Source organism: Amblyomma americanum, chromosome 4 (genome assembly GCF_052857255.1).
Source record: "Amblyomma americanum isolate KBUSLIRL-KWMA chromosome 4, ASM5285725v1, whole genome shotgun sequence".
Classification (NCBI taxonomy): domain Eukaryota; kingdom Metazoa; phylum Arthropoda; class Arachnida; order Ixodida; family Ixodidae; genus Amblyomma; species Amblyomma americanum.
In genome coordinates, this window is record NC_135500.1 from 184,409,953 (window position 1) to 184,511,119 (window position 101,167).

The 101,167-nt window shown below is 46.8% G+C and overlaps 1 long non-coding RNA gene and 1 pseudogene across 3 annotated transcripts; one reads left to right on the plus strand and one right to left on the minus strand.

Moving 5' to 3' along the window:
* Positions 1–28,072: 28,072 nt before the first annotated feature.
* On the minus strand, positions 28,073–33,465 carry LOC144130482 (protein Dr1 pseudogene; annotated as a pseudogene). Its single transcript, XR_013314108.1, has 2 exons — positions 33,265–33,465; positions 28,073–28,808 (listed from the first exon to the last, which is right to left on the minus strand). The product of XR_013314108.1 is annotated as a protein Dr1 pseudogene (transcript).
* A 29,739-nt stretch (positions 33,466–63,204) lies between these two features.
* Positions 63,205–99,624, plus strand: LOC144128826 (uncharacterized). 2 transcript variants are annotated; one of them, XR_013313832.1, is made up of 8 exons: positions 63,205–63,326; positions 63,923–64,146; positions 65,819–65,917; positions 71,507–71,749; positions 73,588–73,619; positions 78,025–78,200; positions 81,975–82,277; positions 99,425–99,624. It is a non-coding gene; the product is annotated as an uncharacterized LOC144128826 (long non-coding RNA). The 2 variants fall into 2 exon arrangements; XR_013313831.1 differs by lacking the exon at positions 71,507–71,749 and having other exon boundaries at positions 63,206–63,326.
* The last annotated feature ends 1,543 nt before the right edge of the window (positions 99,625–101,167 follow it).

Here is a 101,167-nt window from a genome sequence, read left to right on the forward strand (position 1 = left end):
TTCCCTCATAATTGGAAAATTGTCCATTAAGTGACTTTTGTGATGGAAAACAGAGCGTTGCGGTCGATGCTGCTTGCTACTCTTGATATTGACTATTGGCGGGTATTTTAGACGCTCTTCATATACTCCATATTCCTCCTAATGTGAGGGGTTCTGATATCACAGCAAGAGTATCAGGTTTAATATCCCCAGCCATTTAATTTCTACAGTTTTTTAAATCTACTTTCTGTTCTTTTCATTTTTTGAATCATTCCTTCACATACCAAACTTGGTTCAAAATTTCTCTCTCTCTCTCTCTCTCTCTCTCTCTGTGTGTGTGTGTGTGTGTGTGTGTGTGTGTGTGTGTGTGTGTGTGTGTGTGTGTGTGTGTGTGTGTGTGTGTGTGTGTGTGTGTGTGTGTGTGTGTGTGTGTGTGTGTGTGTGTGTGTGTGTGTGTGTGTGTGTGTGTGTGTGTGCGTGCGTGCGTGCGTGCGTGTGTGTGTGTGTGTGTGTGTGTGTGTGTGTGTGTGTGTGTGTGTGTGTGTGTGTGTGTGTGTGTGTGTGTGTGTGTGTGTGTGTGTGTGTGTGTGTGTGTGTGTGTGCGTGCGTGTGTGTGTGTGTGTGTGTGTGTGTGTGTGTGTGTGTGTGTGTGTGTGTGTGTGTGTGTGTGTGTGTGTGTGTGTGTGTGTGTGTGTGTGTGTGTGTGTGTGTGTGTGTGTGTGTGTGTGTGTGTGTGTGTGAGAGAGAGAGAGATATAGAAGACGATAGCAGGCTGCTCTGTTCTCTATATCACATGTCTGAAAATAGACTACCCGGACAGAAAACGCCCTTAAGCATATGGCCCTACGATGATCAGATGAACACTTTTCACAATCATAAAAAATGATGTGGCGGCAAGCTGTATACTGTCCTGCACTTAGATTCGCACAGATACTATGGCGAAACGATGAATAATAGGCTGTGTTCATGCATTCTTCTTATCGGTGCGGCGAGGTAGCGCTAAAAAGCTGCTGTGGTTAATATAGCGTGTAATATTTATGCCCAGCATTTATGCTCAATAAAAAACTCAATAGCCTGAGTACAAAAGAAAGCCAGAGCACTTCAATAGGCATGCAAGCCAGATCTACACTCAAGTAAAGTTTTTTTCCCCTCATGAACAAGGGCTGAAACTACGCACTGTCTAAAACATGTTAGCCAGCCGTGCAAGCGAAGTTTTTGTCATAATCATGTGCTAACACCATTTCACTGCCTAACAAAAGCTAGAAAGCCATGCCCATAACAAATGACATTTTGCCATAATAAGATGGCAAACGGGAGCTTCCACATAGGCTGACCGTTTCGCCGCTGCTTTCCGCAGAAATGCCTTAATTCGATGGTAATAATGCTGTTTGACACATCAGCCTGCTGCCTCGAGAATCGAAAAGTTCTGCAGGCACCTTAGGACACAGAGTAAAGGCATATATTTAAGAGCACCGACGATTCGCGACTATTTAATGAAGATAGCGCTGAAAGGTTCCGAAAAAAGCGGAAGATTTGCTACGGTTGCGACCAAGCTTTCTGCACGTAGCTGAGAAAACACCCGTCAGCTAGAAGATTACGAGCGCCTTCTCAGTGGAGTTCCCGTGCGCCTAAACAAACGAGCCATAGCCCGACAACTTTGTAAGGCGTGTTGCTTGGGGAATTGCTAAGCGGATTATGCCATCACCTTCTATGCCCGTATAGTTCTTTTTATTAGTTCTCCTGACGAAGAGTGCGCATCTCTATGGGGGGATTAAAAGGATTAGCACGAGTGGCATCCGCCTAACGGTGCGCCTACAGAATGGCTGGAATTCCCGAAATTATCGCCAGCTGAGCGGTTTAACTGAGGCGGCTGCGGAGTTCAACTCGGGTATCGGCATCGAACTCGAGAATAAGTCTTCATTATTCCCGTCATTCCCACTGAGTGGTTCTGTACGGACATTTTTAATGAGCAAGTGTGAGCTCAGTCTTCATTGGAAATGAAATAAAAGAAGGAAGCGTTCCTGCACTATTGCCTGCGGCACTGCAACGTGATGTGGTTTTTTGTTGCTTTCACGCTGAAACGTGGCTATATTGCTTCCGGGATAACTGTGTCTCCTGCGCCCCAAGCCTGTCGAACTGTGTTCACAGAAAAAAAAGACAAGAAATAAGACAAACGTCAGATGTTTCCTTTTTCTGCCCGTCAAACTATATTCTGTGAAAATAAATCTGCCGACAATACATAAGCAGTTGCACTGAACATCCGCTTAACGGCGTTTTTTGTATTTGTTCACTTGGTATGGTTTATCACATGGGATATGTCGTTACAATCGAAAACACAAAGGGTGCCGAGGTTATTAATAGAGCAGCTTTTATCCCAACGCATTTCTTTTGGTAAACAACCTGCATCTCACCCCTATTTCTTGCTGCGAATTTCAGATGCGGCTGGTATGGGACGACTGAAGTAGATTTCGAACATGCCTTATCAGCTGCCTTTTCAAATGCACACTTGCTCTGAGCCTCTGTGCAGGCGTGCGCAGCTCCACCGTTGTCGCCTTCTAGCCTAGGCAACGACTGGTTTGTCGATAGTCGACTGCAATATAGCACCATGCCCGGTACTTTGTACACGGACTATCGGTTTTTCGCCCGGACCGAAGCCAGTCAATCGCACTGCTTTGCGTAAACGGAAGCACTTGTCACAAGATTGTCCAGATGGTTCTTGCTAGAGAACTGCACGAGCTTCGTTCTGCGAAGCTGTCGAAACGTTTGCCCTAGCAGCTTGATAAGGTTACGGACCTCAGGCAGAACGACAGCGTTTAGGTTGTCTCGGAACAATTTTTCCTCCTTGACCGATGACATAACAACGTTCGTGCATGTCAGTGGTTCTTCTGTTATCGGCAGAAGAGGGTGTGCCAACTTGTTATGGCGCTCCTCCCTTAACTGGTGCATGAGCCGAAAGGCACTGAGAAGTCGAGTGGTGAGGTATATATATGAAAAGCAGGGGCCGGAAGGAATAGTACAGGCGCCCGCAGAGATCTGAAAGGCGTGCAGCGCAGATACCGCCGTCCCGTTGGCCAAGCATCGCCGTGCGCTCATTGGGGCAAATAGCGACGTGGATGCTGAGCTCCAATTGAAGGCTCGAGTATGCGGTGGGCATATCGCCTATTAATATTGAGAAGATTCAGTGGCTACCTCTTCTTCGTATTCCCATTACGGACATGTACGCACTTGCCAAAAGGTGTACTTTTCTGCGTCATCTGTCGAAGCAGCGTTCTGAAGTGCCTAGCGGGCAGCTGCGGAGCGCCTAGAGCTGCGCCTTCGCAAGAGTGAACTTTTCTCTGTTTGAGCCTAACCACGGCGCGTCGATCCGAGCAGAAGGTAAAAAATGCTTCAGAACTCTGTTCCTGCCATTGCAGTTGCTGCTGCCATGCTATAGTGTTGATGGCCTAGTGGGCAAGAGACAATTCAAGTTAGACACCACAGTCGCCCGTCTTGCCAAAATGCTTACACCACTCCTAGTTGCCTCGTCATAGCCCCAAGTTTCTTCTTGCTGGCTTGCCATTTATTAGCACTACTGGGGGGGGAGGCTGCGACGAGCCTGAGTGCTCACTTGATGAATGAACTTCAGTGCCCAAAGAAAACCGAATTTGATCGGAGGGAGGCGGAAATTGACGCGCAGTATTTGGCCCTCCAATGGAGTAGTTTACCAAGGTCAGAAAACATCGGCAATAGATTAATGGCAGGGCACCCGTACCGGTCTTGTGCTTTGGCAGGTAAACGAAGTTGCGGTTTGTACCAGGATAGCGGAAACGACTGCGTACAGGCATGTGGCAGGTTGATATGTATCCAAGGCACTAAGAGTAGACCTAACGTGCCTTAATGTCAGCAAATATTTAGTATTCTGCTTTCCTCTCTTGCTTTTTCTTGTTTATTTGCCTCTCGTCAGATCTCCTTCACAGGTTTCATTTTAGACCACCGAAGCTGCGCCTCCCAGAGCAATCTTTGCATGAAAGGCTGGTAGACAGGAAGTAAGCAAAGCAAGAATATCAAGCAAGTATAAGGATGCAACTTCTTAAAGCAGGCAAGAAACAAACAGCAAACAGTTCTAATCCAGTAAGTTCATATATAGCTCTTGGCGGTTCTCAGCTCTTAGATCATCTGTTTCGATGTTGTTTACAGGCCCATGTAGGATATCTGAAGTGAAGCTCTAATTTAGAGTATCAACTAAAAATGTTCTTCAAGAACTTTGCTTCAGCAAAAACAAATGTTAAGTGAGGAGGCTAGACTGTTTTGTGCACAGGAACGAAGGCTTACGCAGTCTGAGCATTCAACTGCGCGGGTGAATAAGATACTAAAGCTTGCTGTACCGTATTGTTTCTTTTTCGCTCGGACACGGACGTACAGGTTTTTCTTACATTTAAAGGGACATTGCCATCTAGAGTCTTGATTGTAGCTTCAAGTCATATAAGCGATAAAGTTATATAAAACGCCGGGTCCGCATGTCGAATTGGAAACAAAAAATCGAAGGTGTCAGGTCCATGGGTATTGTAGTGGCAAGCCTTATTAGCATACAGTCCAAGAATGCAAGCTTTAAATCAAACCGTTTTTGCAGAGCAGAATAAAACATATTCACAGTAATAGCTGGCGCTTCGAAAAATACGCGGTTGTCCAAAAAGGCTCACATCCTGTAGGCAGAATAGAGAAGAGCGCTTCATGAAATGCAAATTCGCCCTGACAGGTCCGTAAACTGAATATGCTGAAATGTCTAATAGTAGAATATACAGCAGTCAATTTGGCGTCGCTCGTATCTTATTAAATCAGTACGTGACGCAGGAGAAGAGAAAACCTTGCGTGTGAAGCAGGCACCAAAAGCCGCAATGCTCTTTGCCGCCCTGTTTTTGCCCACGGGTTCATTATTTCTTGTTCTCAGGGAGGTGTTCTAAAATAGTATTTTTGCGAACGTTCCTCAGCGCCTCCGAACAAAACGATTCAGTGCGTTGTAGTCAGGCGAAACCTCGATTTCAACTCGGAGAGCAACTTTCAAGAGGCAAACGATAGAAAGGAAATAAAAATGGCCTTAATTCAGTTAAAATTCGAGATACGGCAATTTGTATTCTTTAAACAGTCTTCGCTCGTAAGTGTGCTTCCATACTTCCTTTCGCGCTTCTCTTTACAGGGAGAAACTAGCTGAGGTCGCCGGTCATGAATAACTTTCCAGCTTGTAGCATAATATAGTGGCCCGTACTGCTGAATGAATGAAAGAAAACACGTCGAAAGAATGCTTCTTGATTTTTTTTTTAACAGCACGCTTGAAAGTATAAATTATTCATGAGTCAGGTACAAGGTTTTAGTTCATGTTAGAGGCAATATTAACTTTTAGTTCTCAAGAAGGACACGAAATTTCATTAAAATTCAATTTGTTTTATTTTTTGCCTTTTGAATATTGCGTTAGAGGAGGGACCAAAAAAATGCCATGAAGTTCTTGACGTATCCGCACCCTCCTTTCGCTTGGCAGCGGCTTGACAGCAACGATTTTAAAACGGAGACAATTGCACGGTGTAATAACAGATATACAACAATATAAAGACTCAAGTTTTAAGAATGCAGTAGTACAGGGAATGATAATAACAATAAAAATTATGCAATCTTGAGAGACTATTCACGTTGAGTAAATACAGGTAGCAAGGAGTGCTAAAACCGGAAACAGTTGGTTCTGCTTCGTGGTTAGCGAACAGTAGCACGCAGTTACCAAGATACTATTACCTACATAAAAAGAATACACATATTTACGTACATAGCATGCAAATAAATTGTTTGACGAACACAAGAGGTCAAAGTTATTGCACACGTATGCATTTAAGGAAGAAGGAATTGCAAAATTCTGTATCTGAATGTGTATGATGTTTTGGCACAACCAAATTTCTGCATTGCTTTCCATATATCCTGATTTTCGGGCTTCTAAGAAAGGATAGGTTCATAATTTATGCTATTATATATTTGAAGTTTAAACCGGACACTCAAGCGGATACTCAGGTTGCCTCAAACCACAAAGCGACTGAGGGCCTACTCAATGTCACCCTGAGCTGGTGGCGACTTCTGTAGGCCTGTTCTAGTACAACTGTTCTAAGTAGTTTGGAACGTGGAAGATCACCTCCGCCGTTGGTAATAGAGCCGCGGAGATCGGTATTGATCGCTTTCAGGGCTGGCGTCAAAGGTTGGAGGTTCCGATGACAAAGAGGCAAAATAGCAGTGGAAACAATCGTTACAAAATTGGTTCCTCGAAATGTGCAGACGATACGCTTTTTATTTTATTAATAGCGTTATTAAGTGAGTGAAGATCTTTTTCGCAGGCGCTTTTCAATGCATACAGTGTATAGGGTTCTGCTAAGCAGATTAAAGGAAAGGTGGTCGCCTCAGAAGTGGAAAATTTGTTGCCACTGAGAGAGGAAAAACTTTATTGGCGCCAAAAATTGGTCTATTCAGCGGGACCCGGGTGTCTTCATGTTGAAGTTCCGAGTCTTCCAGGGGTGGTGCCCTTATTCCAGGGCCCCACTGAGAAAAGGTTGTCTGAACACACTTAACAGCAGCTCCTCATTGGCTGAATATTTTTGCAGCTGTGCTACTGGTAATGGGAAGCACTCGGGTTCTTAATCTGCATCGCCGTAACAACTTCTTGGGCAATTGTTTTCTCGCTTCACGTGGATTTGGGCAGTCGGGGGTCAGAGGGTACGAAGACAAAGAGAGGAATGCAGCATTACTGCGGGGCAGAGTGGAATGCGTCCGTGAATTTAATTGTTTTTTTATTTAATTGGTTTTTTGGGGAAAGGAAATGGCGCAGTATCTGTCTCATACATCGTTGGGCGCCTGAACCGCGCCGTAAGGGAAGGAATAAAAAAGGGAGTGAAAGAAGAAAGGAAGAAAGAAGAGGTGCCGTAGTGGAGGACTCCGGAATAATTTCGACCACCTGGGGATCTTTAACGTGCACTGACATCGCAAAGCACACGGGCGCCTTAGCGTTTTTCCTTCATAAAAACGCAGCCGCCGCGGTCGGGTTCGAACCCAGGAACTCCAGATCAGTAGTCGAACGCCCTAACCACTGAGCCACCGCGGCGTGATCGTTCGTTAAACCAGAAAACAGCGCTTTGTCTACACTCTCCGTGGAGAGCGTTCTTGATGACATTTGACGAAGAGGAGCAGGAAACGTGTACTTCCGCTATCTCCTCTTAATTAGTCAGGAAAGTAATTCTAATCTGTGAGTTACCATTGGATCTTTAGATACTGTTAAAATGGGTCTTTACGAAGGTAGCAATTTACAACCATCTTGTGCAGCATTCAAATTTGTTTTGTGGGATTAAAGTGCCAACGTTTTCGAAACTTTTTCTTCAGTATTCGAGTGATATTACCTTGTCTACATTAGCCTGCCGCAATCAACAAATTTCAATTCGCAGTTTTGAAGTTTCATTACTAAATGGTCGTAGAACACAACTTTAGAGATATATTAACGACCGCCTAGGCGCATTTGTTTTCTATTTAATACAAACGCTCGAAATTCAGGTACTTTTGTGTCCGAAAGCTGCGGAAAAGAAACCTCAACGAGCAGCCCTTAAATGCGTTGCCTTAATATACAGGAAGTGCTAAAAGAGGAAGAAAACGGACGAGACAACTTCACCATGCTTACTAAGTGTCATGATTACTAAGGAGAAGAAGAAGAAGAAGAAGAATTTCACCACAAGCGCGTTTCGAGCCAGCTCTCAAGCTCAAGGAGCACTTGTACCGGACAAAGCGCTTCGGGGGTGGCAACCACGGCACACGAATCAGTTGAGGGATAGAGAGAGAACGATAGGAATGAAACCACTGTTCCGCAGTTTTTGGCTGTTGCCGGGACGCGGCTGTCAGGGCGATAGTTGCCGAGCTACAAATGAGCGCGCCCACGTCGAAGTCCAACAAGGCCTTTGGCGAGCCCCCTCATGGTGGAATTTTAAATTATTTGTGCAATAAATATTATTATCATTGCCATCATTATTATTGTTATCAACAGGTAGCCTCGCGGGGCACGTTGTTGGGAGCGCCAAGCACTCGACCTAGCTGGTTATCGTTCCCAACGGTGAGCAGATGACCGCGGCAAGTTTCAACCAAGACGCACCGCGATTTGGCGGCGCTGGAGCGGCTCACTGCGTTTCCAGCGTACAAAGTCCCTGCTATTTTGTAGCAACAAAAATAAAACAAGGTTCGGTACGGAGACAATGACCCAGTCATATGAGTAGTTGCGATAAATTCACAATGCTTGCCGTGTTTTCTGAACTAATTAGTGCCACAATAATAAAGTCCTTCGGTGACTGTAAACCGGGGACTACGCTGGTTTAATTATTAGCCGCCGACCATCTCAACAGTGTAAATGCGTGCGGCATGAACGGAGATCAATTTATTTCTTGCACCTCGGCGGTGCGTTTCACTGCTGCAGTACACATTGCGAGCACATACGGGAGTTGGCGCTGAACAAGACATTCGATAGAGATAGAGGGTGTGAGAAATTGACCCCAGAGCGGAAGAAAAACAATAGCTCACTTTCGAGGAATTCCCCGGGAAGATCGGATTTTGCAACACAAAGGAATAAAAAAGGCAGAAAGGAAAGAGCGACGTAAGAAGCGCAGTAGTAAGAGGAGCGCACTGTCAAGTAGCGGGCTGTAGGTGTACTGTCGAAGGGGAGAGGAAAGACAAAGCGAGGCCAGAGATGAGACGGCGGCAACGCTCAGAAGCGGCGCATTGGTTCCTCCTCCCTCACGAAGGCCTTGCCCGGCCTGATGCGAGCTGACATCAAATTCGGCGTATAAAGCGAAGGCTGCCAGGACGGATAAAGCAGTTCAATCCGACCGGAAGAGGGAGAGCGCTTTCAGGCCGCCGGAGGTTGGAAGCCCCGCCAAATCCAGGGAGAGGGAGAGAGAAAGAGTGAGGAGGATGTTTGAACGAGGGGGAGAATGCGCATCAGCCGAAGGAAGCGAGACAAACAAGCACAGAAGCGCGAAGGCAAAAGGAGGAGAAGGAGAGGGGAGAAGAAGCCCCTCGGATGCGTCGTCCGCCGGAAGCAGGGGTGATACGACGGCGCTGGCGGAGAGAGCCCGCTAAGCAAGCGGGCTCAGGCGCAGCCTGGATCGGTCGTCCACCCAGCTACTCTGCGGACGATGCTACCGCCGCCGGCAGCCGTGAATGTGCCACCGAGGGCGTCTGAGTACTCTCTTTTCGTCGGGTTCCTCTGGACTGAAAGCTCGGGGCCTGTTATGGACGTCTCTGTACATTGCAAGGGGCTCCAGTCTTTGGGCCTTCCAGGCGCGATGCCAGCACTCGTTTTGCGGCAGGGACTAATCAGCCAGTCACATTGCTGCTGTTGCCACGGTGCATGCACAGAGGGCTGAAGTAACAGCGCGAAACACATGGGCAGCGCTGTTCGCGGCAGCGGTGATACGTCGTCGATTATAGCCAGAATGACGATGAAAACTAGTACTGTAACGGTTGTGCCGTGCTTTCTATACATATATAAACAAAATAAACATGAGAATGAATAAACATACGAGCTAAAAGGACATAAAAATGGTAAAAGCGATATACTGATGGCAGATATGGCATGAAGTCTGCGACATCACAGAAATTGAAAGGGGGTGATCACAGAATTTCTGATTATTAACTAGAGGTAAGGCTGGCGTCTCTGCATTTCATCCACCACGGGCGACCAAGGGAAACTGGGAATACGTGGCTTCGGATTGACACTTGCTGGCTTGTCTGTTCTGCGGATTTGGTTTTTCGGTTGTTCAGGTTCCTTTTAATAGATGTTTTGTGCCTTTTTTGGTGGTCTAGCTATTTAGCTCCGCACGCGGTTCATTTGCGATCCAAAGCATCCGAAGGCACCGTAAAGAATGTGCAGGTACAGCAACTGCTTTTGAGTGATAAAATTCGTAGGTGTAATCGGCTTTCGTTTTCAAGAGCTTCGATCATGTCACGTGAAGTCGTGCATGAGCTTTCCCGCTGGTGTTTTGTTTCTGGCTGTATGATCGAGAAATAGAAGTATTCTTTTGTTTTTCTTTCGTGCGCGCCACGGGATTTGGGAGGATAGAACACGCGAAATTGCGTTGGACGCCATGGGCAGATAAAGTACCAATGATGCATCTTCAAACAGGCTGGGCCGAGGCCAGCCTGCCAGCAGGCTTCGTGGCCAACGATGCAAAACATTGTATGGCGCACTACGGCTGTGAACCGGTTTCGAACCCGCTACGATCCGAACAGATCTGCTTCTCTGGCCAGTGCATTACACCACTACGTCATCACCGCAGCCTAGCATCCTGCATGTTTAACTTCCAGTCTCTCGCACTGTGCTGCCGTGCGTTACGCACCCGTACATGCCACGAAACTTGCACCATCACAGGAACAAGAAGCAGACGCGATAAACGTTTATGTTAGTGCAAGTTTGACGGCAGTGGCATGTGCGTTGCACATGCGACCCATTTTTGCGCTCGAAAAACTTTCATTCTCCTTCGCTATACTGTTCGGTCATCAAGGCGCCGGCCCTTATCAGTGTAACAAGTGCAAGTTGCGCGCGAAATCAGGCCGCTGAGCGAAGAGTCGTCTCGTAGCGCCTAGGGGAAATGGCGGACTTTATTTGCCTGCGGCGCGAGCCACTGTGCCCCCAAACCCCTATCTTACACTGGGGCACCCGCTTCCGTCAGAGGTACCCGTTTCTTCGAGTTGTCTCATTTTAAATAACAGGGCACACGTTCCGTATATTGAAGAAGGAAACGAAAACTAAAGAACGCCTTAATAATAATAATAATTGGTTTTGGGGGAAAGGAAATGGCGCAGTATGTGTCTCATATATCGTTGGACACCTGAACCGCGCCGTAAGGGAAGGGATAAAGGAGGGAGTGAAAGAAGAAAGGAAGAAAGAGGTGCCGTAGTGGAGGACTCCGGGATAATTTCGACCACCTAGGGATCTTTAACGTGCACTGACATCGCACAGCACACGGGCGCCTTAGCGTTTTTCCTCCATAAAAACGCAGCCGCCGCGATCGGGTTCGAACCCGGGAACTCCGGATCAGTAGTCGAGCGCCCTAACCACTGAGCCACCGCGGCGGGTAGAACGCCTTCGCCAATTCACTTTTTCTTCCAGCTTATGTGCACCTACACGCCGTTTAAGTTTGAGCAGTTTTATGAGATGCTCTGGCTGATAAGCGCAAATCCGCGGTTTCTTTGTGAACTGCTATTAGCGCGGCTCGTTTAATCATGGGCCAGAAAAAGTTAAAAAGTGCTTCGGCGAGGCAAACAAGGACAAAACGAGCGAAGAAAACGCGTCACAGGGCATGTTTCTTTAAATCCGCTTGTCCCTGTTTGCTGCGACAAAGCACTTTTTCAATATGGTTCACCAACTGGCCTATTATAACACAACCTTGCTTAGCAAAGAGGTTGCATGCGTCACCATGAACACGGCCGTCGGCGGTAGAAAAGGTCTTCGCTGGCTAACTTATCTTCTTCGCAAAATTCACAAGCGCAGTGCTAGGACATTGGGAGAGCCGGAACATATAGAAAGGTGAGGGCTCGGGCCAGCTTGTGTGCTGTTGTGCTTGCAGCATAGACCGAAGTGAAGTAGCGACTGCGCGAGATTACTGAAATAAGTTGAAGACAATTTTCTTGATTACTTCGGCGCAGTTAGGTGATGCACTGGGAAAAAAACCGCTGGCAGTAGTAAAAAGCAAGGGCTCACTTTTATGTTTCTGTTACCAGCCGCCAAAATAGTCATTGCAGCGTTTCCGTACAAATTGATTCCTTAAATCAAAGCAACATTAATACCACTGAAACAATTGTATTACCGATGCGCAGTTCCGGTTCAAGCCGCAATTGTTGTCTTACTTTGCTGACAGTCAGCCAAGGGAAAGAGCGCCTGCATCCTTCGGTACCCGGCAGAAAGATTTCCCGCCACAATCTCTTTGCGTGAAATCGCATACAAATACCGCTTCCGAAGGGGCTTCCACGGGCGAGGGTCCCCCCAATAGGTGCCACAATGGACATCATTAGTGGCGGCTCGATGTCGAACAGCGGCGCCTCCTTTCGTCGCTAATGAGAAGGACAGGCCCGCTTTTCCCTCCCTTCATCCCTCAGGTGCGCCCTCTACCACCGTGCAAGCACTGCTGTCCAGGTCGATTGGGAAATCCGTGCCGAGTTGCAACCGCCCAACAGATGGTCACACTGCGGGCACCGGTTATTCGTCCGACGCTGTGCCTGTCACCTTCGTGAGAGAGAGCCCTTGTGCGCCGGCTGCATAAAAGCACTCCGCGTCTCGTGCAGCTTGGTATGCATGGGCCCACGTCTCGTCTCCAATTTTCACTCGAGCTGCAACGTGCTTTAACGGATAGCCGCTTGCTAGGAGACAGATTGAACCCGATGCGTGGCAGAGTGCGAAGAAGCAAAGCCGCGTACTCCCATTTTGAAGCGGTCGCTTCACTACTAGAGGTAACGGGCTGAAATCGCCGTGTTCTTCTCATGACCTTCAAGGTTCGACCAAGGTCAAGCCTTCAGTTTATAAGTTTGGAGAACCAGGCAATGGTCAGTAGTCAGACCGACGGTCAAAGGTCGAGGTCAAAGTCAAATGTCACGGTTATTTCAAGGTCACGGCGAAGTCAAATCAAGGCCATTACGGCCATCAATGTCAAGTGAAGGTCAGCCAAAATCGGATCACGTGATCGACTCTTGGTACGCCAGGAGCCGAAACGCGGCGTTTGCTTAATAGCGCGGCGTCGCGCCCGTCTTAACCGAGTACATAACGGGAGGAACGCCGGCGTGCCTAGGAACGAAGTCGACATGCAGGGTTCACGTGCTAGGCCGTTACGTCACAACCTTCTATACCGAGACTTTTCCAGGCTAAACTATCGTGAAGCTAGCGCTTCTCCCCCCTGTTTAACCAAGGTTAAACCACCGTTAATTTTTTTTTACTCTAGAGAAATGGAGCGGAAGCTTCTTGGTGACAATGGTAGCAATAGCATCTGCACTCCAAGATTCACAACGATATATAAAATCTTTGATCCTCAACTAAGATTGACAACGATATGTAAAACATCATCTATTCTCAAGTACTGCTGTTATTGTGGGTCTTGTGTGCTAAACTTAGACAACAGGAACTTCTACTCTGTATTTTAATAAAGAAGAGTGAATATGTTTAGATATAACGTTAAAACTGGCACTTGAAATTGTATGAGAACGGAATTGAATGGGTTCTGAAACTCCGTTGGACGTCCAATGGACATCCTTAGCGTCCACAGGACGTCCAAGGGAGTTTCGGTGCCCGTTTGGAAGCTTCCAAGTGATAAATAATTTTAGTCTATGCAAAATTGGAAGCATAAAAAAAGCATAAGAAAAATACCAGTTTCCATCAAGTGAACCGATGGTGAGTTTCAGAATGCCGTGAATAATTGTCGGCTTCTAGCAACACTGGGCAACCGATACGTAGGTATTTTATTCTTACTGAGAAACAGCGCAAGGGCGTAAATACCAGAGAGAGGAGAGGGGGAGGCTGGGTGGTTAGCGGGTTCCGTTCGGTTACCCTGATTGAGGGAAGGGAAGAAAAGACATGAAATGTAAAGGGGAGAGAGAGGAGCTGAGGGAGGAGCAAGGCTGATAGATAAGGTCATTCCCGCTACAAAGTCGCAATCTGTCGCACAAATATCCTAAGGAATTGAAAGAGTGCTTTCTTCCCTACGTCCATTCCCCATTACTTTTCAATGGGTCATGGCGTTAGACCGAAGGGCTCGAGAGAAATCGCACATAACCTGAAAAGAAGCTAACCTGAAAATGCGTGCTGCTTCATACATTGCCTGTACGCAGGGACCATACCATCGTTCTCTACTGGACTTCATCAAATCATGTAGCCTTTTTCCATTCATTTAATCACTGATACATATTTCATCACACCTTCACCCATTATTGATGCCCTGCGGCAAAAAATTTCGCTTTCAAAAAATCGCGCATAGAGCTGACATGATTACTGCCTACCTACAAAGCCTTCTAGTTCAACGAGCTTTAAAACTGTATTTGCTCCAATTCATACAATTCATTTGGCGCCCAGCATACTAATGGTGATAGTGAATGCTAGCAGGCGCCCTTTCCTGAATACCTAAAAAACTACGCCATCTGGTAGACGTCAACACTGCTGTGCATTACGCCATGGGACGAAAAACCAATGCGAATGTTACGCGAGGACTCTGAGAACCAACACTAATCACGCCGGGGCGCGGGGGGTTTCTCTCCGGTTTGTCATATTAAGAAATGTAGAAACTTTTTGCGGTTAAAGTTCACGCTGAAAGCTGGCGTGGAGCGTGGTGTGGTGCTAGAGCGAGTTTAAACTCAGCTCTCTTTGAACTGCATTATCGACCACCACGTGAGTTCAACGTGCGGGTTTAAGATCAAATTTGACTGCTCTCGAATAGCAAAGACTGTGTTTAGCTTTATTTGAGAGGTAAGTCGCACCGGATGAAATGTTTAATTTGTCGAACTAGTATTTGCCCTTTTTATTATTTCAATGTTTTTTTTTTAATATTACATCCAGTGTGATGAGCGTAAGCTCTGAATATAGAAAGATTGTTTGGAGACAAAGTGCGTTGATTATGTAGTAAATACGGCAATAACAAAGAAGGGGAAGTTGAAGCACTAAATGGCATGTAGCAAGTGCTACGTAAAAGGATTTTACACGCATTAATTCTTCAAGATACACCGCAGGAATTCGTTGGTGCTTCGGATCATAGTGTACCGCCGTTGACAATAGTAGTGAAGAGTGACAGTGGACGACTGTTCGGACGGAAGGGGCCTTTCTTAAGCTGACAGACGAAAAGAAGCTAGCCTGAAGTTTGTTCAGCGCTGGCAGGCAGGTTTCGCATAAGTTAAGGGTGCACAATTTCAAGGAATTTTTCACGTGGCCTTCATTAGGCGCACGTGACACCGGCAACTGAAGCTTAGAGGCCTGACCGACCTGATTCATTAATAGTGATTCACTGGAAGATAGCTAGCATCTTCCTATTTTTTTCTCCACATCCACAGCTGCGTACTGTGGCATCAATTGGTGGGGCTCCTTGTTTAAAAGATTACGTTTTAAACGTGTGGTAAGAACACTCACAGCGGGAGTTAAGGCACCGCGCTTCTCCTTCCGAGAAGTGAAATCGTATCAAACGATAGATAAGGTTAATTCAACTTGACAACAGGAAAGGGAAATTGTTGTAAGAGTCAGTGACATCACTGTTGCTTCTTCCATTCTCTACAGCCACCCCTATACTGATCATTATTAGTGGTGTCTAACCACAGGCCGGACACATCGTTCAAGTTTGTATTGGAAGGGCTCACAGCCTCAGCTCCGGAACTTTCGCGACGCTTAGTAAGAAAACCCCGCCGCGGTGGCTCAGTGGTTAGGGCGCTCGACTACTGATCCGGAGTTCCCGGGTTCGAACCCGACCGCGGCGGCTGCGTTTTTATGGAGGAAAAACGCTAAGGCGCCCGTGTGCTGTGCGATGTCAGTGCACGTTAAAGATCCCCAGGTGGTCGAAATTATTCCGGAGCCCTCCACTACGGACCTATTTGTTCCTCTCTTCTTTCACTCCCTCCTTTATCCCTTCCCTTACGGCGCGGTTCAGGTATCCAACAATATATGAGGCAGATACTGCGCCATTTCCTTTCCACGAAAAACCAATTATTATTATTAGTAAGAAAACGAAGCCCCCGGTGCTCGAAAAGAGCCGCCAGAGCGCTTCGGAAGCACGAAAACATGCGCAGCAGGGCGTACAAATATCCGCTAGATGGTTGGCATTCTATGGTTGGCCAACCAATACGGCGACGCGCAAACCGCGCAGTATACGCTGGCGCACCGTAAACATTGCGCGCGCAAAAATAACTGATCCCCGGGCCGGCGCCCCCATCGCCGCGCTTATTCGCAGCACCCCGCGAAAAGGGCCGCAGGGAAGTGAGGTGGGAGACATTTGCTGGGCGGCCGCGAGCTTGTTTTCGTAGGGATGCTTTCCCGCATGCGTCTACGCCGGGCCCAACGGCAGCTAGTGGGCTGGGCTTTGGAAGTCGCTGAGAAGCATCACCTTCCGGCCACGACACGCATCCAAGAGCAATCCCATCACTAGGATGTAACAATTAAGGCTTGCTCTACTTTATAAAGTTTTTCACCACCACCATAGCGCCCAACGACGCTGCACACTCGTTAAGTCGCCGGCACGTATTTTTGGGCGTAACTGGCGGGGCCTTCGCAAACCGAAGTGTACGGGCTTGATGAAATGCGCACACGTAGAACGCGTGACGCGCGTAGTGCCTGCGCCGAAAGTGGGGCGCCAGGCCAGCGGGTCGAATGCAGACGGAATTGTGGCCTCGCATCGTTGGCGGCGGAATCTCGCTGATGGGGCGGTCGTGCAAGCCGGCGCCCTTCCCTTTAGTTCGGAAACACTATTGGCCTTCTATCCCGCAAAGTCAACAGGAGTTCGAACCCGGCCGCGCCAATGTGCTGTGCGGTCAGTGCACGTTACTGATGCCCAGGTAGTCGAAATTACTGAACCGAGCGCTTCACTACGATAGGTAAAGCATTTCGCCGTGCGTCGCCGGTTGACCTTCAAGTCAGCCAGAGATCAAGTGTGGCTATAGGCCCTACCATATGTGGTCCACCATGGTGTCGCACCATTTGACCTTTGACCTGCGATTGGCCGGTCGAGGGCGGTAGAATAGTCACGTGACAATTGTTTGATGTTGCGTGATGGAAACTGCCATTGTAACGTCAGTCTGAAGGGAAGATATAGTTCTCAGCGTTCAGTGGGTTCATCTGAACTAGCGTCTGGTTGCCTGTAACCAGGTTCAGCTAAACAGCAGCTAATATTTTTTTCGATCTTCCATTACAGCACCTCTTTTTCTATTTATTCTTTCAATCCCACCGTCCGCGGTGGCTCAGTGGTTAGAGCGCTCGGCTAATAATAATAATAACTGGTTTTCTGGGAAAGTAAATGGCGCAATATCTGTCTCATATATCGTTGGACACCTGCACCGCGCCGTAAGGGAAGGGATAAAGGAATGAGTGAAAGAAGAAAGGAAGAAATAGGTGCCGTAGTGGAGGGCTCCGGAATAATTTCGACCACCTGGGGATCTAACGTGCACTGACATCGTACAGCACACGGGCGTCTTACCGTTTTTCCTCCATAAAAACGCAGCCGCCGTGGTCGGGTTCGAAACCGGGAACTCCGGATCAGTAGTCGAGCGCTCTAACCACTGAGCCACCGCGGCGGGTGCGCTCGGCTACTGTTTCGGAGTTCCCGGGTTCGAACCCGACCGCGGCGGCTGCGTTTTTATGGAGGAAAAACGCTAAGGCGCCCGTGTGCTGTGGGATGTCAGTGCAAGTTAAAGATCCCCAGGTTAAAGTGTACTAGAAGGGGCAGTGGGCTTACTCTCCAGCCAAGCTCCCACTGGCGGGCGCGCCGGAAATGTCAACGATTTTTGCTTCACGCACGTGCTCCAACACGGTCGACACGGCCCGCTACAGTGAAGTTGACATCAGCGCCGCGCCGCGGCCTTTCGGGCATAAAAACGCTAACTAATGAATTCCTTTGCAGATCATGTACGGAGCGTCCGTCAGCCGTTTCCCCCATAAAAGTAGGTTCAGGAATTAAAGCAGCGCGTACATAAATGTGAGCGACCGAGCAGCGCCGACCAGCACGAAGCTACAGTGAAGTTGCTGGTGGCGCCACCTTTCGTGCTTGACATGAACGGCATCAGGGAACGACGGGCAGTGAGCCCACTGCCCTCTTCTAGTACAGTTTACCCAGGTGGTCGAAATTACTCTGGAGCCCTCCACTACGGGCACCACTTCCTTCCCTTATTCTTTCACTCTCTCCTTTATCCCTTCCCTTACGGCGAGGTTCAGGTGTCCAACGATATATGAGACAGATACTGTGCCATTTCCTTTCCCCCACAACCAATTATTAATCCCACAGTCCTCCCTTCCCTTACGGCATGGCCAGGGTGTCCACCAAGATAAGGCAATTACTGCGCTATTTGTTTTACGAAAAAAAAATGAAAATCGGTTTTTGGGGAAAGGAAATGGCGCAGTATCTGTCTCACATCTCAGCGGACACCTGAACCGCGCCGTAAGTAAAGGGATAAAGGAGGGACTGAGATGAGAAAGGAAGAAAGAGGTGCCGTAGTGGAGGGCTGCGGAATAATTTCGAGCACCCGGGGATCTTTAACGTGCACTGACATCGCACAGCACACGGGCGCATTTTCGTTGTTCTTCCCAATTTCCATTTTTTTTCTTGAAGCAATAAAATATTTTAAAAAATGTTTTCCTCTATAAAAACGCAGCTGCCGTGGTCGGGATCGAACTCGGGAACTCCGGATCAATAGCCGAACGCCCTCACCACTGATACACCGCGGCGGGTGTTGCTTTAAGTGTGCTGTGCGATGTCAATGCACGATGAAGATCCCCAGATGGTCGAAATTATTTTGGAGCCCTCCACTAGGACACCTCTTTCTTCCTCTCTTCTTTCACTCTCTCCTTTATTCCTTCCCTTACGCAACGGTTCAGGTGTGCAACGATATATGAGACAGATACTGCGCCTTTTCCTTTGCTCAAAAACCAATTATTATTATTATTATTATTATTATTATTATTATTATTATTATTATTATTATTATTATTATTATTATTATTATTATTATTACTTCAAGCAATTAAAAACACGCGCGCACCGCCTGGACTAATGATGCGCACAACGTCGACACATTTCTTATTGTGTAAATAGTTTGTGTATATTACGCCTCCCCCTATCCTCTCTTCCTGTCCCCTCACCTCTTTCATTTCATTTCTCCATTCCGCCTGCTATCCTTTATTTCCTCTGCCGCAGATCAGGTGCTTCAGTATCGATGGCAGATGCCGGGGCTAGCAAAAAACTTTTCCGTCCTTTTTATTATTACTTTAATAAAAACCACTTACTACTTATTTGAAGCATCTGAGAGTCACGAAAGGAAAAGAAATTAAAGGAAATGCGCATAATTGTCTCCATAGGTCACTGAAAACCTCAATTGCGCTACGTGGTGATGGTGAATAATAATTGGTTTTTATGGAAAGGAAATGGCGCAGTATCTGTCTCATATATCGGCAGACACCTGAACCGCGCCGTAAGGGAAGGGATAAAGGAGGGAGTGAAAGAAGAAAGGAAGAAAGAGGTGCCGTGGAGGAGGGCTCCGGTATAATTTCGACCACCTTGAGATCTTTAACGTGCACTGGCATCGCACAGCACACGGGCGCCTTAGCGTTTTGCCTCCATAAAAACGCAGCCGCCGCGGTTGGGTTCGAGCCCGGGAACTCCGGATCAGTAGCCGGCACCTTAACCACTGAGCCACCGCGGCGAATAGGCGCTCATGCATTTATTTGCATATATATACAGAGAGATGCTGGGGAGAGACCCCAAGTGGCTCTCGCCCCTTACAATACTAGGCGGAGTCCCTCAATCGGAAAGAAACCTGGGCTGCACCCCAACCCAATCATCCAAATTCCCATCGGTGGCAGCGCCTGCCGTAGAAAAGCAGGGGTGCATCTTAACTTGACCGCTACACTACTGCGCCAGGAATGGCAGGAAGACACCAAGGGATCTATGAATGCACTGAGTGACCAATTCTGCATGTATGGACGTTAATGCATTATCGCTATTCGAACAGCCGCCATCTGGGAACACTGGATCTGAACACGAGAACCGAAAGGAAAACCGAACTGCTAGCGCACCTGATTTGCATTTGGCCTAACAACTCAAATCGACAATCATTTTTTGTTGTTGTTTTTCTGTGGGCTGCTGCGCTGTAATTAGACACCGAGCATGAAACTTTCCGGAGCCTGTATTACATCATGTCAAGCATTTGATGGTAGGTATTATGCTTTTTCCCTTCAGCTGATCATCTTTGATTAGCTTTTCGCAAATATTCCTCAATGGAATGTGAATTGCAGTTTGAATGCAGTTTAATTCGCTCATCCTAGATATTCCAGGTTTCAATGTGCAGCTTTTACAAAAACTTAACATTCAAGTAGACTGACCCGCCGCGGTGGCTCAGTGGTTAGGGCGCTCGACTACTGATCCGGAGTTCCCGGGTTCGAACCCGACCGCGGCGGCTGCGTTTTTATGGAGGCAAAACGCTAAGGCGCCCGTGTGCTGTGCGATGTCAGTGCACGTTAAAGATCCCCAGGTGGTGGAAATTATACCGGAGCCCTCCACTACGGTACCTCATTCTTCCTTTCTTCTTTCACTCCCTCCTTTATCCCTTCCCTTACGGCGCGGTTCAGATGTCCAACGATACATGAGACAGATACTGCGCCATTTCCTTTCCCCAAAAAGACAATTATTATTACAGTAGACTGACTTCCATGAATTTACGGATACGTAAAATTTGAGGTGAGACCCGTTTAACCGCACTCAGAGGAATAACAGCGCACCGACTGCGGAGCTCACTTCAATGTACAGTGCTGCCGACAAGAAGTGTATCCAAGCTGTATCCAAGTTACATTATGAGCTGAGACATTGTGAGAATTTCTGTCTTACCAGTAATTGCCCAGGTCTTGGAAAATTTTCTTTTTTGCATTGTGTCTTCTTAACAAATTTTCTGTCCTGAGTGATCGCCAGTTTGGCTTTGTCTGCGTGGTACTGTTGCCCTTCTTGAGGAGTTTTCGCATGAACTGTTTTCAGCGTTTGATCAATCTTTTCACGTGTGCTCTCTTCTTAGATGTAGCGAAAGCATTTGACAACCCTGAACCATTAAATATTGTTAAGCAAGCTGTATTTGTCGGGACTCCGTGGGCCTTTTAACCACATTGTCGAAAACTATCGCAGCAATCGTTATCGAGTGGTCGCTACCGATGTTAAGGGCGTTTTCAGTTGTAAGTTGCCGCAGAATGCTGGTGTACCTCAGTGGTCAATTTGTTTAATATTTTTGTCATTGACTTCTCTTTGGCCATTTCCAAGAGTCTGGTATTTCAATATGCTGATGACACAGCGTTGCTGGCAAAACATCTTTCCTATAAAATGGCCTCTGGTTTGTTGCAAAATGACATTTAAAATGCAATACGCTGGTTTGCTGACAGTGGAATTGCTGTCAATGCCCCAAAGCCACAGCTCGTCTGTTTTCATTCTCTATTAAAGACAACTGTTAGTAAAAAGACATTCCTATTTACTTGCACATTTCAAACTGCGTTTCTTGTAACTGTTCACCTATTAAATATGTGGAATGTTTTAAATATCTGGAGTGTCTTTCGACAGTAGCTTAACATGGCATCACCACTTACTTGATGTTTGTTCTTAATTAAGTGAGGTCAATGGCAAGGTTGTTGTTTAATATCAAAAGCTTTGTGCCTATATCTGTAAAAAAAAACGATTTGTACATGCTTTGGCGTACAATGTGTCAAGATATGGTATTACTATCTTTGCCTTTTGCTCGGATCGTTGGATATGCAGGATTGACAGCATTTTTAAGAATATTCTAAAAAACTGCTTATAACTCACCCATTTTGTCAGCTGCAAATATCTTCCGTATACTAGGGCTCCCAAGCTTCAAATCGTTGTTCATTGATACAGTCGCGCTTAAGCATTGTTGGTACAGTGAATTTAAACAGTAAACTTCCCCGACTAGACAACTTAGAAAACATAACCTTTACATTGTTCCTCGTTCAAACACGAGGTATGCTGCGGCCAGGCGTTGCGCTTATGTTCCGGTTATTCTTAACAAACTGTCGGACGAGATCTTTCCTGGGAGTCTATGAACCAAGACTGCCGCGGATCCGGAAGGGGTCTCAAATGGAATTCTCAGAAACTTGGATGACGCGTCGATCCGACATCTCGCGGCCTTCATGCAGGAGTGTTGGGAGGCCGGTCGGCAGCCGGCTGCATGGAAGCAAGCGATCTTCGTGCTCCTCATGCAGGCAAGAAACAGCCGGGTTTCGAGCGCTTGCGTCCCATCTCGCTCACGTCCTGCGTGGGCAAACTGATGGAGCATGTAATTCATGCCCGGCTCAACCGGTTTTTGGAGGATAAGAGTATCTGTCCGAGTACCATGATCGGATTCAGACCGCATTTGTCTGCATGTGATATCATGTTGTAGCTAAAAGAACAGATCACATACAATTCAACAGTAGGCACCAGGGTGATTGTTGGTCTCGGCGTGGCAAAACCTCTCGGTAACGTGAAGCACTCGGACATTCTGGAGAACCTGGGTGCGCTAGACGTAAGAGTTCACACCTACATATAACTCATTTTTAACAAACAGAACCTTCAGTCCACGTGTCCATGGGAAGCCTTCTGGTCACATTACCTCCAACCGCGGTGCACCCAAGGGCTTCGTCCTCGCCCCCACATTATTAAACGTAACTTTTATACTTATTGTCCGAGCCCTAGAGAAAATGCCTTCTGTACGCGTCCTTACGTATGACGACGACATAATCTTGTGGTCCTGTCATACAGATGCGTCTGTGCAACAGTCGGTGCTCCAGCAAGCGCTGGATGCCTTAACATCACGACTACCCCCTTTGCGTCTAACCCTGTAATCAATCTTGCTTCATTCTCATTGGACACAGCTTACTGAAAGCAGCCTCTCTTACCTTCACGATAGATAATTCTCAAATTCCTCAAGTAGAAAGCGTACGTGTTCTACGTCTTCTACTTCATACATCTGGGACCCCGTGGCTAAACGCGACCCGTAAATCGGCTCACGCTGCTCTCTGTCTGATCCGACGCATAGCTATGCGTTCTGGCTGAGCACGTTCTGATACTGCCCGTCAGCTTGTGCGCTCCATCCTCCAGACGCGTATAGTGTATCAGACCCAATTTCATCGCCTCACCCGTTCACAGTGGGACTCCCTTGAAGCAATCAATCGGGAGGCTATTCGCGCCATATCTCCCTCGTATTACCCCCCTACCGATTCTGAAAGAGTACGCTCAGCTTAATACATTCACTGAACTCATCGATCAGCGCGAGGCAAACAGCGCACGCAAGATGTCGCTGCAGCTTCACCATTTACAGACTCTTCCTCCATGGTCATACTGTCCACTCACAAACAATCGCTCCACAGCACTGCAGGAAGTTACAGCAGTTTGCAGTCCCTCCCATCCTCATTTTAACTGCCGCGATACAAATAGCGCGGACACTTGCACCCCGCTTTCCTTGGAGCTTCAAGCGATACACAGTGCGACTGCTTCCCTTCCACTCGTGTACCCACCAAACCACATTCGGTATTGTTCATATTTACACTGACTCCCTTGCCGCCTCTAAGCGGCTTAAGGCTGTCTGGCGCGCATTCCAAATTACAATCCAATCACCAACTCTGGAAAAAGAAAGAGGCCGCCGCCGTCTGGAAGACGTTGAAGTAACGACCGTTAGCAGTTTGGTTTACTAGATGAATAAAGCGAAGAAGAACGCGGCGCTCGTCTCGAGAAACGGAATGTAAACCCTTTGAAACGAGGCGGATTGTTACCATGCTCGGCACGCGCGCACACACGCCGACTAGCGGAACGATCGCCGCCTAGCCCCATCAGGGAAATTACGATGCACGTCTACCCGATGTAGAGTTGCACCCCCTCAAGATGCATCCCAAACGGAATTTCCTTCGTTTGGGGGGTCAAGGTGGGCCTAGAATTCGGCTTGCGGTGCGATATGGTATCGCTTCAATAAGTAATTGCATGTGCACAACGTTTACATATTACGTAATTGCGGTTTCATTTCGATAACACAACCCATAGGGTTTTATTTGCCTACCAAATTCGGTATACAACTGTCACCGGATGGGTGCGTGTTGTTGTCGGTATATATTTAGCGGAACGAATGAATGCAAGTATAACGGTCCCTTACAAGGACAGTTTTCCTGGCCGTTTAAGGATATTTTTTGATGAGTGGGGGAAGAGATGAGAGGGTACAATCAATTTTAATGGTCGCCATCTTGGATTCTTTCTACAATGGTATTGTAGATGGCGAAACATGTCTCAATGCGAGATGCGCTGTTTTTTATTTGCAGCCACAGATGGCGCGGTGATCTCGGGGTGGTAGGAGACCTCACGAAATATCGAAACGTGATAAGTAGCTACTGCCACAGATGGCGCTGTGATCTAGGGTGGTAGCAGACCCTACGAAATCTCGAAACGTGATGAGCAAGAGCCAATGCTCTAAAAAATACCCCTGTCCTGTGCGTATGCACTCGATTCGCGGCCATGCTCACAATCCTCATAATATTCATGTGGATACATTGACATACGTTGACGCATCAGACATCCCGCCACCTTCCCTTCTTCCCCAGATCCATTCCTGTCCCATGTTTCCGAGAATGCGCCAGCGAACACGCGCTCTGATTCCCTCGTGTTCGCAACCTTTACCTAGCAGTCTCTCTCGGGAGGAGGAGGTATCTATACGCCGTATTCGGAGAAGAGCGGCTCTGACTCCCTCTGCGTCATCGATGGCGTGACAAACGTCTGCAACGGACTGAAAAGTGTCCCCATTGTGCGGCTGCGCCTGAACTGTGTGATGCAAAACACTTGTGGGCTTACCCGGCTCCACCCTCCGTGAGACGACACTTCCTAATAAGGTAGGCCTGCGATGGGACGTTGAACGCGACTATAACAAGTGGACACTTGATAACCGCTTTATCGAGAACTTTTGCCACTTTCTAAGCGAGGCTTGTCTCCACTCCTTTTTGTAACTTTCTTCTATATCCCCTCTTCCTTTCTCATCATGCTTAATGGCAAACATCTAGAAAATCAAAAATTGGCTGTGATTTAGCTCTGGTTAACCCTAGTTTAATTGCGTGAGCTTCGTTTCCTCAGCACGTCGTCTGCGCAGCGTCTCATTACGAAGCACTCAAGAACTCAAAGCGGCCTCTTCCGCCACGTCACTCCGGGAGGTGGCACGACTTCTTTTAGCCGCATCTTCGTTACCACGCTTCTCGAGTCGTGCGGCGCGTTCTTCTGGCGTCTCTTGAGCGCGTTCTCTCTTCCTCGCTTCGTTCTGCCTTTGTTGCGTCTCTTTCGCGCACTCCATAACGACTAAAATGCACTGAGACGAAGCGCATATATATATATATATATATATATATATATATATATATATATATATATATATATATATATATATATATATATATATATATATATATATATATATATATATATATATATATATATATATATATATATATCACCGCGATGCGACACCTCCTCTCCCTCTACCCCAGCGGAGCACATCTGGTGGAGCGAGCGGAGACGGCAGCGGTGTAGAGTGCCTGGATGCGCGCCCTCGCCCTCGCTGGGGGCGTGGGCGCGCATCCAGGCACCCTAGCAGCGGTGTGGACGGCGGCGCCATCTGTTGGAGCGCGCCTGCGGCGTTGCTAGGCAACGGCGGCTCAAGGTCATTCGTCGGCCATGGCACACGGCATACGGCTGAAGTGCGCGACGAGCCGAAATGGCTCGCTAGCTGGCATAGTAAAGCTTTCGCTTTAAAAACTATACATACGAGATTTTTTGACAGACAGAACAGCAACTGTCAGTATAGTGGGGCACACAGAGGATGGTATTCGACTCGGCAACAAGGCCACATCGCAGGGATCTGTGTTGTCCCCGTCCTTGTTTAATATTGACATGCTTGGCCTGCCCGCACAACTGGCCGAAATCGCGGGGCTGCACCACACGTTGTAGCGCAGGTGACCTGACCTTGTGGATGTGGAGTGACACTGACGCTGAAATTTAACAGACGCTCCAGTGAGCAATCGATGTTATAGGACGAGGCTTAGAACCCATCAGGCTCAGGTTCTCAGCCGAGAAAACAGAAGCGCTCTTTCTTGCGTGAACACGATCAGCCCAGCATCGGAGTATAAACCACGACGTACCGAATAACCGGGAAATCACACACAGGGTGAACGGTAACGTTATACCGACAGTGGCAAGCACTAGAGTTCTGGAATTACGATTCCAAGCAGACGGCAAGAACTCGCAAACTATTCAGAGGCTAGAGGCTAGCACCGGTAAAACTTGTAGACTCCTGAAACGGATCGCAAACATGCGGGCATGAAAGAAGCTAATCGCCTCAGGCTGGTCCAGTCTTTCATAATCAGCAGAATAGTCTACGTAGCACATTTGCAGCTTCATAAGGCGGAAAAGGGCAAACTGGACTGAACATTCTCCTTCGTAAAGGGATCAAAACGGCCCTAGGTTTACCACCTAATACATCGACGAACAGGATTTTAAGACTAGGGGTTTCCAATACCCTCGAAGAGCTGATTGAGGCTGTAACGACCTCGCAATATCAGGTTTTTTCGCAGTCGTACAGAACGCAGCATTCCGGAGAGGCTGGGACATGAGCCTCGAGCATGCTCCAGACCCACTGACCCGGTTCCTAGACAGATTAGAGACAAATCAAAGATAACTCTACTCCCCAAAAAAATGCACCCCATCTACCATGAGAGACAGAAGAGGGATAAAGCAGCAGCGTTGCAAGCCCCTTTTGACGGCAGACAGGACGCCTTGTATACAGATGCCACAGAATGCGCGGACATAATGGGGCGCGTTTCGGTAACAACTACAGAAAACGGGGATCCGGCAGTGTGCTGCAGCACCCGACACTCGACCGCAATGGTGGCAAAAGAATTGGCCATTTCACCGGCTATAACTCAACAACAGGTCAAAATTATTGACAGTGACTCAAAATCAGCGATTCGAAACTTGAATGCGTGCCGAATTTCAGCCGTAGCAGCACGACTGTTAGCCGGTAGCCCACCACTGTAACAACAGGACGCGCTCACTTGGACACGGCGTATCCACCAGGGGTTGAGAGGGAACGAGAAATCACACATACTGTCCCGAGGATCAGCTACCTTCCGGGATCCCAGTGGCGTCTCATACGCAACCCCGTCCCTCTCGCGCGATGAGGAGCCCCTACAGATCGATGACGATCTTAGTAGGTATGGAGAAATCCTGAATCATTACAAATTAGGCAGAGCGGTACTCCCAAAAGCGTGTAAGCCGCTCGCCAAAAGGGAAGAGGTTGTGTGGCGGAAGCTACAAACCGGTGTATTTCCAAACCCCAAGCATTATAGCAAGTGGCACCCAGAGATTTTTATCCCCAGGTGCAAGCGTTGCGAGGGTATAGCGGACATGATCGATATATGGACGTGTCCTATAGCTTTGGAGAAGAATCTGACAGAGTCCTGGGAGGCACCGCTTCTAGATCAGGGACAACGTAGAGTCATCCGTCTCGCCCTGGCCGCTGCTGCGATCCAGGAGGTACCGGTCGATGGCTGAGGAGGAGGGCATGGCTGGGACCGAGCTGCGTCTCGGATCCCCGTCAACCTTCTGACGGGCGCTAATAAATGTTATTTCTCTCTCCTCTCTCTGAGAGTCTATACTTGACATTCACATAAACCTGTAGAAATTGCACTTACGAGTAATTATGTCGCATACTTTAATTTCTGTGCCGTCGCGGTGGCTGAGTGGTTATGGCGCTCGGCTGCTGGCCCGAGAAACGCAGGTTCGATCTTGGCCGCGGCGGCCGAATTTCGATGGCGGCGAAATTCTAGAGGCCCGTGTACCCTGTGATATCAGTGCTCGTTCAAGGACCCCAGGCGGTCGAAATTTCCGCAGCCCTTCACTACGGCGTCTCTCATTGCCCGAGTCGTTTCGGGGCGTTAAACTCCAACAAACCATAAACCAAACCATAATTTCTGTGCCATTGTGAAATTTCTTGGTATATACGTTTTTTTTATTGCCTTGTATTGTACTGTTCGCAGTCTGGCTTTTTTGGCGTTTTCTTTTCTCTCCCTACAAATAGTCAATTTTACGGTAAAGTGTTGCTGTTGGCTGACAGGCTTCGCGTGACAAGCCACATTCATGGCTTAGGCGAGCCTGACTTCTGTAAGTGTAGTTGTAGATTTGTGAATAAATTATTACCGTTATCATTATTTTTATTATTGTTGTTGCTTAATTCTGCATGTTATGCACAGGAACAGATTGTGTAAAAAAGGCAGCTGTTCGACTGCATAAGGAAATGAAAGCGCAGGATTCAAGCTTAAGGGTGCCTTTAATCAACGACTCCCTCTGCGTCAGAGTGGCCCTGAATGGAGAACGCCAGAGATGGCCGCCTAGCACGGGCACGGGGAGAAACAGCTTCCGCCACGGTGCTTTGAGGTAGGCAGGTCATCAGTGCCCCTCCTCGTTTTACCCGCCGAGGCTACGCATAATGTGCTGCTGCTGCTGCACCTCCTCCGCCAGTGCCCACTCCTGCTCCGCCAGCCGCTGACGCGCCTCGGCGAACCTCTCCTCCTGAAGCCGCACCAGCTGCTCGTGGAGAATTCCGCGGTTCTTGAGGCGCATTCTCTTGCGCCTACGCTTGGCCGCCACCTCCTTGCAATCCTGGTGCACCGCCTCAAGATCCTGGCGGTAGGCGCCGAAGCCCATGCTGTCCAGCGCGCCGAGCACGTGACCCGGGAAGATGACCTTCTTGCCCTGCCGCCTGCAGACCCCCTTGGCATCGGCCGAAAGGCGATGGATGAACTCCGTGCAGCAGACCCTGATGAGCTCGCGCGCTTCGGTGGCTATGCGCAGCTGGGGAAAGGACTCCTTAATTTTCTTGTTCAGGGTCGCGCGGGGGAGGCTCAACTCCCAGATGTAGAAGCTGTAGGGTTCTTTGGCATGGGCCATCTCTTGAATCTGTCGAGGCCTAGCAGTTCCAGGGGTACGCCTTCACCGCTACTCCTTTAAGAACCCGCGCTGTGCCTCCGAAGCAGGAAATACTCGACAATCAACTAGAGGAAACTGAAAAAAATAAAACATTACCCGACAGAGATGATGAGTCCTGAGGAAATTTGTTCAAGAAAATGAACGTTATCACACTTCCTGGTATTTTTAAACAATGGTCATTAAGCGATATGCTAACGAAATTAAACAGAATAAAAATATTTTAGGTGACCATAGCAAGCCTGACTCGTAAACGACACGCACTTAATACTCGCAGTACTGAACTCAAGAAATTACCTCGAGCACGCGCGAACTATAGTTGCCAGATGCCACACAATATGTTCCATCGCTTCTAAACAGTTTCATAGCCACAATACTGTTTTTGCAAAATGTATTGTAGCTTCAGCACCTGCACTTTTATGCCTTTTTCTGCATTCCACCATAGCCTGTATGCTTCATCGAACTCTTTGGTTATCTTGTAATTATCCTTGCTCATCTCTTGATTTTGTACCAGATCCTTCCGTGGTTGATACGTTGTTTTTGTGTCCTCGTTTGCTGGCAATGCCGTGTTTAGGGGCCGTGCACCACGTCAAGCCCGTTTGAAGGCTTTTTCTTCACGCTCCATAGCATCTGTAATGTTGAGGTTAGAATAAAAAAATTCGCAGTGGCTTAGCTCAGCTATGCCAAGATATACGTAGCGAGAGCTGCAGTTCCCCCCTGATTACGCATGTTGCCGAGCTTGTTGTGACTAAAATGGTGAGACATATTATTTATTCAATTGTTTTGACAGAGATAAACAGTGCCCGGTGATCGGCAAAGTAACACGCAGTTGTCTCAATGCTGCCTACACAGTATTGATACCCACCCAGTGGAGACTGACGCCCGAACCGCGGCCGTGAGAGAAGGAAAATGAAATGTAAATTGGCTTTAAGGAAAGGAAATTACACATGTCTCGCAGACGTCACGGTGGCATCGCATGCGCAGGTCGTGAAAGTGGGTTCTGCCGCGGTGGCTCAGTGGTTAGCGCGCTCGGCTACTGATCCGGAGTTCCCGGGTTCGAACCCGACCGCGGCGGCTGCGTTTCGATGGAGGCAAAATGCTAAGGCGCCCATGTGCTGTGCGATGTCACTGACGTTAAAGATCCCCAGGCGGTTGAAATTATTCCAGAGCCCTCCACTACGGCACCTCTTTCTTCTTTCAGTCCCTCCTTTATCGCTTACCTCATGGCGCGGTTCAGGTGTCGGCCGAGATGTGAGGGAGTTACTGCGCCATTTTCTTTCCACAAAACAATTTCACCAAACCCTTTAAGCTGACAGCTACAAATACATCTAGGCCGGGATTATTCGCCTTGTGACCTAACGCTCTAATATACACAGGAATGTGCCGGGGACATTGCCCCAGTCCCGTTCTGGCATTAGATCCTCGTGCGTGCCACAAGTGCTAGATGAACACCAAAATGCAAACGCATATTTTAATCTCTTTAAATGTGAACATTAGGGCTATAAATATTAGTAAAAAAACTGAGTGCCATGCCACTACACCAATTCGACTTCCTTTCAACTCTATTTTGCTTCTTTTTCCTTTCGTGTTTCGATTAACTGACTCAGCGGACCCACTACCACTCGCCTCTGCCAGTAGACGCGGCTGATTTAAAGTTAGGGAAGAGAACGTACCAAATAAGAGAAAATAGTGGATTTGAGCTCACCGGGCTACCCCATTAATCATCGAAAGCTGGCTGGCACTAACGGCCTGGAGGCCTGAAGCTGCGGACCCGTTTTCACATTTCACAGGCCACTGTGCGGTTGGGCATCTCTACGCTCATGTGCCTATTCGGCCTTCTTCCTGTGGCGAGCAAGCCTCCAACATAAGAAGCGTATGGTATATACAACTAGAAACCGTATGACATTACCGGCAGCGGTGTACGACGGACGGTCGCGTCACATTTCTACTACGAAAATTGGGTTTGAAGAAAGGAAACTGCGCACTAAGTCTCTCGCCTCGCGGTGGACACCTCAAACACGCCTTAAGAGGTAAAGCATTCCAGAGTTTTCGTCAGCGTCCATCACTGGACACAGATTGCGCACTGAGCAGTGAAATGGAGACGCGCCTCCAAACGCTGCATCCACAAAGGTCCGAGTGGTTCGAATACCTGTCGCGGGCTAGCCTCCAACTTAAGAGGCGTACGCTATATGGAACGGAAAACATATGACCCCACCTGCAACGGTGCAGCGCAATACGAACGGCTGAGCCACAATTTTAATACCAAAATTAGTTTTGAGGAAGGGAAATGGCGCATTGACTCTCTCGCCTCTCAATGGACACCTCAAACACGCCTTAAGAGGTAAAGCATTACAGAGTTTTCGTCAGCGTCCATCACTGGACACAGATTGCGCACTGAGCAGTGAAATGGAGACGCGCCTCCAAACACTGCATCCACAAAGGTCCGAGTGGTTCGAATACCTGTCGCGGGCTAGCCTCCAACCTAAGAGGCGTACGCTATATGGAACGGAAAACATGTGTCCCCACCTGCAACGGTGCAGCACAATACGAACGGCTGAGACACAATTTTAATACCAAAATTGGTTTTGAAGAAAGGAAACTGCGCACTAACTCTCTCGCCTCTCGGTGGACACCTCATCCGCGCCTTTTAGAAACAGGTAAAAACTGGGAATACACACAATTGAAGGCACATATGTCGTCGGTTCGAATTACTCTCGCAAGCTGGCCTCCTACTTGACTGGAACATGTAAGCTATATTCAAAGAGAAATAATAGGACACAACGCTCTAAGACAAACGATTGCTCACATTTTTGGTATGAATGTTGTCTGCCATACCGGCACAGCATTGGGGGTCAGCCGGTGGGGGATATATATTAAAGACGGATATGATCGTCTAAAATTGCGGCGCGCGGCTTTGTGTGCGTCCTATGGCCGCTTGATGTCGTCACCCTCTTTCCATCGCTGGCATTTTCTGTACCGTGTGCGAGTACACACAAATACGCTACCCCACACAAGACACGCCACCGGTTTTTGTCTTAAAAGACGGGAAGGTTGACACGCGGCTGCCGCAGCCCGGTCTGCAATAACGTTGTTTGAGGCTGGGGTGCAGGACGGGACTTTAAAGCGCTGGCACGACCAGGGACTCATGCCTGACTCAGAGCGTTCTGCATTTGGACTGCCCCTTTCAGTCCTCCGCGGCGCAGTCCAGGGCAAGATTGCTTGAAGGAATTAGTCTGCTTTCCAGCCAAGCCTTACTTGCAGTTTTTACCACGTTGCTTGAATTGGTCTAGACCCTCCACTCGATTTGAGGACGAGAGAGGCGCATAACTGGTTAACTTTCCCGGCGGGCACCTGAACCGCGCCATGCGAAAAAAAAAATTGCAGCGCTTAAATTACTGCTGAACCTGGCCAGGTAGCGAAAGTTGTGTATCTGGCAAGTAGACCCGGCTCTGCGTCGGTAACGTTGAGCGCGTCCCGCACACTGGATAGGCAGCGCGCCCACATTGCCACCCTGGCAACTGGCAGTATGGTTGATAGCGAGAGGTTAGTCATCCAGTGAACGCTGCGGCCTGTTGCTGCAATGCCCATGTCTGCCACAACGTTGTCAGCGTTAATGCATGCAAACAAAATTTTGCAGCTTTCGCTGTGGAAATGGGGCATAAGTATCGGCCCAAGGATCGCTTCTCTATTCATGTCTCTTTCCGGCACTACGTTATTAAATGTTACGACTCGCTCGCTCGGTTAGTGTAGTGCTGAAGTAAATACAAAGCAATGACCAGCCTGCACTTTTTTTAACGTCCCGACCCGACACAGTGACTCAGTGGTTAAGGCGGCTCGACTGCTGACCCGAAAGACGCGGGTTCGATCCCGGCCGCCGCGGTAGCATTTCGGTGGATGAGAAATACATACTAGAGACCCGTGTATACAGTGCGATATCAGTGCACGTTAAAGAACCCCAGGAGGTCGAAATTATCTGGAGCCATCCACTACGGCGTTATAGAGCAAACCACATAAGGTACGACGGACGCCGTAGTCGAGAGGGATATAGACCACCCGAGCTCAGTAGATGGACGCCTTTTGCATTTCGCTTTCGAAACACGGTCGCCAGAGTCGAGATAGAAGCCGAGACCTTCAACCCAGTCACTGCCCATTCTAACCGCTGAGCCTCTAAGGCGCGTCAACGCTTCGTCGCCATCGGTATTGTTACAGGTCTACCCAGGCGGTGCACCACTAACTTGAATAAATAGCTGGTAGCGACAAAACCAGAGACAGAATGAACGCAAGGAACTCAGTATTTCTCATTCACAGCGTTCAGTAACCCCGTGTGCCCGGCGTGGCACAAACGGGAGGAGCTCGCTGCGTTTGGCTCCGGTAGATAACAGCCGAGGAAGGCTCGAAAAAGAGCATAAATACCAACACAGCGCGCTAAAATACCAACACAAACAGTACGAACGCGTGCGTCTCGCAGGCGTTTTCTTCAATGAAAATTCAAAAACGTCTGCAGTCTGTCGACAACTAAAGGCATCCCACTCACCGTGGAACGTGATCTAAATCCGCCAGAAATCTCGGATCCTATGGTGAAGGAAGTCCAAGACCCCTTTTTCCTTCCGGAGGCTTTCGGAGACCAGGGACGCCAAAGGTCCGCTTCACTCCAGATGGTTACGTGGCGTCCGCCAGCGGCGATAGACGAAAATCGCTTGCGCTGGCTGAGGACAAAATACTGGATGATGTTCGGTGACACCAAAATCACAAGAGGAGTCCAGTCAAAATAGCAATAAGAAGCTGCGTCCAAGGCGGCAAGGCGCGTGCGAGCACTGCCGCTCCCACCCAGCGTCCCCACAGCAGCGACAAGACGGCAGCGGAATAGCGTTCTACGCACACACTGGATCAATTACTTTTCTCTTCCCGCTGCGAATGTTCCAAAACGTTTCAGTAGACCGTCACCCATGGCTAAGCTCCGAAATCTCGCAAATGCCATTGAGCGCTGGACAATGCAAACCTGGCGTAGACCTCTCTGAGCACTCACCGGACGCGGAGTTTACTCGTGGTGGACGGCGCCTGCTACCTGGGACTGCTTGATGAGAACGGACGGGGTGCTGCCGTAGAGACCTCGGATCACCTCCGGAAACCAAGATCCGCTGCTGAATAAATTCCGCCGTACCCAGGGGCGAAGGCTCCGGAGACTTCGAACGCTTCCTACTGCGAGGCGCGGCGATGGTTGCGGCGCTCATCAACTTTCCTTGCAGTCAGCACACTCATATTCGCTTCCTTTTTATAACCACTGTGCACGTGATCGCTAGTCTGACCATCACGTGATGACCTGCTGGTTACAGTGCATGAGGGCTCGGTGTTGCGTCCCATGTACCCGACGCAGCGAACGCGGTGGCCGCGTTTCGATGGGGGTGAAACGCATGTGTGCTGTGCGGTGTGCAGTGCTGTGCGATGGAGGTGTGCTGTGTGATGTAGAGAGAGATAGAGAGAGAGAATGAAAAGGAAACGATGTGAGTTTCCGGTTGGCTACCCTACACTGGAGATGGGGGATAGGGGTTAGAAAGATGACAGAGAGGAAAACGCAAAAAAAAAGGAACGTGCACACATGGAGAGACACACACACAAGGCGTTCCAGTTAGTCTTTCACACAGGCCGGTAGATTGTAAGAAGCACAAAAGCGCTTGCACGGCCTTCTTCTGCGACGGTAGGACCTTTCGATGTTGTAGAATACTTTTTTCGGATAGCGGTTGGTCGTCCAGTTGGTCAAGTTCGTGGCTAAGGCATGCCCTCTGTGGACTGTACTGCGGGCAGGAGCACAATATATGGCCAATTGATTCTTCATGGCCGCAGTGGTCACAGGTTGGGGTGTCGGCCATCCCTATGCGGAAGGCATAAGCTTTAGTAAAGGCAACACCCAACCAAAGTCGATATAAAAGCGTGGCGTCTCTACGGCGAAGCTGTGATGGTGCTCGAAGACTTAATGTTGGATCAAGTGAGTACAGTCGCGTATTTCTTAAATGTGGCTCATTCCATTGCGACTGGGTGCACTGCCGAGCAAGTAGGCGGAGCTTCCGTGCCGCGTCAGTTCTAGAAAGAGGAATTGGGACGTGGCACTCCTCAGTATGGGCTGAGCGGGCAGCGTGATCCGCCCGTTCATTGCCGATAATCCCGCAGTGACTGGGAAGCCACTGGAACGTTATTTCATGGCCGACATCACTTATAAGGTGTAACGTCTCTGTAATATGGAAGATTAGTTGTTCGTGCGGTCCGCGTCGTAGAGGTCACAGTAGAGACTGCAGTGCCGGCTTCGAATCGCAGAATATTGTCCATTTGTGTGGCGGTTCATCACCAATGTGATGAAGGGCAGTTAAGAGCGCTGCGAGCTCTGCTACCGTCGATGTTGTCGCGTGGGTCGTCTTAAATTTGATTGTTGTAGCTTTCGCTGGAATGACGATTGCCGCCGCGGAGCTGCTTGGAAGGACAGATCCATCAGTGTAAATATGCGTTGAGTCACGGTAGTTCTCGTACTGTAAATGCACGTTAACGTTACCCGGGTGGTCTAAATTATTCCGGTGCTCTCCATAGACTGCGGTACCTCCTTCTCTCAATGGACGCGTAAAGAACGCTACGATTCCAGTGCCGAAACATGAGCATATCTGATTTCGTGGTCAGGTAACATCAATTTCATTGCGACCGGGACATATTTTTCGAGCACGCACGGTGCCACTTGCGTTCGGACGCGCACCGAACGCACGGTAATTTGCTCTTATATTTCCTAATTTCTTAACCATCTTTACTGCCATGCAACTTCGACGATAGGGACAGTATGCCATAATTATCATTTTCCATGTTGCTCATTCAAAGCAAGAAACGAATGATGGTTTATTGGTTTATTGTTTAACTTCCCGAAGCGACTCAGGCTATGAGACACGCCGTAGTGGACAGCTCCGGAAATTTCGACCACCTGGTGCTCTTTAACGTACATTGGCATCGCACAGTACATGGGCCTCTAGAATTTCAACTCAACCGAAATTCGACCGCCGCGGCCAGGATCTAACCTGCGTCTTTCGGGTCAGGAACTGAGTGTCATAACCACTGAGCCACCACGGTGGCAACAGAGGAGTGAGGCTATTCAATCTAGAATTCTTCGAAGGAATTAACTTCTCACGAGGTATACGCTTTAAACGTGAATGTAGTGGCATGCAGAGCAGCTTGTCAAAGCACGCCCGTTTGTCTTTGTCGACTTAACTCTCTTGCGCGGAGAAGATTGCTCCAAATCGATGGTCGCAGCATAGCTGTCCTACAAATGAAAGCAGCGAAACACACACATTTCAGGGACTCATTTTTCACACACCATCACACCGCGTTCATCACCCGAACCACGCGTCGCATGCGCAGCATTGCGTATAAAAAGCGGAGATGTAATCGGCGGCTGTATCGCAACGCTTGAAATGGATGTAGAGAAGGAGAGTCCAGCCGCTGCTAAACGGCGGTGTAGACGAGAGAACATCGACTCTTCCGATCCTGAGGTTGTCGCCTGGCAGTTGGCTACTCAACAAAGAGATAATGAGCGTCAGAAGGCGAAGAGAGCAGCGGAGACGCCCGAACAGAGGGAGGAACGCCTTGCCAAATGGAGACGCCAAGCTGCCGAGCGTAATAGACGCCGCATAGCCGCCGAGATGGAGCCTATGGAAGGCGTCAGCCAACAGCAACCAACCGAAGAGGATGTGAAGGCTCGTCGTGTGACTTATCACACCATTCGAGTTTCCGAAAGTGCATCTGCGACCCGGAAATTTCAAGCGGACATATCTCTCATTGCTAAACATACAGTGCCAACAACAAGCTCAGCCAGAGAAACGTACCTCCCGCTACGTATATCGTGGCATAGCGGAGCTAAGCCACTGCCAATTTTAATAAAACAACAATGGAAGGAAAAGATGTTGCTATAGCCACGGTATCTGCCATCGAAACTTGAGGCACCTGAGCTGCGACTAGAGGGAATAAAAGGACAGGGAGAGGTAAGAAAGAGGAGCGATCTAATCCCCTTCCTTACGGCGCGGTTCAGATGTCCGCCAAGATGCGAGACAGGTACTGCGCCCTTTCCTTTCCTCAATAATAATAATAATAATAATAATAATTGGTTTTGGGGGGAAAGGAAAAAATGGCGCAGTATCTGTCTCATATATCGTTGGACACCTGAACCGCGCCGTAAGGGAAGGGATAAAGGAGTGAGTGAAAGAAGAAAGGAAGAAGAGGTGCCGTAGTGGAGGGCTCCGGAATAATTTCGACCACCTGGGGATCTTTAACGTGCACTGACATCGCACAGCACACGGGCGCCTCAGCGTTTTTCCTCCATAAAAACGCAGCCGCCGCGGTCGGGTTCGAACCCGGGAACTCCGGATCAGTAGTCGAGCGCCCTAACCACTGAGCCACCGCGGCGGGGCTTTCCTCAACAAACAGTTTTCAATTTTAAGAGCGTTAGCTCTTACTAATCACATTTCAAGATTTCTTGGGCTCTGCTACCAGCTTCCTTCCAAGGAATTTCAGAGGAATTTAATATAGCGGCCCACATAGTAAATCGATATAGCAACCCAATTGGTGACTGATTGGTCACGTCACTTATAAATCCAAAATGTCGGGCAATAAAGGTAATTAATTGATGACATGTTTAATTAATCCCAGATGCAGGCACCTAAGGCTCCTTACTTCAACGTCTTCCAGACGGTGGCATCATCTTTTTTCGTCCTCTCCTCTCATTCATCAACTTTTAAGCGATAGTGTATACGGCTCGTTCAGTCGAAAAGCCGTCGGCGTAGTAGTAGTCAGCACCCCGTGTCGGAAATAATGGGGGGCTGCGTAAAAAAAGGTTCATGGTAATGTGTGCTTCTAGAGATTGATAATTTATTGGTGTGTGATAGGATATATCGAGGTAACGAAATCATTGTAATTGAATAATTAACGAAATGAAACATGAAAATTTTGAAAAATTTGCATTCAAAGGTGTCGAATATTCAGAATCAAAAGCAAATGCTTCATGATGCTAATTAAGAAAGTTTACAGCGTGTAATTGAGAAAGTTTTAGAGGCCTCCTACAGACTTCGAGCGATTTGTCCAACGGGCAAGGCGTCGCGCGGAACAGGCGATGGCGTTCCGTGGACTCCCTGGCACCGCTGCAACACGCCGCGCGTTCCACTTAAACGCGAAGCTTAAGCGCCCTCCAATTTTTTTCAAACCATCGTTCGTTTCCTCCCAGAAGAGAGCTCCACTTCGGCCACTCTGGTCTTATATTAACATTGGGAACCGTCCATCGTTTTCGTGACGGCGCGCTCCGTGAATGCGCATTTTTTCACTACGCTGCGGAGGAGCTTGCTTTTGTTGCGAAAGCAACACTACGCCAGCCAGCCAGCCAGCCAGCCAGCTCCGCTCGTCGCATCGTCGCACTTGAGCCGTATGCCGTGGCCGACGAACGACCTTGAGCCGCCATTGCCTAGCAATACCGCAGCCGCGCTCCAACAGATGGCGCCGCCATCAACGCCACTGCCGTCGCCGCTCGCTCCACCAGATGTGCTCCGCTGGGGTAGAGGGAGAGGAGGGGTCGCCTCGCGGGGAATATATATATATATATATATATATATATATATATATATATATTGTATATATAGTATTGTAGTCGTTATGGAAGCGCAAAATAGACGAAACGACGACAGAACGAAACGAGGAAGAGACAACGTGCTGAAGAGACGCCAAAAGAACGCGCCGCACGACTCGAGAAGCGTCGTAACGAAGATGCGGCTAGAAGAAGTCGTGCCACGTCCCGGAGTAGCTCTTTAACTGCGGAAGAGACCGCTTTGAGTTCTTGACAGCGTCGAAATGGGACGCTGCGCAGACGAAGTGCCGTGGAAACGAAGCTTTCGAAATTCAACTAGGGTTAACCAGAGCTAAACCACACAGCCATTTTTTTTATTCTAAATGTTTGCCATTAGGCATAATCAGGAAGGGAGAGAGGGTATGGAAGAAAGTGTATTTAATATCTTAGGTCCAAGGACCCGCTGCAGATATTAAATCGGGTATCCGCTATGGTTCATACCTGATACCCGATTTAATATCTTCAGCGGGTCTTTGGACCTAAGATATTAAACTGCGAATGTCCGGACCCCGTAGAGTATCTGTTACGGGTCCAATTGGACTTATTTTTGGAAATGTGGCGGAAAGTTTGAAGGTTGCTTCACTTCCGCCACCGGCTGGCCCGGTATTGCACTGCCTCCGCGGCCTTGTCTTTAGCGCGTCTTTACTATCCTGTCTTTCTATCCCATCTTTCAACTCTCCTACTATCTGCACGTGGTAGCGATTGTGGCTCGGCTTGAGCCAGTGAGCAGGCCTGTGCATTTTCCTTTTCTTTCTTCCTGGCAACAACAGACAGAAGACATTAAACTTATTTTTGGAATATGGCGGAGTGCTTGGCTTGAAGCACTCTGGCACGGGTCGTCCCGGTATTGCGCTTCCTCCGGGATCGGCACGGGGCATATTAGCGTGGCGCGTCTTTTCTTTCACTCTTTGACCTAACCTTTACCCATACTACTTTCAGCACGCGGCAGCAAGCGTGGCTCGGCTGGAGCCAGTAGGCAGTCCCATGCTCTTTCCTTTTCCTTCTTCCTCTCAGAAACATCAGTCAGTCAGTGTATGGTAATCGTTACGGAGAGCACGAAAGAGACGCAACATTGACAGTACGAAGCGAGGAAGAGAGAACGCGCTCAAGAGACGCCAGAAGAAAGCACCGCACGACTCGAGAAGCGTCGCAGTGAAGATGCCGCTAGAAGAAGTGCAACGTCCCGGAGTGACTCTTCAACTGCGGAAGAGACCGGTTTGAGTTCTCGACAGCGTCGGAATGAGGCGCTGCGTCGACGACATGCCGAGGAAACGAAGCTTTCGCAATTCAACTAGGGTTAACCAGAGCTAAACCGCAGCCAATTTCTTCGTCACTTGATGACGCAGCCTACGTCACTCCGGCGAGACCTCCGGCCTTGTATCTTTGTGGTGTTGATCATTGACACCGGAGATACGAAGTACCTGGGTTCGAACCCGACCACGAAAGCTGCGTTTCCAAGGAGGCGAAGCGCAAAACGCGCCCGTGGGCTGTACGATGTCAGTGCACGTTAAAGATACTGTGAGGTGCAGAAAACATTTTCCGGGGATTCGTGTACGCGGTGCGTCGAAACCGCGGCCAAACGCGGCAAGCCGCATCCCACTCCCTGCAAAGGCAATGCGAAAGCAGCGATTTCCCGGCGGTGTCGCCTTCGGTGGACGTCAAAATTTTTTCTCTGCGTCGTTTTCTTCGTGATCCCCATGCCCCCGTCATGCGAGAAAACCCTCTTCTAAGGCCTGCGCTCTTCAGTCTTCAGTCTATTCTACCTCTCTCTCTTTCTCCCCTCTTCTCTGTCTCAAGTTTCTTTTTCGGTGGGCATTCACCGCTTCTGCAAAAGGAAGCCAGCAGGGTCGAGCTATAGGCGGTAGGCCTAGAAGGGGGGAAAAGCAGGGAAGCCTTTGGGATAATGTTAAAGGATTGTAATTACCCAAAACATATCTCGTTTTCTAATGAGAGTGTCACCGGGACCGGCATGCAGACAATGGTTGAGGGCCGCTCGTATCTGGCGGCTCCCACGACTCTCTTCATTTGTGTAATGCATCAAAGCTACGTGGCCACCTCTCGCCTACTGTTCTAGAAAACGACCGCCTCCCCTGGTTATTAAATTTGAGAAGAGGCTGTCTCCTAATTGTCAGTGTTAATGGTGATATAGTTGAGGCAGGTGACGGCGCAGTTTTCCTTTAACGTCGCTCTCCTTTTGTGTTCCTCTGTTTGCATCCTTGTTTCTTGTTCGCGCTGAAGTCTTTACGAATGGAGATTAAACAGCTTGGCCAATCAAGTCGTGCGATCAGAAAATTTATTATACAGTGTGCTATTTTGTTGCTCCTCAATTGAAGCAGAACTGCTCAGTTACCTGAATCAACTCATCGCCATGCAGGCATGCCAGTCCCGAGTCATGTGTTTTTGTCTTAAGATTAAGATATTCCCGCTTGTAGACCAAGCCTTCCTTGTTTAGACTGATAGAATCTTCATGAGGCCACACACGAAGGATATGGCCCGAAGTCTGAGTTCGTCTATACCATTCTTTGCGCCTTTTTTTTTCTTTTTCGCATTGCATCCTTCACTGACAGAGTTGCTTCGCAATCGCTTGGGAGCGCGCCCAATGGAAAACCCGTTTGGACAGCGATGGGCGCAGACGTAACGCCCTTGAGGACGCCCACATATCGACCTGATCCCTGGTACGACTCGGGCCCACTTTTTTGACACCTTCATCAGCCAGCGGGTGAAATCGCTAGTTTTGAGCAGCGACACATGGCAGCGACGCAGTTCACCGAGCAGAAAGTGCAGATTCAGCTGCAGAAAGAGCGGGAAAACACGTAAGCCTTTACTTCTTAGATGCGCTGCAGCTTACAGTCTACAGTAACACTGCTTCTGCAATGAATCTGGAACAACTGCACTATTTTACCAGTTTTAGAGCCACTTGCTATTGTGATCCACTTAAGCCTCAAAGTTCAGTTTCATCCGCTCCACAACGCGTTTTAAATTGTCCGCATTTGTGTGTTGACTCTAGTCGATAAGGAGGCTATTAGGCAGAAGAAAGCTGCTCTTTCACCTAGGCATTACTACCAGGGACCGAGATCCTGCTACAGTTTCTATATTTGTTAAATATTAGACGCGTATACTCTCGACAGTGCTTATGAGCTGATGCGAAACGCAAATGCTGGGTACCCTACGCTCTATATAGGGAGGCAGCATCTAAGCTTGAATTAATATTGTTTTTTTTGTGCAAGGGCAGCAGTGAATAAACTAAGGCATGATATTAATAGAAACCACATGTCTGAGCCAATTCTTTAGCGCGCGCTTGGATACTTGCAAACATTTGCGTAAGGAAAGGCATCTACGTGTAGTTCAGGCGATTACGTTCTCATCTTTGATTATAATAGTGCTTGTGCCTTTATTTGTTTCCTGCTTTAGTCTTTGTAGTGACCCGCCACGGGGGCTTAGCACCTATGGCTTGTGGCTGCTGAGCCGGTAGGGACGAGATCGAACCCCACCTTCGGCGGCCGCACTTCGTTGACGCCGAAATGCGAAAATACCTATGTGTTGTCGACCACTAATCCTGACCCTTCACAGCGGCGTCTTTCATAGCCATTTGCAGCTAGGGGACGCTGTAGTATGCATACCGTACCTATTTTAATGGTTCGGTATGGGGCCACCTATGAGCATCGATCGTCAAAAGCCAGCCTTCGGCGTGTGCGCCGTGCCATACAAGCGAGTGTGGTAGAGTGCAATGAACAGCCTTAATGGCACTCATCCTTTCGAACACACGGCCGAACCTCCTGCCGGCTCAGCTTCTGCCGCAGCTCGGCCGGCGTCCGCCTTCAAGGAATGTATAAATAAATGTGCAGGCGGAAACCAAGATCGTACAAAGGCGCTCATGGTTTACTTTCGTCGCCTACTGCTTGTTTTCGCTCAGATTTGTCTGGATGTGTTGCCATTTTCTTTGCTTATTTGTGCCATTCTTATATCCCCCTTCACACGCACGCAAGCGCACACAGGGGAACAAACATCGCTTTTGTGTTCCCAGGAAGCCGCTCTGTTTCTTCGGTTTCTGTGTCCGAAACTGTCACGTCTGGGCGCCATCTGGCACGATTTTTTGTTGACCAGGATTGATTCGACATCGATCCCCTTCGGCTGTAGAGTGCTAGCACCAGTTCCCCTTTTTGCTGGCTCCCCAGACCTTCGTATGCCTGGCCGCGTCGTGTCTCCTTCGCTTCCCTTCTACCCCCTCATTTCCCGCGTACTCGTCAGCCGTCAGCCGCTGCTGCCACAGCTCGCGGGGGACAAATGAGAGGAGGCCGGATCGGTGTAATTCCTGCTTCGATAGCTCAATAAATGAGTTCGCATACTTGTAGTAGCCAGGGCGCTCCATCAAAATTCTCTCCCCGGCCGAACATTCGCTGCTTTCCGGCCTTTTTTCTTTCTCCTTCTTGTGTCTTCGCGGCCATTCCTCTGCGAGCATAGAATGGATTTTATGTGAAGCCGCCTGAGAACGCGTGAAAAGGGATGCGCAAATAAAAAGCTGTTGCACAGATTATTACTGCCTACCGCAACTAGTTGATGCCTCACAAGAGAAGTTGCTTTCTTGACCTTAATTTTAAGATGCACAGACGAATGCTGAAAAATAAAAAGAAACAGAACAAGAAGAAGAAGAAGAAAAAGATTTTATTACCGCAGATTAGGAGTACATGGCGCTAGAAAAGTTTAAATTTTTGGTGGATAGATATGCTGAGGTAGCCGAGGCAAAATGCGGCTGCATGACGCCTGACATGGCCTCGTGACTCGCACATGCAGCGCGGGAAAAAAAAAGTTTGATTTTTTCTTGGACAGAAATCTTCAAGCGTGATTACATAACAGTGTCGGGACGCAAACATGGAACGACATGTTTCTTTGAACAAAGAAATAAAAGAAACGAAATAATACAAATGAAGCAGAAAACCTACAAGAAACAGCCGACAAGCTACAGTAAAATTCCACATATTTTTCGACAGCGGCGGCAGCCCCCACCAAATAAGCACAAGTGTTTAGGGTATTGCACTGCATCAAAACTACAATTGAAAGCAAGACTTAGCGCTAAGTTGAAGCTTGCAACACCAGCCAAGTCGTTTTGTTGTTGTTTTTTTTTAATCCTTATTTCAAGTTTACTTTCACATCTCAATAATATAACGCCGCCACAATATACTTTGGCGAATACCTTCGATCTTAATATGCATCATTGAGGAGTATTGCTTACTTCACTCGCCTTATGAAATAATACTATGTTTTGAATTGTCTTGCGACCACTATTTCTGGTAAGGTGTTTGGTAATAGTTGTACCTGATAATCAATTTACTACTCCCCGTACGTTGTTCTATCCACTTGTTTAACATCTTTTTCTTCTCTTAACGCTAACCGCAGTCTGGTGGCATGTATGTGGTAACGAAGCTTGTGCGTTGTGTTTTAATGCTGAGCTACCGGTAATTGGACAAGCTCTGCTGAAATACGCTTGCAATAGGCAACGTTTTATAAGTTAAAAAGAGTGGTAATTTATGTTCATATCCTGATTTGTTTCCTATGATTCAAATACATTTCCTATGCAGAACATGCCCTTTTTTCTAGATAACCCGTACGTAGGGTGCCCACACTAAAATACAGTAGTATAAGCGGGGAAGAAAATCGCGTAGTATAGTTTTTGTTTAAACCAAGCAGTAAAGATAAAACTTAACTTTCTTAGGAGACCAAGGGTTCTTGAAAAATTTATCGCCAATTGTGATACATGTTGTGTCCAGTCCAAATGTTTATGAAAATACAATTCCAAAAACTTGTGCCTTTCCACTGTACTGATCTGATGATGGAAAAGGTAACTTTGAATTTTCATCAGTTTCTTCATTCCTCGCTCGAATATTACAAAGTTGTTTTTTTTCTACGTTTAGGTTTAATTTGATTGAAGATAGTCATGTAGACAGCACTTGAAGCCACTCATTTGTAGTATTCGTTACTTGGTTTCGTCTGGATTAATGTCCAAAAGTGATTCAGGTTATGAGGGCAGGCTGCAGTGCAGGGCTTCGGATAATTTCCATCCCCTGGGGTTCTTTAACGTGCACTGACATCGCACAGTAAATGGGCCTCTAGCATTTAGCCTCCATCTAAATGCGACTGTCGCAGCCGGGATCGAATCAGCTTTTTTGTGATATGCATCATGTATGCTAAATGCTGTGTGTATGCTATGGAAATAGTATAGATCAGTTTCATTTGTGAACTTATCGGGTGAATGTTTATTTATCTCTTTTTTGTAAACACCCGCTACTACCATGTATTTGGTCTCCTGGGCCTAGTCAAGCTCATAGCTTTTAGCTCAGGAGACCTTTCCAATTTCTGGAAAAAATAAAATATGTATATATGTATGTCTTTAGGATCATCACCATAACGACTAAACCACCGCGGCTAGCCTTGCATTCATTGCTCCTATATACGCCAAATACTTTCCATAGAATTCATATGCGGCACGGAAGAAATACCAAGCAGATGCGCACACCATTTTACATTTTTTTATTCTTTGACTCACGACAATCAGACGAACGTTTGACCAGAATAAAATATTGAAGGGTATCGGCTCTCTGGCGTTCAATGCCCTTGCCGTCCAAAACCCTACGACCGCCGATGCCATCATCGACTCCTTCCAGTGAAGTCTTCCCTTACAATATCCCTATTCTCTATTATCAGATAGAGGACGACAATGGTCACTGATCTCTCCGTTTTCTCAACTTTCAATAAAAAAATGTTTATTATGAAAAGAAAAAAGGTTATAACATAAAATAATACAAAATAAGAAAAACCTTGGTAAATGGTTTTTCATTCGGAGAATGCACCGCCTGGGATGTGCACCACGAATCTAAGTGCCGTGTATCGTTTTGATGGGCACAGGTCGCTATTTTCGACATCATTTTTCTTTGGGTTGCAATTTCTGGTTTTGCCAATTAATTTGTATCCTGGACGCATCTAGTTATCGGATGCTCATTATGCTATGTAGGAAGGAGGGAGATGTCAATTTATTATCAGATAAGTTATACGTCCCGGATCATGTTCTCGAGCGTCTAATGAATAAGGCAGAGTTTACCCTCCTGACAACTAACCAAATCTAAGCGCTTCACGAGAGGGATGGAGGATGAAAGGAGACTGAAGCGCGATAGTGAAATCATACATTGTTACGGGGTATAGAGTTAAGAAGTTGGGTCTAGAGGGATGCGATCGAAGTCAGAAAAAATAACCTCTATAGAGATGTTAGGATTTTGGCACGTAGGCATTCGAATGTCGGTTTGTATCCTGCAGGAGAAGAGAACCTGCCTGACGTTGTTTTTATTCTTTAAAACGACCAGAACTGCATGGGCTTAGGTGTGGACGCGCAAAAGCATTACATATGCAGGCATGTTTGAGGAAACTGGCATGATCAGAAAGTTTCACATGTAAATTTCATGCGCATTTCGCGCCAAGCTGACGCAGTTAGGACACCGTCAAATAATCGAAGAGTCAAACTGCAGGGGTGCTTTTTGTGCGAATAACTCGTGAATAACCGACCGTTTTTCTTTTCTTGCTGCTTTTCAGTTTGCAGAAAGACTTTCAGTAGACCGTTCAACGCGAGACCTTCATCCCAAAGTTAGCATAGCGCGCGTACAGCACAAAGGGAAACGGCTGAGCTGCTAAGTTTGATACTGCATCCTGCGCACCCTTCGTGTGCAGTACGTGTACGGAGAGTGCACACCCTCTCCCAATTCTGTTTCCATACTGCGCTCTCTTCGTGTGCTGTACGCGTATGTAGAATGCACACGCTTCCCACTTTGCAGGTTTCCCTTCGCAAGCAAGGAAAATCTGTTTCCAACTTCTATTAAGGGTCAGCTGGAGAACAAACGCTGCTACATAGCTGCCACTTGAGCAGCATAGCTTTTGAATGTCCTCATCCCGCACATTTACTTACTGGGCACGACAGCATCGTTTTCCTGCATGTTAAGAATTTGAAGGGTTGCTTGTTCGCTGTTCAGCAATTTTATCATATTCATGTCTCGAGTGCAAAAAAAAAAATTCCCCTATAACAAGGAAAATCGGCAAAGCTGAAATTTGGGCGAGGTGGTTAGCATTCATGGTGGGTGAACAGCGCAACAAATGCGGGACAAAGGCAAGACAAGCGCTAGGCTGCCGCGGTGGCTGAGTGGTTATGGCGCTCGTCTGCTGGCCCGATAGACACGGGTTCGATCCCGGCCGCGGCGGTCGAATTTCGATGGAGGCGAAAATCTAGAGGCCCGTGTACTGTGCGGTGTCAGTGCACGTTAAAGAACCCCAGGTGGTCGAAATTTCCGGAGCCCTCCACTACGGCGTCTCTCATAGCCTGAGTCGCTTTGAGACGTTAAAAAAAAACCATAAACGCAAGACAAGCGCTAGCGCTTGTCCTGCCTTTTTCCCGCCTTTGTTGCTGTGTTCACCCACCAAGGAAAAGCTGTGTAATGCGTACAAGGAACGGCAAACAGCAGATACAGTCTATGTTATTTTTCTGTTCACGTTGATTCCTTCGAATATAGCTCTCTTTTTGTCTCCTCAGCTATAACGCCATTCGCGGTTCTGGCAGCGTTCGACCACCTCCAGCCCCATTCATATATACAATGCTCAGTCGAGGAGGGAAAACTAAGAATAAGGGCAACTCGAAGGAGGTGCGATGATTCCTAATCTCAAGGAGCGAAAAAAGCCAAGGGAAGAATGAGGCAAGTGAGAAGATGGTTTGGGTATCCAGAAGGACGAAGCAGATAAAACGATCAAAGAGCGTGCTAGGTGCACAAAGGCGCTCCGAGAACAACCACAGAGGCATGCGCGGAGAATGAACAGGGTTAAAACGGGGCCTCGTACGCAGCTCTAGAGCTTGAGGCCGTCCTGCTAGCGAGCGGCAGAAGTTTCATTGCGTGCCACTCTTGCTGAGAAGGAAGCGATAAATGAAGTGATAAATACAGCCGCGTAGCAAAGCACACGAACAGGCCACCCGGCGGCCGCTTCATAAAGGTCTAACCGAGCGTTGCCAGGACGTTGCGTCTTCGCACGCCACTTCCGACGGGATTCCCACGCTGGCAGCCGCGCCGATTTGAGCAACGGAAAGGAAAATGTGCTCTCCGGCGCTGCCCATTCGATTGCCCGGCCACGCCAGGCCATCGCTTTCAGAGGGACCGGCTGCCCACCCTCTCGCTCGTCGGCTCCACGAACGGTAGAGTAGAGCGCCTCTCGAGCCGTAGCATTGGAGGTGCCATAGTCTTGCTTTTAATTTCCTTGCAGAAAATATTTCCAAAAGAGCGTGAGGTGCATGCCTAGGCATACGCGATAGTTGAAGGTTTTTCCGAAGCAAGTCAGAAGCTCGGGAAAGTTGGTACAACATTCGTATGAAAGGTACCGGCGCCTTAAAATACTGCGCTAAAGACGGCAGTTTGGATGTTCTAGAAACAAGAAAGATTTATGAGTTGTTGAGACACTGCTAATTATACGTATTTAGCTTGAAATAAACACAATAACAACTCAGGATTCCTGCGTTCCGCAAAACATCTTCCGCAGTAAACGGCATTTCGGACAGACGGCATCTCGAGTTATGAAACACTCAGGGCTGGCCACCGATATTCGCGGAAACAGCGGTGGGTGCTGAGGTGTACCCGCCGCGGTGGCTCAGTGGGTAGGGCGCTCGGCTGCTGATCCGGAGTTCCCGGGTTCGAACCCGACTGCGGCGGCTGCGATTTTATGGAGGCAAAACGCTAAGGCGCCCGTGTGCTGTGCGATGTCAGTGCACGTTAAAGATCCCCAGGTGGTGGAAATTATTCCGGAGCCCTCCACTACGGCACCTCTTTCTTCCTTTCTTCTTTCACTCCCTCCTTTATCCCCTCCCTTACGGCGCAGTTCAGGTGTCCAACGATATATGAGACAGATACTGCGCCATTTCCTCCCCCCCCCCCAAAAAAAAAAACGAACCAATGCTGAGGTGTTGCTTACGCTAAGCCACCGGCAAGAAATCCGAAGTCGAGGGAATTTGTATTCATCTCGAAAGTCAGATCTATACGGCACGGGAAAAGGGCTTCGACCAGTCCACTTTCTTCTCATTTCTCGCAGCCAAGACGAACAGGTTCTGGCACAGCCAGCGCAGCACGCACCCTGCGGCTAGAGAAAACAAATCACCAAGGGGCCGACAACGCGTGCATGCGAGGCTGTCAGCAGCTTCGGCCGGTCCGGTGGCGAGCGAAGTACGGGAAGCAGGGCGCTGCAGTCGGAAGCCATGCTTGGCTGTGCTTCTGCCGGGTCCCGCCATGCAAGAATTATCACGAGTAAATAGGATCGAGAGCGAGCGCTCGCAAAGATCTAGCTGCGTCGTGAATATCTCATGAATCAAAGCCAGAGCGAGCTGCGGCCCACCATCACGCCGGGAACCCCGGCAAACCAAGCGGGTCACAAAGGATCGGCGTCCTCCGTCGGTACGAGGCGCATTCACGGCTGCGGCTGACTAAGCGGGCTGTGTACTTACCTGCGCACGGTAATTAACAGTCCATGGCAGTCATCTTTTAGCGCTGAAAATGCTTGTCGAGGTTACCGTTACGAGCGAGGCTGACATCTGTAGGTGGCTGATGATACAGGCGCAATCTGCAGTGCTCGAACTGAAGCAAAGACGCAATTCCTGTTTCGGAGCCTAAAGACAGTCCATGCGTGTAGTTTTCGTCATTTAATATTGTCACCGACAAACGTAGCAGGAAGCACAGCCGTTTACTGGGGCGAGGCTTGCCGAACCGCCGCGCTCATTCAAGACAAAGAAGACGTTCGGCCACGCGCTGGGAGACAAGGTTCGGCCACCAGGTGGCGACTCGATGTCGCACGCGAGGGGGAAAAAACATACGTAAGGCGGAAAGTTAACGACGCGAGTGTCTTCGTGGAAAGGGGCCAACGGGAGTAATACGGCTTCATTCGCGCCACGTGGACTATTTCGGATGTCGGTTGTCGAGAGGACCGGACATTTCCATGAGAGAGCACCTAGTAGGTCCCCGCACTGAGGCGGCGTAACACCTGGTATGAACCAAAGTAACGACGAAGAAGCTTCTCGGAGCGCCCTCGCAAACAGATCGGGCTCCACACCCAGACTTGGTCACCGGGTGTGTAAATCACCTTCCTGCGGCGGAGGTTGTAACGCTCGGCGTCGCGTTGTTGTTGGCACCGGACTCGCAGTCGAGCAACGTGGCGAGCGGCTTCGGCGTCACGAACAAATTGGTCAGCGTCCACGACAGAAGAGGGAGTATGATCCGGAAGAAGTATGGCGTCCAGCATGGTCAAGGCTTCGCGACCCTGCACAAAATGGAACGGAGTGAAGCGCGTCGTTTCATGGAACGCAGTGTTGTACGCGAACGTGATGTAAGACAGTATCCGGTCCCAGTTCGCATGGTCGTCGTTGACATACATCGAAATCATAACGGCAATTGTCTTATTAAGTCGCTCAGTCAGTCCGTTGGTTTGCGATGGTAAGCTGTAGCCTTTCGATGGCTGGTGCCACTGAGTCGAAGTACCTCGCTCGTAAGTGCCGACGTAAACGCGGTTCCCCTGTCAATTAATACGACTGTTGGGGCACTGTGACGAAGCACAATGTTGTGAATGGAAAAATGTTTAATTTCGGGAGTGGTACCCTGGGGAATGGCCTTGGTCTCACAGTAGCGGCTAAGATAGCCAGTGGCAACAACAATGTACCGATTACCCATGGAAGACACCGGAAATGGGCCTAGTAAATCCATGCCAACCTGTTGAAATGGGAGGCGAGGGGATCTAGAGGCTCCAGGAGCCCGGCTGGTTTAGTCGGCGGCGTCTTCCGGCGCTGACACTCACGACAGGTTCGTACATAGCGGTGGACAACCGCAGCAAGCTTGGGCCAGTAGTGCCTGTGGCGTATGCGATGCGCACCAACGTGCGGGAAAACCCGAGGTGGCCCGAAGAAAGGTCGTCGTGGCACGCACGCAGAACTTCCTCACGAAGCGCTGTGGGCACTGCAAGAAGATAGACAGTGTCCGCTGGGCCGTAGTTCTTTTTGTAGAGGACACCATCGCGCAAGCAAAACGATGACAGTCCGCGCTTGAAGAGTCGAGGTGGAGATGGAGCGGTTCCCTCGAGGTACTCGATGAGGAGCAGCAGTTCGGAGTCGGCCCTCTGTTGGCGGGCAAGGGTGGACGTGGTGACAGCACCGACGAAAGCGGAATCGTTGTCGGACTCGTCCGTAGAGCAGGGAATAGGAGCGCGGGATAGACAGTCAGCATCGATCGCTGTGTTTCTGGCCGGACTTGTGCACGATGGTGACATCAAATTCTTGTAACCGAAGGCTCCATCGAGCAATCCGCCCCGAGGGATCTTTCAGGTTCGCCAGCCAACACAGTGAATGATGGTCGCTCACGACCTGAAACGGGCGGCCATACGAGTACGGACAAAATTTCGTAACTGCCCACAGCACAGCCATACATTCCTTCTCCGTGGTGGAATAATTGACTCCGGAACGGGATAAAGTGCGACTGGCGTAAGCAATCACGCGTTCTAGACCATCCTGCCGCTGAACAAGGACCGCACCGAGACCAACGTTAGTGGCATCAGTGTGCAGTTCCGTGTCGGCCTCTTCGTCAAAGTGGCCAAGTACAGGCGTACATTGGAGACGGGACTTGAGTTCCGTGAAGGCTCTTTCCTGGTCTTGGCCCCAGATGAAGAGTTCTGCATCTTTCGTCAGGCGGGTCAGAGGCTCAGTGAGCTTGGAGAAATTGTGAACAAACCGGCGATAGTACGCGCAGAGGCCCAAGAAGCAACGCAGGCTCCGTTTGTCTGTTGGCTTGGGGAAAGCAGCTACGGCGGCCGTCTTTTCGGGGTCTGAACTAACATCCCGAGCGCTGACAATGTGACCAAGAAAATTCAGCTCATGAAACGCACAGTGACATTTTTCTGGCTTGAGGGAGAGACCAGCGGAACGTATGGCCTTGAAAACAGCACGCAAACGTTTCAGGTGCTCATCGAACGTGTCAGAGAAGATCACGACAACGTCGAGATATACGAGGCACGACTGCCACCTCAGGCCAGATAGCACGGTGTCCATCATTCGTTGGAATGTGGCAGGGGCCGAACACAAGCCAAAAGGGAGCAGCTTAAATTCGTATAAACCGTCAGGAGTAATAAAGGCGGTCTTCTCTCGGTCGCGTTCGTTGACCTCTATTTGCCAATACCCACTGCGATGTCAAGGGACGAAAAGTAAGTGGCATGGCGCATGTGGTCTAGGGAATCATAATGCGTGGCAGAGGGTACACATACTTTTTTGTGACGTTATTTAGGCGCCCGTAATCCATGCAGAACCTGAGGGTGCCATCTTTCTTCATGACGAGAACAGGCGATGCCCAGGTGCACGTGGACGGTTGTATGACGTCGTACTGGACCATTTGTGTAAATTGGCAGCGGATGGCGTCACGTTCTTTTGAAGACACCCGATAGGAGCGCTGCCATAGCGGTCTTTGGTCGTCAGCAACGATAATTCGATGTTTGGTAAGGGTCGTCTTCCGCGCCTTGCAAGTTGATGCAAAACAGTCGCGGAAAGAATAGATTAGGCTTTCCACGCAGCGTTTCTGACTGGCCAAGAGGTGCGGGTCTACGTCGGTCGGAATGGCTGTAGCTGTTGTCTCGTCGAGGTCTGACGTGGTGGACAAAGAGAACTGCCTGCTGGTACACTGTCCAAGCTCGTCAAAATAAGCGACGACCTCTTTCTTCGCTAAATGTTGCGGTTCACGGGTAAAGTTGGTGACTAAGATTTCGGTGCGACCGTTGGCAAGTACTACTAGGCCTCGAGATAAACAAACTTGCCGAGAGAATAGCAACGACATGTTCGCTTCAGCAATGCCAAGAGCGCCAATGCAGTCATTACACTCGACTGTGACGAACCTGCTGGCTCGCGGAGGGATTGTTATGTGGTAGTCATATACGCGCAACATTACTCTGCTGGTCTCGGTGTTGGTGTCAACGGCTGGCTGGGCAGAAAAAGATACAATGAGCTCCCGAAGGTCGATGAGCGCACCATACTCTTCAAGGAAATCCATGCCCAGAATAAGTCTTTTGAACAGTGGCGTAATACGGCAAAGGAGCCAGTGAAAGTAAGACCGCGGATCTGGATGCGTCATGTGCAGACGCCGATCGGCGTCACTACATGGCCACCGGCGGTGCGGATCACAGGTCCACACCAAGGCGTCAGAACCTTACGGAGAGTCGTGGCGAGCTGCCTGCTCATCACAGAAAAATCAGCGCCGGTATCGACGAGTGCGGTCACTTCATGACTGTCGGCGGTTACCAAAATTTCAGAAGAAACTAATCGTTAGGCGGCACATCGGTGACGTCGTCGAATCGGGTCATCGCCGCTCGGGCCGTCGCGTCAAGTCGTCGGGTGGAGGCTGATGACTCTGTGCAGTGGCGGCGGCCCTACCCCCGGAGCACGCCGTCTTCAGTTTTCCCGGCGAGGGGACGTGCCTCTGAACTGGCCGTTGGAGTAGGGCCGACTGGGCGCAACAAAGCGCCTGGGGGATGGCGATCGCGACTGTCACCACTGCGAGGTCAGGGGCATCACCTGAGCGGCCAGGTACTCCTCTATGTCCTGCGGTCTTTCACCATAGCGCGGTCGAGGCGCGTCCGGTGGGAATCCTCTCAAACCCATCCGCCGGTACGGGCATTTCCGCAGAATATGGCCGCGCTCCCCGCAGTGGTAGCAGAGCGGGCGATTGTTCAATGTTCGCCATACGTGCGCTTTGCTGAAATGAGGGCACAGGTCCTGCTGCTGCTCGACGGGATGCAGGCAACGATGGGGTGGTCGTGGTTGGGCAACGGGCGAAACGCTTGCGCGCGGGGGCAGGTCGGCGCAGGGCATCACTGTAAGAAATGGCGTGCGGCTCCGATAGTGGTGCTGGTGGTGGCTGCACCGCTCGCCGGATTTCGTCACGGAGGACATCGCCTGTAGAAGGTATGCTTGACGACGGAGCATCCATGTGGAGGTGTCGCAGTTCTTCGCGGACAATGCTCCACACAAGCTCTCGCAGCGCTTCATCCTCGGGGGCTGGCAAGGACGCGCAGTAGTGAGCGGCCGCTACATTTGCCTGACGGCCGTATTGGGCACTCCGTTCCTGCTGTGAACGTTCCATGTTCGTAGCTTCTTTAGCGAAGCCGGCGACGGTTCTCGGAGGGTCGCGCATGAGGCCAGCAAACAGCTGCTCCTTTACCCCACGCATAAGGTGCCGCACTTTGGTACCTTCGGGAATGGCCTGGTCGGCCTGACTGAAGAGGCGGGCCATGTCCTCTATAAACATGGCCACGCTCTCGTAGGACTGCTGTGACCTGGAGCGAAGGGCAATTTCGGTATCTTCCTTTCGCTCGCTCGAACTGAATGTGGCGCGCAACTCACGGCGAAAAGCTGCCCAGTTGGAGAAGGACGCCTCATGGTTCTCGAACCACATTTTCGCCGAGTCTTGCAGTGCGAAATGCACGTTCATCAGCTTCCGCTCGTCGTCCCATTGATTGAATGCGGCTACACGGTCAAAACTGGCCAACCAATCTTCTACATCCTCGAACCGGTCACCGCTGAAGGATGGTGGCGACCGAGGTGAGAGAAGGACGACCGGCGGGGCACTGCCGTAGTACTGACCTGTCTGCAGCTGCCAGTGGTGGAAGTCATAGCTCGCACAGGCCTTGTCAGTGGCTCAAACTCGGGTTGCAGGCCTCGCAGGCGACGGCTCACTTTGTTGGCAGGTGTGGCGTCCGCGCGTCGGGGAGAAGCGTCAAGGATATCGTCGGGGTCAGCGTACATGGGATGATACCCAGCACCTTCACCAAATATCACCGACAAACGTACCAGGAAGCACAGCCGTTAACTGGGGTGAGGCTTGGCGAACCGTCGCGCTCATTCAAGACAAAGAAGGCGTTCGGCCATGCGCTGGGAGACAAGGTTCGGCCACCGGGTGGCGCCGGCAGAGAGACAGCAGTGTGGCAATATTATCTATAGTATTTATATTTCATTATTAATTTGAATTTGTTTCACTGAAGTGTTAAGACGCATCGGGGATGTAACTACTTTTAAACCGTTGAGGGAAAGAAAATTGGAGTCAGCAAAAATATCTCGCTCTAGACCGTGATGACCCCAAGAAAAATGAACGAAGAAATAAAACATAAGTGGGGAGAGTTGGTCCAAAGAAGCAAAAAAGACAGAAAAATCCTTCACCCTTGAAATAAAACTTCTTCCCTGACAATAAACGAGAATAAACATCCTTTCACCGTAAGAGAATTGATTCGATGGCAGAACTGCAGCACGTAAGCAAAAATTATTCGTTGCATTTATGCTATCTCTTAAGGCAAGCGACCATGAAAGGGAACTTATTTCTTTTCAAAACATAGATTCTCAAAGATTAGGCTGCGATTGGAAAGAGGGAGGAAAAGAGACCCTACCACGCAACACCGCGCATCTTTATGAAATCAACAGGAAGCGTCAATCCTATATGAGCCCTCTTTCATGATTCTCATTTGTTCCGCATCCCAGATTTTCCGATCATTTTTGCCGACTTCTTCAATCGTTTATGGAGCTGCATTTAAAAAAAAATGTGAAATCAAAATCACAAAAGAACTGCGCACATCACAGCTCTAAAAGCAGGTCTGCATAGAGTATTAAAATAAAAGGAATCGGGAAATACAGCACTGAGCTCAATGTGATGAAAGGCAAGTGCAAGATTGACTCGCAGAAGTATCTGGAGAGAATAGCAGAGCATTTGATCGCATGACTGGCTCTTCTTCGCATTTCGCAGCCAGTAACAGAGAGGCGTCCACGTCACATATCCGGAATAAAGCTCCTCTACTCGCTGCAAGTTTGGCCCAGACGGCATTCATGCCCGGCCGCTTTCTTGTTGACGCCGACTGAAGACGCTCCCTTCGAAACAGAGGAGGGGGCACCGGGCCGGATGCGCCTTCTCGCGACGCGAGGAGCGCTAGTTGAGAGCTCCGAAACGCAGCAGCATCCGGGAGACCAGTGGTTATGCAGGGCGCTCCTCACATTTAGTTTTTTTTTTTTGTCTACTTCAGCACACCCAGCACAGTGATCGCTGAAAGATTAAAATGAGGTCTAAACGCACATGAATTTTCCGGCGCACGTGATAATGCCCAAAAAGACAGAAAATAAGTATTGTAAAGGAATATTTTTAATGCGCATAAGGACAGAAGGCCGGAAAGGCAGGGAGGTTAACCAGGCGATGCCCAGTTGGCTGTCCTTCTCGACAGGACGGGGGATAAAGAGGATGAAAAGAGGCAAAGTTTGCAAAAGTTCTGAATATATGGGCTGTAACCCACGAACGGTATCGCGTCATAGCCTTAAGGCGGAGCTTAAGTGTCCGCAAAACATGAGGGCATGTAACCCTACAGATAGAATAGAACTAACGGAGCTATCAAAGTTAATAAATAAGCGCAAGGTAGCCGACATAAGGAAGCTTAATATGGAGAAAATCGAGCATGCTATAAAGAACGGAGGTAGCCTAAAAACAGTGAAGAGGAAACTAGGCATAGGTAAAAACCAGATGTATGCATTAAGAGACAAGCAGGGCAATGTCATTAGCAATATGGATAAGATAGTTAACGTAGCCGAAGAGTTCTACACAGATCTGTGCAGTAGCCAATGTAATCAGAGCGTTAATGAGAAAGACAGCAGTGCACAGCAATGCGTCATCCCGCCAGTAACGAAAGATGAAGTAAAGAAAGCCTTAGAAGCAATGAAAAGGGGAAAAGCAGCTGGGGAGGATCAGGTAACAGCAGATCTGTTGAAGGATGGAGGGGACATCGTGCTAGAAAAACTAGCCACCCTGTATACGCAATGCCTTATGACCTCGACTGTACCAGAAGCTTGGAAGAATGCAAACATTATCTTAATTCATAAGAAGGGAGACGCCAAGGACTTGAAAAATTACAGGCCGATCAGCTTACTATCCGTTGCCTACAAAGTATTTACTAAGGTAATCGCTAATAGAGTGAGGGCAACGTTAGACTTTAATCAACCAATTGATCAGGCAGGCTTTCGTAAAGGATATTCCACAATAGATCATATTCACACTATCAATCAGGTGATAGAGAAATGCGCAGAATATAATCAACCTCTATATATAGCTTTCATTGATTACGAGAAAGCATTCGACTCAGTGGAAACCTCAGCAGTCATACAGGCATTGCGTAATCAGGGGGTAGAAGAGCCTTATGTCAAAATACTGGAAGATATATATAGCAACTGCACAGCTACTATAGTCCTCCATAAAGTCAGCAATAAAATTCCAATAAGGAAGGGCGTCAGGCAAGGAGACACGATCTCGCCAATGCTGTTCACCGCATGTTTACAGGGGGTATTTCGAGGCCTGAATTGGGAACAGTTGGGAATAAGAATAAATGGAGAATACCTAAATAATCTGCGATTTGCTGATGACATTGCCTTGCTGAGTCACTCAGGAGGTGAACTGCAAATCATGATCAATGAGTTAGACAGGTAGAGCAGATCGATGGGTCTAAAAATTAACATGCAGAAAACCAAGGTAATGTTCAACAGCCTAGCAAGGGAACAACAGTTCACAATCGGCAGCGAGAGCCTAGAAATTGTGACGGAATACGTCTACTTAGGGCAGGTAGTGACAGCTGATCCGGATCATGAGAGGGAGATAACTAGAAGGATAAGAATGGGGTGGAGCGCATATGGCAAATTCTCGCAGATCATGAGTGGCAGTTTACCAATTTCCCTCAAGAGGAAAGTGTACAACAGCATAATCTTACCTGTACTCACCTACGGGGCAGAAACGTGGGGGCTAACGAAAAGAGTTCAGCTTAAGTTAAGGACAACGCAGCGAGCCATGGAAAGAAAAATGATAGGTGTAACGTTAAGAGACCGGAAGCGGGCAGAGTGGGTGAGGGAACAAACACGGGTTAATGACATCCTAGTCGAAAGCAAGAGAAAGAAATGGGCTTGGGCAGGGCATGTAATGCGAAGGCAAGATAACCGCTGGTCCTTAAGGGTAACGGAGTGGATTCCAAGGGAAAGTAAGCGGAGCAGGGGGCGGCAGAAGGTTAGGTGGGCGGGTGAGATTAAGAAGTTTGCAGGCAAAGGGTGGATGCAGCTGGCAAAGGATAGGGTTAATTGGAGAGACATGGGAGAGGCCTTTGCCCTGCAGTGGGTGTAGTAAGGCTGCTGCTGCTGCTGATGATGATGATGAGGATGATGATGATGATGATGATGATGATGATGATGATGATGATGATGATGAAGTGTCCGCATTTTTTTATAGCTTTATTCTCTTGAAACTCAAAAAGTTCTTCAGAGATCCAATATTATGGCTGTATGGACAAGTGCCGCATCTCTCCCACAGAGGAGGCACTTGGGCATTTCTTCAAAGCCCAAGTGATTTTTCAAAGGCAGTAAACGGAGGCCAAAATGGTGCGTTCCTTCCGCAGAGAGACCTGAATTGTTCAAGCATGCGGCGTCAGCTCAAAGTTTTGCGGTGGAGAAACGAAACGATTTCTCCTCTTTCAGGCCGCTCACATGGCTCGGACTCTTCTTGTTCGAGGACATGGAGGTGGCCACGACGTTTCGTATCAGCACCGTGAAAATCCCGAGATGTCCAGGAATCCTTCTACTTCTTGAAAAAAAGAATTCATTAGCGCTCGGCTGCTGACTCGAAAGACGCGGGTTCGATCCCGGCCGCAGCGGTCAAATTTCGATGGAGGCGAAATTCTAGAGTCCCGTGTACTGCGCGATGCCAGTGCACTTTAAAGAACCCCAGGTGGTCGAAATTTCCGGAGCCCTTCACTACGGCGTCCCACAGAGCCTGAGTCACTTTGGGACGTTAAACGTCATAAACCAAATCATCACTGCACGCAAGCCGATATACTTGCTTAGGTACAACATAGTGCCCCAACTTTTCATGTAAACTGAGTGGTTTGCTTGTTTCTGCAACTCCACATGCAACTCCAAAAGTGGACTTGCAGCGTGGTGGTGGCCAGCGTCGGCCATTGTGTGGAAAGAATCCTCTCACGCGATTCATGAAAGCAGCACACACGGGGAATGTTTGCCTGCGCTCAATTCTTTCTCATTTCTGTGTGCAGCGGTCACAACCGTAATAACCAGTGTGTCTCGGTACATTTTACATACGAACGGGCTTGTGCATCACAGATTACTGCAGCAAGAGAAACACTGTGACATGCACCTTTGATGATGACGCCAGAAGCTTCCATACTCTTCATTTCCTCTAGAGGTGGTCGCAAAATCTGTTCAATATTTGTCGGCTTCTTTTTTGCACAATAGAGACAAAAAATGGTCAGCTGTCACCTTCATTCGCCACTGAACACAGCAAAATCCATAAGCCCAGCGAAGAGCTCTTTAATATCGGTAATCCGTCGATGTTCACGTGGAGCTCAACCTTAGTACCTGCAACATCGCGAAGACCGTTTTTCACTCTTTCAATCATCTGACTTCGTAGGCCAAAATGCACGGAGTCGGTAAGACCATCAGCTTTTCGCTCAGTCTTCAGTAACGTGCGAGCGTCACGAGGTATAGTGGATGGCCAAGGCGACGCAAAAGCAGACACAGGTCATTAATTGCCGAATGGGTGAGTGAATGCTTCCGAGCTATGTCCGCTAGCTCTCGTGCAGCATCTGTCGTTGTGGGGCTGGCTTCTGTGCTTTCTTGCGCGGTAGACGGATCCTCGTCGGACGACCACAAATATTCGGCACTGTCATCAGAATCGCCTGGCAAGTGAGAACATTCAGGTACGCCGATTCGCCCTGCGGATGCTTCAGAGCATTCTTCGGGCCTTTTGCGTGTGTCCTCATTGTCGGCATCGATTTCACTGTCTTCGCGTGCCGTCGTGGAAGACCCAAGGTCGCCCTCGGCGGGGGAAGAAATCTCGCGGAAAAATTCGCTGACCTCCCGGTTCAGCCGCCGATATATCTGCCACTTACTGGTCATTCCAAATGATAACGAGTGCGATCGAGAAGTCTCAAGCGGAGCGCGCAACGAGCTGGAGCTCTTCGAGGGTAGGTGAGTCGATCGGTTCTTCTGCTCAGCGGTCAGTGTGGCTTGAGAGAAAAAAGAGAAGGGGTGGAAGCGGAAGTGGCGGAGGTACGTCTGAGTGGACTGAGGTGCCTGGGAAGCGAAGTTAAAGCGGCAAACTTAAGTTCAGCTTTAGTAATGTTTTCGTCAATCATGATGACCTCTAATAAGAGGCCTTGAGTGATCATTTTCATTAAGTTAATGGAGCTACTACTACTATATGATTTTATTCCACCATGACTGAAACTGAGTTACTAGACGAGCAAGCTGGCAAATATCCGCAGTGCTGAGATCCAGACGAAACGTGCATAGTTTATGCGCGCAATTGAGCAAAATTCAGATCACGCTTAATAAGCAAATCGCAAATAGTAGGCTGCTTAAAGTTATTCGGTGATACATGTGCTTAAAGCCCCTCCATGACGTTTTCTGGCGACCAGGAACTGACCGACGATTACGGTATTCGGCAATGCTAAGTTTGAGCGCAGCTCTTCAGGTATTTAAGTTTTACGATATATTGAGGTCATGGTGGCCGGGTTGCCGGAGGCCGAGCAGAATTGTTACGCAGGTTTTCAAGACGTGATAGCGTCAAGATTCCGTCAGGACCCGAACTGTACAATTCAGCAGAAAGTTGGAGACGTCTGTGTTCCCGATGACCATGGGAAGCTAGTTGCGGGAGGCCGTGCCGAATCTTTCTCCCCAGGTTTGGCAGTTCCAGCTGTGACGGGATGGCATACGGGTAGCAGTCAAAACGAATGTGAGGCTTGTTAGGCGTCGCATCACAGTCGGATACAGATACAGACAAAACATAAAAAGAATCGTGGTGCTATTTTAGATGCACGAGCAATAGCGCTATTTTAGATGCACGAGCAATAGCGCAGCTTCACAGGAGGTTAAATGACAAGAAGCACATACAAGACCAAAAAAAATTACAAGTCAGTATGAGAGAAAAACAATCTGAGTCGCCATATCAGGATTTAAAAACCGCGAGTGTTTAAAGGGACACTGAGGAGAACTCTATCATTTTTTTTTTGTTAGCAAAATCTGATAGTTCGGCATTTCATGGCTTTGTTGCCGCTTGTCCGGGCGCGAAAGATGCATTTATTTCAAAGAAATTTGGATTCGAAGATGAAAAAGTTTTTCCCGCCGCTCTGATTCAAACTCAGGGAACTCTTATGACGCCACGGCAACTCTTATGACGTCTCAGAACGGAGTGGCGTGATACGTGACGTAAACGCAGACTCCGTGATTTCTGACGGCTAGCGGTGCGGTGCGCAACCTTCCTTTGCCAGCCTCAGAGATTCGTGGCTTCCATGAAGTAAGAAAAATTCCGCCACGCCTCTTGTCATAGGAAGTCATCACGCTTGTACTTGCGAGATTGGCCTGTGGCGGCGACACCTATATTTTGGTTCTTGCTATTTTCTAATTTACAAGAGCTTTGTTTTCAGTAAGAGTGGCGTTTTTGTGATCAGGAGCTGCTATTCTATCGATACAAGCCAACTTCAATTTCTCCTCAGTGTCCCTTTTAAGCTTTTAACGATATGTTTGAGCTTTGACTCGATCAGCATCGACTTGGATGTAGTCGTCAAGAATTCGAGATGAAAACAGTCGGGATATCATCCGAGTCCCTTTAGCCAAATGAGTAGTCACTATATGTACAGTATTGTGCGTTTTTATCGCGAAGACTTACAAAAGTTTTCCCGCCTCAACCGCTGCCTCATTTGTGAGGAAACTGCACACAGAGCTTGCGTATTACGGTAACTTTTGTATCGTAGCAGGTTTGACAACGGCACTTAGTTGAGCCGTGCATGATGCAAAAACGTAATCGTCTACGTAGAGATCGGTGAACCAAAGCCCGCAGACGACGTTTTTTCGCTGTATGGCGGTAGTGGCGTCATCTGTTTTCGGCAGTCGAAAGAGTCGCGACAAGGCCGCCGAGGCGAGCGTTGCAAGAAGCGCGGACCCCTTGAATGTGCCGTTCTGGCCGTTTCGTCTGCTTTAACTGAAGCGCTTACAACATTTTTGGCTAATTAAGCGGAAAAAAAATATCAGAGCAACTGATTTAACGAGGCTTTACCTTTCAAATAATATTGTTTCTCGGCGGCCTTGTTGTGACGCTTTGCACTTCCGAAAACAGAGGGCGCCACTGCCGCCTTTCAGCGAAAAAATAATAATTGGTTTTTTTTTTGGGGGGGGGGGGGAGGAAATGGCGCAGTATCTGTCTCATGTATCGTTGGACACCTGAACCGCGCCGTAAGGAAAGGGATGAAGGAGGGAGTGAAAGAAGAAAGAGAAGAGAAATAGGTGCCGTAGTGGAGGGCTCCGGAATAATTTCGACCACCTGGGGATCTTTAACGTGCAAACGTCGTCTGCGGGTTTTGTGTCGCCGATCTCTACGTAGACGATTACGTTTTCGCATCATGCACGGCTCAACTCAGTAAGTACCGTTGTCAAACTTGCTACGATACAAAAGTTACCATACTACGCGAGCTACGTGTGCAGTTTCACCGCAAATGAGCCAACGGTTGAGGCGGGGAAATTTTTGAAAGTCTTCACGATAAAAACGCACAATACTGTTCTCCTTTTCCCATTGGCATCTGGAGAGCACAACCATGTTTTATGACTGATCGTCTGGGAGCCACACTTTCCTGACAAAGTCAACGAAGCTGCTATCAAAGCTGAGGTTGGTTCAGGCCCGTTACATAGCGTTGTACGTTTTTATCGTGGTCTTTAAAAAAATTTCCCCGCCTCAACCGATGGCTCATTTGCCGTGAAACTGCACACAGAGCTTGCGTATTATGGTAACCTGTGTATCGTAGCAAGTTTGACAACGTTACTTACTTAGTTGAGCCGTGCATTATGCGAAAACATAATCGTCTGCGTAGAGATCGGCAACCAAAACCCGCAAACGACGCTTTTTCGCTGAAGAGCGGCAGTGGCGCCATCTGTTTTTGGCAGTGGAAAGCGTCACGAGAAGGCCGCCGAGATGAGCGCTGCAAACAATATTCTTTGAAAAGAAAAGCCTCGTTAAATCACTACTTGTTCTGACATTTTCTTCCCGCTCAATGAGCCGAAAACGTTGTAAGCGCTTCAGTTGAAGCAGGCGAAACGGCCGGAACGGCATATTCAAAGGGCCCGCGCTTTTTGCAACGCTCGCCTCGGCGGCCTTCTCGTGTCGTTTTCCACCGCAAAAACAGATGGCACCGCTGTCACCCTTCAGCGAAAAAACGTCGTTTGCGGGTTTTGGTTCGCCGATCTCTACGTAGACGATTACGTTTTCGCATCATGCACGGCTCAACTAAGTAAGTACCGTTGTCAACCTTGCTACGATACAAAAGTTACCACAATACGCAAGCTTTGTGTGCAGTTTCACCGCAAATGAGCCAACGGTTGAGGCGGGGAGATTTTTGAAAGTCTTCATGATAAAAACGCACAATACCAAATCTCGCAAACGATGTTTTTTCGCCGAATGGCGGCAGTGGCGCCATCTGTTTTTGCAGTGGAAAACGTCACGACAAGGCCGCCGAAGCTAGGGTTGCAAACAATATTCTTTGAAAGGTAAAGCCTCGTTAAACCAGTTATTCTGATATTCGCACAATTAGCCGAAAATGTAAGCGCTTCAATAGAAGCCACGGTGAAGGAGATAGCACTCTTGCGTCGTGGTAGAAGCAGACGAAACGACCGGAACGGCATATTCAAAGGGCCCGCGCCTCTTGCTACGCACGCCTCGGCTGCCTTGCCGAGACGTTTTCCACAGCAAAAACAGATGGCTCCATTGGCGCCCTGCATCGAAAAAGCGTCGTTTGCGGGTTTTGGTTCGCCGATCTCTACTTAGAAGATTACATTTTCGCATCGTGCACGGCTCAACGTAGTAAGTACCAAAAGTTACCAGAATACGCAAGCTCTTTGTGCAGTTTCACCGCAAATGAGCCAGCGGTTGAGGCGGGAAATTTTTCGAAAGACTTCACCATACAAAGGCTGCATTGAAGCTGCACTGCTGCGCTGCGAGTGCCCGGCTCACGTGGTTAAACTATCAGCTTGTGTGCAATTTTGTAGATGCATAAATCTCTCTTGCACTTCTCGGGTGCATTATGACTAGCGTTGTTTGCATGCTGATAATCTTAACATGTGTCCACCGCCTTGCTGTCAACCGCGGCCTCTTACAACGCGGGATGTTTCCACCGTAGTGCCGCGTTTTGCTTTGAAGCGGTTGGCCGTTTTCTACATTTTTCGACAGCAACGATAAATGACGCCTTAGGAGTTGGTCCACGTAAAATGTTAAGCGGATGATTAGGCGTTTTACATGGTTTGCTAGCAATGCAAGCAATGTTTGCATGTTTTTAGCGAGTGTGAATACGCCTGACGCGTGTAAAAGTTTCGCGGGTGCCGACAAGAGCAGTATGGAGCGAGTCAAGCATAACCTTGCTCTACATATTTATGGCTTTACCTTGCATAATTGTGTTTCAGAAAAAGAAAGAGGCCAAAGCCACAGTACATTTTCTGCGTGGTAGCGTTCACGCAAAAGGATTTAGTCGGTGCAGTGCCGACTGACTGGCTGACGAAGTTAAGACAAAGGTGCTTGTGCCCACCTCAAGGCACTACACAGTCTGCCATTGAGCAGATGGCGAGGAAGAGGGTAGAGGCACCACTGGACTGGCAGCGATGCCCTTGTAGGGTTTTGGGATATGCAGGTAAGAAAAGGGATGTGGTCGAGAAACTCAGAACATTCTTTTTCAGTTTTTATTTTCTTCCCTTGTCATAGAGTTTAAGAAAAAATTTGAGTTATGGACTTCAATGAGAGTTGGAGACATCGCAAAGCAGTAGTCACCTGCTTGAAGTGTAAACACGGGCACACACATGCACATCATGATTACATGGGGGTAACCAGGAGTGGTTCTGCATTTATCCCACTGCAACTAACAACGAACGGCAAGCTTTACAACAGGCTTCCAGGTGTTGGTTGTGCAAGTGCAACAGGACACGTAGCATACACTCGAAGCTTGCATACTCAACACCAGTAGCTTCATTTCGGGTAGCAGGTAAATATTCTCGAGATATAACTGCCGCAATGAAAGGAGCAGCGAGAAGGTCACTTAGGGTAAAATCGAGCAGGTGTGCCAGAATTAAATGCCCCAGGGCATATCTCAGAAGTGGTGTCACCACTCGCGCTACCAAAGCGTATCAACCTCATTTCTTTGCTGCAGCTCATACTGGGTTAGGGATGCTAATAGTCACATAGTCAAAATTGCTAGGAAAATATTGTGGGATCAATTTGAGAAAACACGGATAGGATCGAATCAGTCTCGCTGTGTCCTGAAGAAAAAAAAATATACTCAGTTTCTTCTTACATCCGGCATGACTTTAGCCTGAGCCTTCAGATCGCTGAGACGTGTCTTAAATATGAATGTGCTGGATCTGTACAATGGATGTTTAGCCACAGTCAAAACTAAAATCTAAAAAACAAGACGTCTAGGTGTTAGACTTCAAGTAACCAAGATTATTGTGTTTGAGCCTTGGCAATTCAACCCATTCAATAATGTTAAGCTGGAACTTGAATTGCTTGCTTTTTCGTAATGAATTTGTAGCTGTTTGTTCATGACAATAAAAAAATGCCACAAAAATTGGACTGGATTAAGTTTATATCCACATTGGGATGTCTTGTATGTGACAAAAATTATGCCTCAAAAATTGAACTAGAACAACCTGATATCCAGATCATGATGTCTTGGGTATGTAATTGGGAAGCAAAAACGAAGTGAAGTTCAGATGCATTTCAAACACGGAACTGTAACCCCTGAGTTCATAGTGTAAGCTAGCTGGTTATTAATTCATTTATAGGGGTTTTTCACTCTCAGAAAAAGAGAGTAGTCGAGGTATCAAAGCTGTCTGTGTTCATTTGCACTATTCCCTTTGCATGTACCCATTGTGGATTGCCTGCTACCAAACTTTCTGCCTAGGTTAAAATCCAGGAAACCGCCTTTTTAAACTGCAGGCTAGTTGCTCAGAAGGATCGCTCACTGTGCCATATACCCAAATGTTATTTCTTTCGTCCCTTTTGAATGAAATGTTGATAATGCAACTAGTCACCTACTGGGAAGGTATTCTCAATGGAGTTGTAGGCATGGAGAATACTTTACAGAGAGAGTGTGCAGTTTTCAAAAATTTTTGTTTCTTGCCTGAATCGTGAACTCAAATTACTGACAAGTTCCGGTTTCTTTAAGTCACGAGTTTCTGCGAGGCAAGCTGTGTTGGAAACCGGCAGTGTTGGTATTTATAGGTTTAGTGTGGCACAAGTGTTACTTAAGTACACCCCTTGTTGCTTGCCATGCCTAATTTTGTTGCCTTGTATCTCCTACAACCTAGTCTCCTACGCGAAAGCCTGCGAAAAAATGGCACTAGCCGAACAGACCTCACACTTGGAGTCTGCAGACTAATGGCGAGGATTGTGTTTCGCCAAGAATGGTAAGTCTTTTTTTCCTTTATAAGTTTTGTGTATTTATCAAAATTTGCTTCAGTGCAGACTGTAGGCACATATAGATAATGCAATGTAGTTGTATACAACTCAAGATAAAAGCAGCAGATGCCCTTTAAAGGAGGCCCTTCAGCCATTGGTGTCTTGCGACTTTCGTGATGTCACAATTAATCCGAGTAAGCAATGGTGAATGCCTTTTCAGTGGAGTATACCTGAGGAACCAATGATTTTCTAATGTAACGTTAATGTTCAACAGCCTCTGAAGGGAATAGCAGTTTACGATAGGTAGCGAGGTGCTGGAAGTGGTAAGGGAATACGTCTACTTAGGGCAGGTAATGACCGCAGAAGGGCAGGTAGTGACCGCAGAGCCGGATCACGAAATGGAAATAACTAGAAGGATCAAATTGGGATGGAGTGCATTTGGCACATACTCTGAGATCATGAATGGCAAGTTATCAGTATCACTTAAGAGGAAAGCGCACGACAACTCTATCTTACCGGTATTCGTGTGTGGGGCATAAAGTGGAGTGCAACGAAAAGGGTGCAGCTTGAATTGAGATCAACGCGAGAGCTATGGAACAGGAAATGATGGGTGTAACGTTAAGAGACATGAAAGGTACAGAGTGGGTCAGCGAATAAACGTGCATTTCTGATAATGTAGTTGAACTCAAGGAGAAATGGGCAGGGCATCTAATGTGAAGGCAAGGGTAACGGACTGAATTCCAAGGGAAGGGAAGTGTAGGGGCATGCAGCAGAAATACAGGTGGCTGGATGAGATTAGAAATTTTGCGGGGATTATGTGGATGCAGCTGGCACAAGGCCGGGTTAATTGGAGGGATACGGGAAAAGACTTTTTCGCTGAAGTGGTTGTAGTCGGGTTGATGTTGATGAACCCTCTTTCATCTGCCATACCCTGTGGTGTCAAGCTAGCAGGCCTAAGGGGATTATCTACGACAAAATAAGAATCTGCTAACACCACTGGTTGCAGGGAAGTCCTTTGAGGGGGAAAAAGCTGCTTTGTTGCTTGAGTTGTATCCAACTGTAGTATCATATTGCGTTTCCTGTGTGCAACCTCTTAGTCTGTATGTTACTGTTTTAACGCAGTGGCATCACAGCAGAGGAGTGAGGGGTGTATGGCTCAAGGAGATAAAGCTGCACCACATGAGTGGGGAGGGCAGTGACCGTGGTGGTGACACTGCACTTGTCGAATGGCCTTATTGGACTCTGTACGAGCTCATTGTTTCAAATCCGAAACTCTCATTCTTCTATTTCATTTGGTATGGAGACACCACAGAGCAGCAAGTAATAGCATTGAACTGACCAAGCCCGTACATAAATCATGCGGATTTTTTTTCACGTACATCTTTTTCACTACACATGCAAATGCTCTTTAGGATAATTCCTGTCTCTGGCATGAGGAGATGGGGCAGTGGGTTCTAGTTGGAAACTGAAAAACTATTTGAAATCTACTATGGTTACATGTCTAGGTTCTCAGGCCTTGCAGTATTATCTGTTAACAGACAAAAAGTTTCTACGTTTAAAGGACTATAGACACCTAATTTTTGGTTGCTTGTTTTATTGTTTTTAATGATGCACAAGACTTTACTATGCACAGATCACCATGTGGTATTTGCCTACAGCTGCTGTATAACTTCATATTCATATAATTTCAACTCACCTGTTTCGGTTTTGGTTTCAACAGCCGAGCGATGGCTTTTACGTCTAGGGCACGTGACAGATGAAAAAACTGCAATATTTTCACAAAGCGGTGACTGCAATCCGGGGAGCAGACGACAGCGAAAATGGAGTCTAAACAAAACTCTTTATTTGGGCTGACTTGCACCCACATGCACTAGATCACTTAGCAGTGGTGTAGCAACAAGCATGCTCGGCGGTCGTGGCACAGAACACCCGCCGCTGTTGGCCGTGCTTAATATAAAGCTTTCGAGAATAACTTTCGAGATAAAGTGTGCAAAGTTACTAGAACATTCTGGAACAACGTAGAATCAGCTCTGCCTGGATGCGTTCAACCGGATAAATCTGGTCACATCTTGCAAAACTCTTTATTTGGGCTGACTTGTGCCCACAATGAACTGGATCACTTGGCGGCGGCGTAGCAACACGCGTGCTCAGCGGTCGTTGGACAGATTGCAATTTAAAGCTGATAGCGAACTTTCGAGATAAAGTGTGCAAAGTTACTTTAACATCCTGAAGCAATCAATCGAGATAAATCTGGTCGCGTTTTGCATCGCAAACAAAGCAATAAAGCGGCATGCCGGCAGATTTGAAGAATGAACAAACACTGCAAAGATTCGCCGCAATAGAATCACTGCTTCGCCATTCTGATTGACTAAAACGCTAAAGCCAGCCTGCTTCAAAAATGGGAATCGCAAGAAGTGAAGAAGCAGTGATTATATCGCAGTTTTCTATCCGACAGATGACCTAGACTTGACTTGGACATCATAGCCATCGCTGAACTGTTCACATCGAAGCCTATACAGACGAGAAAAAAAATTTAGGTTATAAACTATTAAGCGGTCGTAGGCAAATACGACATGGGGATCCGTGTATAGTAACAGCTTGTGCGTCATTAAAAACACTGAAATGTGCAACCAAAATTTGGTGTCTACAGTTCTTTAAGAAACCATCATCAGCTGGAAAGCCATGACAGAAGGAGAAAAGTTTTCTTTTTTTTTTTCTTCCTCCATACACAATCTGCGCTAGTGGGGGCATTCACTGAGTACATCCACGGTTATTTCCTGACCAGGCTAATACAGAGGGTACTCGGTTAGTTGTCTGCCCAAATATATAAAAAATATTTAGGAGAAAATTAAATTCTCTAACCTTCGCGACATTAGCGTGCTAATTTCAATTCACTTCATATGGTTTCCTTTGCAACAGAAAGAGGTGTGTTGCTGCTGCAGGAGGAAACCTGTTACTGCTTCCTTGACTACATTATCATCAGGCAATTGTAGCCTGTGCAGAGATTTCTTCATGTTACGGAAGAAAAAGTAACCATTGGGACAAAGGCCTGCACAGCAGGTTCAGTGGTTGAGCTTCATAGTCGTATTCCCAGCTAGTGCAATTTGAAAGACTTGTGAGTTAGCAGCAAGTTTTCCGACAACTTCCCGCAATTTCGCTTTGACTGCCCACACAATGCCTAGGTTTATTTATGAAGCATAGGTGTATCCTGTATTTGCTTGTGTGGTGTAAACTTTAGTAAAAAAGATTCCTCCTATTTTCTGAATTGCTGTTTGCATAGTATTTGCAGCTGACAATGCGTCATGAAATTTCTTGGAGTTGATGGCCCTTTTTTCGTAGCCTGAACTCTTGTTTGGACTATAGATCATGGTGGTTGACTCATGATCCATCTCCCATAACAATGCGAGATTGGACGTCTCCTGGATATTTTTTTTGTAAGGTCTGCTGAACCCAAAACTTTACTTGGTTGTAGGAAGGTGCATTATGAACATTCAGGAGTGTTCCTTTCATAGATTTCATTTGTATTCTTTTCTTTGAAAACAATTTACTTGCAAAATGGGGTTTCCTTTCCACCTAGCCCACACTTCACTGCACTTGCTGTCCCGTCACTTCCAGTATTTTAATTAGAGTGAGCCGCTAATCTCTTTATTTTTATACTTGTTTCAATCTGCACAAAAAAGCTGAAGTTTGTAATGCTGGCAGAAGGTACTTCAGTAGATGCTTACTGAGCACCCTTTGTATATGTAACAAGCGACATTCTGAAAGTGTTTGTTTTAATAACTAAATATTTGCACCTTGTAATTATAGATGTAATTTAGCTGCTTTCCGCTAGCTGTGTAAATTGCCTCGATTGGTTTATTATGCTTTGGTCATTCCTGCCCATATAATACCCCTGTCACACGGGCATCGCAAAGGCCTATGAGAATCAGGTCCTTATATCCAAAGGCGTAAGGAATGCAGCTACATGGCACAAATGTCACACCTTTGTCGCTAAGGACCTTGGAGGGGAAGGCGCCTGTCCGAGACCTTTGGAGCCCAATGGTGCTCCCTTCGAGAACCTGCAATCGCAGTGCTATCCAGCATCAAAAAGTAAAAGCAATAAAAAAAGATAGGTGCAGCCAACAGTGTTTGAAAACTTATTTAAAAAATACGAATGGTGTCTCTGGGTTTGTTTTTTGTATGCGTGTTTGTATTTATACCCAGCTTTCAAAACAGTAAAAGGCTTAAGGTGTTGCAGCAACACCAAGAGCCTTTGGTGGCCATGGCAATAGACAAAACCTGATGCTGCTGATGAGAGTAGCTGCTGCAGTTCTTTTAAGGAAGCAATTAGAATAAAAAAGTGTCTGAGCTCGACGAATAAACAGAATTCCCCTCTTCAATTTTAAAACACTCACTTCAGCTGCCTCGAGCACAACAGCGGGTGCTAAGCCTCAACAACTGTTTCACCTTTGGGCTGCACCGTGTAGCTGTGTCACTGTCCCTTTGAACTTTCAGTCCTTTGTTGAAAAGAGGTGCCTTTGCTGGAAAGGCCTTCGAGGAATGCCGTGTGGCAGAGGTATAAGTTCAGTTTTCTGTATTTCCAAGTGGCCTGTACACTTATCACGACTTTAGTTAGCCTTGATTGTTCATGTCAACCAGTACATGCATTTACACATGCTTGGGCATTGTTCGCATCAGTTGGTTGTTGGTTTCTTTCTAGTAATGCGTGCTGATGTGAATTCAGTTTTTCAGCACAACTTCGAATAGTCCTTAGCAGGTTGCCATTTTAACTCTATTCCTACTCGCCTATTCCTACTCGCCTATTCCTACTCGCATTGCGGCAACTTTTTTAAATACTAAACAATATTTCCAATTCTTAATCTTTAATTTACTAACTCTTGGCTCTGCTAATTCTCACTGTCAGTTGCCTCATTCAGCCATGTCACAAACAGATGTTTAATTATTAGTGCTCCTTTGTTCCAAAGCACATTTCACATGCTGGCTTTCCTGCTTCTTGTGATATCTCCATGCAGATATTATGGTATTCATAAGATAGGCTTTCCATGTGATTGTTTACAAAATGATCTTCCCTATGCTATATAGCGAGCTTCACACTAATGCGATGCATGAGTTGGGTAGGAGCGGCCGGGGTGGGGCACAAGCTAGTTGCTACAGTGGGTGCTGCTGGTTCTAATGACACCGCTGTTTGCATATAGGTGATATGCACTAGCGTGCAGCCGCAGCGCTGCAGTATGACATCACTGCCTGCCATTTTTGCAGTGAACATAGCAGACAGGAACTTCTTGCTCCGCAAGCATGCATTCTTCATGTTCTAAGAGCACTTGCTGCTGTGCTAGTTGGTTTTGGTTCATAATTAAATAGTTTTAGGCGCAAGAAAGGACAAGACACATAGGGTAGGAGACAGGACGTGGCGCTTCGTCCTTTCTCCTACCCTGTGTGTCTTGTCCTTTCTTGCGCTTAAAACTATTTAATTATGAATCATTCTTCATGTGTTGCATTCCAATTACTGCTTGGAATCCATGATCACTGGAGATTTGGCCGTAGTTGCCGCACACGACAGCCGCCAGAAACTATGTCATAAATTAATTCCACTTCAGATGGGCAGCTGCACTGGTTAGCGCTGCTCTAGCGGAGGTCAAGAAACAGGCCCAGTAGCGTCGTGGGCTGAGTTCCATCTCTATTCCAAAATTGAAGTGGTTAGTGAGAGCAGTGCCCCTGTGAAACTGGAGAGCTGGACTTCGGAAGCCTTATTATCACCCCATTGGAGAAGTTTTTTTTTACACAAAGGGGGTCATAGGTTGTTATAGTGGCTGCTCATAATAAGAACGCACAAAACTGAGGTAAGTGTTCTTTTTGCTCTGTGCACCGTGAGTATGTGGCAGCTGACGCCTGGTAGTCCTGCTGTGCTTTATCCATGTTGTCTCTTTTTCATGTTGTCTTCTGTCACAGATATTAGTGGCCGAGCTTAAGTAGGGAGATTGCTTTGCCACATGGTGATCTTCCATTATTGCCCTGATGCAAGCACAAATTTCCGATCATCCGTGATGAAAAGATAGCAATGCCTGGGTGACCACGACTCCACCTAAAAACAAAGTGCATGCTCCAAGAACTTGTTTCAAGGTCCAACACGGAATGAGGTCACATGTCTTTTTATATAAGCTTTAAGGAAACTGATGGCCATCAGGCACTTATCCGGATGTGCCTTGTCCAGGAAGCTTGCATCTAACCCTAAGATTAAAATCTATTAAAGAAGCACCTTATCTAGGTCACGTGTAGTAGAGCTGAGAATTGAGGGTTCTGTGTTGATAAACTATCCACAGTTATGCAACACACACTGTCAACTCTCCAAAGCCATCTTGCCGGGTCGTCATCCCTGTGAATGTGCCTGAACTACATGTTGCTCTCCAGTTTTACGGAAGCACCTTTGTCACTGACCGCTGTGTGAGCTTTGACTCCGGAACAGAGACGAACCATTTCTCGACCTTGGCTGTGGCAGTGCTAACCAGCTCAGGTGCCCACTATAGATGATGTTTGTGTATAGTGCATTTTCATGCCGCTGTAACGCATGGAGAATACCTGTCACTGAGTTTCTCATACACGCGGATTCCAAGCGGCAACACGAAGCTTACATGTGGCCCATAAAACATCTTATTTCTGTAGACCTTAGCATACGTACTTTCAAGCTTCTCATTATTGAATGAGAGTTGAAAGAGCCATCACTGAAATTGGCACTTATTCCATGGTGCCCAGTATGCATGGCCATCTTGGGACAGGTAATGTGCGTGTGGTACTTAGTTTTGGATTAGCATAGGCACAAAATGGAAAACAAATTTAGGTTATTGTATGAATGGTGAGCACAGCCCCACCTCCCCATGGAAGCACTCTTCATCAGTGCGAGAACACTGCAGTGACCTTGCAGCATACATTGTTCACTTATGTGGTTCAACTATCGGTAGGCTTATTAGATCACAACAGCATAACCTTTTTTCTTCTAATATTTGCACTAGAATTGAATCTCTGGATGCATAATATAACATTATTACTGAGGCACTATTTGGCATAGTTGTGAGTATACTAAGAACATTATTGACATTTACATATTTTTTTGGCTTTTACTCATTTTATTATTTTCTCATTTTACTTTAAAATCAAAGTGATTTGTCTTTCGTATGTGCCTTGGCAGTTGCAGTTTGCTGCATTATTTTATAGCATCTTTCATTTTACTACATTCAGATATTTTGCCGGTAGTTCGTTCAGAAACAGCGTCAAGTGCGCAGTGCAATCAGACTCTATCAAGTAAGGACGAATGAAGCATTGCAGGTTGCTAAAGCCATGAAGAATGTATTCTCATGGCTTACTATGTGTTTTTGACCATGCTGTATGGTTCAGTATTATATCTGCATGCTTAAATCAGGATTTATCCCACTGCAGTGGGTGACTACTGACCGGACGACCTGGGTGTGATACAAGCCCTGGCGGCCGTGTTTCAATAGTGTGTACTGTGGGATGTCATTGCTCATTAAAGAATCACAGATAGTCGAAATTATCAAGAGCCCTTCTCCACTATGGCGTCCTTTATAGCCTGAGCTGCTTCAGGACATTAAACCGAGCCAAGTCGGCATTTGAGTATAGTAGGTCGTGGCAATAATCTGATTGGCATTTCATATTTATATTCCAGATGCACAGCTCCAGATGCCCACATTTTTAATGGTGAGTACTATGGAAGACAGAACTGCCCAGGACGCGGCTCCAATGGCCGGAGCAGGGAAAACTGCATCGCTGCGCTATCTGGTGATGATTCACCTGGTTCAAGATCAAAAATAAGTGCATGTGCGTCCTAACTTGCCTACAAGCGTGTATTGGCTGTCACCTTGACGCAAGTTGCTTTTTGCCCATGAATCTTCTGCGAGATGCCGCCACGAAGGCATCGTTTGAAAGCATCTGCTGCGGTGGTGACAAGACAGTTGCCGTGGCTTTCGCTGAGTGGGAGCGGTTTCCTCTTAATCAAGCGTACATTGAATGGCAACATTTTTTTTTTTTTTTTCTGGCTGCGTCTCTTTTTGCAGTCTTTTCCCAGACAGTCCAACAGAGACTATGTGGAAAGGAAAATTGGTGCACCTTGGCCTGGGAAGCGTTATCTGCATTTGACAGCGCATCACATAGCAGCATCTCACGGAAGGTTCCTGGGCGAAAAATAACTCGCGCGAACGAGCCAGCAAGTACAGGCTTGCACCCAAGCTAGGGCGCAGCGATGCAGTCTGACTTGCTTCGCCCGTCGGAGCCACGTCCTGGGCACTTCTGTCTGCGATGCTATGTTTATTGCTCTCAAGTTATTTTGCCTTTTGTATTTTGTTCATTATTTCTAGCCACCTTTGGAGATGCAGGCTTAAAGGGGCCATGATACTGTCATTCTTCATATTGCAGCTTTGCAATTCAATAACTAATACAAAAGCCTATTATTCAATTTCCAAAATTTTAGTGCCTTGGACGTACTCTATATTCCAAAAATGCGATCAAAATTGAGACCGGGGAAACGCCTCCCACCGGCAGCGACTGCCATATTGAATGCTTTTGTGACATCATTAGGGCACACACGGACCAACATCGTCTGCCATTATCGCGGCAATCGATGTAGTGGTCATCCCTCATATATGAGCGACAGTTTCCGCAAAATCGAAAACAGTAAAATTAGTTTTTCTTCAATATAGGTAGGGTCCAGTCACACTTGGCCGATGCGGCGCCGATTGACAGTCGGCGGACTGGTTGGCATACAGGTGCCGTCACTGATGTGACGGTCTGTCATGCTATACTGACGACGATGCCAGCACGACCAGGGACCACTTATCGTAGTAGTGTAAAGAATGAGCTTAGTGGGAACCAGAAGAGAGCTAGTCATCAATGCTAATTGGTATGACATTCCTTGAACTTAAAAATTTAAAACCTTATTGGACCTCATTCTAGCCACGGTGACGTGTGTGCGCCAGCGAAGATGTGCTTTCAGTTGGTGCCTTTACACAAAACCCAGCGGCGAGGCAAGTGACATGGGCAAAACACCGCGTGACAGTGCCGCTGGTCGCTTGCCGCCTATGCTTGGGCTTGTGAAGCAGAGTGAAAGCTTCGTGCCCGGTGAGGCAACGGTCTGAAAAACTGCGCTTGTGTCTACCTTACGCACATAGCAAAAAACGAAAGGAGAAGCTGCGTTTCATATCTTCACACTTTGATAGTAATCAGCAGTGAACATTAGCCAGATTCTTAAATTTCTGTCGGCGGCGGACACCCGGCCCCTTTTGTTACAAGGCCTAGCAAGTCCGCAGGACTCGTGTGTGCAATTTCGGTAATTGCGGACAGCGAACTGATAAGCTTTAGTGCATGCAAATAGCCATCGAGCAAAGCTTTGTCTACATTTGCCTTTTTTTATGTATTCTGTAAAAATGTTTGATGCAATAAACTTTGACTTTGAAAAAAGCCACGACTGCTTGGATCGCAGGACGTGCGTACAATAAGGGAGAAGTGCCGATGTGAACTGGTCTGCAGAGCATATGCCGAGGGCAGTCGACCTCAACTGTGGACAATAAATTTGTCTATTTTAATTAATAAGAATTGCCTCTGAATGTATTTTTAGATAAATCTACTAAAATCAAATATTGGTGACATTGAAGGAAGCAGATACAATTAACGGGAAGCGCCGGTCCAATGCGAACCATTTCCCAAGCAGGTGATAGCATCATTGTCTCTTATTGCAATGTTATCGTAGTGTGTAAACAAGTAAAACTACAATTTATGGGCAAGAGCAGATAAAATTTAAAATATGAAGAGCCCACCTTGCGTGTTATGCCAAGCAAACAAGTAGTACTGTTTGTGCACAGCAATGTAAACAACCTCAGCGCAGGACTGCATCTGTCGTAATCGTCGCATTCGTAGGGAACTTTGCATACATGCAGTCAGTGCTAAATGATGTACTATTTATCTTGAAGCACTCATTTAGACGGTGGCGACTATTAATCGGCGCAGGCAATGAAACATTAGAGTTGCTTTGGCTTTGCCAGCAGCTTGGTTCTGCAAAAGGGTTCTAAGAGTTGAAAGGGATGTATGTTCGATTGGCACATGCATGCAGCGGGGGAAGCTGTTGCATTCAGCACTTATATCTGCTCCTTTCATGCCGCAATCTTACTGTAGTGCCACATTGTTGTAATTTGTTTAATTATCAAGCCAACAAATAGCGGTCAAGAATTTGGTAGCCAGCGACAGAATGCCACCACCATGCCCCTCACGGCGTACACTGGCGAAGGCATGCACGGCACGTGCCGCTTTTCACATACAGGAGCACTTGACCGCTCAAAAGAGACCAGACTCATAACATACGAATAACAGGCTTCTGAGTGAAAATAATAAAACAGGAGCCCATATTTCTGTTTTTTCAACAATCACAAAACTGGCGCCACGAGCAAGTCTGCTTTCTCAAAGACCACTAAGCTCGCGTGCTAAGCCTTTGAAAAGAAAACACGGGAAATGCATTTTATTTCGTTCAGCTAAAACACTTCAAGCGACCGCCGTCCACTGTGTGCATGCAAGCATGCAGCCAACAGCACGTAGCAGACTACATGGAGCAGGTATCCTCTTGTGATGTCAGTAATCAATGGTTGTCAGACCAGCAATCATTTCGCAATACAGTTAAAACTTGACTTATCTAAAGAAAACCCGATTTATGAAGTTTAAATTTTATGAACAAATTTTGATTCCCCGGCAAGCACTCACAGGGTTCATTGTTCTCGTGAACCCGAGGTAACAAAATGATCAATCAGTAAACTCGATTTAACAAAGTTTTCCCGGAAGAAATAAGTAGAAAAAAGGAGTGATTTCTCTCTTATAGTACCCACAATGTCTCGCAGCTTATTAGCAGCGTGCCAGCAGTGACCTCTAGTTTGCCCAAGTAATGGCCCTGGTTTTGTTTTGACAGGGCAGTAAGCTGCGCCCCTGCATGGAGCAACGAGCTCAGTAATCTGCGGCACTTTCCACCTTGGATTTGAATCCGTTTTACGAGATGTCGCTTTCATGCACAAGCGATTTGGCTGCCTTTGCAGACTTTCCATATGCACAGGGGCGGGTTATCCGTAAAAGTGATGCGGTAGCTTTCGAGTGCCACTGTGTTACTATTTTAGATTTGGAAGGGCGGAAAGATGCCTTCCTCTACTTTGCAAATTTCTCAATTTAATGAAATAATTCATTAAATTGAATTTTAACTGTATAAACAAAAAAGAAATTCGGTTTAAAAATATCTAGTGCACAGAATCAACTGAAACTTCTGGGCATTGTAATTTAACGTGTTGGGAATTAAATGCAATTAGCAGGGTATACACGAAAATACGCTGTCATGGCCCCTTTTAAGAGAATAAACCGTAATATAATAAAAAGCACTTTGTACAGCAGACGTAGTGGGAGCAATAAATGAAATTTGAACAAAACAGCTAACGCATAATCACTTAAAATATCGTCTTCATGCCTTAAAAGTGAGTTACCTATTCTGGTATGAAGAATCCCTTGTTAGTCTTTTCATTTTGCTGCTAATGTTTTAGTTGCTTTGTTTGCATTTAATTTCTTGCTAATAGCACATCATACTGTAATAGCCAAGAAAAATATGGTTAACCCAAAAGCAACAAGATAATTGCAGAATATCTGGCATTTAGGTGTAAGTGTTGGCACCACATGACAGAGGTTTCAGTCACTCAGCTAACCTTGGCAGTGTTATTTTGTTACCGGAATCAGTGCTGACTCTACATTACGATTTATGTGCCACCCTGCCTAATACCACTAGTCGGATATTGTAAGTAGTGGTTCTAGTCTTGAATTAAAAACTCTCTGAAGGCTCCGCTATGTGCAAGTCATTCATTTGTCCTTGTTTAGTATGCTGCAGTTGTAATAGCAAAATGGAGAGTACCATTTTATTTAAAGATGAGGAGGGAGTAGTGGTGAAAAAATATGCTGCAATTGGAGAAGGCCACAGCAGGTAGTAACTACTAGGAAAAGAGTAGTGCACTATTAAACTGCATGTATATGTGTGTGTGTGTACCGGTTTTTTATGTTGTTAAGCTTACCAAATTTTTTCCACTTATCAAAGGATGCATTGAAGAACGGAGCAGGGCAGCAGGGTCATCTGCCAGTCCCATTCATGAAAGCTGCAGGCATGCGGAAGTTTGGAAGTTTGTGACGGTGTGACCCTGGACGAGAATGGTCATCGCAGCGCACCAGGAATGAGACCGTGAGAATCAATGACTTTCCAGCAGCAACTTCCAGGTGCAGTTACCAGTGAAGCAGACCTATAGTTTTGGTATTTTTTAATAACAACCACTTTCTGCTCTGCTAAGCAGTGTATAGCATGCATGGTGATAACTAGACCACCTGCTTGCATATCTCTTTTTCAATCTTAGTTCATTTTTTTATTCAATAACTGCGAAGCTTGTAGCTCTCCAAGCCTCTGGGAGGTGTATTGTGTGCCTGTATACCTGTTGACACTAAGCCAACATCTACTGACACAAGGAAGGTATAGGGGATATTTTTTATTGGTCATTGTGAAATAACCATGTAATGATTGCAATAATTGACTAGAAAGTAAAAGAAAACAGCCTAATGCAGTCAGATGGTTGTGAACTTATGAGCTTTGAATTTCGTGTTCGGGGCTCTACCACCAGCAGTTCAATCTTCTTTCACAGGTATTCGCTGCGTGTTACCTATCCTTGAGATGTTTACCAGCGCCACCCTTGTCCATAGCGCTGGATGTAGTATGTCCGGTATAACAGTGAGTGAAGTATGATCCAACAGAAGAGTAGGATATGTGCGATCACCCTCTTAAGCTACCTGTAACCTATGGGACCAAGGGTGCCAGAAAATTTGGGGGACACTAAAGCTCTGCCTTTTAAGGGTATAACGGACAGCACTAACGGCTCCCGCCTGCGGCTCTCCTTGCGGATACTTGTGAACATACACAGAGTTTGCTGCTTGTTTAATCAATAATTAACTTTTTAGTTTTTTCCACTATTATCTCACACATACTCATTCACATACAGTAGTAGGCTGCCCTATCATGTGGAATGCCACCTGGCACAGATACCTATAAAGCCTCATTTTAATGGACCACAGAAAGGGGTGTTTGAGCTTGGCTTTAAAATGCTTGCACTATCTAGAGTACAGGCCACCAAGCGTCCATGCCGCGTACGAGACATCAAAAGCGAGCGGGAAATTTACAATACATTTTTAAAAACTCCCGCTTTTGCACCTCGCGGCGACTTGCGGTGCCGGGCTTTCGCACGAAAACCTGGCAGACGACGTCACATCTTGCAAATGATGTCAGCAGCTGGGGGTTATCATTGGTTCACAGCGCCAAACTCTCAGACGTCACGCGCTACAGCGGCCGCGGCCACTCCGCGCGCGCCGCAGCCAGCGGAGGTAGGGGAGCAGCCGAGTGAGTGGGGCCAGCGGAGGAGCGCCGCCGTTTTGGCAAGCGAGAGAAAAGGGAAAGGCGCGAAGACGCAGAAGTTCAAATTTTGTCTACATATAACTCAGCTTCTACAAAACGCAAAAATAATTCTTGCTGGGGGATAATTATGAACAGTTGTCTTTTAACATCCCAGGCATATCGCACCTTTATTGAGACCCCCTTTCTGGGTCCCTTTAACCAAGCAACACTAACATGGCTGTGTGGACTAGAAGTACCGCGTTTTACTTTCGATGAAAAGGTCCCAGTGGGTTCGATTTCCATCTCGCTCTCCCATCTCGAAGTTTACCTTGATAAGCCCGAGTTGGCAGCTCCTGCCATGAGATGTGGCCTCGTGAGGACACACAAGTTGCAGCCCAATCAGCCCCGGCCATGTCACATGTAAACGACCACCTGCCATAGCCATGGCCATAATTTTTCCTTGACAGCGCTGACAACACCGGATTTTCTGGAGTATGAAGACTCTAACACTTTCGCGTTAATAAAGGCCCTTGTTCTAATATAGAGCCTCGATTCTGGCAGCCTTCCTGCCATAGATAGTGCAAGAGGGTTACCGCACAACTTCCACTCTCCCGTCGGATCATGTTCCATGTGACACTCGCTACAAAACATACTATGTCTGTCGCTATGGAAAAGGGCAGTGCTGGTGAACATCTCAAGGATAGGTTACACGCAGCAAAAACCTACGAAAGAAGACTGAAAAGCTGTCGTCTTAGCGGAGTTGATAGAGCACCGAACATGATATTCGGCGCTCATAGGTTTGCATCCCACTTTGTTTTTTATCAGTTATCTCAATGACTACATTATTATTTTACATTGATCAACATAAAAAAAATTTCCTATGCTTTCATTGATGCTGCGATGTTTTACTGCCAGTTTAGATGAACCAGAAATTCTTAATTTCTGATCAAGAGTTTCGAATAGAGTCAAATCTCGTTAGTTATAACTACGTCTAATTTTGGCCTAAAATTTGTCATACCCAACAGTCGTTCTAAAAATATGGGAGCAAATCCCTGCAAACAAGTCTGCAAATAAACCCAAGCAAAGGGTGCTCTAAGATAGACAACAGAAAGGTGTAATAACGCGCAACTGTTGAATTCAAAGCTTGGTATAAGCATGCGGAATCTCGCTCTTTGTTCTGTGTTTCAGAGCAGAAACGAACACTAGAATGGGGATGCTGGCTCCGCCCAGATTTATTTAAAAAGCAATGCAATCGTTGCTTGGTAGCACTGAGCAGTATTTGAGAGGACAAAATTCTCTGCGAAATCAATAAAATGTAGAGCTTTCTCCACATCAGGCCGCAGGTACTTTCTGTAGGTAACCCTTCAATTTCCTGGCCGTGTCGGCAGCCTCTGCACTTTTCAGAGCTCACTCTTCACTTTCCGGTTCACTGTCATCATCCCTACTTGCATCGTCTGCAAGAACCAGCTCGTCAGCGATTTCTTGGTCGGTCAGTTCAGGTGCCTCTACCAAGTTGTCATGAGCAGAGACTAAGTCCTCAACCGTAACATTCAGAAGCGCCAGTTGACGTGATGACAAGGAGATCATTCTTCATGTCTCCTTTGGAACGGATGTCAACGGATGTCTCCAATCTTCTGCCTTGTGTTCACAATTGTCTACTGAGTGCTAAATGCAACACTGAAGTGCTCAGTAATGCCCCCTTTTGCGCTCGCTGTGGACTACCAAAAAATCTTGACTCAAATGAGACTGTTTTGTGCTTCTGCATTGCCATTTTGCGCAACAGAGTTGATTGAGTCATGGAGTGCAGCCCACTTGCGCGCAGGTCTGCACATGTGGTGGCAGGGGTGTGCGGCATGATGAGGCGATGGTTTGATCACGTGACGGTCATGCGTCTGTCAGCTTGATGCTAGTTCGTACTGCCCCTATATGGTGCGGCATGTGAATGCACAATCGATTCATACACACTACTACTGTGGACAATTCAAATGATCAAAATATTGCATTTATCAAAGTTTTTTACGGCTCCTTGTGCATTCTGAGCCGTGTGAATACAAAAAACTGCTCCGTTATAACCAATAGAGTGCCAGATTTTGAACTCTTCATTTCATTATACCGGTAGAACTCCTACTGAAATAAAGCCTGAACGAACCAAACTTTCCTCTTACTTTGTTATAACCGATAATTTGCTGTATCTATGTTCGTTATAACGAGGTTAAACTTTAGTTAAAGTGTGAATCAAATAGTAAATGCTGTATGAAATTTAGCAAGAATTTTTAATATGAATTCCCATACCTCTAATATTTATTGCTTCAGTCTTGCTTGCTTGCCTAAAATAACAGTGGCAGGAAAGTTATATGCTGATTATATTGTTACAAACAATTCGAAGGATAACCTCCAGAGAAGAAACGTAGAACTGCAGCGGCCCTTAAGTGGTTCGAGCACGCGAGCGAGAGAGGACCACCTTTTTTCTCTACGAATGCAGACGCTTCTACTTCTTCTACAGTGGCACGTATCAATATGAATGAATTTGGCAATATATCATTGAATTGATTTTTCAGATCGACGGGATTTGCAGCCGTGTTTTCGATGCTAACGGGTCCTACTCACATTTGTAGGTGATCCACACACTGTTCCCGCTTCGTTCGAGCATTGCCACCTTTCAAGAGCGGGTGCTCGGCGCCTGCTTGTGGCACGCTCCTGCTGATTTCGAGTCATCGGCAATACTCGGCAGCCTCGTGCTGCTGTTACTATCGCCTACGCCTACCTGCGCAAGGAACCGTCATCATCCACTGCGCAGAAAACGCCATCAGCAACGACTACAGCACCCCTGGACACCCTACAAGTACCCTTGAAGACAAGCGCTCATCGGGATTTGCAGCCGTGTTTTTGATGCTAACGGGTCCTGCTCACATCTGTAGGTGAGTGTGCCCGCCTTGCGGACATTACTTTTTTTGTTACTGGCTGCAAACCCCACCTGTGCATTGTTGACTGGGGCATGGGTATCGATCTGTGCATGTATCGTGTCCGCATAGGCTCTTTTGTCGCACGCGATAGAGGGATGAGCTCACAGCATCCGGTATGGTTGAGGTCATCAGGTCTGCGCCATTTGTGGAAACCGGGTGGGCACCTACTTACTGTCCTGTTCTGTGTCACACACCTACTGGTTTGTGCTGGCGACGTGGAAACAAATCCAGGCCCGGACAAATCGGAGCACATTCTGTTTCTCGTGAAAGAATTAGCCTCGTCATGTGAAAAGTTCCAGAAGGAAACATCTAGCAAACTGAAAGAAATTCATACGAACGTCACAGAAATCAAACGACGGCTCTCAACACTTGAGGATCGCCTTGCTGTCGTTGATGACCTGCGCGAAGACGTGAACAACGTGAACTCAACGATAAATGAATCTCAGGCTCAGTTAAAATCTATGGGGTCAAGGCAAACACAGTGGGCAAATCTGGTCCTTGATGTCTTGAATAACCGGATGCGCAGGAACAACCTGGTCTTTAAGGGCATTGCTGAAAACTTACAAGAAAATTGGTAAGACACAGAAAAGGTAATCACTGAATTTATATCGGCAAACCTTGACATCCAGGCAGGAGAAATTGAACGAGCCCACAGAGTAGGACAGTATAAACAAGATCACGTCCGCCCTATAGTTGTAAAGTTCTTGAACTTCAAAGACAAGTGTAACGTCTTAAGGAACGCTCACAAACTCAAAGACATAGTTACGCCCCGGGTCTGGACTGAAGAAGATTTTTCACCAAGAAGTCAATTCATACGAAAAAAGCTCTGGGATTTTGTGCGCGCGCAACGAGAATCTGATACAGAAAAATATAAGCTTCTTTTTGACAAGGTTCTTTTCAGAAAGAAGCTGTATGTATATGACAGCTCGCAAGATCGGGTAGTTTTACTTGAGAAGTGTGAAACGGCCAGCACCGAATGACGTAGAAACGATAAAGTTGAAGGGGCACTGTCCATCATCGTGTCCAACTTCCGAAGCCTGTTAAACAAACAAGACAAGCTGTGCGCTCTCACTGAATGTTGTGCTGCCGATATTATCCTTGGCACTGAAACTTGGTTATCGCCTGATGTTACGAACAGCGAACTTTCACTATCAAGCTGTTTCACGTTGTTTAGAAAAGACAGGCCGACTGCTCGTGGTGGCGGTGTGCTAATTGCAATCAAAAACTGCTTTCAAGCTCGCATTGTGGACACCGGCTCTGGCTTGGAAATTTTGTGGGTTGTGGTGCACTTATCGACCGCTGTTACTTGTGCCATCGGTGCATGTTACCGCCTGCCAGGTGCACGGAATCAATTTGTTGATGGCCTCGGTGAATCACTCAGTTTTCTTGCAAACAAGTACCCGAACGCAGAAATAATCCTGGCTGGTGATTTCAGCTATCCCAGAATAGACTGGCTGGCGTGCGCAACCACTAGTGGTACAAGGCAACGCGAATGTATGGAATTCCTTGATTTACTTTCCTTGTTCAATCTGACCCAAACCGTATCTTGTCCAACGCGTGGATTTTCCGTCTTAGATCTGGTGTTGACAACTGAGCCAGAAAATATGCATGTAAACATATTAGAGTGCATTAGCGACCATAATGTCTTACACTGCGAGTACGCCCTACCAATTAAAAAGCCTGAAATGCAAAATAAGGTCATATACGATAATACTAGAGCACATGTCGACCAAATCTTGAGCGAGCTTTCGTCATTCTCCAAAGGATTCTTAAACACATTTCTCTGTCGTGAAAGCACAGAAAATTGGAGAACAGTCCATGACAAGCTAATTGAACTGAAAGATAAATATATTCCAAAAATTACCATTATCCCATCTACGCACAATACATGGTTCACTTCACAAGTAAAGCGAAACATCAATAAGAAGCGTTTATACTCTAGAGCAAAACAGACTGCCTCGAATGGTGATTGGGAGCGTTACAGGAATCATGCATCAGCTTGCAAGAAAGAGATTGAAGCAGCTAAAGACAAATTTTTTAATCATGATATATCGGCTTTATTAAAAAAAATACCAAGAAATTTTGGAAAGTAATAAATCCCAAGTCCCCAGCTAGAAATTTATCAATTTTAAAGGATGACGAACACCTTTCGCCATCACAAGCAGCAACAGAATTTAATTTATTTTTTAGTTTCGTATTCACTGAAGAGATGCCAATCCCCCCCGATCTTAACTTCACTTCTATTAGTGCCACCATGAATAATCTTATCATCACTCGTGAAGGGATAGAGAAAGCTATCGACAGACTACAAATTAACTCATCGCCTGGTCCAGACGGTATATGTCCTTAACTGCTAAAATTAACAAAACCTGTTGTATCTTACATTTTTACTGCCTTGTTCCAGCAATCTCTTGACACCGGGTGCATACCTGACTCGTGGAAACTTGCTCGTGTTACTCCCATATTTAAATCAGGTGACCAATCCATGCTAACAAATTACAGACCTATCTCGTTAACCAGTATACCCTGCAAACTGTTGCAGCATATCATATCATCTGCCATAATGAAATACTTAACCAAGCACAACTTCTTTTCCCCTAATCAGCAAGATTTCCTGTATGGTCATTCGTGTGAGACGCAGTTGTTTGAATTAATAACCGACCTTCATCATACCGTGCACGATAAATTATTAAGGATTGACGCTATATTTATTGATTTTGCGAAAGCGTTTGATAAGGTACTCCATTATCGTTTATTACTGCAGCTAAATTCTCTCAACATTAACAAGCATATCATCACCTGTATTACTAATTTTCTTACCAATCGTCATCAATATGTCTCTGTAAATGGGTGTTGTTCTTCCCCAACCGTGGTAAAATCTGGCGTGCCGCAAGGCTCAGTGCTTGGACCAATTTTATTCCTGATCTACATTAATGATATAAGTGAATTTATTACCTCTACTACTTGATTATTTGCTGATGACTGTGTTATATATAGACAGATTACCAACCCTGACGACACCAACTCTTTGCAGACAGACCTGGACAGAATCACCACTTGGTGTGAACAGTGGCAAATGCAAATTAACGTCTCTAAAACAAAGACTATAACATTCACCACCAATAATCAGCTTCAAAATCACTGTTATTCCATGAATAGTATTCCCATTGAGAATGTCTCTACAGTCAAATACCTAGGTGTTCATTTTTCGTCTGATCTAACATGGAATAACGATATCGATGCAATTATCAGTAGATCATCTAAAGCACTTGGTTTCATCAGACGTCACTTCCGCCAAGCTGATCTTGCCACCAAACTTCGCTTACACTACCCTCGTCTGCTCAAAAATAGAATGCGCATCCTTAATTTGGAACCCACATCAACTGTACTTAATTCACAAGCTGGAGTCAATACAAAATAAACCAGCGAGATTTATAACTAAGAACTATTCACGTCAGTCCAGCATAACAGCAATCAAAGCATTGCTAAAGCTACCATCACTCGAAAAGAGAAGAATACTAGCACTATTATCACACTTTCACAGATTTTATCACAGTCACTCTTCATTCGCTTCATACTATATTAGACCCGCCCACCGTATCTTTCCGCGCTTAGATCATGCTCTCAAAATCGAACCCATGTTTGCACGTACCCACCTCTTTATCATTCACCATTGTTTCTTGCCGTTCACCACTGGAACAAGTTACCGGGTGATATTGTCTTCACCTTAAATCATGAAGCCTTTGTGCAAGAACTAAAGTGTTTTTTACAAATAAATTCTGATTAGGAAGGCTCGATTCCTGCATATGCTCAACTTCGAATTTTCTGTACTTTTTTTTCCCCCATTTTGCCTGCTGTTCTGGATTTATGTTGCTTGTAGAGCTATGTGTGGAGTATTGTTTATATGTAACTGTACACCCCCCTCTATGTAATGCCTGAAAAGGGCCCTTAGGGTATGTGAATAAATAAATAATAAATAAATAAATAAATAAATAAATAAATAAATATGGTCACCCCACACTGTCAACATGAGTGGGCCACATTCAGTTTTGTATAGTAGTGCTGTTTCATTTCCAGACAACTCTCAAGATTGTCATGACTGCTGTGAATGGCAGTGTAAGATAGCCTGTCGTTTCCTATGACATCGTCCTTAGTCGTGGCATTGCAGTTCCAGATAAGTTTCATAAACTGTGGATGTGGGAGCAGTTTGTCAGTCTTGGAAATTAAAAAAATTATGGTTTTTATAAACGACTGATTGGCACATCCGCTCCTAGGACCCGGAGTATGAGGCTGTAACATGTAACGCTGCCATCACAGTGACCACACTAACTGCTGTCCAGGCCCCACATTATTTCTGAATTTTAATGCGACAGTGTTATTGATTCTTTGTCACAGAAAACTCTGCAGTGGCGTTGGCCGGGGGTGGAAAGTCGTTATGGAACAGAGAAATAAAAAAATTCAGGAACAGCTCAGGAATGTTCAGATACACCAAATTTTTCTGAGAGGTGGTAGTTGGAATTGAACCCTGTGAGACAGACACGCTACCCACAGGCCACAAAGCTTTCTCTTTTTCTCTGTTGCCTGTTTTGACAGTTTACTGCAGGTCACAAACAGATTGCAGTAGACTCCCTTTAAGACGAGCTCCAAGGGATCGGGAAGTCTGTTCATCTTATCAGAAGTTCGTCTCATCAGGAGTGCTTCTAGAAATGATGTGAGAGCATGCAGTGTGTGTCCAAATACTTTGTTTATATGAACAAAGCAACGAAATGGTCTTTTAGGAAAAAAAATAACTGCAACACTGCAACATAAGCATTTACTGTACTACTAGTGGTCTGCTACACATTGATTGGCCTAGTAAGGCATCAGTCACTGTTGACTGTTGCCCAGTCTGTTATTTTTTTTGTGTGTGTCTGTTGTGAAAATCGTCTTGCTGCTACAGACGCAGACATCTCACTTAACTTTCTAAGATATCCTTCAGTGCCCTCACATTGTTCAAAGAACTGCACTAAAGTGTCCAGGCAAGCGTCCGCTGCATCACAGGTCACCTGTGGAGATTCAGGCGCAACGTTTGTGCTTTCATCGTCAGCAGCAGTTTCTGATGATGGGTCGAGAACCTCTTCAATTAAAGCTTCCAGTGTGTCAGCCCTACACGTTAGCACACCTTAATCAATGCTGACATACGTACTCATGTCAACCGAGACACCTTTACTGCTCAGCGTAGAAACAATGCTTCTCTCCTCCAAGTTCACAGTGGAGTCCTCACTTACAGTATCATTCTGCGCTGAGCAGTCACTAGGCACCACAAACCCTACATGGCGGAAGGGATTGGCAATGGTCGCTTCATTAACCTGTTCCCAGGCACTTGTCAGTAAGTGGACAGCACTTAGCAAGTTCACTGTGTACTCTTTACTGGTCTCCATGCAAATTAGCACCCTTTGCAACAGAGGGCGCCAATAGTGCCTTTTCAAGCTGCTTATCACTCCCTGGTCCATGGGCTGCACCATCGCCCATTGTATTTGCTGGTAGAAATCCCAGATGAATGGCAGAAAGTCCAGCAACGTGACCATGTCCAGGACAGTTATCAACAACAAACAGCACTTTACTTTTCTGTCTCTGGAAGCGCTGATCCATCTCCTGAAGCCACTGCTCGATAAGCATTTGCGTCATCCATGCCTTCAAATTAGCCATGTACATGACTGGCAGCGCCTTCATGTTTTTAAAGCAGCGCGGTGCTTTAGACTTCGCAATCACCAGCAACCTTAGCTTATCAGTCCCAGTCATATTCGCGCCCAGGAGGACTGTTACCCGAAGCTTGCTGTGCTTTCCCGTCACACTGTAATCACCAGCAAATGCGAGCGTTTTGTTTGGATGCAGCTGGTAGAATAGCGCAGTTTCATCCACATTGTATATATCTTGAGGGTCACATTCTTCCATGAGGTCATTCAGCTTGTCCTGCCTCTAAATCGCTGCAGGCCGTTTCGTCCACTGCAGCGGCCTCGCCGACAACACAATGAAAGGCCATTCCATGCCTTCTCCGGAAACGGTCGAGCCAGCCATCGCTGCATGCTAACTCCACATTCAGCTGCAGCAAAATTTCTTCTGCTTTTGCTTTCAATATCACTCCATTCACTGGCAAATTCGCACAGCATGCCCTTTTCACCCAAGCAAGCAACACGTCTTCTAGGTCTTTGTTCATAGCTGTGCGCATTCTCTTTCGCTTCGGCGAAAACTCACCATCTTTCAAAGCATTCGTAATCCGCTCTTTGTGTTTCACAATACCGCTCACGGTACTTTTCGCGATGCCGAACTTGCGCGCTTTTTTGGTCTTTGAAAGCCGGCCGGCGCGCACTTCGCTCAAAACTTCGATCTTCTCACAAAGCTCAAGTGGCTTTTTCCGAACTTTTGGCTGACTAGGCATGCTAGCAACACGACGAACAGGGCACACACTAAAACAAACAACGGACACCACGATATGACGGCGTACGGACTGGCGGCAGATTGCGGAACGCAGCAAGGTCACAGCCCACATGCATGCAGGGACCCCAGTACAGCAAGGGGAGGGGGGGGGTTGCCACCTTACCTTCACAACATTATTCCAAAGAGAGTACGATGGACGCCGAGCACGCTTGCAGCTGCCGCCACCGCCTCCAAGTCATTCATTTCTTAGTGGGCGCAAGTCATTTGGAAGCCTTTTCGTTGTCTTTCTGACTGCTGGAGTGTTGTCACCATAACATGACAGTTTGCATCAACCTTTGAACATAAAAATAATAAAAATATAAAATAATTTTTTTATGTCAATGAGTATTAGATAATTAAATAACAAAATGAGCTCGAAGTCTTCCCCCCCCCCCCCACCCCCCCCCCCCCCCCCCCTCACCAGTCAAAAAAAAATTTCTGGAGTCCCTGCGCGCATGCCACAAACGATCGATATGCCTACTGCACAGTTTGCGCGGCTGGTCAGCAGCGGCGGCCAGCAAACGCATGAGACACGGCATCGGTAGCACTGGCGTGACGACACTATCATGTGATCACCATTGGGAAACAGCATTGGCTACTTTTTCTTCTCACTTTTTCCTCTTCGCTTTTTTTTTTCTTGAGTTTTGCTGGCTTTCCTGGCTGGGCTATGCATGGTCTTTCTCTCTCTGCGCCACTTTTCCTCCCTGCCCGAGATCGCAGGAGGAGTCTGCAAGTTCTGAGAACTCTGCCGACGCAATGCGAATCTACTGGCGCGATAAAGAGGACAGATTATTTTTGGGAGCTGCAGGGGGCGGAGGGGGGTGTGCAAGAAGTAGGGTGGGGAGGAGCAGCAGCAGTTCTGCTTTCGCAGAATCGCATTTTCATTTAAGTCTTGGTTAGGTCTATGCGCCTCCCCGTGTCGCACGGAGGGTCGGCGGTGCAAAAAAGCTCTTTTTTTTTTTTCACTTTTTTTTGTCCGCTGAAATACTGCTCAAATGGTCGAGTAAAGCCGCATGGCTTGGGCGGGCTGGTCGGGAAAGTTCATCTTAACCGATTAACGCTTGCGTATTGTACGTCTTAAGCAGATTTTTTTGCATTTTCTCTATGAGAAACCAAACAAACGACCTCCACTGTTCATCTTAAGCGAGTTCATCTTAACGGGAGTCTACTATGTGGTGCAGTGCGTTCTCAAAATCGAGAGTGGACATGCATTTCGCTCATATCAGAAACTTCAAACCTTTTCAGAATACAAAGCTGCTTCCATCAAGCTGAGAAGCTTGTTGGGTTCAAGCTGGATAAAGGTAAACCTAATGAATGCGTGATGCGAATGGGACCCACTAATGCAGTCGTATTGTACTCTTTTTTTTTTTTCCCCCTCAAAACACTCAACAACTTGTAATTTATAGTACAGCAACTAGTGCGTTCATCTCGTGGATACTGACCATTTTAAAACGGCACCGAATTTTTAAAAAAATTACTTTTGTTCAATCAGTCTTTGGTGTAAACCAAATTGTTGCACCTTTAGCCGTACCAAAGCATTGAGAGGGATATATGCAGTCTTTCTGTAATCCTGGATTTTGAACATATCAGGCTTCAACAGTTGGATAGTGCAGCTCCTGATGGAGATCAGAGCTGACATCAAAGAGCTCATAGGGAATCACGCAGCTGCTCTGCAGCATTGTCTCGGAAAAGAGCTGGTCCCTTTGAGTTCCATGGGAGATGTTGAGGAGCTAGAAGAAAGCCTTAGAGACCCCGACAGAAGGGCTCTTCTCGTGAGCCAGGCTTTTCAGTGGTTGCTGTAACGAAATGTTTTTCTCATTGCAAGTTTTATAATCTGATTTATAAACATGGGAATTCTGCAATCAGCGTTGTATCTGTCAGCACTGTTTTCACTGGTCATTAAAAATTATGTGGTTACTTGGTGCTTGAGTTCACGCGGTGAGAAGATGAGCTCAGAATCACCTTGAGTGCAGCTTTAAGGGGGGCATGGGTCTTTGGGATCAAAAAAATGATGAAAATAATCGATTTTTCAACTTTGTCACAGTTGGACGCACGGCATCATTTTCTATCTTATTGCCAAGTTTGGTGGCCCGAAGCCGCATATTTTTCGAAAAATCGCTGAGTAAAGATGAAATCCCGACAGAACTTCTCGCGAAAAAACATCGCAAAATGCCTATTTTGCAGCGTCTGTCGCATGAGAAGCACCCTTTGAAGCGCTGCGATCTTGGTCTCGTTTGAAAGAGGAAGGCCTGAGCTTTCTTTTCCCGCCAAAACGAAAGGCCAATCACGATTCGCAGGCGGGAAAAGGACTGAAAACAAACAAAGAAATTCAGCCACACTATTGGCTACAGGCGGTCACGTGGCAAAATCGATGTCTCCTATTGACCGCCGCCATTTTCTTCGGACGCTCGGTGCTTGCATGGGTGACGCCATTTTGAAAATACCACCATGGAGAAACCATACCGGAAATTACACAGCGTGCACAAATTCGGCAAGAAACGAAGAAAACGTCGCAGAAAGAATGTCGAAGACGCGAGTTCGTCGCCAGCGATGCCGACCAGCCGCAGCGGTGAGCCAGAACATCAACCGGTAGATGAACCGACCTTTGGAACCGTTCCGGCATTCGCCTCGGGCGCGGCGCACGTCGTAGCGACATTGGAAAGTGGCAAAGAGCTGGATGATGGTCTCATAGCACAAGTAGCGATTTCAAGAAAAGAGAGTGACGTGCCGGAGCGCGAATCGACGGTCGTGACGGATGGTTTCACGCCGAGTGTGGCGTGTGCCTTCGACACGGAGCAACCTAACAGCGATTTTCACTAGCCAGAGGAAGATGCTGACACTTGGGACAGAATGCACAGCTGACGACCCGTCTGTGTCTGCAGCTACCTACAATATCGTCGATTTGGCGGCGATCAACATGCTGCTTCAAAATACTGTGTGCCGGACTTGCGATGGGGACGTTGCCATCACGAAAAACGGCACGGAGTATGGGATTGCTGTGAAATTGTGCATGGAGTGCCACAATTGTGGAAGTATCGCCAGTGAATGGAGTTCTTGGCGGGCAGACGGCGGTGCGAAGTGCAGGCCGTTTGAAGTGAATATTCTCGCAGCTTGTGCCATGCAGAGCACTGGTACAACCAGACTGTCCTCAACGACATTTTTGCAGCAATGGGTGTGTCCCATAGGGGTCTTGTCTACACCATAAGAGTTATCAGGTCTATTTGAAAACTAAGTTGAACCCAGCAGCAACAAGGGCTGCAGAAAAGATGCTTGCCAGCTGTGCCTTATCAGTGAAGGGTTTATACAAGAAGCTGTGCTTTGACAGCCCTGAAAATGTGGCCATATGTTTTGATGGAACTTGGCTGACCAGGAGTCGCACATCCCGTATAGGTGTGGGCACAGTGATTGAACTCATTTCTGGTTATGTTTTAGATTACGTGGTTCTGTCTAACTTTTGTGCAGGCTGCACACGTGCACCACCAAAGGAAGACCCAGAATATGAAATCTGGTTGTCTAATCATGACTGCCAGAAAAATAGCGACAGTAAATAGGGGCACATGGAAGTCGAAGCTGCCGTCGCTCTTTTTGAGTGTTCGCTTTCACGTCATGGCCTGCGCTACACGGTCATGCTTTGTGATGGTGACAGCCGGTCATTCAACGCGATTCAAGAAGCTAACGTATATGGATACATACCAGTCGGAAAAGAAGACTGTGTTAACTTTGTCAAGAAGCACATGGGGACTACATTGCGCAACATTGTGAACACGCACAATGGCAGTGGCGAATCGCTTAGTGGAAGAGACCGCCTGACTGGGGACCTCATTGAGAAGCTTTCAAAATATTATAGCTGGGCCTAAAGTCCAATGTAGGTGATATGGACAGCATGCAGCAGGCGGTAATGGCTACCTATTAACAGGTTACTTCTGCAGACATGCTGTCTGATCATAGTCTGTGTCCAAGTGGCCCCGACTCTTGGCGTAAGCACAACGCTGCTGCCGCCAGAGGAGAAACACCGCCTAGCCACACTTACAATCTCCCTGACAATGTAAAGAATGCACTGTGCCTGGTGTATGAGTGGCTATCTGATAAGGAGCTGCTGAAACACTGCCAAAAGAGTAAAACTCAAAGTGTGAATGAGTCCTTACACTCGGTTATTTCGTCACTCATTCCTAAGGACAAACATTCCTCATTGTTTGCCGTAGAGTCTGCAGTGGCTGAAGCAGTGATGCGCTTCAATTCTGGAATAAAGCAAGCATCTACACGCATCCTTCAAGAATTGCAATTAGTCGAGAACTGCACCAGCTCTAAGAGAGCAAAAAAAAAAGGACTCTCGAAGATTGACAAGCGCCGAGAGAAAACATGAAGCCTCGGACACATTTTTTCAGTCGAAAAAGCGACGCCAGCGACACAAGCACGATGTAGACTACTCGCCAGGTGCCTTCTAGGCTATTTTTTTTCAAGAATAAAGCATGTGAATGTGTTTACTATGCTTCAATGTGTTGCAATTAGTTTTTTGTGTTTTTCTCAGTTTTGTTTTTTTAGTCACCGTACCAACTTCTGACAAGGTTTTCTCGGCTTCCATTCAACCGATTTTGAGCATGTTTGCGTTTTTGGAAGCTGAATGTTTGCTGCTTGCAATAAAACCATCAAACATAAGCTTAGGTAGCTGTGAAGTTTTGGAAAATAATTAGAATATAGCATTGTTTTCTGTGCTTTCTATATGTGAACTTCAAAGAGCTGTAACTTTGGTTCTAGAAGAGATAAAACAGTAAAACTACTCTTATTGCAAACCTTTATGAGAGTAAAATCTACTGGAATAAAGGTTGTTTAGATGGGTGCAGCCAATTTTTTCAAAAGTTTGTCAGAAGACATATTTTTTAATTACCAAAAAATGGCAGTATTTACAAAAAAATGGAGACCATATTTAAAATCAGGACACTGAAATGCATCAGCCCTGAAGTTTTCGTCTGGCTAAGATTAATCATAAAAAATTTTTTTCTAAGACACTCTTCCCCCCTTAAGACAAAGCTAAGTGGCTATGGCTTATTTTATGGTACAACATGGGTACAGCATTCTAGAAGGCTGCAGTGGAAAAGGTGTAGCTTTTCCTGTGAGTCTCCTGAAGCCTCCATGGCACGGTGCTAGCGTAGACAGCAAAGTCCCTGTCGTGAAGGGCTCGACACAGAATGATGCAGTGTACCCCCCCCCCCCCCCCCCCACTCCCCCCTCCCTAGGTAGCACGAATAAAATTTCCTGATTTTTGGTATCGCCAGGTTGGCAGTTAAACAGTATGTTTGCACTTAAGTTTATGGCTGCTCCAAGTAACAAAAATTGAAAGTACCTGCCTAGAAAATTGAATTTTTCTGGGAACCTGGAGGCATGAAAATATCGAGTGCAAGATGACTGCATTTGTATTGCTCTCACAGATTGGCATTTTTTGGAAGTTGTAGCATGGTTTTTATCTTTTAGCTGTGCCATTTTTTTTTTAGTTTTGTCACTCTTAGTCAATTTCTTGCAGTAGTATGTGCAATTTGCTTGCATGAAATTTGGTGAAATTATTCTTGGGTTTCTGGTATAGTTAAGAAATATTTGGGGAAGGGGGGGTGGGGGTAATAGGGCATGCTTTGTCGCATCACACTGAAAAGCTGTCGCTCATGGCCTGAGCATGTTTCGATCAGCTTGGCACCAGCACATTCCTCTAAGCAATGCAGTGAAGACAGGTGTATCGCTGCACTTATTTTGGTTGCACATGCAATTTTTTTTTTGTTTTTTTTTTTTCATCATGTGCATGAAACAGCAATTCATTGGGGAAAAATGGGTGTAAACAATTTCTGGGTGCTAAGCATAGATAAAGGTCTTATTTGCTGTACCTTGTATGGGATAAATATGACAATTTATAAAATGCTCATTCATTGTTTATTTGTATTCAGCATCTTATAATTTGGGCTGTAATGGTTTTCAGATCAAGCGGGCTTGCCTTGATCGGAGGCGACACAGTGGACGAGGCTACACGCCTCATCCTCAAAAATTTTGTAAAGACACCAGTTGCAGTTTACTCTGGAAGGTCGAGGGCACAGGCGACCTTTTAGACAACTTCGCCTGTATAGTGTGGTTGTAGGAGAGTTTTCGCATGCCATGTTTGTTTGGCCTTGTTTGCACTTTGTGATGTTTCTGGTCCCTCGCATTCTCTTTAAGCATTGCATTTAACTGGTTGCTTGATTCACTTTGGCATTGAGTTTATGTGCCTAGCAGTAAATGCAATTGTTTTGAGAAGAAATGATGCCTATGGATACACCCTTTTTCCTTGTATTGGTGGTTCGATTTAACTGGCAGCAAGCATTTAACCTTCAGAATAATCTGTTTGAAGAGATGACTGATACATCTTTCAGGGCCACTGTAGTTGCTTTACTGGGCAACAAAAAGTAAAAGAACTCTTTAATTTGAACTTTGATTTCTCTGAATTATTACTTTTCTTCTGTCAACTTACATTGCATTAAAAGGGCCCTTTAATTCGATTATTACTGGATTTTAATTTTTAGTCTGTTTTGCTTGAGAGTCGCTGTAAAACACTAAATCTTAATTATCATAGCTTAATGATCTGTTGAATTTACAAGCTTGTTTCGTTATCAGGAAATCATCAGAAAATGATTGTCATGTGAACAAATCCAAGCTACAAATTGTGGCATTCTTGTTTGAGCCTTTAAAGGGCACTGAAAGGGGGCCCAATGAGGGTAAGAAAAGCTGATGAAACTGGTAGGTATTGAATTGCCTATCAGCCTTCTGCAAAAATTTTCAATATACCTAATGTAAAGCAGAGATATTGGCGATTAAAAACTGCCTTCAATGTTTTACCTCTCAACTCTTACACCAGCCACCACAGCTATAGACAGAGAAGGGAATGCAAAGGGGGAGGTGCTGCAGTCACATTCTGGGCCAGGCAAGCACCCGTCCTTTTTCTCTGTATTGCTCGCGAACCAGTGATGGCACTCCATCACGATGTCATTTGCACTAGTCAATGCAATGCGCGTGGTCTCGGGCGAATGCCTGGTGACGTGGGTTGCGGCGCAGAAGCACGAATTTTCGACAAGGTCCTGCAAGATACCAGCTTGCTCTTGAGGACTTGTACGCAGCGAGCACGCTCAGTGACATTTCCACTACATGATGCACATATTTGAGTGCCACTGTCTGAACAGCCCCCCCCTTTTGCGACCCTTTAGCTTAAATTTGTGCTCTTCATTGTCTACCGTTACTCACATCTAGGCCACCTTCGATTCCAAGCGGACACCCTAAAGTTAGAGGCCAGAAAATTAAATGGGCAAAAAAAGATTTGCAAAATGCAATGCAAACAGCAGTTGAGAGAGTCGCACACAAGAATTTTGACACTGACATTTGTTAGCTAATATTGTCTATCATCTGCCCAGCCCACTTCTAGCTGGGCCAGTTTTGGGATCAGGCCCTGTATTGGTACAGCCACCTCTATATATTGGCTTTTAAAGTTTTTTTATAACGCTTCAGTTGTTTGCTCCTTCCTTTTCTGGTCGAGGTAAGCCTGTCAGGTGTCATGTGTGAAAAACAAAGGTTCCTCTTAGCGTGATGACAATAATGAACCTGATTAGGAGTAAACCATTAGGCGAAGCATTCTAGATTGAGGTAATCTGTGGCAGGCCACATTATCAATGACAACCCTGTCAGTGTTACACTACCTCCTAGAAACTTTCCGTGCTATGTGATGTTGGCACCAGACAAACTGTGCAGCAGCACTCAAGCTGTCACTTTCTTGCCTTATGTCCATATAAAAGGTACCCCTTTCTATGTTTAGTTCCACCTTGGTATCCTGACAATGTACGAATGGGCTGCTAACTACTTATGCATCAGAGAAAATGTTCTGCACTCACTGATCACCCGTGCACTGCCACGGTATGGCATTGGTTCTGTGGAAAGTGCTAATAGCAAAGTACGTATGACATTTTCTAGTTCCAAGATGTCGTATGGGTGAATAGTCTTGTGGATGCATGATGAGCACCCGCTGGAGAATCAGAATAGCACATTCATTGGGCCTCACTTTTTATTAGTAATTACTGTAGTATATAATCCTGCATTAATTTGGCGTGCAAAAGTAGACGCGTTAAGGACATAATTGTTCTTTTTCAAGAGCATTACCTCTTACTCATCACGTTTCAAAATTTTGTGGTATCTGCTACCACCCTGAGATCACAGCGCCATCTGTGGCAGCAACTACTCATCATGTTTCCAGATTTCATGGGGTCTGGTACCACCCTGAAATTACAGCGCTATCTGTTGCAGCAACTAGAAAACAGCACATGTCGCATTGAGACTTGTAGCCCTATCTACAGTGTATACATTCGTTCCATTATATATATATATATACTTCGACAACAAGGGGCACCCATTCTTGGACAGTTGTGCACCGAGTTTGAAAGGCAAATAAAACCCTATGGGTAGTGGTATAGAAATAAAACCACAGTTAAATAATAGGTAAACTTTTGTACTAATTGAAGCGTTACCATATCGCACTGCAAGCCGAATTCTAGGCCAACCTTGACCCCCCAAACGAAGCAAATTCTGTTTGGGACTTATATCGAGGGGGTTTAACTCGACAACGGGTAGGCGTGCATCGTCATTTCTCTGATAGATGGCGCTAGGTGTCGATCACTCTGCTAGATGGAAAAGTTTACTTTTCCGAACCGCTCAGGGTTTCTTCACTGGCCCTGCTGGATGCGGAAAGATTTTCGTTGTACGCATGGCCAATAAAGCTAACGCTCATTACTTCAACGTCTTTAAGACGGTGGCGGCCTTTCATTTTTTGTTAACAGTAAAAAGTTTGTGGGACTCTTTGGTATGTTGATGCCTGTCAGATAAAAAAAATACATAGAATGTAGAAAATATCAAATTTAAATTTAAATTTTTTCCAACTCTTGATCCAAATTTGTGATGTTTAGTTGGAACAGTTTGCCATCGAGCATTGTATGTATTACATCTAACGAAGCATTTTTCCATGCACTGCAATAATTGCTTTATACCTATAAATGAAGTCTGTACCCCCCTGCTGTAATGCCCTGCGGGGCGATGCAGGTAACTAATAAATAAAAATAAAAAAGATCCCATGATCACCATCTTGAAGTCGCAGTGTAACATCGCATATAAAATATACGCTAAAAAATTGGTTGATGCTGCTTCCAGCCTTGTAATTGATGAGCAGCAGTGGTACCTGTATTTTTATTTGTGGCCATTTTTAGCTTACAGAGGCTGTTTTGAGTGGGATTTAATTTTGGGGGGATTAGCATGCATTAATTTATTCAAACAGGCTAACAGTAGGTTTCTATAGTTGAAGTAATGCGTTACAAGAAACTGGAATTTCAATCTGTCACAGGCTAAGTGGAGCATATATATGATAGGTGATATGGGACTCTACCGTAAAATTCCGAGCAAGCACCCCCACCCCTGCAAGTCGAAATTACTGGCAAAATAGAAGGGGGGTGGGGGGACGCTATCCAGGAACGGCGCCAAAATTGAAGATGGCAGCGACATTTTCCCGGCAGGAAAAAGAAAAAGTGCAGTGCACATGGATTTAAAACGTCCAGCCATTCTTTCCTGCTCAAAGAGCGCATCGTCCATGCATTCACTAAACAGCGCGCGCCGTTACTCAACTTTCTTCGAAGTTGTGCTTTCCCATAGTTTTGCTGTAGCGACTTCTCAAACATCTTGTCCCATTCCCATATCCGCTTCCGGACGAACTTGAAGTCTCGAGACGTTTGGTGAACGTTCCTTGTGTTTTCACGATGCCATTGTATGACCTCAAGTTCCTTCGCCGCTGTGTACGAATGCATTGTTGACTTGACAATGCCAAAACTAGACAAATGGTCCGTGACGAACGGGCATGCGTGTAGCTTGAAAAGCAGGATTGGATTGGATTGGATTCTTAGACTGGATGGGGCAGGCCAGTGTTTCCCGGGTGCGGTGCATGATAAGGGTGCAGAGTGGGCGGGGAGGAGGGTGGAAATGAGAAATTAACAGTGAAGTTAGGGGGGGGGGGCCTTGCATTCGCGGGGACGCTTGTTCGGAAGTTTACAGTAGTTGAATATTCTTGTTCGAAATAAAAGGTATGATCCACAGGTTACAACATAAAAGTACATGTTTGTGAGCAGCAAATTTTATTTACTTATTTCAGCTCATTGTTTATCAGGAATTGCTGAAATTTATTGTCATGTTTACGAAAATGTGCCAATAATTGGGAAACTGCAAAGAGCAGGTGAAATGTGTTTTATTCAGTTTGCTTAGCAAAAAAGTGTAGTGCACATTCGAATGGAATAATGCTTTCAAGTTTTCTAATAGGTAGAATTATTTTGCCGTAATTTTGAATAGAGCATTCTGTAGTTCTTTCCTTATTTTTTTTGCTGTCTCAAAAAACAGTCCACTATCTGAGTTGCTAACGGCACCGTGCTATTCAGTTTGGTTTGTACAACTTGCACGCCTCTATAGATTTGCACGAATTTCGTGCCTGCTTTTATGATTAATGCCAATACACTGTGTTTTGCCGCAGTCTTCTCTATGTTATTACAAGGTTTGACCACATGGCTGAAAATTCATGTTTTGCACATTCATAATTGCGAATTGTCTGATTACAGCTGCTGTGCACCGGAGGGTGCCTGATGCGGATGTGGCCCACATCAGCTCTCCGATTTCAAACTTCTTGTGTTGCGCCAGGGACCGGGACAGTGGTCGGGAGGCCAGGAGGAATCTGACGCGGGCACTCCATCCTGACAACCAAGCTCTCGCTTTTGTGAAATAATGCAATAGAACATGCAATAAAACAACTTTTGAATTTTATATATCATAATTAAGCTTCTCTGCCTTATCATGGCAGAACAAAGCTGAAAATATTGGTGCATCTGCATATGACATCGTTGCAAGTACATCGGAATTTCTATAATTTGGTTATGCATCAATAATGTGTGTGCAGCTAGTGCTTTGTAAAGCTTCTGAAATGGCTGCCCACTTGGCCCAAACTGGGCTTCATCAGGGGAGCCCAGTTTGGTTGCCCTGATAAAGCCCGGTCTGGGCCAAATTGGGCTGCCCACTTGTACCTAGACTGGGCTACATCTGGGCAACCAAGGAGGGCTGCCCACTTTGGGCCGAACTGGGCTGTGCAAGGGCATGAAAATGGGCTGCCCACGTTGGGCCAGGTCGGGTTTTTTTGGGGCAACCAAAATGGGCTGCTCATGTGGGTAGAGATTGAGCCCTCTTGGGCAGGCCGAAACAGTCTGCCCTTGTTTACTCTCAGGTGGGCTGCCCAAGCTGGTTCTCTTCTGGGCACGAGTTACAAATCCCACATGGGGTCCATACGGGCTGCCCACTTGGGACCGACAAGGGGCCTCAGTTCGGAGCCCACCTTGTGCTACTTGGGCAGAGTGCACTCTGCACCTATCAAAAGCCTTTGATATTGATGATGTATTAATGTTGCAAAAGTTGGAAAACTTGGGTTTCAGGGGACAATTGCATCAACTCTTTCAGGGATATTTCACAGAGATCACAGTGTGTTAGAATTGGCGACAAGTACAGTTAATTTAAGGCGATCAAATTTGGTGTTGCTCAATGAAGTACACTGGGCCCGTTACTATTCAATATGTACGTCTCTGAAGTCGGGCTTTTTTAAATTAACCTCGAATTTTTCTGTACGCAATAGCACTAGAATTCACTGATCTTCATTCTGGGAGCAAAAAGCTTCAGCAGGATATGTGCAAGGTGATAGACTGGCTTGTCCAAAATTCAATATATTTAAATCGACAAAAAACAAAGCTTCTGTTTTAGAAACCTGCACAAGCGAACGCCCCTACATGAGTCACTTTTTTTACATGGCTCGCATTGTGATCAGTGTGCATGTAATGTCATACCATTTGCACCTTCGGTTAAATAACTCGCAATATTTGATGAGCATGTAACATGAAATAATAATGTGCAGTATATATGTAACAGGCTTAGAGCCGTGTCCTCGATAATGTACAACCTCGGAGGTAAGACTGATGCACCTAAGGCACATCATATTCAAGGCGCTAGCTGAATCTATTGCAACCTACGGCATAACATTGTATGGAACTTGCTCTGATCACAAAATGGGAGCCATAAATCGCATAAAAGAATTGTGAACAGTGTAACTTATGGTACTATGCTGGAGGAGGTTAATAAGGAGAAAAAATACAATAGACTAGGCCTACTAGACATGTGGGAACTATTTTATTACACAGTGCTCGCACATCATTCCTTTACAAATTCTTTCAAAATGCCCGTCAAGAAAAACGCTGCCCTAAGAAAGATAGGAACTTATATTAAGCCACGCTGCTTTGCACATTATGGGGAAAAGATAAGGAGAT